General features: G+C 46.9%; 2 protein-coding genes and 7 pseudogenes across 2 annotated transcripts; all 9 read right to left on the bottom strand.

Annotated features, from left to right (window-relative positions):
* Positions 1-9,244: 9,244 nt before the first annotated feature.
* LOC136157684 (putative killer cell immunoglobulin-like receptor-like protein KIR3DX1) lies at positions 9,245-16,244 on the bottom strand (annotated as a pseudogene).
* Positions 16,245-24,345: 8,101 nt separating this feature from the next.
* Positions 24,346-31,444, bottom strand: LOC136157683 (putative killer cell immunoglobulin-like receptor like protein KIR3DP1). Its single transcript, XM_065919490.1, has 10 exons — positions 31,411-31,444; positions 31,235-31,270; positions 29,811-30,074; positions 28,631-28,930; positions 27,312-27,611; positions 26,288-26,338; positions 25,427-25,544; positions 24,955-24,962; positions 24,612-24,664; positions 24,346-24,501 (listed from the first exon to the last, which is right to left on the bottom strand). The coding sequence occupies exons 1-10, from the start codon at positions 31,442-31,444 to the stop codon at positions 24,346-24,348; spliced, it is 1,320 nt and encodes a 439-aa protein (XP_065775562.1).
* Positions 31,445-41,450: 10,006 nt separating this feature from the next.
* Positions 41,451-60,313, bottom strand: LOC136157682 (putative killer cell immunoglobulin-like receptor-like protein KIR3DX1; annotated as a pseudogene).
* Positions 60,314-61,631: 1,318 nt separating this feature from the next.
* On the bottom strand, positions 61,632-68,696 carry LOC136158961 (putative killer cell immunoglobulin-like receptor like protein KIR3DP1; annotated as a pseudogene).
* Positions 68,697-78,088: 9,392 nt separating this feature from the next.
* Positions 78,089-85,626, bottom strand: LOC136158959 (putative killer cell immunoglobulin-like receptor-like protein KIR3DX1; annotated as a pseudogene).
* Positions 85,627-91,649: 6,023 nt separating this feature from the next.
* Positions 91,650-98,723, bottom strand: LOC136157681 (putative killer cell immunoglobulin-like receptor like protein KIR3DP1; annotated as a pseudogene).
* Positions 98,724-105,659: 6,936 nt separating this feature from the next.
* LOC136157680 (putative killer cell immunoglobulin-like receptor like protein KIR3DP1) lies at positions 105,660-113,878 on the bottom strand (annotated as a pseudogene).
* A 7,184-nt stretch (positions 113,879-121,062) lies between these two features.
* Positions 121,063-128,162, bottom strand: LOC136157679 (putative killer cell immunoglobulin-like receptor like protein KIR3DP1). The gene is made up of 9 exons (XM_065919488.1): positions 128,129-128,162; positions 127,952-127,987; positions 126,528-126,791; positions 125,352-125,648; positions 124,028-124,327; positions 123,007-123,057; positions 122,166-122,264; positions 121,330-121,382; positions 121,063-121,218 (listed from the first exon to the last, which is right to left on the bottom strand). Exons 1-9 carry the CDS (start codon positions 128,160-128,162, stop codon positions 121,063-121,065), a joined length of 1,290 nt encoding a protein of 429 aa, XP_065775560.1.
* Positions 128,163-140,145: 11,983 nt separating this feature from the next.
* Positions 140,146-144,179, bottom strand: part of LOC136157678 (putative killer cell immunoglobulin-like receptor-like protein KIR3DX1) — a 7,562-nt pseudogene continuing 3,528 nt past the window's right edge.

Genomic DNA, 144,179 nt, shown 5'->3' with positions numbered 1-144,179 from the left:
GAGCAGTCCTCGTGACCTGAGCGTCAGTTGTTGTTTCCCTGAACACTATAAATGTAGGAGAATTTGAACAGGTCTTGCTGCTTTCAGGAAGTAGAAACAGTGATTCGCTGTATAGCATGCAGGATGCTTTCCCCAAGCTCATGATAAATCTCATTAACCTTAACTCTTTGCAGAAGAGAAATCACATGTACCCACCTCGTATCTCAGGCTCAGGGCAGGTTGCCAATTAAACAGTCATTAATAGAGACTTTGATTCTGCATTCCTTTAAGAGGAACAGTCATGCATATTTTGGCTCTTTGAAAATATTAAAAAATTCTATATTGTAATATATGTGATTAAGTAACTAACTAATTGTGTTAGTTTCAGCTGTGCAACAAAGTGATTCAGTTATTCATATACATGCATCTATTGCTTTCAAATTCTTTTCCCACTTAGGTAGTTACAGAATATTAAGTAGAATTCTCTGATTTTAGAGTAGGTCCTTGTTGGTCATCCATCTTTGTGTATATGTCAATCCCAAACTTCCAATCTAACCTCCCCCTGACACTATCCTTCCTGGTATCCATAAGTTCATTCTCTGTGAATTTGTTTTATAAATTAGTTCATTTTGTTAGATGTCACAAGTAAGCGAAATCATGTGATTTGTCTTTCTCTGACTCTTCTTCATCTGAGATTATTCCGTGACTGTGAGAGGAAACTTTGCACACACACTCTGTCTCTCTCTCTTGCTCGCTTTCCAATGCAAGGACCACACATGTACACAAAGATAATGTGTGTAAAGATGACTTTGGTGTTTTTTGGGAGGGGGATTTGTTCTGCCTGAAAAGGTGGACAACCTTGCTTACTACATCCTCAAATGAACACAAAATATGTCAAGTAGAGACTTTCAAGCTCCAGAATGCTTGAGTGAGGGGCATATCTCCAATCAACTCCAAACAGGGACAAAACGACCCAGCTGTTTCAGGACTCCAAGGGCAGACATACACCGAGTTCAGCTGTTGTTCACAGAAGGGAATGAACCTCAGTAAGGGTAGTGGTTCCACACCATTTGGCTGAGGGTGGGGGTTGTTGACATTAGTGATGCTCCCTAAGTAATAAATCTGGTCTCCTCTTGATCATTATGTATGTAATGGAGTAACAGTCCAGTCACCCTTCTCAAAATTTCCTTTTATTTACTTAATATCATGCTTCAGAATTGATCTATATTTTTTGTCATTTCAGTTTGTGCATTTTTACTGCCATATATTACTTCATTGCAGAAAATAAACCACAAATTTTAAAATTAAAAAAAATTTTGAAGAGTATTTCATTTCTGTGGTATAGCAAATTGATTCAACTTGACATATATATTTTTTCCATTATCATTTATGGAAAGATCTTGAATAGAAGTCCCTGTGCCATGCTGTAGGACTTCAATGTTAATCAATTTTATGTAAAAATGGATTTCATCTGCTAATCCCTAGTTCCCAATCCTTCCCTCCCCTTTGACAACCACAAACCTGTTCTCTATGTCTGCGAGTCTGTTCCTCTTTCATTGATATGTTCTTTTTAGATTCCACAGATGGGTGATATCACACGAAAATTATCTTTCTCTTTCTGTCTCCTTCACTTATTATGATAATTCCAGGTCCATCCATGATGCTGCAAACGGCATTATTTCATTTTCTAAATCTCTGAGTGGTATTCCATCCTCTGTGTGTTTAAGCATATCCATTTTATTTATTCATTCATCTGTCGATGGACATTTAGGCTGTTCCCATGTCTTGGCTACTGTAAGTTTTGCTGCTCTGAACACAGGGGTGCATGAATCTTTTCAAGTTATAGTTTCATTCCAGGTATATGCTCGGGACTGGAATTGTTGGATCATATGGAAACTCTGTTTTTAGCTTTTGAGGAACTTCCATACTGTTTTCCACAGTGGCTGTAGCAGTTTACACTCCCCCAACAGTGTAAGAGGGTTTGCCTCTTCTCCACATGCTCTCCAGCATCTATTATTCATCAACTGTTTAATGATGGCCATTCTGATCGGTATGAGGTGGTACCTCATTGCAGTGTCAGTTCCCCTTTCTCTACTAATGAGCAATGCTGAGCAACTTTCCATATGCCTGTTGGCCATCTGCGTTTCTTCCTTTAAACCACAGATATCAATTGTGAGAGTGACCTCTACAGATTTTGTCTAAAATGAACGACAGCTCTGCTGATGTTCATGAATGTGCTCTGAGTTCAACCTCACATTGTTGTCAAGGGACGGAGTGATGAGGTCTTCAGGAAAAGAATAGTGACTTTATCTAGAAAGCCAGGAGACCAACGAGATCGCGAACTTGTGCCCCAAAGAATCATATTACCTGAGTTAGATGGGCTTTTTGGGGAGTGAGAGGGATGGTCAAACAGTGTTTAGTGAATGTAAAATAAGGCTAGCCCATTGGGAAGAAAACTCCAAGGAGAAGAGAGAACATTACAGGTTAAACACACACCTGTGAACTCACACTTTCATACTTACATCACACACACACACAGACACACACACACACACACACACACACACTAAAAGAGGAGGAGGGGTAGCTGGTAGTTGCAATGCTTTAATTAATTCATTAATGGCTATACTGGGCACAGGCTTTCTCTAGTTGTGGGAATGGGGGGCCTGCTCTTTGCTGTGTGCAGGGTCTTCTCATCGCTGTGATTTCTCTTGTTCTGGAGCACCTGCTCTAGGCACATCGGCTTGTGGCCCACGGGCTTAACTGCCCGAGGCATGAGGAATCTTCCCAGTCCCAGGATCAGGCCCCTGTCGCCCACATCTGCAGGCAGATTCCCAACCACTGGACCATCAGGGAAGTCCTGTTGCAAGATTTTTTTCTCTTTAATTTATTTATTTTTAGTTTAAGGAAAATCGCAATGTTGTTAGTTTCTGCCATACATCAACATGGATCAGCCATAGCTATAGTTACGACCCCTCCACTGTGGAAAACTTTTAATCTTGGAATCCTTTGTTCTTGAAGCTGTCTGAGACGGTCTGGTCATAGTCTACCTCTAAGCGTCTGACAAGACAACAGGTTCTGTCTGTTCAGCCACTTTTTATTTCTTTATGAAAGGGAAAGCGTAATACCATTGAAGTTCAGAGCCTTGAGAATAGTTTTACTCCCTCAGTCATGTCTGACTCTTTGAGATCCCACAGGCTGCAACACCCCAGGTTCCTCTGTCCATGGGGATTCTCCAGGCAAGACTACTGGGATGGGTTGCCATTTCTTTGTCCAGGGGATCTTCCCAACCGAGGGATCGAGCTCAGGTCGCCTGCCTTGCAGGCGGATTCTCTATCATCTGAGTCACCAGGGAAGCCCAGCAGTAGATAATGTGATTCAATATTTCCTCCCACAATTCACGTTGCCACTGTTTTCCATTTCCTTTTAACGTGGACCTGGTGGGATTTTGGGATCGTGCTTTCACTGCCAGGGTAGCAGAGCCCCGAGGTGGAATATACCATAAATTTAAAAATAGAAGTGTGAACAGAAGTGCTAGGTTTAAAATTAAAGAAGAAGCGCAACAAGCAGCAAAGATTTACTGTATAGCACGGGGAACCACAGTCAATATGTTGCAATAACCTAAAATGGAAAATAATCTGAAAAATAATGTGTGCGTATTTGTATAAATGAAGATCACCTTGCGGTGCACCTGAAACACTGTAAGTCAACCAGACTTCAAAAATATATAAATATTATCAGATTAGAAAATAAAACCAGTAAAATAAAGAAATCTTAAATAAAATGAAGGAAAATTAATTCGCTCAGTCGTGTCTGACTCTCTGCAACCTAAAGGACTGTAGCCTGGCAGGCTCCAATGTGCATGGGATTTTGCAGGCAGGAATACTGGAATGAGTCGCCATGTCCTTCTCCAAATACTGCAGACCACCTGCAGCATACTCCCTGATGGTCTGTGTATTCATGCTCACACTCCAGCTCTGCATACGGTGTATTGACATGGGCACCCTGAGTGGCCCAGAAGAGTTTCAGCCCAGATGGTGAGTTTCTGGAAAGTCCCTGGAAGGAAGTCAAAGCCTGAGACCCAGGACCTCCCCACTCCACATTCCCCAGCTCAGCTCAGGAGCCCTTCCAGGTTTCACCACCATCACTCTAGGATCCCAGTGCCCCCACCTCTTGCCCCACCGAATTCCTGGGACTGAAGTGAGACATGGGGACCCAGGAGCCCTGGGAAGACTCACCTGCAGGGCCCGGGGTCCTCTGGCTCAGACACAGCCCTGGAAGTGAGAGAATTGCCAGCGAAAGCCTGGGCTCATTCTCTCCCCATCAGGATCCCTGGTCCCTCCAGCCGCCTGAGCCCTGACATTCCTGTGAACTGGGGGTGGGGGGTGGGCGTCCTGTGCCCTCCTGCGGTCCCCTCCTGCCCTCCACAACTGGCCGAGGCAGAGAAGCGCAGAGAGGATGGAAGGCATGTCTGCAGCTCTGAGCGCCTAGACACGCCCACCCCCACCCTGTACAGGTGAGGAGACCACGGGGCCCTTGAGGACAAACAGCATGTTGTCCCTGGGGGTCTGCTGCCGCCCCTTGGGGTTCCCATGGCCGTGGACCCGCAGCAAGGGGGCAGCCCTTCCCTCCGTGTACCTGGCTCTGATGTCTCCAGGCAGGGCTCAGGAGGCCTCTCAGCCCAGACCTTGAGGTCTCAGCTCTTTCTCTTTATGCTAGGTCTAACCGCCTGCTCTATAGGGTGGGACCCAGGTTCTAGTCCTGATTCAGCCCCAGGCAGTCTGCTTCCAACTAGGATTCAGATATTTATTTTCCCAGTCCCCTCCAGAAATTTACTTCACATCTTAGGTCAGTTCATAAATTATTGCAGAGCACCTACTCTGTCCCAGGCATTGGTGTCACACAGCAGAAATACACCCATGACCCATGTAAACCCATCTTCTGTAGATCCTTGAAGAACTCAGATTCTGCAGAATGCAGCCGTCAAATGCTAATATTCAATTGCTTTTCTAAAAGAAGAATTATGAGAATAACTGGGGTCTATATCTACACTGTAAACATCTAAAAAAATGAAGCTCATGAATTCTATTCCCAGCACTTTATGGCAGGAAAAAAAAAAGTGGGAAAAACTGAAATAGTGACAGATTTTCTTTCCTTGGGCTCCAAAATTACTGCAGATAGTAAACTGCAGCCATGAAATTAAAAGACCTTTCTCCTGGGAAGAAAAGCTGTGACAAACCTCGACAGTGGATGAGAAATCACTGTTCCAACAGCGGTCATATAGTCAAACCTGTCATTTCCTAGTAGGCATATATGGACATGAGAGTGGACGTAAAGAAGGCTGAGCACTGAAGAACATGCATTTAGATTGTGGTGCTGGGGAAGACTCTTGAGAGTCCCTTGGACAGCAAGGAGCTCAAACCCATCAATCCTAAAGGAAATCAACCCTGAGAGTATTCATTGGTATGACTGATCGTGAAGCTGAAGCTGCAATAATTTGACCACATGATGCAAAGACTAATGGAAAAGACCCTGTTGCTGGGAAAGATTGAGGGCAAAAGAGAAGCGGGCGACAGAGGATGAGATGGTTGGATGGCATCATTGACTCAATGGACTTGAGATTGAGCAAACTCTGGGAGATAGTGAAGGACAGATAAGCCTGGCAAGCTTCAGTCCATGGTAACAAAAGTCACACATGACTTAGTGACTGAACAACAGCATCTACACTGTACTTGAGGGAAGATGCTGCTTGAGGAGGTGTGGACACAATGGGGGAGGTGCGAGTACATTCTAGATAGAAACGAACATTCCCTAGACCCTGGGAATCAGGCACTCTCTGGGAGGATGGGGAGTTGGTGGTGGGCATGTACAGTGCTGTCCACTCTTCAAGGATGATGATTTTATTTTTAAGAAAAATGGAATATACAAGCAAAAGACTATGATAAGAAAACTTTATGAAGGTCACATTATATTAGCTGCTGTAGAGAACAGGGAAAAGAGTATAAATGTAATTTTTTTAATTAAAAAAATAAATCTTGACCTTCATTTATTCCAATATGGGCATGTCAACCAGCATTCTAAAAGATTCATGTGGATTTTTCTTATGAAAATTGCCCCTTAATAATGTTAAAACCATTAACAAGTGATGGAAATGACAGAGCCTACCTTGAATCTCCTTTCGATTGGGAGGAGAAAAGGAACTTGTTGAGCTGATTGTTCTCAGAAGAGCTGAGATGAGACAGCACACAAATGTTAAATGGCCCATTTTCTGCACATTTGCATGTGTATGTGTGTGTGTTTATCTGTGTGTCTGGTGTAACTGCACCAGTATCATTAGGAGGGAAGAAAAGGTGAGACCTGAGATTTGGGGGTGGGGGTCACCTCTGGACAACCATGAGCAGGCTGGAATTCAGGTAGAAGAGTTTGGATTTTGAGCTGAAGTTGTGGGCACCATGGAAGGATTTGGGGCAGAAAGCAGATTCTCAAATGTGAGTTAGAAAGATGAAATATGGAAGATGAACTGGAGCTGGGAGTGTGAGTCTGGAGCTGAGAACCCAGGGAGGTTATGGCTGGGACCCAGGTGTGGCTGTGGGCTGGACTATGTGGATGGAGAGGACAGCAGGGGTCAGGGGCACCCTGGAGGCTGAATTCTTTCACTGCGAGATTGAATACGAGATGTAAGAGTCGAAGAGTTGAATGTGACCTTCACTCCCTGCCTTGGTTGGGTGGAGGCACCAGCGATGCCCTCAGAGACCTGGTGAACCGCAGGGTGGGTGAGAAAGGATGGCTGGGGAGATTTGCAAAGTACAGTCTGCTCTCACAAGAGAGAACAGCTCTTCCTCCTGGACCCAGAGTGCAGGCTTTACTTCTCCCAGGGACAGGCCAGGGTGTGTAAGAAGCAGAATGTGTCTCTGTCCCCTTGAGGTGAAGCATGTGAGTCATTTCTGTCCCTTCAAAGCATCCTTTGATGCTGCATGTTACTCTTCTCTTCATCCAACAGAGACTCCAGGATTCAGACTAGAACGGTCCTCATCAGAGTTCCTGATCAAGGACAGACGCTTATATTAAAACATAGGATATACTTCCATGAAGCAAAACAAAAATAAGACAGGAAGTAGCCTGCTAAAGTCATCAACCACCTCAGGATGTTGTATAGCCACCACTTAAGTCTATTGATATATCTGTCTACGTATCATCATGGAGAATGAAATGCAATGTGAAGTGAAAGTGAAGTCGCTCAGTCGTGTCCAACTCCTTGCGACCCCATGGACTGTATTCAACCAGACTCCTCCGTCCATGGGATTTTCTGGGCAAGAATACTGGAGTGGGTTGCCCTTTCCTTCTTCAGGAGATCTTCCCCACTCAGGGATCGAACCCTGGTCTCTCACATTGTAGAATGATGATTTACCATCTGAGCCACCACGGAAGTCATTACTCCAATATTCTTGCTTGGAGAACCTTGCCTGCCAAAAGGATCATATAACATTTCAGTCCAAAGGGTCGCAAGGAGCTAGACATGACCAAGCGAATGAGCACATATATTATCTATCTATTCAGTTTCACTGAGTTATAATTGACATATAGCCCTGTGGTGTCCAAGCTAATGGCCTGACTTACATGTATTATGAAATGATTGCACGTTCAGATATATCAACAGCCGTGTGGTATGTGCTCACTCACAGTCGCAACAGGAAACGATGCTCCTGCATGTCTTCATTTGTAGCCACCCTGACATTTCTCTTGGTAAAACAGTTCTTGGGTGGTTTAGTTCTAAGCTAGGAGGAAGATCACATACAGAGAACTCAATGAGCAACTAAAGCTCCGTGGAGCCTGATCTTCACCCCATTTCCCAGCTCAGTTCACACTGGGGTCCTCACTGTGCTATCCTTCAGCCCTCCGCTTGGGTGAGCCAAGCCACACTGTGCCACCAGCTGATAACCTAAAGGCACAAGATTCGCAAATCCTTGGCTTTGGTGCAAGAAGCAATAAAGACAACATGTGCAAATATTGATGGATTCACACAACACACGGAAAGACTCCCTGGGGCAAGTGTTCTCTCTGCAGCCCCTCAGTGATTAGGAGTGGAATGTCCAGTAGAATTCTCGGTGATGACGGGACTTGTTAAACATCTGCTCTGTCCAGCACCCTAGACCTGGCCACAGGACGCTGCTGAGCACTTGAACGTGGTGGTTGTGACTGAAGAACTGAATGTTTTTTTCATATACGTGTAGAGTCAATGTCTGTACTGCGTGGCTGGGCAAATACTTTATCGGCCAGGGCAGATCCAGACTGAGGGGGATCTTGTTGTCTTGTTTCTACCCCTGGAACGCCATCAGCCTAAGTGCACATGCCTGGGAAGTGATTGATGGGGTTCCCCGGTGGCTCAGATGTAAAGAATCCACCTGCCAATGCAAGAGACATGAGAGACGTGGGTTTGATCCCAGGGTCAAGAACATCCCCTTGAGAAGGGAATGGCTGTGCACTCCAGGATTCGTGCCTGGAGAATCCCATGCACGGAGGAGTCTAGTGAGCCTCACACTGTCTACGGCATTGCAAAGAGTCGGACATGAGGGAATCAAATTAGCACGCACACACCCAGCCTCATATAGGTAGTGGCACCAAACTGGATATCTCAAACAGAATATACTTCATCTGTTTATTTGGCCATCTAGCATTGCTTTTATTAGTTTTTATGGAAATCATTTTATTTTAAATATAGCACATGTCAGTCTTAAACTTCCAGTCTATCTCTCCCCCAACCCTTCCCCTCTGTAACTCTAAGATTGTTCTCTAAGTCTACAAGGCTGTTTCAGTTTTGTAAATAAGTTCATCCTTGTAAAACGTTGCTGAATAGACAGGTTATTTATTGGTTTTGGGTTTTTTTTTTTAAATGAATAATTTGAAGAATCAACTGGCAGATTTTTTATGCTTTATTGGAATTTCAGATAAAGTAAGATGATCATATTAACTGACCCAGTATGTGTGATTGATTATACCATTCCCCAAACAGTGAGATAGATAAAATGGAGTCCTAGAAGAGACAGGAGTTTACTTCCAGGTTGTGGGATTTTTGAAGATGATCCAGCAATCTTGGGCTCCACTGCTCACCTCAGAGCTGCTGGGCTGCTTTGGAGGAAGAGGAGGAGTGTCCACAGAGGAACCTCTTTAAAAAGAGTTCTCAGTCTTTGATTTGCAACACTCTGTGTCCTCAAAGCCTGGGGCCAGGTCAGGGTTCAGCATGGTCTTTCTTTACGTTGAATTCCTCTTAGATACTGGACTTGGGCAAGGGGTGCATGGGGCTCAGGGGGTTGGGAGTATTCAGTCTCTCAGAGAGGGTCCCGAGGTTCAAGTGAGCATATATCACGTCTTCTGCCGGAGAGTCCTGAGAGGAAGGAGGTGAGAATGATGGACTGAGACACGATCTTTGAAGGCTGGGACATTGGGCATTGGAAGGGCTGATGCTATGGCAAAGGTTTGGGCTGGGAGGTCTCACCACGCTGCTCACTGCTCGGTCCTCCTGGGGCTCTCCTTCCATAATGGCAAGACCTGCGAATGAAAAAGAGTCAAGGATCTTGGGGGTGAAGGCAGTTATCCCAGACCTCCGTAACTTTGATGGGGACATCATAGCCAGAAAAAGGCAAGGGTATACCAGCTGTTGCTGGGTCTCTCTACTCCAATAAATAAATCAAAACAAAACATTCCACCTACAAGCCCATCCATTCACAGACTGTCTTAGGAGCCTGTGGAAACCCACAGACCCATCCTACCTCTTCTGTTATGGACCATTCTCTTCTGCATATCAGCAGATTCCCAAGGTCATGTAGGGGAGAAGAACAGATGGTGTAGTTGAATTGAAGAACAGGGCTTGGAATGTCCCTGGTGTCCAGAGATTAAGTGTCCATCTTCCAGTGCAGGCAGCCTGGGTTCTATCCTTGGTTGGAGATCTATGATCCCATGTGTCTTGAAGCAACTAAGCCCCACGTGCTGCAACAGCTGAGCACACGATCTCTGGAGCCTGAATCACAACCCAGACTGCAATGTGGATCCCCCATGCTGCTGCAGAGACCTGATGAAGCCAAGAAGAAATCAACACATATTTTCATAAAAAGAACAAGGTTCCATGGGGCTCTGGAAGATGTTCCCTCAGAGATAACACTGAAAACCAGTTTTAACCTGCGGGAAGTGAAAACCTCATTCTCTGCTGTGAGCCCACCTCCCCCTGGGTCAGATGATGCTGAGCTCACCACCTTCAGGCTTACAATTCAGGGTAGAACACCAGTGACAGAAAAGAGCAGCGAGGAAGATGGTGGTAGAGGTGAAGGCTATGGTAAGCCCAAGGATGATGGACAGCGCGCTGAAGCAATCTTGAGGAAGCCCTGCCTCTGCCAACAAACCAGGAAGGCCTGGTTTTTCATTGCATACACTGTGCCCCTACACACTGGAGCTATTGTATCCTTGTGTTAAACTTCAGCATCTGTCAACCTGATCACTTATGGTCTCCACTTCCCAGGCGGTACCAAAGCATCCAGGAGAGATGCTAGCAGTGGATGAAGTAAAGAGGCTTTGCAAGACCAGCAGAGGTCTGAACCAAGGTCCACTGGGCACCAATGCAGTTTTTCCCTGCTCCCTCACGTCAAGGCATGGTGTTTTTCCATGAATGGAGGCCTTTTAATCCTCACTACATTTCCCCCTCATCCACATATACCTGGAACGGAATCCTCAAGAAGATATGACACTTTTATTTCTGAATGTGGAATGCTTAGTTTTTAAAACACTAAGAGAGGAATAACATATTTAAGGTGCTCCCTCAAATTATCTACTTGTCACCCCCATCCATCCCCAAAGATCCTGGAGGAGGGAGGGTCAGCATCTCCCTTACGCGTGGGATCAGGTCACTCTGACCAATTATTTTCAATTTAGAAATTCCCAGTCCCAGGATCTCAATGCCCCCTCTGGTTCTCTTGCACACTACAGTCTCAAATGCTGACTTGAGACGGATGTTGAGAAGCACAATGTCACAGTGCTGGGAGCTGGCAGAGACAGCATTCACACAGGACCCCTATGTCTTCTCAGAAATTTGCTAAGATAGGAGACCTTCTTGCTTACCTTCTGTGGTGTGTGCATCCATGGGTGAAGGGCAAGTACTTGTAGTGGAACCTAGGAGAAAGAAGACAGAAGGGGTGAGCAAGTAACCTTCCTCACCCCACCAAAGGAGGACTGTTCTTTCTGGAAGGTTGACCTCCTGCCTGTGCTTGACTCTGTGATCCCTCAGAGCACTGATGGGGGAGGGGAGAGCTTCTGGTTCCTCCCTGTGAATGTGTTGAGTAGACCCACCAGACTGGAGAAGAGATGGTGAAAGGAGGTGGGAAGATTTTCCCTGGTGAAGAAAGACAACTCTAAGCAAGAGACAGTATTGCTGCTCCAGGCCTGAGTATCTATGTTCCTTAATTGGGAAATTACCTGCATGTCAGAGGTGCCTCTGGGAAAACATTAAGTGCAAGGGCCCAATGCAGTCTCCGATCTTCCCAAATTAGCCCAGCCTTTCCTCCTCCTGGGTCTACCTTGAACCTTTTCTTTATTTGCCTGATTAGACAGGACTCTGATGAGAAGCATCCACACAGGAGGTGGAAGAGAGATGAGATGCCACCGACCATCTCTCTTTCTCTCTGGTTCTCATTGCCTCTATTTCTCCAGAAGTCCTAAGGTTCCCCTGACACCAGCACAGGGCCCTTGAGCTAGAGCGCAGTGATAGAGTAAGATGTTATGGAAAAACCAAACAGACTTCTTGGCCAACACAAAGTGATTTATTGTACTGTAAAGCAGGGGACACTTCCTGGCGCTCTGGAAACAAGCATACTGCAGCGGGTTGCTGTTTCCTCCTTCAGGGACCAGCTATTGTCAGAACTCTTCTCTATGACCTGCTGTCCTGGGCAGCCCTGCACGGCATGGCTCATAGCTTCACTGAGTTACACAAGCACCTTCATCATGACAAGGCTGTGATCCACGAAGGGGAGATAGTGAAGCACAGAGGAGTCTGTCGTGCTGCAGCCCATGGTGTCGCAGATTTGGACACAACTTAGCGACTGAAGAGCAACAAGAAAGCTGGGTCAGGAGGAGGGTCCTCACCTATGACAGAAAGGAGCAGGGTCTGACCACCCATAGGGAGAGCGAGTGAAGGAGCCGTAGCACCTGTAGGCCCCGCTGTGGGCTGGGGTCCCAGGACCCAGAGGGAACTCAGCTTGGAGTTCACTGTGGGGGCCCGGCCTCCAGGGAGCAGGCGCCCAATGTTCTCCCCCTCCCTGAGCAGATGGAACTAGTCAAAGGCGCTCTTGGAGGTGCAAAGCAAGGTCACGTTCTCTCCTGACCTCACCACGGGGACACAATGGGCTGAGAGAGAGGGTTTCTTGGACAGATCTGGAAGGAAGAGACCTTGATATTAGGGAAGTAACTCTGGTCCTAAATCTAGAATTAGAGCCCGAAGTGTGCAACATGAGAAGCGCTGCAATGAGAGGTTGCCCACCGCCAGGAGAGAAAACCCCACAGCCAGGAACACCCAGCACAGGGAAAAATTCAACACAACTTTAATAATGCACTGTCATTTACTATCCTTTCTCTGAAAAGAAATTTATGTACATAAACAACTGAATCAGTCTTATGTACAACAGGAATTAGCAACATCGAAAATCAACTAGACTTCAACAAAAATGAATAAGAAAAAATATACTTTAAAAATCAACAAGATGTGGGGTTCTCTTGAAAGACGGAACCTACTAGGTTCTGCTGGAACCATCATAAAAGACGGTATTGACCCAGAAACAGAAATTATGGCCGGGAGATTGCCAGAATCTCATTGGATCTATGACTACCTCAAACTTGAGGGAGAGTTCAGCACCACCCAGGCCAGCCCCAGGGGCTGGAAGGGACTCCATAGTGGGGAGGGTTGGCAGGGACCACTCCCCCCTCTTTGTGCAGAAGGACCCGTTAAACCACAAGGCTGAGCAACTTCAAGGTGTCGACCTCCGTCCTGACCACCCAGGGGCCAGATGCAAGGGCGTCTGGTACCAGAGTGCTCCTGAGAGAGGAAGGGAGCTCTGACGTGAAGGTGGGAAACCAGCCCCTTAACCAACCATCGTTGGCTGCCTGAGCCGGGAACTGCTCGGGTCCCTGCTCTGGTACAGTTTTCTCCATTGCTCGTTCTTTCACGTTCTTGCTCCTTCACTCTGTCACAAGTTGTGTCTTCTCTTTGGCACATGGCAGATACTCTGTTCTCTTTTCCTTCCGTATTGACACCTTCTCTCTCTCCGGTTTGTTCCTTCTCCCGAGTGTGTGAGTGTCTCTGCACCCCTGTCATTGTCTCCCGGTACTGATGCTGGACTGGACACCAGACCTTCTGTGACACAGACAGCAGAAGGGACTGGTCTGGACACACTCACCTGTGATGACGATGTCCACGGGGTCGCTGGCGGCTGACCACTCATAGGGGGAGTGGTTGAGAGAGCCATAGCATCGGCAGGTGCCCGCACTCCCCGAGGTCATGGGGCTAATGAAGAAGTCAGCTGAGGCATGCCCGCCCGTGAACGTCTCTCTATGTCTCTGGAAAGGCCCTGTGCTGTTTTCCTGGTGCAGGATAAACTTGTCAAGCGACAGCAGTGAGTGACAGCGAAGGGTCACATGCCCTCCCTCCTGCACGAGGGGGCCTGGGTGGGCTGAGATGGGTGGTTATGTGAACACACCTAGGAGCAAAGAGGTTGTGAGCTTCAGTGGTCACTGCACCTCAGCGCTTCTGCTGACATCTGAAGGTGTGAGAAATGTTCCCATGAACCAGCAGAACCAATATCCCTTCCTGTTCCATTGCATTCTCTCTAGCCTTGTTCTCTGGCTCTGGCTCATGCTTTTCTCTTTCTCTTTGCTCAAGACCTCCAGCCTCCTCTGTGTTTATTCTAAACTCTTTAGCTGTTGAATCTGCTCTCAGCTTCATGCATGCATACTCAGTCGCTTCACTCGTGTCTGACTCTGTGGGACCCCATGGACTGTAACCCGCCAGGCTGCTCTGTCCATGAGATTCTCCAGGTGAGAATACTGGAGAGGGTTGCCATCCTCTCAGCCTCTTCCCATTCCTAATTTGTATTTGAGGGAATGGAGTGGTTCTCAGGATGCATACCCTGTCTCCCTTCACATATATCTCATAACGTGGGTGATCACTTGCATCATTGTTGCTTCTTTGGGGTTCTTCCCACTCCATTGGGAAGGCAGTGGAGAAAAAATGGAACCCATCTGTGATCCGACCTCATGCCCCTAAAGACATTTTTGAGAATCCTCCCTGGGGTTCCAGCTCCTTCACTGGGCACTACAGTTCCCTACTGGGTGGTAGGTGCTGGATCAGGGTTGTTCCCATCCTCCCTGCTGGCAGGCAGTGGCCCCATCCTATCTACTTATGCTGAGGGATGCTCCTCCTTCCTGCACTGGGGCACCCGATCCATCTATTCAATACCCCGAGTTCAAACTCTCAGAGTGGGTTCTCTTTCACTGCTTCGCTCCTGGCTGGGAATCCTCAGTAGCCTTGGGTGCACTGGCATGTAGACCTAAGGTAGGATTGCCTGCAAGCTCGGTCATCTCGGGCTGGCTGGACCCTCCTACCTGTGACCACAATCTGCAGGGGGTCACTGTGTGGGTGCTGGTAGCATCCAGAACACGTGTATGACCCAGCATGTTCTCAGGTCACCGGGCCAAGGGTGAAGGTGTTGACATGATGTGCCTGGAGCTTGGACAAACTGGTCCCATCTCTTTTGAACAGTCTGAATATTGCAAATGGAGAATGGGAGTGACACCGCAGAGTCACAGTCTGTCCTAGGGGAACCATGGGGCTTGGCCAGGCTGACAAAGAAGGCTTCTCATATTCACCTAGGAGAGATGGAGGCACAGGCTTTGAGAGGAAAATAGGAACAGTCTCCTCTCCCCCCTGCCCTCATGGGCGCTCCCCCTTCAATTCTTCCAGCTCTCCTCCCCTAAACTGCATCACCTTGATGCTCAAGGATCAGGCTTGGGGACAGACAGAGACACAGTCAACCCAGGATGGACATCATGGAGATTCTAAGAATATGATTCTCAGAGTATCTTCTAAGGAGAAGAATCACTACTTGGGTTGACAAAAGTTTGAGAAACTTTCTCTCAAAACACAAAACACTGGGGATTCCCTGTGGGTCCAGTGGTTAGGACTCAGCACTTTCTCTACCAAGGGCCCGGGTTGATCCCTGATCAGGGAAGTAAGATCCTGCAAGCTGCACGATGCAGGCTAAAGAAAACACCACAGAGAAATTGATGCATGGAAAAGAAGTGAAAGGACTTCCCTGTTGCATTTGTTGTAGCTCAAATGGTAGAGAATCTTCCGGCAATACAGGAGAGCAGGGTACAATCTCTCAGCTGGCAAGATCCCCTGGGTAAGGAAATGGCAACCCCCTCCAGTATTCTTGCCTGGAGAATCCCATGCACAGAGGAACCTGGTGAGCTACAGATCATGGGGTCGGAAAGAGTCGGATATGACTGAGTGACTAACAGTAATACAACGAAGAAGAGAAATAGCCCCCTGAGTGAAAAGAAAGAAGGAAACCATGAACCCCGGTCCTTTGTTAGCTAGCCTCCATCAAATGTGGGACCATGTCCAGGTGGCCCTGACTGATGCCCAGCCCCTCCTCTGGGGTCAGGTCAAGCGGGCGGTCCTGCAGATCCTGTTGTGAATGGCCGGTTGGAGATGCCACCTTGTCAGAGAGGGGTCTGTGGGCTGCAGCCCCTCGCCTCTTCTCATGATAGAAATGGCACTCAGGGGGCCCAGCTCCCAGCTACCAGACTTCACACTTTGCCTTCTGCTCCAGAGTTTCAAGCCGGGTTAACCTCTGGGGAGAGTGAAGATGAGTATCAAGGCCAATAGGAGAACCTGGGATCCACAGGGCACACGGCTCTCACTGTACTGACAGGGGTCTCACCCTGCCCCCCAGTGTCATCTGTCTCAGGTCCGCCTGCTCTGCTGAACACAGAAATAAGGGATGCGGAGGAATCACCCACAGCTGCCCAGATCCTCAGACTCACACAGAACCTAGAAGGAAAAGCCCGTCAGAGATGGCTTGTCTGGATGGAAGCCACACTCCTTGCACCCTCATCCAGGGAACCTGGTCAGTGGTGTGGAGACCCCCGATTTCCACCATAACCCTCTCCTGCCGTGTCTTTGCAGACTCACCAAGACTCAGCAGGCTGAGGAGTGTGGGGCACATGACTCTGCTTCTGTGAGGCAGGAGGCAGGACTGAGCAAAGCTGACTGAGTCACAGGATGCGGAAGGCGGGCAGTGTTGTTCGTACATTAAGCCTGGTGCATGTCACAGGGGAAGATGGGCAGCCTCTTCTCACACCAGGGACGGATGGCTGACGTGAGCCTCGTCACTGAGCAGGCCTTGTGACCTGAGCATCAGTTTTGTTACCCTAAACACTATGAACGTAGGATGATTTGAACAGGTCTTTCTGCCTTCAGGAAGTAGTAACGGTGATTGAGTGTATACCGTGTTGGTGGTGGTGGTTTAGCTGCAAAGTGGTGTCCGTCGCTTGCGACCCCATGGATTGTATCCCACTGGGCTCCTCTGTCCATGGGACTGCCCATGCAAGAGTACTGGGGTGGGTTACCATTTCCTTCTCCAGGGGATTTTCCTGACCCATGCATCAAACCCAGGCCTACTGCTTTGCAGGCAGTTTCTTTACCAACTGAGGGGCTTAATTTCTATGAATATCTTGTTTGAAGAAAGTCTGACTCAGTTCCTTTCTTTCTTTTGATGACGAGTTCTACTTCAGATGTGCAAGTCTGGGAATTCCCTGGTGGTCCAGTGGCTACTCCCTGACTTCACTGCTGAACAACCAAGTTCAATCCCTGGTTGGGGAACTAAGATGAGAACCCCCAAACCATGAAGCCCAGCCGAAAAAAATGTGCAGGCTTACTAACTGCTTACTGTGTAATGCTAACCACAGGAGAAAAAGAAAAAAAAAAAAAAAAGAAAAAACCACACTGACTTATTTTCAACAAAGATTTCTAAGGCCTCTCTGCTCTTGAATATAAAAGATTTTTTTTTCAATCATGTAACCTGGAATTCATTTTCCTGGTTGACATATTGCTACTCATTCTCTATAAAACAAACCATGGGGTTCAGTGCAGAGAAAACAAATATAATTAATATGTATCCTCAAACAGAATGTCCAAGAATTCCAGTAATCCCCTCATGCTTTTACTTAGGAGATGGTAGGTTGCCCTGATAAAATAAAAGTGCTTTAAAAGATGTTCTTCATAAGAAAGATAGCCCTTTTGAAGAAATCCATTATATACCAGGGAAGATACTTTCCCCAATCTCATGATAAATGTCATTACCCATAACTCTTTGCAGTAGAGAAATCACAGTTGCCCACTTCATATTTCATGCTCAGTGCAGGTTGCCAATTAAGGATTCATTAGTAGAGACGTTGATTCTGCATTCTCGTAAGAGAAGGAGACATGCGTATTGTGGCTCTTTAAACATTTTGTAAAAATTCTGAGGTGGAGTATAGGTGATTAAGAAACTATTAGTTTCAGGTGTACAACAAGGTGATTCAGTTATACACAGACATGCCTCTATTGCTTTTCAAATTCTTCTCCCACTTAGCTAGTTATGAAATATTAAGCAGAGTTCCCTGTGCTATCCAGTAGGTCCTTGTTGATCATCCATTTTAAGTATAGCCGTGTGTATATGTCAAAGCCAAAATGCCAATCTATCCCTCCCCTTCTGTGAAGAATACTGTTGGTGGCTTGATAGGGGTTGCATTGAATCTATAGACTGCTTTGGGTAGTATACTCATTTTCACAATGTTGATTCTTCCAATCCATGAACGCGGTATATTTCTCCATCTATTTGTGTCCTCTTTGATTTCTTTCATCAGTGTTTTATAGTTTTCTATGTATAGGTCTTTTGTTTCTTTAGGTAGATATACTCCGAAGTATTTTAATCTTTTTGTTGTGATGGTGAATGGTATTGTTTCCTTAATTTCTCTTTCTGTTTTCTCATTGTTAGTGTATAGCAATGCAAGGGATTTCTGTGTGTTAATTTTACATCCTACAACTTTACTATATTCATTGAGTAGGTCTAGTAATTTTCTGGTAAAGTCTTTAGGGTTTTCTCTGTAGAGGATCATGTCATCTGCAAACAGTGAGAGTTTTACTTCTTCTTTTCATATCTGGATTCCTTTTATTTCTTTTCCTGCTCTGATTGCTGTGGCCAAAACTTCCACAATGATGTTGAATAGTAGTGGTGAGAGTGGGCACACTTGTCTTCTTCCTGATTTTAGAGGACATGCTTTCACCTAAATTTTTCACCATTGAGGATAATGTTTGCTGATGGTTTGTCATATATAGCTTTTATTATGTCGAGATATGTTCTTCTATTCCTGCTTTCTGGAGAGTTTTTTAATCATAAATGGATGTTGAATTTTGTGAAAGGCTCTTTCTGCATCTGTTGAGATAATCACATGGATTTTATCTTTCAATGTTTGAAGGTGGTATATTACATTGATTGATTTGCCGATGTTAAGGAATCCTTGCATTCCTGGGATAAAGCCCACTCAGTCATGATGTATAATCTTTTTAATATGTTGTTGGATTATGTTTGCTAGAATTTTGTTAAGGATTTTTGCATCTATGTTCATCAGTGATATTGGCCTGTAGTTTTCTTTTTTGGTGGCATCATTGTCTGGTTTTGGGATTAGGGTGATGGTGGCCTCATAGAATGAGTTTGGAAGTTTGCCTTCTTCTGCAATTTTCTGGAAGAGTTTGAGTAAGATAGGTGTTAGCTCTTCTCTAAATTTTTGGTAGAATTCAGCTGTGAAGCTGTCTGGTCCTGGCCTTTTGTTTGCTGGAAGATTTCTGATTACAGCTTCAATTTCTATGCTTGTGATGAGTCTGTTAAGATCTTCTATTTCTTCCTGGATCAGTTTTGGAAAGTTATAATTTTCTAAGAATTTGTCCACTTCTTCCAAGTTGTCCATTGTATTGGCATAGAGCTGCTGGTAGTAGTCTCTTATGATCTTTTGTATTTCAGTGTTGTCTGCTGTGATCTCTCCATTTTCATTTCAAATTTTGTTGATTTGGTTCTTCTCCCTTTGTTTCAAATCTTTTCAAGGTATACTTTTTTTCCGGGTATATGCTCGTGATTGGAATTCTTCAATCATATGGAAGCTCGGTATTTAATTTTTTGAGGAACTTTCATACTGTTTTCCACAGTGGCTGAACAACCTTACACTCCCCCAACAGTGTAAGGGGGTTTGCCTCTTCTCCTCATGCTCTCCAGCATCTATTATTCATGAAGTATTTAATGATGGCCATTCTGATCCGTATGAGGTGGCACCTCATTGCAGTGTCAGTTGGCCTTTCTCTACTAATGAGCAATGCTGAGCACCTTTTCATATGCCTGTTGGCCATCTGCATATCTTCCTTATTTTTTTTCATTTATTTTTATTAGTTGGAGGCTAATTACTTTCTTTAAACCACAGATATCAATTGTGAGAGTTACACATTCCAATTTTGTCTAAAATGAATGACACCTCTGCCAATGTCTCATGAATGTGCTCTGAGTCCAACCTATTGTTGCTTGTCATTGGGCAGAGTAATGAGGTCTTCAGGAAAGGAATAGTGACTTTGTTTGGAAAGCCAGCAGACAATGAGATGGTGCACTTGTGCCCCAGGAATCATCTCATCTGCATTAGATGGGCTTTTTTTGAAGGAGGGATGGTCAAACAGTGTTTACTGAATGTAAAAGAATTGTAGACCATGGGGAAGAAAATTCCTAGGAGAGGAGAGAAAAATACAGGTTAAATACCCACCTGTGAACTCACATTTTCACACAGAGACACTAACACACACACACACACACACACACACACACTCTAAAAGGGGAGGAGGTATAGCTGGCTGTTGCCAACTTTCAATTAATTAATGAATGGCTGTGCTGGGTCTTCGTCGCTGGGCACAGGCTTTCTCTAGTTGCAGGAAGGGGGGCTGATCTTTGCTGTGTGCAGGGCTCTCATCGCTGTGGCTTCTACTGTTGTGGAGCACCCGCTCTAGGCACACGGGCTTGTGGCCCACGGGCTGAAATGCCCCCTGGCATGTGGAATCTTCCCACTCTCGACACCGGGACTGAGTCCCCTACATGGGCAGGCAGATTCCTAACCATTGGACCACCAGAGAATTCCTGTTCCAAGCTTGTTTTCCCTTGACTTATTTTTATTTAAGGACAATTACAGTACTGTGATGGCATCTGCCATACATCAACACAGATCAGCCATAGGTATACTTACGTCCAATCCACGGTGGAAAACTATTAATACTGGAATCCTTTGTTCTCGAAGCTTTCCATGTAGGTCTGGTCATAATATCCCTTTAAGCCCACAGCAAGACAAAAGGTTCTGTCTGTTCTGCAAATTTTTATCTCTGTATGAATGGGAAAGTGTCATACCTTTCAAGTCCAGAGCCTTGAGAACAGTCTTAGTCCCTCAGTCACGTCTGACTCTGCGATCCTATGGATTGTAGCCCACCAGGCTCCTGTCCATGGAGTTCTCCCGGCAAGAATACTAGAGGGTGTTGCCACTGACTTCTCCAGCCTTGAGAATGGGTTCTCCTCTATTCCAAGCTCATGGCAACGTTCTCTTACCAAAGAGCCAGCATGAGTAAGCAGAGACAGCAGAGCCCAAGGGTTAGAGCTGAAAGAACAGATCCAAGAGGAAGTCAGATCCAGAGGTGTGTGGCTCTCCCTTTGAATGGTAAGTGTTATCATCTCCCAACTGCTGTAGTCATCTGTCCTCCCAGCAGTCACATGGTGCTTCTGCCAATTCGCTCAGTTTTGTCTGACTCCCTGTGATCCCATGGGCTGCATCCCGCCAGGCACCTCTGTCAGTGGGGATTCTCCAGGAAAGAATACTGTGATGGGTTGCCAGTTTCTCCTCTAGGGGATCTTCCCCAAGCCACTGATCGAACTCAGGTCTATTGTGTTATGGTGGATTTTTATCTTCTGTGTCACCAGGGAAGCCCGCCAGTAATATAAGGAGACTCACTATTTCTACCCACGGTTCACATTGCCATTGTTTTACATTTAGTTTCAATGAGGCCATGGTGGGAGTCTGGCCTCAACCTTTCACTGTCAGTGTAGCATAACTCGGAAGTGGAATGTACCATAAATTTTTAAACAGAAGCATGAATAGAATGCTAACTTTCCAATTAAAAAGATAGATGTGCAACTAGCAACAAAAGTTTACAATATAGAACCAAGAGCTATAGTCAATATCTTGTAATAACCTAAAATGGAAAATAATCTGAAAAATACCACGGGTACTTACAACTGAATCACCTTACTATCCACCTGAAACACTGTAAGTCAACTAACTTCACTCAAATATATATATTATGAAATTTAGAAAATGAAACCTGTAAAATAAATTTTAAAATGAAATGAAAGAAAGTGAAGTCGCTCAGGCATGTCTGGCTCTTTTTGACCCCCTGGACTATCACCTGGCAGGCCCCGCATCCATGGGATTTTGCAGACAAGAATACTGGAATGCATTGCCATTTCCGGCTCCAAATAGTGCAGGCCAGCTACAGCATACTGCTTGATGGTCTCTCTTGCACATTCCAACTCTGCATACAGTGTATTCACATGGGCACTCTGAAGCTGCCTAAAAGAGTCTCAGCTGAAATGGTGGTTTTGTGGAAGGTCCCTGGAAGGAAGTCAGAGGCTGAGTCCCAGGACCTCCCCACTCCTCACTCCCCAGCTCAGCACAGGAGCCCTTCCAGGTTTCAGCAGCATCCCAGGGCCCCCACCTCACCCCCCACCGAGTTTCTAGTGCTCAAATGAGACATGGTCCCAGGACACCCGGGAGGACCTGCTTTCATGGTTCGGGGTCCTCTGGCCAAGACTCAGCCATGGAAGTGAGAGATTTGCCAGCAACAGCTTGGACTGATTCTCTTCCTGTCAGTATTCCTGGTCCCTCCTGCTGTCCAAGACTTGAGGTTCCCATGAACCGGGGGAAGGTGGGTGTCCTGTGCCCTCCTGCTGTCCCCTCCCTGCCCTCCACAACCGACCGAGGCAGAGAAGTGCAGGGAGGATGGGATGCATGTCTGCAGCTCTGAGCGGCCAGGTGCGCCTGACCCCACCCCATAAAGATGAGGAGACCATGGGGCCCTAGAGGACAAACAGAATGTGGTCCGTGGGGGTCTGCCGCCACCCCTCGGGGTTCCCATGGCCTTCGAAAAAGCAAGGGGGTAACCCCTCTAGGGACCCAGCTCTGATATCTACAGGCGAGGCTCAGAAGGCATCTCAGCCCACATCTGACGTCTCCCCTCCTTCTGCCTGGTCTGAACCCCTGCTCCAGGAACCCAGATTCTCGTCCTGAGTCAGCCGTCACAGCTTGTGTCCAAGTAGGACTCAGAACTTGATTTTCCAGTCCCCTCCAGAAATGGAATTTCCTACTGATCATCAGTAAGTTCATAAATTATTGCTGAGTACCTACTCTGTAACAAGCATTGGTGTCACACAGCAGAAATACACCCATGATCCAGGTAAACCCATTTCTGTAGGTGGTTGAAGAACTCAGATTCAGCAGAAGGCTGGCATCAGATGGTACCATTCAATTTTTTTTTTAAACAGAAATATGAGAATAACTGGGGTTCATGTCTACATTGTGAACATTCAGAAAAAAGAAGATCATGACATCCGGTTCCAGCACTTAAAGGCAGAAAGAGGAAAATTAGGGGAAAAATGGAAACAGTGACAGTAGCAACACAGAATACCAGCTTGTCTCACTTCTAGTGATCCTGACATTTCTTGGTGAAAGAATTCTTGGGCGGTTTAGTTCTAAGCCAGGAGAGACATCACACACAGACAGCTCAATGACCAACTAAGGCCTGGAGCTTGATCTTCACCCCATTTGCCAGCTCACTTCACACTGGGGTCCTCATGGTGTTATGCTCTTCATCCCTCTGCTTGGGTGAGCCAAGCCACATTGTGACCCAGTTGATAACTTAAAAGGGATAAGATTCTCAAATCCTTGGCTTTGGTGACAAGAAGCAAAAAGACAAAATGCGCAAATATTGATGGATTCACACAACACATGCAAAGCCTCCTTGGGGCTAGTGTTCCCTCTGCAGTCCCTCAGTGATCTGCAGTGGATTGTGCACTAGAATTCACGGTGATGAGAGGACTTTTTAAACATCTGCTCTGTCCAGCACCCTGGCACCTGGCCACAGGACGCTACTGAGCACTTGAAACCTGGTGGGTGTGACTAAAAAACTGAACACTTTACTTCATACACGTGTAGAGGCAGTGTCTGTACCACCTGGCTGGGTAAGTACTTTATCGGCCAGTGCAGGTCCAGACTGAGGGGGAACTTGTCCTGTTTCTAGCCCTGGAACCACCGCAGCCTCAGTGCCCACAGCTGGGAAAAGGTTGAGGGTGTTCCCCGGTGGCTCAGTGGTAAAGAATTCACCTGCCAATGCAAGAGACATGAGAGATGTGGGTTCGATCCCTAGGTCAAGAAGATCCCCTCAAGAAGGGAATGGCAACCCACTCCAGGATTCTTGCCTGGAGAATCCCATGCAGAGAGGAGCCTATCGAGCTACACAGTTTCCACGGGGTCACAGAGTCGGACATGAATGAATCGACTTAGCACGCACACACGCAGCCTCCTATGGCTAGTGGCACCATATTGGCTATGCCAAACAGAATATAATTCAGCTTTTTATTTTGCCAACTTGCATTGCTTTTATTGTTGTTTCATGGAAAGCATTTTGTTTTAAATATAGCAGTGTTCACATGTCAATCTTTAACTTCCAATCTCTTCCCCCCCCATCCTTCCCTCTGTAACTCTAAGTTTGTTCTCTAAGTCTTCAAATCACTTTCTGTCTTGTAAATAAGTTCCTCCTTGTAAACTATTAATGAACAGAAGGTTTTTTTTAAAAATTGGCTCTCTATTATTCTAAACTGAATAATTTGAAGGCTCAACTTGCAAATTTCTATGCTTTCCTGGAATTGTAGAAAAAGTCGGATGGTCATGGCAACCTACCCAGTATGTGTAATTGATTATAATAACATCTTCCCAACTATTCGATACTTAAAATAGAGTACTAGAATAGCCAGGGGATTGCTAATAGGTTGTGAGATTTCTGAAGACGATCCTATAATTCTTGGACTCCACTCTTCACCTCAGAGCTGCTGGGCCGCTTTGCAGGAGGAGAAGGAGTATCCACGGAGGAACCCCTTTCAAAAGAGATCCAGTCTTTTTTTTTATAAAATTCTGTGTGCTTAAGAATGGGGCAGGTCAGTGCTCAGCATGGTCTTGGTTTACATCGAATTCCTCATAGATACTGGGATCAGCAGAGAGGTGCATGGGGCTCAGGGGAGAGGGGGTGAACAATCTCCCAGAGAGGGTCCTGTGGTTCAAGTGGGCATATATCACGTCTTCTGCTGGAGAGTCCTGAGAGGAAGGAAGTGTGAGTGATGGACAGACAGGCGATCTTTGAAGAATGGGGCATTGGACATTGGAGGGGCTCGGGCTATGGCAAGGGTTTGGGTAGAGAGGGCTGCCTCGCTGTTCACTGTTCTGTCTTCCCTGGGCGCTCCGTCCATGACTGTAAGATCTGCAAATGGAAGAGGGTCAAGGCTCTTAGGTTGGGGGCGATTCTTCTAGATCTCCATATCTTTGGTGGCGACATCAAAACCAGGAAAAGGCCTGGGTGTGCCCCAGGTTGCTGAGCCGGTCTACTCCACATTAAAAAAAAAAAAAAATCCCATATTCAAGCCCAGCCACTGACGGACTGTCTCTGGAACCTGTGCAAACACTCGGAGCCCATCCTACGTCTTCTGTTATGGACCATCCTCTAATGCATATCAGCAGATTCCCAAGATCATAAAGGGCACAAGAACAGACGGCTGTGGCTGGAGCGAAAAACGGGGCTTGGAGCGTCCCTGGTGGCCGGGGATAAAGAGTGCTCCTTTCAGTGCAGAGACTGTGGGTTCTGTCCCTGGTGGGAGAACCGAGACACCATGTGCTGTGAAGCAGCTAAGCCCCACAGGCTGCAACTGCTGAGCCCGAGAGCTCCGGAGACTTGAACCACACCCCAGCACCACAATTAAGATCCCCCATGCTGCTGCCAAGAACTGCTGCAGACAAAAATAAATGAACACATATTTTCATATAAAGAACAGGGTTCCATGGTTTTCTGGACGATATTCCCTCAGGGGATACAACAACGGAAATCAGTTCTTAACCTACAGGAAGTGAAAATGCCATTATCTGCTCTGAGCCCAACACCCCCTCGGTCAGATGACACTGTCCTTCCCTCCTTCAGACTTATGATTTTGCCTAGAACACCAATGACAATTTGGCTCTTCATACTTACTTGTTGGATGACCAGTGGCAGAGAAGAACAGCGAGGAGGATGCTGGTATAGATGAAGGCCAAGGAGAGCCTAAGGAGAAGGTGCAGCTGGCTGGAGTGGCCTTGAGGAACCTGTGCTTCTGCCAACAAGCAAATGGCAGAAGGTTTGGTTTTTGGTTGTATACACCCTGCCCCTACACACAGGATTTATTGTATCCTTGTGTCAGAGTGTGTCAGAAGCTCTCAACCTGATCAGTTATGGTCTCCACTTCCCAGCAGGTACCAAAGCCTCCAGGAGAGATGCTAGCAGGGGATAAAGTAAAGAGGCTGTGCAGACAAGCAGAGGTCTGAACCAAGGTCCCCCAGGCACTGATGCAGTTTTTCTCTGCTGCCCGCATGACAAGGCATGGTATTTTTGCATGAATGGGGACTGCTTTAATCCTCAATACATTTCCCCCTCCATCCACATATACCTGGAATGGAATCCTCAAGAAGACACGATATTTCTATTTCTGAACTGTGGAATGTTTTGTTCATAAAACACTAACAGAGGAATAGCCCATCTTTAACGTGCTCCCTAAAATTCTCTGCTTGTCCAACGCCATCGGTCCCCAAATACTGGTGGAAGGAGGATAAGCCTCTCCCTTAAGCATGGGGTCAAGTCACTCTGTCTCGCTTTCTTCAATTTAGAAAATCCCACTCCCAGAGCATGAGAAACTCAATGCCCCCTCTGGCTCTAATACAGACCATGATCTCAAATGCTGACAACACACGGATGTTGAGGAGCCCAAATCACAGAAATGGGAGGTGGTAGAACCAACACTCACACAGGAACCCTCTGTCTTCTCAAAAATTTGCTGAGATAGGAGTCCATCTTGCTTACCTTCTGTGGTGTGTGGATCCATGGTTGATGGGCAAGTACTTGTAGTGGATTCTAGGGGAAAACAGACAGAAGGGGTGATCAGGTAACCTTCCTCATAACCACTGAATGAGGACTATACTTTCTGAAGCAACCTCCTGCCTGTCCTTACTCTGGCATCCCCCAGAACACTGAAGGGGGAGGTGAGAGCTCCTGGTCCCTCCCTGTGAATGCGTTGAGTAGACCCTCCATCCTGCAGAAGTGATGGTAGAATGATGCGGGAATGATATGCCTGGTGGTGAAAGACAGCTGTAAGCAAGAGACATTCTCTCTGCTCCGGGAATGAGTATCGATGCTCCTTAACTGGGAAATGACCTGTGTCTCAGAGGTGCTTCTGGGAGAACACTAAGAGCAAGGGGCGGATGCAACCTCTGATCTTCCCAAATCGCCTCAGCCTCTCTTCCTCCTGGGATTACCCTGACCCTTTTCTTTATTTGCCTGGATAGATAGGACTCTGATGAGGAGCACCGAAACAGGAGGTGGAAGCAGGTTGAGATGCCATCTACCATCTCTCTTCCTCTCTGGTTCTCGTTGTCTCCATTTCTCCACAAGCCCTAAGGCTCCCCAGACACCAGCACAGGGCCCTTGAGACAGAACTCAGTGATATAGTAAGATGTTATGGAAAAAGCCAAACGGACTTCTTGGCCAATGCAATGTAATTTAGTGCATTGTAAAGCATGGGACACTTCTTAGCGCTCTGGGAACAAGAATAGTGCAGTGAGTTACCATTTCCACCTCCAGGGAACCATATTTTGCCAGAACTCTTCAATATGACCCGTCAGTCTTGGGCGGCCCTGCACAACATGGCTCATAGCTTCATTGAGTTACACAAGTAGCTTCATCATGACAAAGCTGTGATCCACGAAAGGGAGAAGGTGAGGACACAGGAGTCTGTCATGCTGCAGTCCACGTGATCACAAAGAGTTGGACACAACTTTTCGACTGAACAGAAACAAGAAAGCAGCAGGGCCCGGAAAGGATTCCTCACGTGTGACAGACAGGAGCAGGGGGTCGCTGGAGTCTGACCACTTGTAGGGAGAGTGATTGAAGGAGCCGTAGCACCTGTAGACCCCGCTGTGGGCTGGGGTCCCAGGACCCAGAGGGAACGCTGCCTGGACTGCTCCGCGAGGGTCTCGCCCTCCAGCGAGCAGACGCCCAAGGTTCTTCCCCTCCCTGAGAAGATGAAACTGGTGAAAGGCACGCTTGGAGCTGCAGAGCAAGGTCACACTCTCTCCTGACTTCATCACGGGGCCCCCCTGGGCTGAGAGAGAGGGTTTCGTGGACAGACCTGGAAGGAGGAGACCTTGATCTTAGAGCATTGAGTAACTCAAGTCCTAAATAGAGGATTAAAGCCCGAAGTGTGCAACAAGAGAAGCACTGCATGAGAAGCCCGGCCACCACCAGGACAGAGAGCCCCACAGCAACGAATAACCAGCACAGGTAAAAATTCAAACATAACTTTAATAATGAACTGTCATTTACTAACCTTTCTCTGAAAAGTAATATATGTATATGAACAACTAAATCAGTCTTATGTACAACAGGAATTAGCAAAATCAAAAATCAACTAGACTTCAACAAAAATAAATTAAAAATATACTTCAAAAATCAATATGATGTGGGGTTCTCTTGAAAGACGAACCTAGTAGGTTCTGCTGGGACCATCAGAAAACATGGTACTGACCCAGAAACAGACATAATGGCTGGGAAATTGCAGAATCTCATTGGATTTAGACCACTTCAAACTTGAAAGAGTGTTCAGTGCTGTTCTGCCCACTCCCAGGGGCTGGAAGGGACTCCATAGTGGGAAGGGTTGGCAGGGACACCTCCTTCCTCTTTGTGCGGAAGAACGCTTTAAACCACAAACCTGAGCAACTTCAAGGTGTCAACCTGCGTCCTGACCACCCAGGGGCCAGACTGCAAGGGCGTCTGGTACCACAGTGCTCCTGACAGAGGAAGGGAGCTCTGACATGAAGGTGGGAAACAAGCCGCTTAACCAACCATCATTGGCTGCCTGAGCTGGGAACTGCCCGGGTTCCTGCTCTGGTACATTTTTCTCCATTGCTCGTTCATTCACGTTCTTGCTGCTTCACTCTGTCACCAGCTGTGTCTTCTCTTTGGCACGTGGCAGGTGCTCTGTTCTCTTTTCCCTTCCGTATTCACACCTCCTCTCTGTTTGGTTTGTTCCCTCTCCCGAGTGTGTGAGTGTCTCTGCACACCTGTCCTTCTCTCCCAGTACTGATGCTGGACTGGACACCAGAACTTCTGTGACAGATACAGCAGAGGGACTGGTCTGGACACACTCACCTGTGATGATGATGTCCATGGGGTCACTGGGGGCTGACCACTCAGAGGGGGAGTGGCTGAGAGAGCCGTAGCATTTGTAGGTGCCCGCAGTCTCCGAGGTCATGGGACCAATGAAGAAGTCAGCTGCGGCATGCCCGCACGTGAACGTCTCTCCACGTGTGTGGAAATGCCCTGTGCTGTTTTCCTGGTGCAGGATAAACTTGTCAAACAACAGCGGTGAGTGACAGCGAAGTGTCACATTCCTTCCCTCCTGCATGAGGGGTCCTGGGTGGGCTGAGATGGAGGGTTTTGTGAACACACCTAGGAGCAAAGAGGTTGTGAGTTTCAGTGAGTCACCCTGCCTCGGCGCTTCCGCTGGCATCTGAAGGTGTGAGATATGTCCCCGTGAACCAGCATAGCCAATTACCCTTCCTGTGTGTTCTGTTGCATTCTCTCTAGCCTTGTTCACAGGCTCTGCCTCATGCTTTTCTGTTTCTCTTTGCTCAAGACCTCCAGCCTCCTCTGTGTTTATTCTAAACTCTTTAGCTGTTGAATCTGCTCTCAGCTTCATGCATGCATGCTCTGTCACTTCAGTTTTGTCCAATTCTGTGGGACCCCATGGACTGTAACCCGCCAGGCTCCTCTGTCCATGAGATTCTCCAGGTGAGAATACTGGAGTGGGCTGCCATTCTCTCAGCTTCATCCCATCCCTAATTTGCATTTGAAATCTGGGTGGTTCTGAAGATTCATACCCTGACTCCCTTCACACACATCTCCTGTATCATGGGTGATGACTGGCAACAACGGGAAGGCAGTGGAGGAAAAATGGAACTCATTTGTTACCCCAACTCATGCCTCTGGAGACATTTTTGAGACTCCTCCCTCAGGCTCCAGCTCCTTCACAGGGGACTGCAGCTCCCTACTGGGTGGCAGGTGCTGGATCAGGGTCGTTCCCATCCTCTCTGCTGGCAGGCAGTGGCCGCATCCTGTTTAACTTATGCCGAGGGATGCTCCTCCTTCTTGCACTGGAGCACCCCACCCATCTATTCAACACCCTGAGTTTAAACTCTCAGAGTGGGTTCTCTTTCACTGGTTCGCTCCTGGTTGCGAATCTTGAGTAGCCTTGGGTGCACTGGCATTTGGACCTAGGGTAGGATTGCCTGCAGGCTCGGCCGTCCTGGGCTGTCTGAACCCCTCCTACCTGTGACGACAATCTGCAGGGGGTCACTGTGTGGGGACCGGTAGCCTCCAGAACACGTGTAGGACCCGGCATGTTCTCTGGTCACCGCGCGAAGAGTGAAGTTGTTGACATGATATCCCTGGAGCTCGGGTAAACTGGTCCCATGTCTTTTGAACAGTCTGAATCTCTTAAGTGGAGAACGGGAGTGACACCGAAGAGTCACAGTCTGTCCTAGGGGAACCACGGGGCTTGGCCAGGCAAACAAAGAGGGCTTGTCATATGCACCTAGGAGAGATGGAGGCACAGGCTTTGAGAGGAAAATAGGAACAGTCTTCCCTCCCCCCTGCCCTCATGGGCGCTCCCCCTTCAATTCTTCCAATTCTCCTCCCCTAAACTGCATCACCTTGATGCTCAAGGATACCTAGGTCTTGGGGATAGACAGAGACACACTCAACCCAGGATGGACATCATGGAGACTCTAAAAATATGATGCTGAGGAGTGATTCTTCTCAGGAGATGAATCATTCCTTGGGTTGCCAAAAGTTTGAGAAACTTTCTCTCAAAACACAAAACACTGGGAATTCCCTGGCCATTCAGTGGTTAGGACTCAGCACTTTCTCTACCAAGTGACCAAGTTGATCCCTGATCAGGGAACTGAGATCCTGCAAGCTGCATGATGCAGGCTAAAGAAAACATCACAGAGAAATTGATGCATGGAAAAGAAGTGAAAGGACTTCCCTGTTGCATTTGTTGTAGCTCTAACGGTACAGAATATTCCTGCAATGCAGGAGAGTAGGGTACAATCTCTCAGCTGGCAAGATCCCCTGGGCAAGGAAATGGCAACCCCCTCCAGTGTTCTTGCCTGGAGAACCCCTTGGACAGAGGACCCTGCTGAGCTCCAGTTCATGGGGTCGGATAGAGTCGGATATGACTGAGTGACTAACAGTAACACAACTAAGAAGAGAAAAAGCCGCTTGACTGAAAAGCAGGAAGGAAACCATTACTCCGCTCCTTTGTTAGCTAGCCTCCATCAAATGTGGGACAAGGTCCAGGTGGCCCTGCCTGACGCCCAGCCCCTCCCCTGGGGTCAGGTCTAGCGGGTGGTCTTGCAGATCCTTTTGTGAAGGGCCGGTTGGAGATGCCACCTTGTCTGAGAGGGGTCTGTGGGCTGCAGCCCCTCGCTCCTTCTCATGATACAAATGGCACTCAGGGGGCCCAGCTCTCAGCTCCCAGACTTCACACTGTCCCTTCAGGTTCAGAGTCCAGAGCTGGGCTAACTTCTGGGGAGAGTGAAGATGAGTATCAAGGCCAAATGGAGGACCTGGGATCCACAGGGCACGCGGCTCTCACTGTACTGACAGGGGTCTCACCCTGCCCCCCAGTGTCATCTGCCTCAGCCCCTTCTGCTCTGCTCAACACAGAAATAAGGTATGGGGAGGACTCACCCACAGCTGCCCAGATCGTCAGACTCACACAGAATCCTAGGAGGAAAAGCGCGTCAGAGATGTTCTGTCCCGATGGACCCCACGCTCCTTGCACCCTCATCCAGGGAACCTGGTCAGTGGTGTGTAGACCCCCGCTTTCCACCTTAAACTTCCTTATCGGGTCTTTCCAGACTCACCGAGACTCAGGAGGCTGAGGAGTGTGGGCCACATGGCTCTGCTTCTGTGAGGCAGGAGGCAGGACTGAGCAAAGCTGACCGAGTCACAGGATGCGGAAGGCGGGCGGTGTTGTTCATACAGTCAGCCTGGTGCAGGTCACAGGGGAAGATGGGCAGCCTCTTCTCACACCGGGGATAGAAGGCTGACGTGAGCCTCGTCACTGAGCAGGCCTCGTGACCTAAGCGTCAATTTTGTTTCGCTAAACACTATGAACGTAAGAGGATTTGAACAGGTCTTGCTGCCTCAGGAAGTAGTAACGGTGATTGAGTGTATACTGTGTCGGTGGTGGTGGTTAAGTTGCAAAGTGATGTCTGACCCCTGCGACCCCATGGACTGTATCCCACCGGGCTCCTCTGTCCATGGGACTGCCCATGCAAGAAACCTGGAGTGGATTGCCATTTCCTTCTCCAGGGGATTTTGCTAACCCAGGCATCAAACCCAGGTCTCCTGCATTGCAGGCAGATTCTTTACCAACTCAGAGGCTTAATTTCTATGAATATCTTGTTTGAAGAACGATTGACTCAGGTCCTTTCCTTCTTTTGACGACGCATTCTACTTCAGTTGTGCAGGTCTGGGAATTCCCTGGTGGTCCAGTGGCTACTTCCTTATTTCACTGCTGAACGCCCAAGTTCAATCCCTGGTTGGGGAACTAAGATGAGATTCCCCCGAGCCATGAAGCCCAGACCAAAAAAAAAAAAAAAAAAAAAAAATATGCAGTGTTACTAACTGCTTACTGTGTAATGGTAACCATAGGAGAAAAAGAAAAGAAAAACACCACACTGATTTATTTTCAGCAAAGATTTCTAAGGCCTCACTGCTCTTGAATTAAAAAAAAAAAAAAATTTTTTTTCAATCATGTAACCTGGAATTCATTTTCCTGTTTGACATGTTGTTACTCATTCTCTATAAAACAAACCATGGGGTTCAGTGCAGAGAAAACAACTCTAATTAATATGTATCCTCAACCAGAACGTCCAAAAATTCCAATAATCCCCTCATGCTTTTACTTAAGAGATGGTATGTTGCCCTGATAAAATGAAAATTCTTTAAAAGATGATCTTCATAAGAAATATAGCCCTTCTGAATAAATCCAGCATTTACCATGCAGGATACTTTCCTGAAACTCATGATAAATGTCATTAACCTTACCTCTTTGCAGAAGAGAAATCACAGGTGCCCTCTTCGGATTTCAGGCTCAGTGCAGGTTGCCAATTAAGGACTCATTAATAGAGACTTTGATTCTGCATTCTTATAGGAGAAGGAGACATGTCTATGATGGCTCTTTGAACATTTTGTAAAAATTCTGAGGTGGAGTATAGGTGATTAAGAGCTAACTGTTAGTTTCAGGCGTAAAACAAGGTGATTCAGTTATACACAGACTTGCATCTAATTCTTTTCAAATTCTTTTCCCACTTAGCTAGTTACGGAATATCAAGCAGAGTTCCCTGTGCTATCCAGTAGGTCCTTGTTGGTCATCCATTTTAAGTATAGCCGTGTGTATATGTCAAAGCCAAACTGCCAATCTATCCCTCCCCGCACCCACCATCCCACCTGGTAACCAGAAGTTCATTCTCTGTGAATCTGTTTTGTAAATAAGTTCATTTTCTTACATGTCACCATTAAGCGATATCATGTGATATTTGTCTTCCCCCGACTATTCTTTTTATCTGAAATTATTTCCTGACTATGAGTGGAAACTTTGCACACACACTCTCTCTCTGTCTCTCTTTCTTTCTTGCCAATCCAAGGACCACACATGTACATAAAAAAATGTGTGCAAGATGATTGTGGGATTTTTTTGGGGGGTGGAATTGTTTTGCAGAAAAGGTGGACAACCTTGCTTTGTACATAAAAATGTGTAAAGGAGAGACTTCCAAGCTCCAGAACGCTTGAGTGAGGGACGTGTCCTCAACAATCAGTTCCAAACCAGGACAAAATTGTCCATCTGTTTCAGGATTCCAAGGGCAGACACACACCCAGGTCAGCATTTGTTCATGGACATGATAGAACCTCAGTAAGTGCTGTGATTCTGTACCAATTTGCTAGGAGTGGGGATGCTTACATTAGTTATGCTCCCTAGGTAATAAATCTGGTCTCCTCTTGATTATTATGTATTTAATGGAGTGTGAGTACAGTCAGGGTTCTTAAATTTCCTTTTATTTACTTAATATCATGCTTCAAAATTGATCTGTATTCTTTGTTGTTTCAGTTTCTGCATTTTTACTGCCGTGTACTCCTTCATTGCAGATATATAAACTGCAAATTTGTTAAAATTAAAAAACATTATTGAAGTTTAGTTCATATCTTCTGTACAGCAAATTGATTCAGCTTGACAAATGTGTTCTTTTCCATTATGATTTACAGCAAGATACTGAATAGAATCCACTGTGCCATACTGTAGGACCTCATTGTTTATACATTTTATGTATAAATAGATTTCATCTGCTAATCCCAAGCTCCCAATCCTTCCCTCCTTGGCAACCACAAGCCTGCTCTCTATGTCTGTGAGTCTGTTCCTGTTGCACTGATACGTTCCTTGTAGATTCGACATATGGGTGATATCACATGATAATTGTCTTTGTCTTTCTGTCTTACTTCACTTACTATGTTAATCTCCAGGTCCATCCATGCTGCTGCAAATCTCATGATTTCATTTTTTCAATGTCTGAGTAGTATTCCATTGTGTGTGGGTATAGGCATATTCAACATCCTCTTTATCCATTCATTTGTCGATGGACATCTAGGCTGTTCCCATGTCTTAGCTATTGTACGTTGTGCTGCTATGAACATAGGGGTGCATGAATCTTTTCAAAGTATAGTTTTTTTTACAGGTATCTGCTCGGGATTGAAATTGTTGGATCATATGGAAACTCTGTGTCTACTATTTTTGAGGAACTTCCATATTGTTTTCCACAGTGGTTGAACCAGCCTACACTCCCCCAACAGTGTAGGAGGGTTTCCCTCTTCTACACATGCTCTCCAGCATCTATTATTCATCAGCTGTTTAATTATTATTAATTATTCATCAACTGTCTAATGATGGCCCTTCTGATCAGTATGAGGTGGTACCTCATCAGAGTGTCAGTTGGCCTTTCTCTACTAATGAGCAATGCTGAGCATCTTTTCATACGCCTGTTGGCCATCTGCGTATCTTCCTTTAAACCACAGATATGAATTGTGAGAGTGACGTCTACGGATTTTGTCTAAAATGAATGACACCTCCTCCAATGTCTCATGAATGTGCTCTGAGTCCAACCTCTTGTTTTTTGTCATAGGACAAGGTGATGAGGTCTTTGGGCAAGGAATAGTGACTTTATTTGGAAAGCCAGCCAACCAACAAGATGGTGAACTCATGCCCCAAAGAATATTCTTATCTGAGTTAGATGAGCTTTTTAAGGGGAGAGGGAGTGTCAAACAGTATTTAATGAATATAAAACCACCCTAGCCCATGGGGAAGAAAATTCAAGAAGAGGAAACAATACATTAAATACCCATCTGTGAACTCACACTTTCACACACACACACATACACTCTAAAAGGGAAGGAGATGTGACTGGTTATTGCAAACTTTTGTTTAATTAATTAATGGCTGAGCTGGGTCTCCGTCACTGTGTACAGGCTTTCTCTAGTTGCGGGAAATGGGGGCTGCTCTTTGCTGTGTGCAGGGTCTTTCATCACCATGGATCCTCTTGTTGTGGAGCACCCGATCTACGTACATGGGCTTGTGGCCCACGGGCTTAGCTGCCCCGAGGCACGTGGAACCTTCCTGGTCCGGAGATCGAGCCAGTGTCCCCCACATAGGCAGGCACATTCCCAGCCACTGGACCACCAGGGAAGTCCTCTTGCAAGCTTTTTCTCCCATAATTTATTTATTTTTAATTGAAGGACAATTACAATACTGTGATGGCTTCTGCCATACATCAACACGGATCAGCCATAGGTATACTTACGCCCACTCCACTGTGGAAAACTTTTAATGCTGAAATCCTTTGTTCTCGCAGCTGTGCATGTAGGTCTGATCATAATGTCCCTTTAAGCCCCTGAGAAGACAAAAGTTTCTGTCTGTTCTGCAACTTTTTGTCTCTATAAGTATGGGACAGTGTTGTACCTATCAAGTTCAGAGCCTTGAGAATAGTGTTAGTCCCTCAGACGTGTCCGACGCATTGCATTGCGACCCTGTGGACCGTAGCCTGCCAGGCTTCTCTGTCCGTGGAGTTCTGCAGGCAGGAATACTGGATTGCATTGCCATTTCCATCTCCAAATACTGCAGGCCAACTGCAGCATACTCCCTGATGGACTATGTACTCACTTGCACATTCCAAGTCTGCATACGGTGTATTCACATGGGCACCTTGAAACGGCCCTAAAGAGGATCAGCCCAGATGGTGGGTTTGTGTAAGGTCCCTGGAAGGAGGTCAAAGGCTGAGTCCCAGGACCTCCACACCCCTCACTCCCGAGCTCAGCTCAGGAGCCCTTCCAGGATTCACCAGTGTCATTCTAGAATCCCAGTGCCCCCACCTAACCCCCGATCAAGTTCCCTGGGTTCAAGTGAGACATGGGTCCCGGGAGCTCCGGGAGAACTCACCTGCAGGGTTCAGGGTCCTCTGGCCCAGACTCAGCCCTGGAAGTGAGAGATTTGCCAGTGAAAGCCTGGGCTCCTTCTCTCCCCATCAGGATCCCTGGTCCCTCCAGCTGCCTGAGCCCTGACATTCCTGTGAACTGGGGGTGGGGGTGGGCGTCCTGTGCCCTCCTGCGGTCCCCTCCTGCCCTCCACAACTGGCCAAGGCAGAGAAGCGCAGAGAGGATGGAAGGCATGTCTGCAGCTCTGAGAGCCTAGACACCCCCACTCCCGTCCTGTACAGGTGAGGAGACCACGGGGCCCTAGAGGAAAAACAGTATATGGTCCCTGGGGAGCTGCCGCCATCCCTCAGGGTTCCCATGGCCGGGGATCCGAAGCAAGAGGGTGGCCCCTCCATGGACCTAGCAAGGATATCTCCAGGCAGGGCTCAGGAGGCATCTCAGCCCAGCCCTGAGATTTCACCTCTTTCTCTTTCTGCCCGCTCTGACCGCCTGCTCTAGACGGTGGGACCCAGGTTCTCATCCTGAGTCAGCCCCGGACAATCTGGCTCCAACTAGGACTCAGAACTTTATTTTCCCAGTCCCCTCCAGAAATGGAATTTACTTCTCGTCTTCGGTCAGTTCATAAATTATTTCAGAGCACCTACTGTATACCAGGCAGTGGTGCCACAGAGCAGAAATACACCCACGACCCAGGTAGACCCATCTTCTGTAGGTGCCTGAAGAACTCAGATTCTGCAGAATGCGGGCATAAATGCCAATATTCAATTATTTTCTTAAAAGATATATGAGAATAACTGGAGCCCACGTCTACATTGTCAACATTCAATACAATGAAGATCACGGCATCTGGTCCCAGCACTTCATTGCAATAAAAAAAAAAAAAATTAAATTAGTGAAACAGTGGAAACTGGCATAATTTCTTTTCTTGGGTTCTAAAATCACTGCTAACAGTGACTGCAGCCATGAAATTAAAAGACACCTGATCCTTAGAAGAAAAGTTATGACAAACCTAGACAGCATATTAGAGGGAAGAGACATCACTTTGCTGACAAAGGTCTGTATAGGCAAGGCTATGGCTTTCCCAGTAAGCATGTACAGATGGGAGGAAAGAGAAAGTCAAAGTGAAAGTTGCTCAGTCATTTCCAACTCTTTGTGACCACATGGTCTATACAGTCCATGCAATTCTCTAGGCCAGCACACTCGAGTGGGTAGCCTGTCCTTTCTCAGGGGTCTTCCCTACCCAGGAATCGAACTGGGGTCTCCTGCATTGCAGAAGGATTCTTTACCAACTGAGTGATCAGGGAAGAACTACAGATGTGAGAGTTGGACGTAAAGAAGGCTGAGTGCTGAAGAACTGATGCCTTCTGACTGTGGTGCTGGAGAAGATTCTTGAGAGTCCCTTGGACTGTAAGGAGATCACACCAATCAATCTTAAAGGAAATCGATCCTGAATATTCATTGGAAGGAGCGATGCTGAAGCTGAAGCTCCAATCTCTGGACCACTTGATGCAAAGAGCCAACGCATTGGAAAAGCCCCTGTTGCTGGGAAAGATTGAGGGCAGAAGGAGAAGAGCGCACCAGAGGGTGAGATGGTTGGATGGCATCAGTGACTCAGTGGACATGCGTCTGAGCAAATTCCGGGAGATGGTGAAGGAGAGGGAAGCCAGATGTGCTACGGTCCAGGGGGTCAAGAAAGTCAGACGTGATTTAGTGACTAAAAAGCAACAACGTATACACTGTAATTGAGGGAATAGCTGTTTGAGGAGGTGGGGAGACACGGGGTAGGAGCGAGTACATTCCAGAGAGAAAAGAGCATTCCTTAGAACCTTGGGTACTCGGGGACTTTTTGAGGGGGGCAGGGCGAGTTGGTGGTTTTCATGTCAAGTGCTATCCGCTGTGCAAGGATGTTCAATTTTCTTTTGGAGAGAAATGGAATATATAAGCAAAACACTATGATAAAAATTTATAGAGGTCATATTATATTAGCTGCTATGGAGAAATGGGAAGTGAGAGAAAATTGCTCGGTTGTGTCCAACACTTTGTGACCCCGTGGACAACACAGTCCATGGAATTCTCCAGGCCAGAATATTGCAGTGGGTAGCCTTTCCCATCTCCAGGGGATCTTCCTAACCCAGGGACTGAACCCAGGTCTCCCACACTGCCAGTGGATAATTACCAGCTGAGGAGTGTGTCAATTGTATACAAGTAGATTGTAAATTAAAACTTTTTTATTTAAAAAGAAATAATGATTGATCTTCAATGATCTCAATATGGGTGTGTCAACCAGCATTCTTAATGATTTATGTGGATTTTTCATATTAAAATTACCCCAGGATAAGGCAAAAATCCATTAACAAGTGATAGAAATTATAGAGTCTACCTTTTTGGCTACTTTTGGTTGGGAGTAGAAAAGGAAATTGAGTCTGAGTGTTCTGAGAAGAGCTGATATGAGAGAGCACACAAATGTTAAATGGCCCATTTTCTTAGTGTGTGTGTGTGTGTGTGTGTGTGTGTGTGTGTGTGTGTGTGTGTGTGTGTAACTGCACCAGTATCATTGGGACGGAAGAAAAGGTGAGACCTGAGATTGGGGGGTGGGGGTCACCTCTGGAGGACCATGAGCAAGCTTGAATTCAGATAGAAGAGTTTGGAGTTGGCCCTGAAGATGTGGGTACCATGGAAGGATTTGGGGCAGAAAGCAGATTCTGAAATATGAGTTAGAAAGATGAAATGTGGAGGGTGAACTGGAGCTGGGAGTGTGGGTCTGGAGGTGAGAACCCAGGGAGATTATGGCTGGGACCCAGGTGTGGCTGTGGGCTGGACTATGTGGACGGAGAGGACAGCAGGGGTCAGGGGCACCCTGGAGGCTGAATTCTTTTACTGCGTGATTGAATATCAGATGTAAGAGTGGAGGAGTAAGTGTGACCTTCACTCCCTGCCTTGGTTGGGTGGAGGCACCAGCGATGCCCTCAGAGACCTAGTGAACCGCAGGGTGGGGAACAAGGAGGGCGGGGTAGTTTTGCAAAGTACACTCTGCTCTCACAGGAGAACACAGCGCTTCCTCCTTGGCCCAGAGGGCAGGCTTTTCTTCTCTCAGTGACAGGCCAGGGTGTGTAAGAAGCAGGATGTGTCTCTGTCCCCTTGAGGTGAAGCATGTGAGTCATTTCTGTCCCTTCAAAGCATCCTTTGATGCTGCATGTTGCTCTCCTCTTCATCCAACAGAGACTCCAGGATTCAGACTAGAATGGTCCTCATTAGAGTTCCTGATCATGGACAGTGACATATATTAATACATGTAAAATATTTCCATGAAGTGATATAAAGATAAGAGAGCATTATTTTTAAGCTGCTAAAGTCTGCCTGCTAAAGTCATCAACCTCTTCAGGAAGTGGTATTGCCACCATTGAAAACTATAGATGTATCTATCTATCTATATATCTTCATGGAGAATGAAAGGCAAACCAATCTAGTATCCTTGCTTGGAGAATCCCATGGACAGATGATCCTGGAGACTATGGTCAAAAGGGTCACAAAACGTTGGACAGGACTGAGGGACTAAGCACATGTATCGTCTATCTATCCAGTGTCCTTGGGTTATAACTGGTACACAACCCTGCGGTGTACAAGCTAAAGACTCGACTTACATCTGTAATGAAAAGCCTACATTTTCACATATGTCACACAGCAGTGTGGTATATGCTCTCTCACAGTAGCAACAAGAAACAGAACTCCAGGCTGTCTTCACTTCTAGCGATCCTGACATTTCTCTTAGTAAAAGAGTTCTTGGGCGGTTTAGTTCTAAGCCAGGAGAAAGATCACACACAGAGAGCTCAATGAGCAAGTAAGGCTCCGTGGAGCTTGACCTTTGTCCCATTTGCCAGCTCAGTTCCCACTGGGGTCCTCATGGTGTTATCCTTCAGCCCTCCGCTTGGGTGAGCCAAGCCACATCGTGCCACCAGTTGATAATTTAAAAGGCACAAGATGCTCAAATCCTTTGCTTCAGTGAAAAGAAGCAGAAAATACAAAATGTGCAGTTATTGATGGATTCACACAACACATGCAAAGCCTCCCTGGGGCAAGCGTTCTCTCTGGGGGCAAACGTTCTCTCTGCAGCCCTTCAGAGATCTGGAGTGGAATGTCCAGTAGACCTTTCTGTGATGACAGAACTTTTTAAACATCTGCTTTTTCCAGCACCCTGGCACCTGGCCACAGGATGCTACTGAGCACTTGCAATATGGTGGGTGTGGCTGAAGAACTGAACGCTTTTTTCATATACGTGTAGAGTCAATGTCTGTACCGCATGGCTGGGTAACTACTTTATCAGCCAGTGCAGATCCAGACTGAGGGAGATTTTGTTGTCCTGTTTCTATCCCTGGAACCCCAGCAGCCTCAGTGCACAAGGGTGGGAAAGAGCATAAAGAAGCACGCACTGGCTCTTTAAGACTCCAGCCAGGAAGTGACGCATATCACCTCTACTAGTAGCCTATTGGCCAGAAGAGACACGCGGCCCCGCCCACCTGTAGAACCTGCCTGGTGACTGTGGTCAGGAAGAGGGAGAGAGCTGGAAAAAATGGTAAGCGCCAGAAATATATACCATAATAATTTTATTTTAATTTTACCTCTGCATGGGGGAGAAAGGGAAAGTGCCATGATCCTATTTTGGTTTAGCTAAGAGAAGGGAATGGCAACCCACCCCAGTATCCTTGCCTGGAGAATCCCATGGACAGAGGAGCCTAGCAAGCTACACACAATCCATGGGGTCCCAGAGTTGGACATGAGTGAATGGACTTAGCACGCACAAACCCGGCCTCATATGGCTAGTGGCACCACACTGGATATCTCAAACAGAATATACTTCATCTTTGTATTTTGCCAACTAGCATTGCTTTTACTATTTTTCATGTAAACATTTTATTTTCAATATAGAAATGTGCACATGTCAAACTTCCAATCTATCTCTCCCCCCCCCCCGCCTTCCCTTCTTGTAACTCTAAGTTTATTCTTTAAGTCTACAAGTCTGTTTCAGTCTTATAAATAAGTTCATCCTTGCAAAACATTGAATAGAGATTTTATATTTTGTTTCTTTTTTTAACTGAATAATTTGAAGACTCAACTGGCAAGTTTTTTATGGTTTATTGGTATTTTAGAAAAAGTAGGATGATCATAGTAATATACCTAGTATTATAATAACTTCTCCCCGAAAGGTTAGATAGCTAAAACAGAGTCCTAGAATAGCCAGGAGATTACTAAGAGGTTGTGGGACTTTTGAAGGTGATCCTATAATTCTTGGACTCCACTGCTCACCTCAGAGCTGCTGGACTGCTTTGGAGGAGGAGGAGGAGTCTCCACGGAGGAACCCCTTTAAAAAGAGATCTAAGTCTTTGCTTTGTAACACTCTGTGTGCTCAGAGGGTGGGGCCAGATCAGGGCTCTGCACGGTCTTGGTTTATATTGAAACCCTTGCAGATACTGGGCTCGGCAGAGGGGTGCACGGGGCTAAGGGGAGTGGATGTGAACAGTCTCTCGGAGAGGGTCCTAAGGTTCAACTGGCGTATATCACGTCTTCTACTGCAGAGTCCTGAGAGGAAGGAGGTGTGAATGATGGACTGAGACGGGGTCTTCGAAGGCTGGGACGTTGGGCATTGGAGGGGCATAGGCTATGGCGACGGGTTGGGCTGATAGGACTCACCTCGCCGCTCACTGTTTGGTCTTCCTTGGGCTCTCCTTCCATGATGGGAACATCTGCGAATGGAAGAGAGTCAAGGCCCTTGGGATGGAGGCAGCAATTCCAAACCTTCGTATGTTTGATGGGGACGTCAAAGCCAGAAAAAGGCAGGGGTGTGCTCAGGTTGCTGAGCCTGTCTACCCCACTAAAAAAAATAATCACTTAGACAAGCCCAGCCATTCACAGACTGTCTCACGAATCTGTGCAAAGTCACAGACCCATCCTACGTCTTCTGTCATGGACCATCCTCTTCTGCATATCAGCAGATTCCCAAGATCATGTAGGGGAAAAAACAGATGGCTGTACTTAAAGGGAAGAACAGTGTTTGGGATGTCCCCAGTTGCCCAGGGATTGAGTCCACCTTCCAGTGCAGAGTGTGGCTTCTATCCCTGGTGGGAGAACTATGATCCCACCTGCCGTGAAGCAACTAAGCCTCATGTGCTGCAACTGCTGAGCCCGTGTGCCTTGGAGGCTTGAACCACACCCCAGCACTGCAATGAGGATCCCCCATGCTGCAGCCAAGAGCTGATGCAGCCAAGAATAAATCAACACATATTTTCATAAAAAGAACAGAGTTCCATGGGTCTCTGGATGATGTTCCACTGGGGATCTCAACAATGGAAATCAGTTTTTAACATACAAGAAATGAAAACGCCATTCTCTACTAAAAACCCACTTCCCCCTGGGTCAGATGATGCTGAGCTCGCCTCTTCAGACTTACTTTTTGGGTAACCAGTGACAGACAAGAACAGTGAGGAAGCTGCTGGTAGAGATGAAGCCTATGGAGTATCTAAGGAGAAGATACAGCTTGCTGGTGTGACCTTGAGGAAACCGTGCTTCTGCCAACAAGCAAACGGTAGAAGGTCTGGTTATTGGTTTCGTAGGCTGTGCCCTTACACACTGGATTTATGGTCCCCTTGCATCAAACTGTGTTGGCATCTCTCAAGCTGATCAGTTATGGTCTCCATATCCCAGGAGGTCCAAAAGCATCCAGAAGAGATGCTAGCAGTTGATAAAGTAAAGAGGAGATGCAAGACCAGCAGAGCTCTGAACCAAGGTCCCCCAGGGACCAATGCAGTTTTTCTCTGCTGCCCATATGACAAGGCATGGTGTTTTTGCAACAATGGAGACCTCTTTAATCCACAATACATCCCCCCCTCAATCCACATATACCTTGAATGGAATTCTCAAGAAGATATGACACTTTAACTTCTGAATTGTGGAATGTTTCATTCATAAAACACTAACAGAGGAATAGCACATATTAAAAGTGTTCCCTAAAATTTACCCTTGGGCACCCACCTCCATCCCGAAAGATCCAGGTGGAGTGAGGGTGAGCATCTCCCTTAAGCATGGGGCCTCTGACCCACTTGGTCCAATTTAGAAACTCTCAGTCCCAGGGTCTCAGTGCCCCCTCTGGTTCTAATGCAGACCACGGTCCCAAATGCTGACAGGACAGGGGCGTTGAGGAGCACAAAGTCACAGAGCTGGGAGGTGGCAGAACCAACGCTCATACAGGAACCCTCTGTCTTCTCAGAAAATTGCTGAGATGGCAGACGTCTTGCATACCTTCTGTGGTGAGTGGATCCATGGGTGATGGGCAAGTACTTGTAGTGGATCTTAGGGGAAAAAAGACAGAAGGGGTGAGCAAGTAACCTTCTTCGCCACACTGAGGGAGGACTATTCTTTCTGGAAGGCTGACATCCTGCCTGTCCTTGACTCTGTGATCCCTCAGAGCACTGATGAAGCAGGGGAGAGCTTCTGGTCCCTCTATGAGAATGTGTTGAGTAGAACCTCCATCCTGGAGATGTGATGGTGGAAGGAGGTGGGAAGGATATGCCTGGTGGTGAAGGACAGCTGCAAGCAAGAGACATTCTCTCTGCTCCAGGAATGAGTATCGATGCTCCTTAACTGGGAAATCACCTGCATGTCAGAGGTGCTTCTGGGAAAACATTAACAGCGAGGGGCCAATGCAATCTCTGATCTTCCCAAAGCAGCCTAGCCTCTCCTCCTCCTGGGTCTACCATGACCCTTTTCTTTATTTGCCTGCATGGACAGGACTCTGATGTGGAGCATCCATACAGGAGGTGGGAGAGGGCTGAGATGGCATCGTCCATCTCTCTTCCTCTCTGGGTCTCATTGCCTCCATTTCTCCAGAAGCCCTAAGGTTCCCTGACACCAGCACAGGGCCCTTGATCTAGAGCTCAGTGATAGAGTAAGATGTTATGGAAAAACCCAAATGGACTTGTTGGCCAACACAAAGTGATTTAGTGTACTGTAAAGCATGGGACTCTTCATGGTTCTGCAGGCAAGAACACTGGAGTGGGTTGCCATTTCCTCCTCCTCTGGTGAACTAAGTTTTGTCAATATTCTTCACTAGGATCTCTCAATGTTGGTGGCCCTGCACGTCATGTCTTATAGGTTCATTGAGGTACACAACCACCTTCACCAGGACGAGGCTGTGATATATGAAGGAGAGATAGTGAAGGACAGAGGATCTGTCATGCTACAGCCCATGGGTTGCTTAGAATTGGACACAGCTTCGCGACTGGACAACAACAAGAAAGAATGGGCCAGGAAGAGGTTCCTCACCTGTGACAGGAGCAGGGGGTCGCTGGGCTCTGATCACAAGTAGGGAGAGCGAGTGAAGGAGCCGTAGCACGTGTAGAGCCTGCTGTGGGCTGGGGTCCCAGGACCCAGAGGGAAAGCTGCCTGGAGTGCTCCGCGGGCGCCCCGCCCTCCAGCGAGCTGCTGCCCAAGATTCTGCCCCTCCCTCAGGAGAAGGAACTGGTCAAAGGCGCGCTCGGAGCTGCAGAGCAAGGTCACATTCTCCCCTGATCTCACCACGGGCCCCCCCCCCCCCCCTGCGCTGAGAGAGAGGGTTTCTTGGACAGACCTGGAAGGAGGAGACCTTGATATTACAGCATAAAATAACTCTAGTCCTAAATAGAGGACTAAAGCCCGAAGTGTGCAACAAGAGAAGCACTGCATGAGAAGACTGCCCACCGCCAGAAGAGAAAGCCCCACAGTAAAGAATACCCAGCACAGGGAAAAATTCAAGCATAGCTTTAAATATGGAGTGTCACTTAATATCCTTTTTTTTAAAAAACAAATATATCTATATGAACAACTGAATCACTCTTATGGAAAACAGGAATTAGCAACATGGTAAATCAACTAGACTTCAACAAAAATGAATAAGAAAAATATACTTTAAACATCAGTGAGATGTGGGGTTCTCTTGAAACAAGGAACCTACTAGGTTCTGCTGGGACCATCAGAAAACATGGTACTCACCCAGAACCAGACAATATGGCCAGGAACTTGCCAGAATATCATTGGGTCTTTGACTACCTCAAACTTGAGGGAGAGTTCAGTGCTGCCCTGCCCACCCACAGGGGTTGGAAGGGACTCCTTAGTAGGGAGGGTTGGCAGGGACAACTCCTCCCTCTTTCTGCAGAAGTGAAAGGTTGTTGCTGAATCACACAAAGATGCCAGCTTTCCTGGCCTCCGGAGAAGAATTCAATCTGTGGCCAGAGACGAGGCTGGATTGCTCAGAGCTTTTGTGTAATAAAGTTTTATTAAAGTATAAAGGAGATAGAGAAAGCTTCTGACATAGACATCAGAGGGAGTAGAAAGAATACCCCCTTGCTGGTCTTAGCACTGGAATTATATACTCTCAAATTAGCTATTACAGTGAATCAAAAGAATGTCTGGAGGTTGTAAAGACCTCATCAGACCTACTTCCAATAATGTACATTTTGAGATAACAGAATTAACCAGAAAGATTTTCCAGAGACTGTTGTCAAGCAGGATACATTATTGTTATATAATTCTAAAGAATGTAGAGGGGGAAATAAAGTTTGTCCTTTCTTCCTCCTTGAGAATTCCAGACCCCTCTCTCCATGGGAACCCCTAGACTTCTTATCAACCTGCATAGGAATTGATTCTCTCATTCCCCCCTTTTCTTTTAGGAGAATTATGTTGCCAAGGGAAATGGGCATTGTTTTCATTCCATAACTTCTTCATGCTGTTTAGGGGCATGGTCCCTAAATTGTTAAGGCAACATATTCTCCTAACCCTCATTTGAGGGTCTCTGATCCAGGGGCCGCAAGTAATAGTTGGAGGAGGCTGTGGCACTCATAGGAGCTTGGGCAACCATTTGTAACTTAAAAACCTTCATGCGACTAGAAACAAATCCAATTACACAGTTACAGATGCGGGGAGCAAACAGCAAAAATTGAACAATCAACATTATTGTAATTAAGATCGTTTTCCACCATGGGGAACTAGTTAACGTCTCCCAAAGTGAGGCAATTGAGGCTTCAGGAGTATCCATAGCCCCAGTAATCTTGTTCATGTGTTTAGCAAAATAAGTAACATTAGTGCTCATATCAGGTATATAAGTACAGCATTGGGTATGAGTGATGGCACGAGTTCTCCTTGCACAGCTGTCAGAATATCTAAAGCTAATCTGTTTTTTAAGACCACCTTTCTAATTTATGCTTGCTCAGCATTAAGAGCTGAAATTGCTTTTTGAGAATCCTGTAATGCCTGTTGAGTAAAATTAGTCAAAGCATCCACTCATAGCATAACATCTGTAGTTCCCAAAGAAGGAACAAACACTGCAGCCAAATAATCATACCAGTGAAATACAGGCTTTGCCCACCGAGTTTTAAGGTGGGGTAAATTAGCAGGCTTTTCTGGAAACTCTGAAAATATAAAGTCGTGAGTAAAGGCTAGACTCAGGATACATCTCCCTATTCAACCAGGGGGAAGCCAAGCCCACAGGTAAGAGCCACATATTCAATAAGTCCCGTTTGGAGTGAGCCAGCCTCATCCCTGGCTCCAGATTGAATTCTTCTCCGGAGGCCAAGAACCCCAGCGTGTTTGTGTGATTCAGCAACAATCTATCAGAAGAACACGTTAAACAATGAGGCTGAGCAAATTCACGCTGCCAGCCTCTGTCTTGATCACCCAGGGGTCAGACTGCAAGGGCGTCTGGTACCACGGTGCTCTGGACAGAGGAAGGGAGTTCTGACATGAAAGCAGGAAACCAACCCCTTAACAAGCCATCGTTGGATGCCTGAGCCAGGAAATGCCCGGGTCCCTGCTCTGGTACATCTTGCTCCACTGATCGTTCTTTCACGTTCTTGCTGCTTCACTCTGTCACCGGCTGTGTCTTCTCTTTACCACATGGCAGGTGCTCTGTTCTCTTTTCCCTTCCGTGTTCACACCTCCTCTCTGTCTGCATTGTTCCTTCTCCTGAGTGTGTGAGTGTGTCTGCACGCCTGTCATTGTCTCCCGGTACTGACGCTGGACTGGACACCAGACCTTCTGTGACACAGACAGCAGAGGGGACTGGTCTGGACACACTCACCTGTCATGACGATGTCCATGGGGTCGCTGGGGGCTGACCACTCATAGGGGGAGCGGCTGGGAAAGCCATAGCATCGGTAGGTGCCCGCACTCCCTGAGGTCATGGGGCCAGTGGAGAAGTCAGCTGCAGCATGCCCGCCCGTGAACGTCTCTCCACGTCTCTGGAAATGCCCGTTGCTGCCTTTTTTGTGCAGGATAAATTTGTTCAGCAGCAGCGGTGAGTGACAGCGTAGGGTCACATTCCCTTCCACCTGCACGAGGGGGCCTGGGTGGGCTGAGATGGAGGGTTTCGTGAACAAATCGAGGAGCAAAGAGGTTGTGAGCTTCAGTGGTCACCCCGCCTCAGCGCTTCCCCTGAGAACTGAAGGTGTGAAAAATGTCCCCATGAACCACCAAAGCCAATTACCTTTCCTGTGTGTTCTGTTGCATTTTCTTTAGCCTTGTTCTCGGGTCTGGCTCATTCTTTTCTGTCCCTCTTTGCCCAAGACATCCAGCCTCCTCTGTGTTTATTCTAAACTCTTTAGTTGTTGGATCCGCTTTCAGTTTCATGCATGCACACTCAGTTACTTCAGTTGTGTCCGACTCTGTGGGACCCCATGGAGTGTAGAGGACCCACCTGACTCCTCTGTCCATGGGATTCTTCAGGTGAGAATACTGGAGTAGGTGGCCATGCTCTCAGTTTCATCCCATCCCTAATATGCATGGTGTGGGACTGGGATGATGCATACCCTGGCTCCCTTCACACACATCTCCTATAATCTGGGTGATGACCAGCATTATTGTGAAGGAAGTGGAGAAAAAATGGAACATTTCCCATCTGTGACCCCACCTCATGCCTCTGGAGACATTCCTGGGACTCCTCCCTGGACCTCAGCTCCTTCATAAGGGATTACAGCTCCCTACTGGGTGGCAGGTGCTGGATCAGGGTCGTTCCCCGCCCTCCCTGCTGACAGGCAGTGGCCGCATCCTGTCTAACTAATGACTAGGGAGGATCCTCCTTCCTGTGCTGGGGCGCCCCATCCCTTTATTCAACACCCCGAGTTTAAACTCTCAGAGTGGGTGCTCTTTCTTTGGCCCTGTCCTGGCTGGGGACCCTGAGTAAGCCTTGGGTGCACTGGCATGTGGACATAAGATAGGATTAATGCAGGCACGGCTGTCCCAGGCTGGGCTGGACCCCTCCTACCTGTGACCACAGTCTGCAAGGGTCACTGACATCGGACCACACAGAGAGAGACCAACAGAATCCAGAACACCTCTAGGACCCAGCATGTTCTCAGGTCACCGGGCCAAGGGTGAAGGTGTTGAGATGTCCCTGGAGCTCCGGCCAACTGGTCCCGTCTCTTTTGAACAGTCTGAATAATGCAAATGGAGAATGGGAGTGACACTGAAGAGTCATAATCTGTCCTAAGGGAACCATGGCACTTGGCCAGGCTGACAAAGAGGGCTTGTCATATTCACCTAGGACAGAAGGAGGCACAGGCTTTGAGAGGCAAATAGGAACAGTCTCCTCTCCCCACTGCCCCCATGGGCCCTTCCCCTTCAATTCTTCCAACTCTCCTCCCCTAAAGTGCATCACCTTGATGCTCAAGGACACCTGGGCCTGGGGACAGACAGAGACACAGTCAACCCACGACGGACATCACGGAGTTTCTAAGAATATGATTCTCAGAAGCGATTCTTCTCAGGAGAGGAAGCACTCCTTGGGTTGACAAAATGTTGAAAAACTTTCTCTCAAATCACAAAACACCAGGGATTCCCTGGCGGTCCAGTGGTTAGGACTCAACACTTTCTCTGCCACGTGCCCTGGTTGATCCCTGATCAGGGAACTAAGATTCTGTAAACCCCATGATGCAGGCAAAGGAAAACACCACAGAAAAATTGATACGTGGAAAAGAAGTGAAAGGACTTCCCTGTTGGATTTGTTATAGTCTAATGGTACAGAATATCCCTGCCATGCAGGAGAGCAGGTTTCAATCCCTGAGTTGGCAAAATCCCCTGGACAAGGTAATGGCATCCCCCTCCAGTATTCTTACCTGGAGAACCCCATGGACAGAGGATCTGGGTGAGCTACAGTTCATGGGGTTGCAAAGAGTCGGACTCGACCAAGCGACTAACACAACTAAAAAGTGAAAAAGCCACCTGACTGAAAAGCAGGAAGGAAACCATGAGCCCCACTCCTTTGTTAGCTAGCCTCCATCAAATGTGGGACCAGGTCCAGGTGGCCCTGTCTGATGCCCAGCCCCTCCCCTGGGGTTGGATCAAGCGGGCGGTCCTGCAGATCCATTGTGAAGGGCTGGTTGGAGATGCCACCTTGTTGGAGAGGGGTCTGCGGACTGCAGCCCCTCGCTCCCTCTCAAGATAGAAATGGCACTCAGGGGGCCCAGCTTTCAGCTCCCAGACTTCACACTGTGCCTTCAGGTCCAGAGCCCAGAGCTGGGCTAACCTCTGGGGAGAGTGAAGGTGAGTATCAAGGCCAATAGGAGGACCTGGGATCCACAGAGCACGCGGCTCTCAGTGTACTGACAGGGGTCTCACCCTGCCCCCCACTGTCATCTGCCTCAGCCCTGCCTGCTCTGCTCAAAACAGACACAAGGGATGTGGAGGATTCACCCACAGCTGCCCAGATCCTCAGACTCACACAGAATCCTAGGAGAAAAACCCCGTTAGAGATGGCTTGTCCCGAGAGACCCCACGCTCCTTGCACCCTCATCCAGGGAACCTGGTCAGTGGTGTGGAGACCCCCGATTTCCACCATAACCCTCTCCTACCGGGTCTTTCCAGACTCACCGAGACTCAGGAAGCTGAGGAGTGTGGCCACATGGCTCTGCTTCTGTGAGGCAGGAGGCAGGACTGAGCAAAGCTGACCGAGTCACAGGATGCGGAAGGCGGGCGGTGTTGTTCATGCAGTCAGCCTGGTGTCGGTCGCAGGGGAAGATGGGCAGCCTCTTCTCACACCAGGGGTGGAAGTCTGACCTGAGCCTCGTCACTGAGCAGGCCTCATGACCCGAGCCTCACCTTTTGTTTCTGAACAGTATAAACTAAGATGATTCAAACAGATCTTGCTGCCTTCAGGAAGTAGTAACTGTGATTCTGTATGTACCATGCAGCATGCTTTTCCCTAGCTCATGATAAATCCCATTAACCTTAAGTCTTTGCAGAGGAGAAATCACATATACCCACGTCATATCTCAGGCTCAGTGCGGTTTTCAATTAAAGACTCATTAATACAGTCTTTGATTCTGCATTCTTATGAGAGGAACAGACATAGATATTATGGCTCCTTGAAAATTGCAAAAAATTCTATATTGGGTTATATGTGATTAAGAGACTGTGTTAGTTTCAGCTGTACAACAAAGTGATTCAGTTATTCATATACATGCATCTATTCCTTTTAAATTCTTTTCTCACTTAGGGAGTCAATGAATATCAAGTAGAATTCTCTGTGTTATAAGAGTAGGTCCTTGTGTGTCATCCATTTTAAATATAGCCCTGTGTATATGTCAATCCCAAACCTCTAATCCCCCCGACACTATACCCCCTGGTAACCATAAGTTCATTCTTTGTGTGTCCGTTTTATAAATAAGTTCATTATTTTAGATGTCACAAATAAGTGATATCATGTGACATTTGTCTTTCTCTGACTCTTCTTCATCTGAAATTATTTCGCGACTGTGAATGGAAAATTTTACAGACACCTTTTCTGTCTCTCTTGCTCCCTTTCCAATCCAAGGACCACACATGTACACAAAGGTAACGTGTGTACAGATGATGGTGGTGTTTTTTTGGGAGGGGGATTTGTTCTGCCTGAAAAGGTGGACAACCTTGCTTACTACATACTCAAATGAACACAAAATACGTCAAGTAGAGACTTTCAAGCTCCAGAATGCTTGAGTGAGGGGCATATCTCCAATCAGCTCCCAACAGGGACAAAACGGCCCAGCTGTTTCAGGACTCCAAGGGCAGACATACACCCAGCTGTTATTCATAGACAGGAGAGAACCTCAGTCAGGGCAGCGTTTCCACACCATGTTATTGGGGGTGGGATCGTTAACATTAGTGATGCGCCCTAAGTAAAAAATCTGGTCTCCTCTTGATCGTTGTGTATGTAATGGAGTAACAGTCCAGTCACCCTTCTTAAAATTTCCTTTTATTTACTTAATATCATGTTTCAGAATTGACCTGTATTCTTTGGTATATCAGTTTGTGCGTTTTTAATGCCATGTAATGTTTCATTCAGTTGAGTTCAGTTGCTCAGTCGCATACGACTCTTTGCGACCCCATGAACCACAGCATGCCAGGCCTCCCTGTCCATCACCAACTCCCGGAGCTTACTGAAACACATGTCCATTGAGTCTGTCATGCCATCCAGCCATCTCTTCCTCTGTCGTCCCCTTCTCCTCCTGCCCCCAATCTCTCCCAGCATCAGGGTCTGTTCCAATGATTCAACTCTTCGCATGAGGTAGCCAAAGTACTGGAGTTTCAGCTTCAGCATCAGTCCTTCCAATGAACACCCAGGACTGATCTCCTTTAGGATGGACTGGTTGGATCTCCTTGCAGTCCAAGGGACTCTCAAGAGTCTTCTCCAACACCACAGTTCAAAAGCATCAATTTTTCGGTGCTCAGCTTTCTTCACAGTCCAACTCTCACATCCATCCATGACCACTGGAAAAACCATAGCCTTGACTAGACGGATCTTTGTTGGCAAAGCAATGTTTCATTGCAGATATATAAATAACACATTTTTAAACATTAAAAAAATTTATTGAAATATAGTTCATTTCTGCTGTACATTTCTGCTGATTCAGCTCGACATATATATTTTTCCATTATGATTTATGTCAAGATTCTGAATAGAATTCCCTGTACCTTACTGTAGGACCTCATTCTTATCCATTCTATATAAAAATAGACTTCATCTGCTAGTCCCAAACTCCCAATCCTTCTCTCCTTGGCAACCACAAGCCTTTTCTCTATGTTTGTGAGTTTCTTCCTGTTTCACTGATATGTTCCTTTTAGAGTCCACATATGGGTGATATCACATGAAAATTGTCTTTCTCTTTCTGTCTGCTTCACTTACTATGTTAATCTCCAGTTCCATCCATGCTGCTGCAAATGGTATTATTTCATGTTTTTAAATGTCTGAGAAGTATTCCATTCTCTGTGTGCATAAACACATACATCTTTATCCATTCATCTGTTGAAGGACATTTAGGCTGTTCCCATGTCTTGGCTACAGTACGTTGTGCTGCTATGAACACAGGGCTGCATGAATGTTTTCAAGGTGTGTTTTATTCCAGATATATGCTCGGGACTGGAATTGTACTATCATATGGAAAGTCTGCTTTTAGTTTTTTTGAGGAACTTCCATACTGTTTTCCCCAATGACTGAACGAGCTTACACTCTCCCAACAGTGTGAGAGGGTTTCCCTCTTCTCCACACCCTCTCCAGCATCAATGATTCGTCAGCTGTTTAATGATGGCTATTCTGATCGGTATGAGGTGGTACCTCATTGCAGTGTCAGTTGGCCTTTCTCTACTTATGAGCAATGCTGAGCATCTTTCCATATGCCTGTTGGCCATCTGCGTATCGTCCTTTAAACCACAGATATCAATTGTGAGAGTGACGTCTATGGACTTTGTCTTAAAAAAACACCTCTGCTGATGTCCCATGAATGTGCTCTGAGTCCAACCTCACCTTGCTTGTCATGGACAGAGTGATGAGATCTTCAGGAAAGGAATAGTGACTTTATTTGGAAAGCCAGCAGACCAACAAGCTGGTGAATTCGTTCCCCAAAGAATCATCTTACCTGAGTTAGTTGGTCTTTTTTGGAGGGAAGGGATGGTTGTGTTTATTGAATGTGAAATAACCCTAGCACATGGGGAGGAAAATTCCAAGGAAAAGAGAGAACAATACAGATTAAATACCCACCTGTGAACTGACACTTTCACACACACAAAAACACACACACTCTAAAAGAGGAGGAGTTGTAGCTGTTTATTGCAAACTTTTGATTAATTAATTAGGATGACTTGGGTCTTCATTGTTGGGCACAGGTTTTCTCTAGTTGCAGGAAGGGGGGGCTGCTCTTTGCAGTGGCACAGGGTCTTCTCATCGCCGTGGCTTCTCGTGCTGTGGAGCACCCACCCTAGGCACATGGGCTTGTGGCCCACGTCCTTAACTGCCCCGAGGCATGTGGAATCTTCCTGGTCCCAGGATCAGGCCCATGTCCCCCACATCGGCAGGCAGATTCCCAATCACTGGACCACCAGGGAAATCCTCTTGCAATCTTTTTTTTACCCTTATTTTATTTATTTTAAATTTAAGATCAACTACAATATTGTGATAGTTTCTGCCATACATCAACATGGATCAGCCATAGCTATACTTATGTCCCCTCCACTGTGGAAACTTAATCCTGGAATCCTTTGTTCTTGAAGTTGTCCATGCAGGTCTGGACATAATGTCCCTCTAAGCCCCCAACAAGACAAGAGGTTCTGTCTGTTCTGCAACATTTTCTCTCTATACGAATGGGAAAGTGAACCTCTCAAGTTCAGAGCCTTGAGAATAGCGTTAGTCCCTCAGTCTGTCTGACTCTTTGTGATCCCATGGGCTGCAGCCAGCCAGACTCCTCTGTCCATGGGGATTCTCCAGGCAAGAATACTGGGGTGGGTTGCCATTTCCTTCTCCAGGAGATCGTCCCAATTAAGGGATCGAACTCAGCTCTTCCAAATTACAGGGGGATTCTTTATCATCTGAGTCACAAGGGAAACCCACCAGTAATATCATGTGATTCAATATTTCCTCCCACAATTAACGTTACCATTGTTTTCCATTTACTTTTTTTTTTTTTTTTTTAATATTATTTTATTAGTTGGAGGCCAATCACTTTACAACATTTCAGTGGGTTTTGTCATACATTGACATGAATCAGCCATATAGTTACACGTATTCCCCATCCCGATCCCCCCTCCCACCTCCCTCCCCACCCGACTCCTCAGGGTCCTCCCAGTGCACCAGGCCCGAGCACCTGACTCATGTATCCCACCTGGGCTGGTGGTCCGTTTCACCATAGATAATATACATGCTGTTCTTTCAAAACATCCCACCCTCACGTTCTCCCCCAGAGTTCAAAAGTCTGTTCTGTACTTCTGTGTCTCTTTTTCTGTTTTGCATATAGGGTTATCACCACCATCTATCTAAATTCCGTATATATGTGTTAGTATACTGTAATGTTCTTTATCTTTCTGGCTTACTTCACTCTGTATAATGGGCTCCAGTTTCATCCATCTCATTAGAACTGATTCAAATGAATTCTTTTTAACGGCTGAGTAATATTCCATGGTGTATATGTACCACAGCTTCCTTATCCATTCATCTGCTGATGGGCATCTGGGTTGCTTCCATGTCCTGGCTATTATAAACAGTGCTGCAATGAACATTGGGGTGCACGTGTCTCTTTCAGATCTGGATTCCTCAGTGTGTATGCCTAGAAGTGGTATTGCTGGGTCATATGGCAGTTCTATTTCCAGTTTTTTAAGAAATCTCCACACTGTTTTCCATAGTGGCTGTACTAGTTTGCATTCCCACCAACAGTGTAAGAGGGTTCCCTTTTCTCCACACCCTCTCCAGCATTTATTGCTTGTAGACTTTTGGATAGCAGCCATCCTGACTGGCGTGTAATGGTACCTCATTGTGGTTTTGATTTGCATTTCTCTGATGATGAGTGATGTTGAGCATCTTTTCATGTGTTTGTTAGCCATCTGTATGTCTTCTTTGGAGAAATGTCTGTTTAGTTCTTTGGCCCATTTTTTGATTGGGTCATTTATTTTTCTGGAATTGAGCTTCAGGAGTTGCTTGTATATTTTTGAGATTAATCCTTTGTCTGTTTCCTCATTTGTTATTATTTTCTCCCAATCTGAGGGCTGTCTTTTCACCTTACTTATAGTTTCCTTTGTAGTGCAAAAGCTTTTAATTTTCATTAGGTCCCATTTGTTTATTTTTGCTTTTATTTCCAATATTCTGGGAGGTGGGTCATAGAAGATCTTGCTGTGATTTATGTCGGAGAGTGTTTTGCCTATGTTCTCCTCTAGGAGTTTTATAGTTTCTGGTCTTACATTTAGATCTTTAATCCATTTTGAGTTTATTTTTGTGTATGGTGTTAGAAAGTGTTCTAGTTTCATTCTTTTACAAGTGGATGACCAGTTTTCCCAGCACCACTTGTTAAAGAGATTGCCTTTTTTCCATTGTATATCCTTGCCTCCTTTGTCAAAGATGAGGTGTCCATAGGTTCGTGGATTTATCTCTGGGCTTTCTATTCTATTCCATTGATCTATATTTCTGTCTTTGTGCCAGTACCATACTGTCTTGATGACTGTGGCTTTGTAGTATAGTCTGAAGTCAGGCAGGTTGATTCCTCCAGTTCCATTCTTCTTTCTCAAGATTACTTTGGCTATTCGAGGTTTTTTGTATTTCCATACAAATTGTGAAATTATTTGTTCTAGTTCTGTGAAAAATACCGTTGGTAACTTGATAGGGATTGCATTGAATCTATAGATTGCTTTGGGTAGAATAGCCATTTTGACAATATTGATTCTTCCAATCCATGAGCACGGTATGTTTCTCCATCTGTTTGTGTCCTCTTTGATTTCTTTCATCAGTGTTTTATAGTTTTCTATGTATAGGTCTTTTGTTTCTTTAGGTAGATATACTCCTAAGTATTTTATTCTTTTCGTTGCAATGGTGAATGGTATTGTTTCCTTAATTTCTCTTTCTTTTTTTTCATTGTTAGTGTATAGGAATGCAAGGGATTTCTGTGAATATAGTAAAGTTGCAGGATATAAAATTAACACACAGAAATCCCTTGCATTCCATTTACTTTTAATCTGGACAAGGTGGGATTTTGGCATCATGCTTCCACTGCCACTGTAACATAACACTGAGGTGAAATATACCATAAATCTTAAAATAGAAGTATGAATCAAATGCTAGATTTCTAATTAAAAATCAAGAAGACATGCAACAAGCAAGAAAGGTTTACTGTATAGCACTGGGAACTATAGTCAATATATTACAATAACCTAAAAAGGAAAATATTCTGAAACATAATGCATGTGTATTTGTATAACTGAAAATCACCTTGCTGTGTGCCTGAAACACTGTAAGTCATCTAGACTTCAATAAAATATATACATTGTGAGATTAGAAAGATGGAGCTAGTAAATAAAAATAAATAAATTTTAAAATGAAATGAGAGAAAATGAAGTCGCTCAGTCGGTTTTGACTCTTTGCAACCCTATGGACTGTAGGCTGGCAGGCTGCTCTGTTCATGGGATTTTTCAGGCAAGAACACTGGAATGCACCACCATTTCCTTCTCCAAATAGAGCCAGCAACTTCAGCATACTCCCTGATGGTCTGTGTACTCACTCTCACATTCCAGTTCTGTGAATGGTGTATTCACATTGGCAACCTGAGCTGCCCAAAGACGCTCAACCCAGATGGTGGGTTTGTGGAAGGTCCCTGGAAAGAAGTCAGAGGCTGAGTCCAGGGACCTCCCCACCCCTCACTCCCCAGCTCAGCTCAGGAGCCCTTCCAGGTTTCACCAGCATCACTCTAGAATTCCAGTGCCCCCACCTTGCCCCCACTAAGTTCCAGGGACTCAAGTGAGACATGGGTCCCGGGAGCCCCGGGGTACTCACCTGCAGGGTTTGGGGTCCTCTGGCCCAGACTCAGTCCTGGAAGTGAGAGATTTGCCACCGAAAGCTTGGGCTGATTCTCTCCCCATTCAGGATCCGTGGTCCCTCCAGCTGCCTGAGCCCTGACATTCCCGTGAACTGGGGCCGGGTGGGCGTCCCATGCCCTGCTGAGTTCCCCTCCCTGCCCTGCACATCTGGCCGAGGCAGAGAAGCACAGACAGGATGGAAGGCATGTCTGCACCTCTGAGCACCCAGCCGCCCCGCCCCGGCCCTGTACAGATGAGACTACAGGGCCCTAGAGGACAAAAAGGATGTGGTCCCTGGACGGTGCCACAATCCCTCGGGGTTCCCACAGCCGTGGACCTGCAGCAAGGGGCGGCCCCTCCACGGACCTGGCTCTGATGTCTCCAGGGAGGGTTCAGGAGGCATCTCAGCCCCGACCTGAGGTCTCAGTTCTTTTTCTGCCTGGTCTGACTGCTGGCTCTAGAGGGTGGGACCCAGGTTCTCGTCCTGAGCCAGCCCCAGACAGTGTGGCTTCAAATAGGACTCAGAACTTGATTTTCCCAGTCCCCTGCAAAAATGGAATTTATTCTTGTCTTTGGAGAGTTCACAAATAATTGCAGAGCACCTACTCTGTACCAGGCATTGGTGTCACACAGCAGAAATACACCCACGACCCAGGTAAACCCATCTTCTGTAGGTGGTTGAAGAACTCAGATTCTGCAGAATGTGGGCATCAAAGGGTAATAATCAATTACTTTTTTAAAAGAAGAAATATGAGAATAACTGGGGTGCATGTCTACACTGTAAACATTTTAAAAAATGAAGCTCCTGAACTCTGGTCCAAGCATTTCATAGCAAAAAAAAAAAAAAAAAAAAAGGGAAAAAGTGGAAACAGTGACAGATTTTCTTTTCTTGGGCTCCAAAATTACTGTGGATAGTAACTGCTACCATGAAATTAAAAGACCCTTCTCCTTGGAAGAAAAGCTGTGACAAACCTAGACAGTGTATCAGAAACCATTGTGCCAACAAAGGTCTGAATAGTCAAAGCTGTGGTTTCGTAGTAGGCACATACGGATGTGAGAGTTGGACGTAAAGAAGGCCAAGCACTGAAGAATATGCTTTTAGACTGTGGTACTGGAGAAGACTTTCGAGAGTCCCTTGGACATCAAGGAGATCAAACCCATCAATCCTAAAGGAAATCAACCCTGAGAGTATTCACTGGTAGGACTGATGGTGAAGCTGAAGCTGCAATAATTTGACCACGAGATGCAAAGAACTGACTACTCAGAAAGACCCTGATGCTGGGAAAGATTGAGGACAAGAGAAGAAGAGGGTGAAAGAGGATGAGATGGTTGGATGGCATCGTTGACTCAATGGATTTGAGTTTGAGAAAACTCTGGGAGATAGTGAAGGACAGAGAAGCCTGGAGAGCTGCAGTCCATGGTCACAAAAGACACATGACTTAGTGACTGAACAACAGCGTCTACACTGTACTTGAGGGGAGAGGCTGCTTGAAGAGGTGTGGACACCATGGGGGAGAAGCGAGTACATTCTAGAGAGAAAAGAATATTCCCTAGACCCTGGGAAACAGGCACTGTCTGGGTGCAGGGGGAGTTGGTGATGGGCATGTACAGTGCTGTCCACTGTTGAAGGATGATGGTTTTATGTTTAAGAAAAATGGAATATACAAGCAAAGACTGTATGATTAAAAAAAACTTTATGAAGGTCATATTATATTAACTGCTTTAGAGAAAAGGGAAATGAAAGTATAAATGTAATTTTTTAAATTAAAAATAAATAGTACTTGACCTTCAATTACTCCAATAAGGGCATGTCAACCAGCATTCTAAATGATTTATGTGGATTTTTCATATGAAAATTGCCCCTTAATAAGGCAAAAACCCATTAACAAGGGATGGAAATGATAGCGTCTACCTTTGTATCTACTTTTGACTGGGAGTAGAAAAGGAACTTGTTGAGTCTGAGTGTTCTCAGAAGAGCTCATATGAGAGAGCACACAAATGTTAAATGACCTATTTCCCACATGTGTGTGTGTGTGTGTGTGTGTGTGTGTGTGTGTGTGTGTGTGTAACTGCACCAGTATCATTGGGAGGGAAGAAAAGGTGAGACCTGAGGTTGGGGGGGGGGTCACATCTGGAGGACCATGAGCTGGCTGGAATTCTGATAGAAGAGTTTGGGGTTTGCCCTGAAGATGTGGTCACCATGGAAGGATTTGGGGCAGAAAGCAGATTCTGAAATGTGAGTTAGAAAGATGAAATGTGGAGGGTGAACTGGAGATGGGAGTGTGGGTCTGGAGCTCAGAAACTAGGGAGGTTATGGCTGGGACCCAGGTGTGGCTGTGGGCTGGACTATGTGGACGGAGAGGACAGCAGGGGTCAGGGGCACCCTGGAGGCCGAATTATTTTACTGCGTGATTGAATACCAGATGTAAGGGTCGAGGAGTTGACTGTGACCTTCACTCCCCACCGTGGTTGGGTGGAGGCACCAGTGATGCCCTCAGAGACCTGGTGAACTGCAGGGTGGGGGAACGAGGCGGACTGAGGAGTTTTGCAAAGTATACTCTGCTCTCACAAGAGAGCACAGCTCTTCCTCCTGGGCCCAGAGAGCAGGCTTTACTTCTCCCAGGGACAGGCCAGGGTGTGTAAGAAGCAGGATGTGTCTCTGTCCCCTTGAGGTGAAGCATGAGAGTCATTTCTGTCCCTTCAAAGCATCCTTTGAAGCTGCAGGTTGCTCTCCTTTTCAACCAATGGAGATTCCAGGATTCAGACAAGAATGCTCCTCATCGGAGTTCCTGATCAAGGACAGACACATATACTAATATATATGATATACTTCCCTGAAGTGAAATAAAAATAAGACAGGAAATAGCCTTCTAAAGTCATCAACCACCTCAGGAAGAGGTATAGCCACCTTTAAAATATATTGATCTCTCTATCTCTCTATCTACATATAATCATGGAGAATGAAACGCAAACCACTCCAATATTCTTGCTTGGACAATCCCATGGACAGAGGATCCTATAAGGTTTCAGTCCATCGTGTTGTAAAGAGTTGGACATGACCAAGAGACTAAGCACATATACTATCTATCTATCCAGTTTCATTGAGTTGTAATTGACATACAGCCCTGTGGTGTAAAAGCTAATGATCTGACTTACATGTATTAGGAAATGATTGCATGTTCAGATATATCGCACAGCAGTATGGTATATGCTCACTCACAGTAGCAACAAGAAAGGAAACCCCAGCATGTCTTCATTTGTAGCGGTCCTGACATTTCTCTTGGTAAAACAGTTCTTGGGCGGTTTAGTTCTAAGCCAGGGGAAAGATCACACACAGAGAGCTCAATGAGCAACTAAGGCTCCGTGGAGCTTCATCTTTGCCCTATTTGCCAGCTCAGTTCACACCGGGGTCCTCATGTTGTTCTGCTCTTCAGTCCTCCTATTGGTCGAGTCAAGCCACATTGTGCCACCAGCTGATAAGTTAAAAGGCACAAGATTCTCAAACCTTTGACTTTGGTGAAAAGAAGCAAAAACGACAAAACGTGCAAATATAGATGGATTCACACAACACGTGCAAAGCCTCCCCGGGGCAAGCATTCCCTCTGTAGGCCTCAGTGATGTGGAGTGGAATGTCCAGTAGAACTCTAGGTGATGATGGGACTCTTTAAACATCTGCTCTGTCCAGCACCCTGGACCTGGCCACAGGATGCTACTGGGGACATGCAATGTGGTGGGTGTGACTGAAGAACTGAACGCTTTTTTCATTTGCGTGTAGAGCCATTGTCTGTACTGCATGGCTGGGTAACTACTTTATCGGCCAGCACAGATCCAGACTGAGGGGGATTTTGTTGTCCTGTTTCTACCCGTGGATCCCCAGCAGCCTCAGTTCACATGGCTGGGAAAAGGTTGAGGGAGCTTCCTCGATGGCTCAGTAGTAAAGAATCCGCCTGCCAATGCAAGAGACATGAGAGATGTGGGTTCAATCTCTGGGACAAAAAGATCCCCTCAAGAACGTAATGGCAACCAACTTCAGGATTCTTGCCTGGCGAATCCCAGGCACAGAGGAGCCAAGCGAACTACACACTACTCATGGGGTTGCAAAGAGTCAGTTATGACTAAATTGCCGTAGCACGCACACACACAGCCTCATATGGCTAGTGGCACCACACTGGCTATCTCAAACAGAATATACTTCATGTTTTTATTTGGCCTTCTAGCATTGATTTCATTATTTTTCATGGAAAGCATTTTATTTTAAATATAGCAGTGTGCACATGTCAATCTTAAACTTCCAATCAATCTCTCCCCTCACCTTTCCCCTCCATAGCTCTAAGATTGTTCTCTAAATCTACAAGTCTGTTTCTGTCTTGTAAAATTGTTCATCCTTGAAAAACATTATTGAATAGACATTTTATTTATTGTTTTTGTGTTTGTTTTAAAACAGAATAATTTGATGAAACAACTGGGAAATTTTTTATGCTTTATTGGAATTTTAGAAAAAGTAAGATGATCCTATTAACCTGCCCAGTATGTGTGATTGATTATACCATATCGACCTAAACAGTGAGATAGATAAAATGGAGTCCTAGAAGAGACAGGAGTTTACTTAGAGGTTGTGTGATTTTTGAAGATAATCCTGCAATCTTGGACTCCACTGTTCACCTCAGAGCTGCTGGGCTGCTTTGGAGGAGAAGGAGGAGTGTCCACGGAGGAACCTCTTTAAAAAGAGATCTAAGTTTTTAATTTGTAGCAATCTATGTGCTCACAGCCTGGGGCCAGGTCAGGGCTCAGCATGGTCTTTCTTTACATTGAATTCCTCATAGATACTGGGCTCGGGGAAGGGGTGCAATGGGCTCAGGGGGGTGGGAGTATTCAGTCTCTCAGAGAGGGTCCCGAGGTTCAAGTGAGCATATATCACATCATCTTCTGGAGAGTCCTGAGAAAAAGGAGTTGTGAATGATGGATTGAGATGCGATCTTCGAAGACTGGGACATTGGGCATTGGACGGGCCAATGCTATGGCAAGGGTTTGGGCTGGGAGGACTCACTTCATGGCTCACTTCTGGGTCTTCCTGGGGCTCTCCTTCCATGATGTCAAGATCTGCAAATGAAAGAGAGTCAAGGATCTTGGGAGTGGAGGCAGTTATTCCAGACCTCCATAACTTTGATGGGTCATCAAACCCAGAAAAAAACAGGGGTGTGCCCCAGGTTGCTGAGTCTGTCTACTCCACTAAATTAAATGAAAACAAAACATTCCATCTACAAGCCCAGCCATTCACCGACTGTCTCAGGAGCCTGTGCAAACCCACAGACTCATCCTACCTCTTCTGTTATGGACCATTCTCTTCTGCTTATCAGCAGATTCCCAAGGTCATGTAGGGGAGAAGAACAGATGGTTGTAGTTGAAGGGAAGAACAGGGTTTGGAATGTCCCTGGTGTCCAGAGATTAAGTGTCCATCTTCCAGTGCAGGCAACCTGGGTTCTATCCTTGGTGGGAGATCTATGATCCTATGTGTCTTGAAGCAGCTAAGCCCCACGTGCTACAACAGCTGAGCGCATGAGCTCTGGAGCCTGAACCACACCCCAGACTGCAATGTGGATCCCCCATGCTGCTGCAAAGACCTGATGCAGCCAAGAATAAATCAACAGATATTTTCATAAAAAGACAGGATTCCATGGGGCTCTGGATTATTTTCCCTCAGAGATAATACTGGAAACCCCTTTTAACCTACGGGAAGTGAAAACCTCATTGCCTGCTATGAGTCCACCTCCCCCTGGGTCAGATGATGCTGAGCTCACCACCCTCAGGCTTACGATTTGTGGTAGAACTCCAGTGACAGACAAGAGCAGCGAGGAGGATGCTGGTAGAGGTGAAGGTTATGGCAAGCCCAAGGACGATGTACAGTGCACTGGAGTGTTCTTGAGGAAGTCCTGTTTCTGCCAACAAAAAAATGGAAGGCCTGGTTTTTCTTTGCGTACACTGTGCCCTAGACACTGGTTTTTTGTATCCTTGCGTCAAACTGTCAGCATCTGTCAACCTGATCACTTGTGGTCTCCACTTCCCAGGAGGTAACAAAGCATCCAGGAGCGATGCTAGCAGTGGATGAAGTAAAGAGGCTTTGCAAGACCAGCAGAGGTCTGAATCAAGGTCCACTGGGCACCAATGCAGTTTCTCTCTGCTCCCTCACGTCAAGGCATGGTGTTTTTCCATGAATGGAGACCCTTCAATCCACAATACATTCCGACCCCGCCCCCATCTGCATATACCTGGAACGGAATCCTCAAGAACATATGACATGTTTATCTCTGAATGTGCAATGCTTAGTTCATAAAACACTAACAGAGGAATAACATATTTAAGGTGCTCCCTCAAATTCTCCACTTGCTGCCCCCATCCATCCCCAAAGATCCTGGTGGAGGGAGGGTAAGCATCTCCCTTAGGCATGGGATCAGGCCACTCTGACCCACTTTCTTCAATTTAGAAATTCCCAGTCCCTGGATCTCAATGCCCCCTCTGGTTCTCATGCACACCACAGTCTCAAATGCTGACTTGAGACGGATGTTGAGAAGCTCAACGTTGCAGTGCTGGGAGCTGGCAGAGCCAGCACTCACACAGGACCCCTATGTCCTCTCAAAAATTTTCAAAGATAGGAGACCTTCTTGCTTACCTTCTGTGCTGTGTGCCTCCATGGGTAAAGGGCAAGTACTTGTAGTGGAACCTAGGAGAAAGAAGACAGAAGGGGTGAGCAAGTAACCTTCCTCACCCCACCAAAGGAGGACTGTTCTTTCTGGAAGGTTGACCTCCTGCCTGTGCTTGACTCTGTGATCCCTCAGAGCACTGATGGGGGAAGAGAGAGCTTCTGGTTCCTCCCCGTGAGTGTGTTGAGTAGACCCACCATACTGGAGAAGAGATGGTGTAAGGAGGCGGGAAGGGTATGCCTCACGATTAAAGACAGCTGTAAGAAAGAGACACTATTTCTGCTCCAGGACTGAGTATCTATGCTCTTTAACTGGGAAATCACCTGTATATCAGAGGTGCCTCTGGGAAAACATTAAGTGCAAGTGCCCAATGCCATCTCTGATCCTCCCAAATCAGCTCAGCCTCTCCTCCTCCTGGGTCTACCCTGACCCTTTTCTTTATTTGCCTGGATGTACAGGATTCTGATGAGAAGCATCCATACAGGAGGTGGAAGAAGGTTCACATGCCACTGACCATCTCTCTTTCTCTCTGGATCTCATTGCCTCCATTTCTCCAGAAGCCCTAAGGTTCCCCTGACACCAGCACAGGGCCCTTGAGCTAAAGCTCAGTGATAGAGTAAGATGTTATGGAAAAAGCCAAAGAGACTTCTTAATCAAAACAAAGTGATTTAGTGTACTGTAAAGCAGGGGACACTTCTTGGCGCTCTGGAAACAAGAATACTGCAGCGGGTTGCTGTTGCCTCCTTCAGGGACCAGCTATTGTCAGAACTCTTCTCTATGACCGTGCTGTCTTGGGCGGCCCTGCACGACATGGCTCATAGCTTCATTGAGTTACACAAGCACCTTCATCACAACAAGGGTGTGATCCACGAAGGGAGATAGTGAAGGACACAGGAGTCTATCATGCTGCAGTTCAGGTGATCACAAAGAGTTGGACACAACTTATCGACTGAGTAGAAACAAGAAAGCTGGGTCAGGAGGAGGGTCCTCACCTATGACAGACAGGAGCAGGGGGTCGCTGGGGTCTGACCACGCGTAGGGAGAGCGAGAGAAGGAGCCGTAGCACCTGTAGACCCCGCTGTGGGCTGGGGCCCCAGGACCCAGAGGGAACGCTGCCTGGAGTGCCCCGTGGGGGCCCCGCCCTCCAGCGAGCAGACGCCCAAGGGTCTCCCCCTTCCTGAGCAGATGGAACTGGTCAAAGGCAAGCTCAGAGCTGCAGAGCAAGGTCACATTCTCTCCTGACCTCACCACGGGGACCCCTGGACTGAGAGAAAGGGTTTCTTGGACAGACCTAGAAGGAGGAGACCTTGATATTAGAGCACAAAGTAACTCTAGTCTTAAATATAGGCCTAAGGCCAGAAGTGTGCAACAAGAGAAGCATTGCAATGAGAAGTCCGCCCACCGCCAGGAGAGAAAGCCCCACAGAAATGAATACCCAGCACAGGGGAAAATTCAAACATAACTTTCATAATGGACTGTCATATAATATCCTTCCTCTGAAGAGAAATATATGTATATGACTAACTGAATCAGTCTTATGTACAAAAGGAATTAGCAACATCGTATATCAACTAGGCATCAACAAGAATAAATAAGAAAAAATATACTTTAAAAATCAACAAGACGTGGGGTTCTCTTGAAAGACGGAACCTACTAGGTTCTTCTGGGACCATCATAAAACATGGTATTGACCCAGAAACAGACATTATGTCCTGGAAATTTCCAGCATGTCATTGGGTTTCGACCACTTCAAACTTGAGGGAGTGTTCAGCACTGCCCTGCCCACCCCCAGGGGCTGGAACGGACTCCTTAGTAGGGAGGGTTGGCAGGGACAACTCCTTCCTCTTTGTGCAGAAGGACGCATTAAACCACAAGGGTGAGCAACTTCAAGGTGTCGACCTTCGTCCTGATCACCCAGGCCAGACTGCAAGGGCGTCTGGTACCACAGAGCTCCTGACAAAGGAAGTGAGCTCTGACATGAAGGCAGGAAACCAGCTCCTTAACAAACCATCATTGGTTTCCTGATCCAGGAACTGCCCGGGTCCCTGCTCTGGTACATTTTTCTCCATTGTTCGTTCTTTCACGTTCTTGCTGCTTCACTCTGTCACTGGCTGTGTCTTCTCCTTAGCACATGGCAGGTGCTCTGTTCTCTTTTCCCTTCCGTGTTCACACTTCCTCTCTCTCTGGTTTGTTCCCCTTCCTGAGTGTGTGAGCATCTCTGCACGCCTGTCATTATCTCCCGGTACTGATGCTGGACTGGACACCAGACCTTCTGTGACACAGACAGCAGAGGGGACTGGTCTGGACACACTCACCTGTGATGACGATGTCCACAGAGTCACTGGGGGCTGACCACTCATAGGGGGAGTGGCTGAGAGAGCCGTAACATCTGTAGGTGCCCTCACTCCCCGAGGTCATGGGGCCAATGAAGAAGTCAGCTGCAGCATGCCCACCCAGGAGCATCTCTCCATGTCTCTGGAAATGCCAGTTGCTGCCTTTTTTGTGCAGCATAAATTTGTCCAGCAGCAGTGGTGAGTGACAGCGGATGGTCACATTCTCTCCCGTCCGCACTATGGGGCCTGGGTGGGCTGAGATGGTGGGTTTTGGGAACACACCTAGGAGCAAAGAGGTTGTGAGCTTCAGTGATTCACCCTGTCTCAGCTCTCCCCCTGACATCTGAAGGTGTGAAAAATGTCCCATGAACCACCAAAGCCAATTACCCTTCCTGTGGCTTCTGTTGCATTCTCTCTAGCCTTGTTCTCAGCCTCTGGCTCATGCTTTTCTGTTTCTCTTTGCTCAAGATCTCCAGCCTCCTCTATGCTTATTCTAAGCTCTTTAGCTGCTGGATCTGCTCTCAGCCTCATGCAAGCATGCTCAGTCACGTCACTTGTGTCCGACTCTGTGGGGTCCCATGGAGCGTAGCCCGCCAGGCTCCTCTGACCTTGAGATTCTCCAGGCAAGAATACTGGAGTGGGTTGCCATGCTCTCAGCTTCATTCCATCCCTAATTTGCATTTGAGGGGCTGGGATGGTTTTGAGGATGCTTACCCTGTCTCTCTTCACATACATCTCCTATAATGTGGGTGATTACTGGCAAAATTAGGAAGGCAGTGGAGAAAAAGTGGAGCATTTCCCACCTGTGACCCCACCTCTTGCCTTTGGAGACATTGCTTGGATTCCTCCGTGGGGCTCCAGCTCCTTCACAGGGGCTACATCTCCCTACTGGGTGGCAGGTTCTGGGTCACGGTCATTCCCTTCCTCCCTGCTGGCAGGCAGAGGTCGCATCCTGTCTAACTAAAGCCTAGGGAGGTTCTCCTTCCTGAGCTGGGGCACCCATCCTTCTAGTCAAACCCTGAGGTTAAACTCTCAGAGTGGGTTCTCTTTCCCTGGTTAGGTTCTGGCTGGGAATCCTGAGGACGTCTTTGGCTGCACTGGTACGTGGACCTAGGGTAGGATTGCCTGCAGGCTCGGCCATCCCGGGCTGGGCTGGACCCCTCCTACCTGTGACCACAATCTGCAGGGGGTCACTGTGTGTGGACCACACAGAGAAAGACAAGTAGACTCCAGAACACGTGTAGGACCCGGCATGTTTTCTGGTCACCGGGCCAAGCGTGAGGGTGTTGACATGATGTCCCTGGAGCTCGCGCAAACTGGCTCCATCTCTTTTAAACAGTCTGAATATTGCAAAAGGAGAATGGGAGTGACACTGAAGAGTCACAGTCTGTCCTAAGGGAACCACGGGGCTTGGCCAGGCTGACAAAAAGGGCTTCTCATATGCACCTAGGACAGAAGGAGGCACAGGCTTTGAGAGGAAAATAGGAATGATCTCCTCTCCCCCCTGCCCCAATGGGCGCTTCCACTTCAATTCTTGCAAGTTTCCTCCCCTAAAGTGCATCATCGTGGTTCTAAAGGACACCTGGGGCTTGGGGACAGACAGAGACACAGTCCACCCAGGACGGACATCACGGAGATTCTAAGAATATGATTCTCAGAGGTGATTCTTCCCAGGAGAAGAATCATTCCTCAGGTTGATAAAATTTTGAAAAACTTTCTCTCAAAACACAAGACACTGGGGATTCCCTGGCAGCCCAGTGATTAGGACTTGGCACTTTCTGTGCCAAGGGCCCGGGTTGATCCCTGATCAGGGAACTAAGATCCTGCAAGCTGCACAATGCAGGCTAAAGAAAACACCACAGAGAAATTGATGCATGGAAAATAAGTGAAAGGACTTCCTTGTTGGATTTGTTAAAGCTCAAATGGTACAAAATCTTCCAGCAATGCAGGAGAGCAGGGTACAATCTCTCAGCTGGCAAGATCTCCTGGGCAAGGAAACGGCAGCCACCTCCAGTATTCTTGCCTGGAGAACCCCATGGACAGAGGAATCTGGTGAGCTACAGATCATGAGGTCGCAAAAAGTCAGATATGACTGAGTGACTAACAGTAACACAACTAAGAAGAGAAAAAGCAACTTGACTGAAAAGCAGGAAGGAAACCATGAACCCCGCTCTTTTGTTAGCTAGCCTCCATCAAATGTGGGACCAGGTCCAGGTGGCCCTGCCTGATGCCCAGCCACTCCTCTGGGGTCGGGTCTAGAGGGTGGTCCTGCAGATCCGGTTGTGAATGGCTTGTTGGAGATGCCACCTTGTCGGAGAGGTCTGTGGGCTGCAGCCGCTTGCCTCCCTCTGATGATAAAAATGGGACTCAGAGGGCCCAGCTCCCAGCTCCCAGACTTCACACTGTCCCTTCAGGTCCAGAGTCCAGAGCTGGGCTATCCTCTGGGGAGAGTGAAGGTGAGTATCAAGGGAATAGAGGACCTGGGATCCACAGGGCACATGGTTCTCACTGTACTGACAAGGGTCTCACCCTGCCCCCCAGTGTCATCTGCCTCAGCCAGGACTGCTCTGCTGAACACAGAAATAAGGGATGGGGAGGACTCACCCACAGGTGCCCAGATCGTAAGACTCGCACCGAATCCTAGAAGGAAAAGCCCATCAGAGATGGCTCGTCCCGATGGACCCACGCTCTTTGCACCCTCATCCAGGCAACCTGGTCAGTGGTGTGGAGACCCCTGATTTCCACCATAAACCAAACCTGCCGGGTCTTTCCAGACTCACCGAGACTCAGGAGGCTGAGGAGTGTGGGCCACATGGCTCTGCTTCTGTGAGGCAGGAGGCAGGACTGAGCAAAGCTGACCGAGTCACAGGATGCGGAAGGCGGGCAGTGTTGGTGGTACAGTCAGCCTGGTGCAGGTCACATGGGAAGATGGGCAGCCTCTTCTCACCCCAGGGATGGAAGGCTGACGTGAGCCTCGTCACTGAGATTACCTCATGATCTGAGCATCATCTTTTGTTTCCCTGAACACTATAAACACAGGAGGATTTGAACAGGGCTTGCTGCCTTTAGGAAGTAGTCATGGTGATTCTGTATATACCATGCAGCATGCTTTTCCCAAGCTCATGATAAATGTCATTAACCTTAAGTCTTTGCAGAAAGAAATCACATGTACCCACATTGTATCTCAGGTTCAGTGCAGGTTGCCAATTAAAGTCTCATTAATAGAGACTTTGATTCTGCATTCTTATAAGAGGAGCAGTCATGCATATTATGGCTCTTTGAAAATATTAAAAAATTCTATATTGTAATATATGTGATTAAGACACTAACTGTGTTAGTTTCAGCTGTTCAACAAAGTGAATCAGTTATACACATACATGCATCTATTGCTTTTCAAACTCTTTTCCCACTTAGGTAGTTACAGAATATCAAGTAGAATTCTCTGTTTTTATAGTAGGCCCTTGCTGGTCATCCATCTTAAATATAGCCGTGTGTATATATCAATCCTAAACTTTCAAGCTAACCTCCCCCTGACACTATCCCTCCTGGTAGCCATAAGTTCATTCTTTGTGTGTCTGTTTTGTAAATAAGTTCATTTTGTTAGATGTCACAAGGAAGCGATATCCTGTGACATTTGTCTTTCTCTGACTCTTCTTCATCTGAAATTATTCCATGACTGTGAGTGGAAACTTTGCACACACACACACTCTGTCTCTCTCTGTTGCTCCTTTTCCAATGCAAGGACCACACATGTACACAAAGATAATGTGTGTAAAGATGACTTTGGTGTTTTTTTGGGAGGGGGATTTGTTCTGCCTGAAAAGGTGGACAACCTTGCTTACTACATACTCAAATGAACACAAAATATGTCAAGTAGAGACTTTCAAGCTCCAGAATGCTTGAGTGAGGGGCATATCTCCAATCAACTCCAAACAGGGACAAAACGGCCCAGCTGTTTCAGCACTCCAAGGGCAGACATACACCCAGTTCAGCTGCTGTTCATCGACAGGAAAGAACCTCAGTAAGGGCAGTGGTTCCACACCACTTTGCTGGGGGTGGGGGTTGTTAACATTAGTGATGCTCCCTAAGTAATAAATATGGTCTCCTCTTGATCACTATGTATGTAATGGAGTAACAGTCCAGTCACCCTTCTCAAAATTTCCTTTTATTTACTTAATATCATGTTTCAGAATTAATCTATATTTTTTGTCATTTCAGTGTGTGCATTTTTGCTGCCATATATTATTTCGTTACAGAATATAAACCACAAATTTTAAAATTAAAAAAAATTTTTGAAATGCATTTCATTTCTGCTGTACAGCAAATTGATTCAACTTGACATATATATATTTTTGCATTATCATTTGTGGAAAGATCCCGAATAGAAGTCCCTGTGTCATGCTGTAGGACCTCAATGTTAATCCGTTTTATGCAAAAATAGATTCCATCTGCTAATCCCAAGTTCCCAATCCTTCCCTCCCCCTTGACAAACACAAGCCTATTCTCTATGTCTCCGAGTCTGTTCCTCTTTCATTGATATGTTCTTTTCAGATTCCACAGATGGGTGATATCACATGAACATTGTCTTTCTCTTTCTGTCTACTTCACTTAATATGATAATTCCAGGTCCATCCATGCTGCTGCAAATGGCATTATTTCATTTTCTAAATCTCTGAGTGGTATTCCATTCTCTGTGTGTATAAGCATATCCATTTTATTTATTCATTCATCTGTCGATGGACATTTAGGCTGTTCCCATGTCTTGGCTATTGTAAGTTTTGCTGCTCTGAACACAGGGGTGCATGAATCTTTTCAAGGTATAGTTTTATTCCAGATATATGCTCGGGACTGGAATTGTTGGATCATATGGAAACTCTGTTTTAAGTTTTTTGAGGAACTTTCATACTGTTTTCCACAGTGGCTGCACCAGTTTACACTCCCCCAAGAGTGTAAGAGGGTTTGCCTCTTCTCCACATGCTCTCCAACATCTATTATTCGTCAACTGTTTAATGATGGCCATTCTGATCGGTATGAGGTGGTACCTCATCGCAGTGTCAAATGGCATTTCTCTACTAATGAGCAATGCTGAGCATCTTTCCATATGACTGTTGGCCATCTGCATATCTTCCTTTAAACCACAGATATCAATTGTGAGAGTGATGTCTACGGACTTTGTCTAAAATGAACGACAGCTCTGCTGATGTCTCATGAATGTGCTCTGAGTCCAACCTCATGTTGTTGTCAAGGGACGGGGTGATGAGGACTTCAGGAAAGGAATAGTGACTTTATCTGGAAAGCCAGCAGACCAACGAGATCGCGAACTTGTGCCCCAAAGAATCATATTACCTGAGTTAGGTGGGCTTTTTGGGGAGTGAGAGGGACGGTCAAACAGTGTTTAGTGAATGTAAAATAACACTAGCCCATTGGGAAGAAAATTCCAAGGAGAAGAGAGAACAATACAGATTAAACACCCACCTCTGAACTCACACTTTCATACTTACACACACACAGACACACACACACACACACACACACAGAGACACACACACACAGACACTAAAAGGGGAGGAGAGATAGCTGGTTGTTGCAACGCTTTAATTAATTCATTAATGGCTGTACTGGGCACAGGCTTTCCCTAGTTGCGGGAAGGGGGTCTGCTCTTTGCTGTGGCGCAGGGTCTTCTCATCTCCGAGGCTTCTCTTGCTGTGGAGCACCCACTCTAGGCACATGGGCTTGTGGCCCACGGGCTTAACTGCCTGAGGCATGAGGAACGTTCCCAGTCCCAGGATCAGGCCCCTGTCCCCCACATTTGCAGTCAGATTCCCAACCACTGGACCATCAGGAAAGTCCTGTTGCAAGCTTTTTTTCACCTTAATTAATTTATTTTTAATTTAAGGAAAACTGCAATATTGTTAGTTTCTGCCATACATCAACATGGATCAGCCATAGCTATAGTTACGTCCCCTCCACTGTGGAAAACTTTTAATCTTGGAATCCTTTGCTCTTGAAGCTGTCCATGCAGGTCTGGTCATACTCTCCCTCTAAGCCCCCGACAAGACAACAGGCTTTGTCTGTTCTGCTGCTTTTTACCTCTTTATGAAAGTGAAAGTGTAATACCTTTCAAGTTCACAGCCTTGAGAATAGTCTTAGTCCCTCAGTCATGTCTGACTCTTTGTGATCCCACAGGCTGCAACCCCCCAGGCTCCTCTGTCCATGGGGATTCTGCAGGCAAGAATACTGGGGTGGGTTGCCATTTCCTTGTCCAGGGGATCTTCCCAACCGAGGGCTCGAGCTCAGGTCTCCCGCCTTGCACGCGGATTCTCTGTCATCTGAGTCACCAGGGAAGCCCAGCAGTAGATAATGTGATTCAATATTTCCTCCCACAATTCACGTTGCCTCTGTTTTCCATTTCCTTTTAACGTGGACCTGGTGGGATGTTGGCATTGTGCTTTCACTGCCAGGGTAGCAGAGCACTGAGGTGGAATATACCATAAATTTAAAAATAGGAGTTTGGATACAACGCTAGGTTTCTAATTAAAAAAGATGTGCAACAAGCAGCAAAGATTTACTGTATAGCACGGGGAACCACAGTCAATGTGTTGCAATAACCTAAGAAGGAAAATAATCTGAAAATTAATGTATGCGTATTTGTATAACTGAAGATCACCTTGCCGTGCACCTGAAACACTGTAAGTCAAGTAGACTTCAATAAAATATAAATATTTTCAGATTAGAAAATGGAGCCAGTAAAATAAATAAATTTTAAATAAAATGAAAGAAAACTAATTCGCTCAGCCATGTCGGACTCTCTGCAAGCTAATGGACTGTAGCCTGGCAGGCTCCAATGTCCATGGGATTTTCCAGGCAGGAATACTCCAATGACTCGTCATTTCCTTCCCCAAACACTGCAGACCAACTGCAGCATACTCCCTGATGGTCTGTGTACTCACGCTCACACTACAGCTCTGCATACGGTGTATTCACACGGGCACCCTGAGTGACGCAAACGAGTCTCAGCCCAGATGGTGAGTTTCAGGAAAGTCCCTGAAAGGAAGTCAGAGGCTGAGTCCCAGGACCTCCCCACTCCACACTCCCCAGCTCAGCTCAGGAGCCCTTCCAGGCTTCACCACCATCACTCTAGGATCCCAGTGCCCCCACCTCCTCCCCCACCGAATTCCTGGGACTGAAGTGAGACATGGGGACCCAGGAGCCCTAGGAGGACTCACCTGCAGGGTTCGGGGTCCTCTGGCCCAGACTCAGCCCTGGAAGTGAGAGATTTGCCAGCGAAAGCCTGGGCTCATTCTCTCTCCATCAGGATCCCTGGTCCCTCCAGGCGCCTGAGCCCTGACATTCCTATGAGCTGGGGGTAGGGGTTGGGCGTCCCGCGTCCTCCTGGGGTCCCCTCCTGCCCTCCACAACTGGCTGAGGCATAGAAGCGCAGAGAGGATGGAAGGCATGTCTGCAGCTCTGAGTGCCTAGACACGCCCACCCCTGCCCTGAACAGGTGAGGAGACCCCGGGGCCCTTGAGGACAAACAGGATGTGGTCCCTGAGGAGCTGCTGCCGCCCCTTGGGGTTCCCATGGCCGTGGACCCGCAGCAAGGGGGCAGCCCCTCCCTCCGTGGACCTGGCTCTGATGTCTCCAGGCAGGGCTCAGGAGGCCTCTCAGCGCAGACCTGAGGTCTCAGCTCTTTCTCTTTATGCTTGGTCTAAATGCCTGCTCTATAGGGTGGGACCCAGGTTCTTGTCCTGATTCAGCCCCAGGCAGTCTGGTTCCAACTAGGATTCAGAAATTTATTTTCCCAGTCCCCTCCAGAAATTTACTTCGCATCTTAGGTCAGTTCATAAATTATTACAGAGCACCTACTCTGTCCCAGGCATTGGTGTCACACAGCAGAAATACACCCGTGACCCAGGTAAACCCATCTTCTGTAGGTGCTTGAAGAACTCAGATTCTGCAGAATGCGGGCATCAAATGCTAATATTCAATTATTTTTTTAGGAGAAGAATTATGAGAATAACTGGGGTCTATATCTACACCGTGAACACCTGAAAAAATGAAGCTCATGAATTCTAGTCCCAGCACTGTATGGCAGAAAAAAAAAAATAGTGGGAAAAACTGAAACAGTGACAGATTTTCTTTTCTTGGGCTCCAAAATTACTGCAGATAGTAATTGCAGCCATGAAATTAAAAAACCTTTCTCCTTGGAAGAAAAGCTGTGACAAACCTAGACAGTGCATTAGAAATCACAGTTCCAACAGAGGTTCTTCTAGTCAAAGCTATAGTTTCCTAGTAGGCACATATGGATGTGAGAGTTGGACGTAAAGAAGGCCAAGCACTGAAGAACATGCTTTTAGACTGTGCTGCTGGGGAAAACTCTTGAGAGTCTCTTGGACAGCAAGGAGATCAAACCCATCAATCCTAAAGGAAATCAACCCTGAGAGTATTCATTGGTAGGATTGATGGTAAAGCTAAAGCTGCAATAATTTGACCACATGATGCAAAGAACTGACTAATGGAAAAGACCCTGATGCTGGGAAAGATTCAGGGCAAGAGCAGAAGAGGGCGACAGGATGAGATGGTTGGATGGCATGATTGACTCACTGGACTTGAGTTTGAGCAAACTCTGGGAGATAGTGAAGATAAGCCTGGCGAGCTGCAGTTCATGATCACAAAAGTCACACATGACTTAGTGACCTAACAACAGCGTCTACACTGTACTTGAGGGAAGAGGCTGCTTGCGGTGGTCTGGACACCATGGGGGAGGAGGGAGTACATTCTAGAGAGAAAAGAACATTCCCTAGACCCTGCGACACATGGACTCTCTGGGAGGATGGGGAGTTGGTGGTGGGCATGTACAGTGCTGTCCAATGTTCAAGGATGATGGTTTAATTTTTAAGAAAAATGGAATATACAAGCAAAAGACTATGATAAGAAAACTTTATGAAGGTCACATTGTATTAGCTGCTGTAGAGAAAAGGGGAATGAGAGTATAAATGTAATTTTTTTTAATTAAAGAAAATTCTTGGCCTTCAATTATTCCAATATGGGCATGTCAACCAGCATTCTAAAAGATTTATGTGGATTTTTCTTATGAAAATAGCCCCTTAATAATGCAAAAACCCACTAACAAGTGATGGAAATGATAGACTACCTTTGCATCTACTTTCGATTGGGAGGAGAAAAGGAACTTGTTGAGCTGAGTGTTCTCAGAAGAGCTGATGTGAGACACCACACAAATGTTAAATGGCCTATTTTCTGCATGTTTGCATGTGTGTGTGTGTGTGTGTGTGTGTGTGTGCACGAGTATCATTGGGAGGGAAGAAAAGGTGAGACCTGAGATTGGGGGGTGGGGGTCAGCTGTGGAGGACCATGATCAAGCTTGAATTCAGATAGTAGAGTTTGGAGTTTGCCCTGAAGATGTGGACTCCATGGAAGGATTTGGGGCAGAAAGCAGATTCTGAAATGTGAGTTAGAAAGGTGAAATGTGGAGGATGAACTGGAGATGGGCGTGTGGGTCTGGAGCTGAGAACCCAGGGAGGTTATGGCTGGGATCCAGGTGTGACTGTGGGCTGGACTATGTGGGCGGAGAGGACAGCAGGGTCAGGGGCACCCTGGAGGCTGAATTCATTTACTGTGTGATTGAATACGAGAGTAAGAGTCGAAGAGTTGAGTGTGACCTTCACTCCCTGCCCTGGTTGGGTGGAGGCACCAGCGAGGCCCTCAGAGACCTGGTGAACCGCAGAGTGAGGGAGCAACGATGGCTGGGGAGATTTGCAAAGTACAGTCTGCTCTCACAAGAGAGCACAGCTCATCCTCATTGGCCCAGTGGGCAGGCTTTACTTCTCCCAGTGACAGGCCAGGGTGTGCAAGAAGCAGGATGTGTCTCTGTCCCCTTGAGGTGAAGCATAGAGTCATTTCTGTCCCTTCAAAGCATCCTTTGATGCTGCATGTTCCTCTCCTCTTCATCCAACAGAGACTCCAGGACTCAGACTAGAATGGTCCTCATCAGAGTTCCTGATCAAGGACAGACACATATATTAATACATATGATATACTTCCACGAAGCAAAATACAAATAATACAAGAAATAGCCTGCTAAAGTCATCAACCACCTCAGGAAGTGGTATAGCCACCACTGAAATCTATTGATCTATCTATCTACATATCATCATGGAGAATGAAATGCAATGTGAAGTGAAAGTGAAGTCTCTCAGACGTGTCCAACTCCTTGCGACCCCATGGACTGTAGCCAACCAGGCTCCTCCATCCCTGGGATTTTCTGGGCAAGAATACTGGAGTGGGTTGCCCTTTCCTTCTGCAGGAGATCTTCCCCACCCAGGGATCGAACCCTAGTCTTCCGCATTGTAGACAGATGCTTTACCGTCTGAGCCACCAGGGAAGTCACCACTCCAATATTCTTGCTTGGAGAACCCCATGGAAAGAGAATCCTATAACATTTCAGTCCAAAGGGTCCCAAGGAGCTGGACATGACCAGGCGACTGAGCACATATATTATCTATCTATCAAGTTTCATTGAGTTATAATTGACATACAGCCCCGTGGTGTCCAAGCCAATGACCTGACTTACATATATTATGGAATGATTGCACGTTCAGGTATATTGCACAGCTGTGTCGTGTGTGCTCACTCACAGTAGCAACAGGAAAGGACGCTCCTGCATGTCTTCATTTGCATCGATCTTGACATTTCTCTTGGTAAGACAGTTCTTTGGTGGTTTACTTCTAAGCCAGAAGCAAGATTGCACACAGAGAGCTCAATGAGCAACTAAAGCTCCATGGAGCTTGAGCTTCGTCCCATTTGCCAGCTCAGTTCACACCGGGGTCCTCATGGTGTTATCCTTCAACCTTCCACTTGGGTGAGCCAAGCCACATTGTGTCACCTGTTAATAACTTAAGAGGCACAAGCTTCTCAAATCCTTGGCTTTGGTGACAAGAAGCAAAAAAGACAAAATGTGCAAATATCAATGGATTCACACAACATATGCAAAGCCTTCCTGGGGCAAGCGTTCTCTCTGCAAACCTTCAGTGATCTGGAGTGGAATGTCCAGTAGAATTCTCGGTGATGATGGGACTCTTTAAACATCTGCTCTGTCCAGCACCCTGGCATGTGGCCACAGGACGCTACTGAGCACTTGAAACGTGGTGGGTGTGACTGATGAACTGAATGTTTTTTTCATATACATGTAGAGTCATTGTCTGTACCGAGAGGCTTGGTAACTACTATATTGGCCAGTGAAGGTCCAGACTGAGGGGGTAGTGTTGTCCTGTTTCTACTCCTGGAACCCCAGCAGCCTCAGTGCACATGGCTGGGAAAAGAATGAGGCAGCTTCCTCGATGGCTCAGTAGTAAAGTATCTGCCTGCCAATGCAAGAGACGTGAGAGACGTGGGTTCGATCCCTGGGTCAAGAGGATCCCCTCAAGAAGAGAATGGTTGCCCACTTCAGGATTCGTGCCTGGAGAGTCCCATGCATGGAGGAGCCTAGTGAACCTCACAATGTCTATGCCATTGCAAAGAGTCAGACATGCCTGATTAGAATTAGCATGCACACACCCAGCCTCATATAGGTAGTGGCACCACACTGGATATCTCAAACAGAATATGCTTCATCTGTTTATGTGGCCATCTAGCATTGCTTTTATTAGTTTTTGTGGAAATCATTTTATTTTCAATATAGCACATGTCAATCTTAAACTTCCAGTCTATCTCTCCCCCAACCCTTCCCCTCTGTAACTCTAAGATTGTTCTCTCAGTCTACAAGGCTGTTTCAGTTTTGTAAGTAAGGTCATCCTTATAAAACGTTGCTGAATAGATATCTTATTGATTGGTTTTCTGTTTTTTTTTTAAACTGAATAATTTGAAGAATCAGCTGGCAGATTTTTTTTTATGATTTATTGGAATTATAGATAAAGTAAGATGATCATATTAACCTACCCAGTATGTGTGATTGATTATACCATTCCCCAAACAATGAGATAGATAAAATGGAGTCCTAGAAGAGACAGGAGATTACTAAGAGGTTGTGGGATTTTTGAAGGTGATCCAGCAATCTTGGACTCCACTGTTCACCTCAGAGCTGCTGGGCTGCTTTGGAGGAGAAGGAGGAGTGTCCACGGAGGAACCTCTTCAAAAAGAGATATGTCTTTGATATGCAGCACTCTGTGTGCTCAGAGCCTGGGGCCAGGTCAGGGCTCAGCACGGTCTTTCTTTACATTGAATTCTCATAGATACTGGGCTCCGGGAAGGGGTGCATGGGGCTCAGGGGAGTGGGAGTTTTCAGTCTCTCAGAAAGGGTCCCGAGGTTCAAGTGAGCATATATCACGTCTTCTGATGGAGAGTCCTGAGAGGAAGGAGGTGAGAATGATGGACTGAGACGCGATATTTGAAGGCTGGGACATTGGGCATTGGAAGGGCTGATGCTATGGCAAGGGCTTGGGCTGGGAGGTCTCACCATGCCGCTCACTGCTCGATCTTCCTGGGGTTCTCCTTCCATAATGGCAAGATCTGCGAATGAAAGAGAGTCAAGGATCTTGGGGGTGAAGGCAGTTATCCAAGACCTCCATAACTTGTATGGGGTCATCAAAGCCAGAAAAAGGCAAGGGTATGCCCCTGTTGCTGGGTCTGTCTACTCCAATAAATAAATCAAAAACAAAACATTCCATCTACAAGCCCATCCACTCATGGACTGTCTCTGAAGCCTGTGCAAACCCACAGACCCATCCTGCATCTTCTGTTATGGACCATACTCTTCTGCATATCAGCAGATTCCCAAGATCATGTAGGGGAGAAGAACAGAGGGTTGTAGTTGAAGGGAAGAACAGGGCTTGGAATGTCCCTGGTGTCCAGAGATTAAGTGTCCATCTTCCAGTGCAGGCAACCTGGGTTCTATCCTTGGTGCGAGATCTATGATCCCATGTGTTTTGAAGCAACTAAGCCCCACATGCTGCAACAGCTGAGCGCACGAGCTCTGGAGCCTTAACCACATCCCAGACTGCAATGAGGATCCGCAATGCTGCTGCAAAGACCTGATGCAGCCAAGAAGAAATCCACACATATTTTCATAAAAAGAACAGGGTTCCATGGGGTCTGGAAGATGTTTCCTCAGAGATAACACTGGAAACCAGTTTTAACCTGCGGGAAGCGAAAAATTTATTCTCTGCTATAAGCCCACCTCCCCCTGGGTCAGATGATGCTGAGCACACCACCTAGAGGCTTACGATTTTAGGTAGAACACCAGTGACAGGGAAGAGCAGTGAGGAGGATGATGGTAGACGTGAAGGCTATGGCAAGCCCAAGGACGATGTACAGTGCACAGGAGTGCTCTTGAGTTAGCCTTGCCTCTGCCAACAAACAAACGGAAGGCCTGGTTTTTCATTGCATACACTGTGCCCCTATACACTGCAGTTATCGTATCCTTTCATCAAACTGTCAGCATCTCTCAACCTGATCACTTATGGTCTCCACTTCCCAGGAGGTACCAAAGCATCCAGGAGAGATGCTAGCAGTGGATGAAGTAAAGAGGCCTTGCAAGACCAGCAGAGGTCTGAACCAAGGTCCACTGGGCACCAATGCAGTTTTTCTCTGCTCCCTCATGTCAAGGCATGTTCTTTTTCCATGAATGGAGACCCCTTTAATCCTCAATACATTTCCCCCTCATCCACATATACCTGGAACTTAATCCTCAAGAAGATATGACACTTTTACTTCTGAATGTGAAATGTTTTGTTCATAAAACATTAACAGAGGGTAACATATTTAAGGTGTTCCCTCAAATTCTCCACTTGTCGCCCCCATCCATCCCCAAAGATTCTGGTGGAGGGAGGGTAAGCATCTCCCTTAGGTGTGGGATCAGGTCACTCTGACCAATTATTTTCAATTTAGGAATTTCCAGCCCCAGGATTTCAATGCCCCCTCTGGTTCTCATGCACACCACAGTCTCAAATGCTGACTTGAGATGGATGTTGAGAAGCTCAACGTCCCAATGGTGGGAGCTGGCAGAGTGAGCACTCACACAGGACCCCTATGTCTTCTTAGAAATTTGCTGAAATAGGAGACCTTCTTGCTTACTTTCTCTGGTGTGTGCATCCATGGGTGAAGGGCAAGTACTTGTAGTGGAACCTAGGAGAAAAAAGACAGAAGTGGTGAGCAAGTAACCTTCCTCACCCCAGCAAAGGAGGACTGTTCTTTCTGGAAGGTTGACCTCCTGCCTGTGCTTGACTCTGTGATCCCTCAGAGCACTGATGGGGGAGGGGAGAGCTTCTGTTTCTTCCCTGTGAATGTGTTGAGTAGACCCACCATACTGGAGAAGAGATGGCGAAAGGAGGTCAGAAGAATATCCTTTGTGAAGAAAGACAACTCTAAGCAAGAGACAGTATTTCTGCTCCAGGACTGAGTATCTATGTTCCTTAATTGGGAATTCACCTGTATGTCAGAGGTGCCTCTGGGAAAACATTAAGTGCAAGGGCCCAATGCAATCTCTGATCCTCCCAAATCAGCTCAGCCTCTCCTCCTCCTGAGTCTACCCTGAACCTTTTCTTTATTTGCCTGGATAGACAGGACTCTGATGAGAAGCATCCATACAGGAAGTGGAAGAGTGTTGAGATGCCACCGACCATCTCTCTTTCTCTCTGGTTCTCATGCCTCTATTTCTCCAGAAGCCCTAAGGTTCCCCTGACACCAGCACAGGGCCCTTGAGCTAGAGCTCAGTGATAGAGTAAGATGTTATGGAAAAAGCCAAACAGACTTCTTGACCAAAACAGAGTAATTTAGTGTACTGTAAAGCATGGGACACTTCTTGGCATTCTGGAAACAAGAATACTGCAGTGGGCTGCTGTTTCCTCATTCAGGGGACCAGCTTTAGTCAGAACTCTTCTCTATGACCTGTCAGTCTTGGGCGCCTCTGCACAATATGGCTCATAGCTTCAATGAGTTACACAAGCACCTTCATCACGAAAAGGCTGTGATTCACGAAGGGGAGATAGTGAAGTACATAGGAGTCTATCATGCTGCAGCCCACGAGGTCCCAAAGAGTTGGACACAAGTTACCGACTGAAGAGCAACAGGAAGGCTGGGCCAGGAGGAGGGTCCTCACCTGTGACAGACAGGAGCAGGGGTCGCTTGGGTCTGACCACGCGTAGGGAGAGCGAGTGAAGGAACCGTAGCACCTGTAGGCCCCGCTGTGGGCTGGGGTCCCAGGACCCAGAGGGAACTCAGCTTAGAGTGCTCCACGGGAGCCCCGGCCACCAGCGAGCAGGTGCCCAATGTTCTCCCCCTCCCTGAGCAGATGGAACTGGTCAAAGGCGTGCTCAGAGCTGCAGAGCAAGGTCACCTTCTCTCCTGACCTCACCATGGGCCCCCCCTAAGCTGAGAGAGAGGGTTTCCTGGACAGACCTGGAAGGAAGAGACCTTTGTCTTAGAGCATAAAGTAACTCTAGACCTAAATCTAGCATTAGAGCCTGAACTGCAGCAAGAGAAGCACTGCAATGAGAGGCCGTCCACCACCAGGAGAGAAAGACCCACAGCAAGGAATACCCAGCACAGGGACAAATTCAAACAAAACTTTAATAATGGACTGTCATTTACTATGCTTTCTCTGAAAAGAAATATATGTATATGAACAACTGAGTCAGTCTTATGTACAACAGGAATTAGCAACATTGTAAATCAACTAGACTTCAACAAAAATGAATAAGCATGGAATATTACTCAGCCGTTAAAAAGAATTCATTTGAATCAGTTCTAATGAGATGGATGAAACTGGAGCCCATTATACAGAGTGAAGTAAGTCAGAAAGATAAAGAACATTACAGTATACTAACACATATATACGGAATTTAGATAGATGGTGGCGATAACCCTATATGCAAAACAGAAAAAGAGACACAGAAATACAGAACAGACTTTTGAACTCTGGGGGAGAACGTGAGGGTGGGATGTTTTGAAAGAACAGCATGTATATTACCTATGGTGAAACGGACCACCAGCCCAGGTGGGATACATGAGTCAGGTGCTCGGGCCTGGTGCACTGGGAGGACCCTGAGGAGTCGGGTGGGGAGGGAGGTGGGAGGGGGGATCGGGATGGGGAATACATGTAACTATATGGCTGATTCATGTCAATGTATGACAAAACCCACTGAAATGTTGTAAAGTGATTGGCCTCCAACTAATAAAATAATATTAAAAAAAAAAAAATCAAAAAGATGTGGGGTTCTCTTGAAAGACGGAACCTATTAGGTTCTGTAGGGACCGTCAGAAAACATGGTGTGGACCGAGAAGCAGACATTATGGCCGGGAGATTGCCAGAATCTCATTGGATCTTTGACCACTTCAAACTTGAGAGAGTGTTCAGAACTGCCCTGCCCACCCCCAGGGCCTGGAAGGGACTCCTTAGTGGGGAGGGTTGGCAGGGACAACTCCTTCCTCTTTGTGCAGAAGAACACATTAAACCACAAGTGTGAGCAACTTCAAGGTGTCGACCTCCATCCTGACCACCCAGGGGCCAGCCTGTAAGGTCATCTGGTACGACAACGCTCCTGACAGAGGAAGGGAGCTCTGACGTGAAGGTGGGAAACCAGCCCCTTAACCAAGCATCGTTGCCTGCCTGAGCCGGGACCTGCCCGGGTCCCTGCTCTGGTACATTTTTCTCCATTGCTTGTTCTTTCATGTTCTTGCTCCTTCACTCTGTCACCGGCTGTGTCTTCTCTTTACCGCATGGCATGTGCTCTGTTCTCTTCTCCCTTCAGTGTTCACACCTCCTCTCTGTCTGGTTTGTTCCCTCTCCCGAGTGCGTGAGTGTCTCTGCACGTCTGTCATTGTCTCCCAGTACGGATGCCGGACTGGACACCAGACCTTCTGTGACACAGACAGCAGAGGGGACTGGTGTGGACACACTCACCTGTGATGATGATGTCCACGGGGTCGCTGGGGGCTGACCACTCATAGGGGGAGCGGCTGAGAGAGCCGGCGCATCGGTAGGTGCCCGCACTCCCCAAGGTCATGGGACCAATGAAGAAGTCAGCTGCGGCATGCCCGCCCGTGAACGTCTCTCTATGTCTCTGGAAATGCCCTGTGCTGTTTTCCTAGTGCAGGATAAACTTGTCAAGTAACAGCGGTGAGTGACATCGAAGGGTCACATGCCCTCCCTCCTGCACGAGGGGGCCTGGGTGGGCTGAGATGGAGTGTTTTGTGAACACACCTAGGGACAAAGAAGTTCTGAGCTTCAGTGGTCAACCCACCTCAGTGCTTCCGCTGACATCTGAAGGTGTGAGAAATGTTCCCATGAACCACCAGAGCCAATATCCCTTCCTTTCTGTTCCGTTGCATTCTCTCTAGCCTTGTTCTCAGGCTCTGGCTCATGCTTCTCTGTTTCTCTTTGCTCAAGACCTCCAGCCTCCTCTGTGTTTATTCTAAACTCATTAGCTGTTGAATCTGCTCTCAACTTCATGCATGCATACTCAGTCGCTTCACTGGTGTCTGACTCTGTGGGACCCCATGGACTGTAACCCGCCAGGCTCCTCTGTCCATGAGATTCTCCAGGCGAGAATACTGGAGTGGGTTGCCATGCTCTCAGCCTCTTCCCATCCCTAATTTGCATTTGAGGGGCTGGGGTGGTTCTGAGAATGCATACCCTCTCTCCCTTCACATATATCTCATAACGTGGGTGATGACTGGCATCATTGTGGCTTCTATGCGGTTCTTCCCACTCCATTGGGAAGGCAGTGGAGAAAAAAATGTATCCCATCTGTGATCCCACCTCATGCCTCTAAAGACATTTTTGAGAATCCTCCCTGGGGTTCCAGCTCCTTCACAGCTCCCTACTGGGTGGCAGGTGCTGGATCAGGATCGTTCCCATCCTCCCTGCTGGCAGGCAGTGGCCCCATCCTATCTACTAATGCCGAGGGATGCTCCTCCTTCCTGCCTTGGGGTATCCCATCCATCTATTCAATACCCCGAGTTTAAACTCTCAGAGTGGGTTCTCTTTGAGTAGTTTGCTCCTGACTGGGAATCCTGAGTAGCCTTGGGTGCACTGGCATGTGGACTTAAGGTAGGATTGCCTGCAGGCTCGGCCGTCCTGGGCTGGCTGCACCTTCCTACCTGTGACCACAATCTGCAGGGGGTCACTCTGTGGGGACCGGTAGCCTCCAGAACACGTGTAGGACCCAGCATGTTCTCTGGTCACCGGGCCAAGGATGAAGGTGTTGACATGATGTTCCTTGAGCTCAGGCAACCTGGTCCCATCTCTTTGAACAGTATGAATATTGCAAATGGAAAATGGGAGTGACACCGAAGAGTCACAGTCTGTCCTAGGGGAACCACGGGGCTTGGCCAGGCTGACAAAGAGGGCTTCTCATATTCACCTAGGAGAGATGGAGGCACAGGCTTTGAGAGGAAAATAGGAACAGTCTCCTCTCCCCACTGCCCTCATGGGCGCTTCCCCTTCAATTCTTCCAGCTCTCCTCCACTAAACTGCATCACCTTGATGCTCAAGGATCAGGCTTGGGGACAGACAGAGACACAGTCAACCCAGGATGGACATCATGGAGATTCTAAGAATATGATTCTCAGAAGTGATTCTTCTCAGGAGAAGAATCACTACTTGGGTTGACAAAAGTTTGAGAACCTTTCTCTCAAAACACAAAACACTGGGGATTCCCTGGTGGTCCAGTGGTTAGGACTCAGCACTTTCTCTACCAAGGCCCGGGTTGATCCCTGGTCAGGGAAGTAAGATCCTGCAAGCTGCACGATGCAGGCTAAAGAAAGCACCACAGACAACTTGATGCATGGAAAAGAAGTGGAAGGACTTCCCTGTTGCATTTGTTGTAGCTTAAATGGTAGAAAATCTTCCGGCAATGCAGGAGAGCAGCGTACAATCTCTCAGCTGGCAAGATCCCCTGGGTAAGGAAATGGCAACCCCCTCCAGTATTCTTGCCTGGAGAATCCCATGCACAGAGGAACCTGGTGAGCTACAGATCATGGGGTCGGAAAGAGTGGGATATGACTGAGTGACTAACAGTACTACAACGAAGAAGAGAAAACGCCACCTGACTGAAAAGAAGGAAGGATACCATGAAACTCGCTCCTTTGTTAGCTAGCCTCCATCAAATGTGGGACCAGGTCCAGGTGCCCTGCCTGATGCCCAGCCCCTCCCCTGGGGTCAGGTCTAGCAGGCGGTCCTGCACATCCTGTTGTGAATGGCCGGTAGGAGATGCCACCTTGTCTGAGAGGGGTCTGTTGGCAGCAGCCGCTCGCTCCCTCTCATGATAGAAATGACACTCAGGGGGCGCAGCTCCCAGCTCCCAGACTTCACACTGTCCCTTCAGGTCCAGAGTCCACAGCTGGGCTATCCTCTGGGGAGAGTGAAGGTGAGTATCAAGGCCAAATGGAGGACCTGGAATCCACAGAGCACGCGGCTCTCACTGTACTGACAGGGGTCTCACCCTGCCCCCCAAGTGTCACCTGCCTCAGCCCCGCCTGCTCTGCTGACCACAGAAATACGGGGTGGGGAGGACTCACCCACAGCTGCCCAGATCCTCAGACTCACACAGAATCCTAGAAGGAAAAGCCCGCCAGAGACGGCTTGTCCCGATGGACCCCACGCTCCATGCACCCTCATCCAGGGAACCTGGTCAGTGGTGTGGAGACCCCCGATTTCCACCATAACCCTCTCCTGCCGTGTCTTTGCTGACTCACCAAGACTCACCAGGCTGAGGAGTGTGGGGCACATGGATCTGCTTCTGTGAGGCAGGAGGCAGGACTGAGCAAAGCTGACCGAGTCACAGGATGCAGAAGGCAGGCGGTGTTGTTCATACAGTCAGCCTGGTGCATGTCACATGGGAAGATGGGCAGCCTCTTCTCACGCCAGGGATGGATGGCTGACGTGAACCTCGTCACTGAGCAGGCCTCGTGACCTGAACATCAGTTTTGTTTCCCTAAACACTATGAACGTAGGAGGATTTGAGCAGGTCTTTCTGCCTTCAGGAAGTAGTAACGGTGATTGAATGTATACCGTGTTGGTGGTGGTGGTTTAGTCGCAAAGTGCTGTCCGTCACTTGCGACCCCATGGATTGTATCCCACTGGGCTCCTCTGTCCATGGGACTGCCCATGCAAGAGTACTGGGGTGGGTTACCATTTCCTTTCCAGCGGATTTTCCTGACCCATGCATCAAACCCAGGCCTACTGCTTTTCAGGTAGTTTCTTTACCAACTGAGATGCTTAATTTCTATGAATATCTTGTTTGAAGAAAGACTGACTCAGTTCCTTTCCTTCTTTTGATGATGAGTTCTACTTCAGATGTGCAGGTCTGGGAATTCCCTGGTGGTCCAGTGGCTACCCTCTGATTTCACTGCTGAACAGCCAAGTTCAATCCCTGGTCAGGGAACTAAGATGGAACCCCGAAACCATGAAGCCCAGCCAAAAAAAATGTGCAGGCTTACTAACTGCTTACTGTGTAATGCTAACCACAGGAGAAAAAAAAAAAAAAAAACCACACTGATTTATTTTCAGCAAAGATTTCTATGGCCTCTCTGCTCTTGAATATAAAAGATTATTTTTTTCAATCATGTAACATGGAATTCATTTTCCTGGTTGACATGTTGTTACTCATTCTCTATAAAACAAACCATGGGGTTCAGTGCAGAGAAAACAAATATAATTAATATGTATCCTCAAACAGAATGTCCAAGAATTCCAATAATCCCCTCATGCTTTTACTTAGAAGATGGTATGTTGCCCTGATAAAATAAAAATGCTTTAAAAGATGTTCTTCATAAGAAAGATAGCCCTTCTGAAGAAATCCACTATATATCAGGGAGGAAGCTTTCCCCAAAGTCATGTAAATGTCATTACCCATAACTTTTTGCAGTAGAGAAATCACAGGTGCCCACTTTATATTTCACGTTCAGTGTGGGTTGCCAATTAAGGATTCATTAATAGAGATGTTGATTCTGCATTCTCATAAGACAAGGAGACATGCATATTATGGCTCTTTGAACATTTTGTAAAAATTCTGAGGTGGCAAATAGGTGATTAAGAAACTAACTATTAGTTTCAGGTGTACAACAAGGTGATTCAGTTATACACAGACATGCCTCTATTGCTTTTCAAATTCTTCTCCCACTTAGCTAGTTATGGAATATTAAGCAGAGTTCCCTGTGCTATCCAATAGGTCCTTGTTGGTCATCCATTTTAAGTATAGCCTTGTGTATATGTCAACGCCAAAATGCCAATCTATCCCTCCCCTTCTGTGAAGAATACCGTTGGTGGGTTGATAGGGGTTGCATTGAATCTATAGACTGCTTTGGGTAGTATACTCATTTTAACAATATTGATTCTTCCAATCCATGAACACGGTATATTTCTCCATCTATTTGTGTCCTCTTTGATTTCTTTCATCAGTGTTTTATAGTTTTCTATGTATAGGTCTTTTGTTTCTTTAGGTAGATATACTCCTAAGTATTTTAATCTTTTTGTTGTGATGGTAAATGGTATTGTTTCCTTAATTTCTCTTTCTGTTTTCTCATTGTTAGTGTATAGGAATGCAAGGGATTTCTGAGTGTGAATTTTATATCATGCAACTTTACTATATTCATTGATTAGGTCTAGTAATTTTCTGGTAGAGTCTTTAGGGTTTTCTCTGTAGAGGATCATGTCATCTGCAAACAGTGAGAGTTTTACTTCTTCTTTTCCTATCTGGATTCCTTTTATTTCTTTTCCTGCTCGATTGCTGGGCCAAAACTTCCAAAACTATGTTCAATAGTAGGGGTGAGAGTGGGCAACCTTGTCTTTTTCCTGACTTTAGGGGAAATGGTTTCAATTTTTCACCATTGAGGATAATGTTTGCTGTGGGTTTGTCATATATAGCTTTTATGATGTTGAGGTATGTTCCTTCTATTCCTGCTTCCTGGACAGTTTTTTTCATAAATGAATGTTGAATTTTGTCGAAGGCTTTTCCTGCATCTATTGAGATAATCATATGGTTTTTATCTTTCAATTTGTTAATTTGGTGTATTATATTGATTGGTTTGCAGATGTTAAGGAATCCTTTCATTCCTGGGATAAAACCCATCGTTCATGATGTATGATCTTTTTAATATGTTGTTGGATTCTGTTTACTAGAATTTGGTTAAGGATTTTTACATCTATATTCACCAGTAATATTGGTCTATAGTTTTCTTTTTTGGTGACATCTTTGTCTGGTTTTGGAATTAGGGTGATGGTGGGCTCATAGAATGACTTTGGAAGTTTACCTTCCTCTGCAACTTTCTGGAAGAGTTTGAGTAAGATAGGTGTTAGCTCGTCTCTAAATTTTTGGTAGAATTCAGCTGTGAAGCCATCTGGTCCTGGGCTTTTGTTTGTTGGAAGATTTCTGATTAAAGTTTTGATTTCCATGCTTGTGATGGGTCTGTTAAGATCTTCTATTTCTTCCTGGTTCAGTTTTGGAAAGTTATACTTTTCTAAGAATTTGTCCATTTCTTCCAAGCTGTCCATTGTATTGGCATAGAGCTGCTGGTAGTTGTCTCTTATAATCCTTTGTATTTCAGTGTTGTCTGTTGTGATCTCTCATTTTCATTTCCAATTTTGTTAACATGGTTCGTCTCCCTTTGTTTCAAATTTTTTAAAGGTATATTTTTTTCTGGATATATGCTTGGGATTGGAATTCTTGGATCATATGGAAGCTCAGTATTTAGTTTTCCTTGAGGAACTTTCATACTGTTTTCCACAGTGTCTGAACCAGCTTACACTCCCCCAACAGTGTAAGAGGGTTTCCCTCTTCTCCTCATGCTCTCCAGCATCTATTATTCATCGACTGTTTAATGATGGCCATTCTGATCGGTATGAGGTGGCACCTCATTGCAGTGTCAGTTGGCCTTTCTCTACTAATGAGCAATGCTGAGCATCTTTTCACATGCCTGTTGGCCATCTGCATCTTCCTCATTTTTTTTCATTTATTTTTATTAGTTGGAGGCTAATTACTTCCTTTAAACCACAGATATCAATTGTGAGAGTTACACATTCCAATTTTGTCTAAAATGAATGACACCTCTGCCAATGTCTCATGAATGTGCTCTGAGTCCAACCTATTGTTGCTTGTCATTGGGCAGAGTGATGAGGTCTTCAGGAAAGGAATAGTGGCTTTATTTGGAAAGCCAGCAGGCCAACGAGATCGTGCACTTGTGCCCGAGGAATCATCTTATTAGACTTAGATGTTCTTTTTGAAGGGGAGGGATGTTCAAATAGTGTTTACTGAATGTAAAATAACCGTAGCCCATGGGGAAGAAAATTCCTAGAGAGGAGAGAAAAATACAGGTTAAATATCCCCCTGCGAACTCACACTTTCACACACACACACACAGACACACACACACACAGAGACACACACAGACACATGCACACACACACACTCTAAGAGGGGAGGAGGCATAACTGGCTGTTGCCAACTTTCAATTAATTAACTAATGGCTGTGCTGGGTCTTCTTTGCTGGGCACAGGCTTTCTCTAGTTGCGGGAAGCGGGGCTGCTCTTTGCTGTGTGCAGGGCTCTCATTGCTGTGGCTTCTATCGTTGTGGAGCACCCGCTCTAGGCACATGGGCTTGTGGCCCCCGGGCTTAACTGACTCGTGGCAAGTGGAATGTTCCCATTCTCGAGACCGTACCTGTGTCCCCTATATGGGCAAGCAGATTTCCAGCTATTGGACCACCAGAGAATTCCGGTTCCAAGGTTTTTTTCCCCCGACTTATTTTTAATTAAAGGACAATTACAGTACTGTGATGGCTTCTGCCATACATCAACACAAATCAGCCATAAGTATACTTACGTCCACTGCACTGTGGAAAACTTTTAATACTGGAATCCTCTGTTCTTGAAGTTTTCCATGTAGTTCTGGTCATAATATCTCTTTAAGCCCCCAACAAGACAAAAGTTTCTGTCTGTTCTCCAACTCTTTATCTCTGCGTGAATGGGAAAGTGTCATACCTTTCAAGCCCAGAGCCTTGAGAATAGTCTTAGTCCCTCAGTCATGTCCGACTCTGCGATCCTATGGATTGTAACCCACCAGGCTCCTTGTCCATGGAGTTCTCCAGGCAAGAATACTAGAGTGTGTTGCCATGACTTCTCCAGCCTTGAGAATGGGTTATCCTCTATTCCAAGCTCATGGCAACGTTCTTTTACCAAAGAGCCAGCATGCCTAAGCACAGACAGCATAGCCCAAGTGTTAGAGCTGAAGGAACAGATCCAAGCCAGGATCAGATCCAAGCCAGGAACAGATCCAAGCCAGGAGAGACAACACACACAGAGAACTTAATGAGCACCTAAGGCTCCCTGGAGCTTGATCATCACCCCATTTGCCAGCTCAGTTCACACCGGGGTCCTCATGGTGTTACGCTCTTCATCCCTCCGCTTGGGTGAACCAAGCCACATGGTGACCCAGCTGATAACTTAAGAGGCACAAGATTCTCAAATCCTTGGTTTCGGTGACAAGAAGCAAAAAAGAAAAAACTTGCAAATATCAGTGGATTCACACAACACATGCAAAGCCTCCCTGGGGCAAGTGTTCTCTCTGCAGCCCTTCAATGATCTGGAGTGGAATATCCAAAAGAATTCTCTGTGATGACGGTACTCTTTAAACATCTGCCCTGTTCAACATCCTGGCTCCTGGCCACATGACGCTGCTGAGCACTTGAAACGTGGTGGGTGTGACGGAAGAACTGAATGCTTTACTTCACACACGTGTAGAGTCATTGTCTGTACCGAGTTGCTTTGTAAGTACTTTATTGGCCAGTGCAGATCCAGACTGAGGGGGATCTTGTTGTCCTGTTTCTAGCCCTGGAACTCCAGCACCCTCAGTGCCCACAGCTGGGAAAAGGTTGAGTGTGTTCCCCAGTGGCTCAGTGGTAAAGAATCTGCCTGCCAATGCAAGAGACATGAGAGATGTGGGTTCGATCCCTGGGTCAAAAAGATCCCCTTGAGAAGGGAACAGCAGCCCAATGCAGGATTCTTGCCTGAAGAATCCCATGCAGAGAGGAGCCTAGAGAGCTACACACAATACATGTGATTGCAAAGAGTCAAACATGACAGAATCGACTTAGCACTCACACACGCAGCCTCTTCTGGCAAGTCGCACCACACTGGATGTCTCAAACAGAATATACTTTGTCATTTTATTTTGCCAACTTGCATTGCTTTTATTATTGTTTCATGGACAGCACTTTGTTTTACATACAGCAGTGTGCACATGTCAACCTTAAACTTCCAATCTATATCTCCCCTCATCCTTCCCATCTGTAACTCTAAGTTTGTTCTCTAAGTCTACAAGTCTCTTTCTGTCTTGTAAATAAGTTCATCCTTGTAAACTATTACTGAACAGAGGTTTCTTTTTTAATTGGCTTTCTTTTATTGTAAACTGAAAAATTTAAAGGCTCACCTAGCAAATTTTTATGCCTTCCTGGAAGCTTTGAAATAGTAGGATGATCTTGGTAACCTACCCGGTATGTGCAATTGATTATAATAACTTCTCCCTAAAGGTCTGATAGCTAAAATAAAGTACTAGAATAGCCAGGGGACTACTAATAGGTTGTGACGTTTCTCAAGACGATCCTATAATTCTTGGACTCCACTCTTCACCTCAGAGCTGCTGGGTCGCTTTGCAGGAGGAGAAGGAGTATCCACGGAGGAAGCCCATTTAAAAGTGATCCAGTCTTTTTTTTTTTTTTTTTTTTTATAACATTCTGTGTGCTCAAGGATGGGGCAGGTCAAGGCTCAGCATGGCCGTGGTTTGCACCGAATTCCTCATAGATACTGGGATCAGCAGAGAGGTACATGGGACTCAGGGGAGTGGGAGTAAACAATATCTCAGAGAGGGTCCTGTGGTCCAAGTGGGTGTATATGACGTCTTCTGCTGGAGATTCCTGAGAGGAAGGAGGTGTGAGTGATGGACTGAGGTGTGATCTTTGAAGGCTGGGGCATTGGGCATTGGAGGGGCTCGGGCTATGGCAAGGGTTTGGGCAGGGAGGACTCACCGCGCTGTTCACTGTTCTGACTTCCTTGGGCTCTCCTTCCATGATTGCAACATCTGCAAATGGAAGAGAGTTAAGGCTCTTGGGTTGGGGATGATTCTTCTAGATCTCCGTATCTTTGGTGGGGACATCAAAGCCAGGAAAAGGCATGGTTGTTCCCCAGGTTGCTGAGCTTGTCTACTCCACTAAATTAAAAACAATAAACCACCCCATATACAAGTCCAGCCACTGATGGACTCTCAGGAACCTGTGCAAACCCATGGAGCCCATCCTAGGTCTTCTGTATGGACCACCCTCTAATGTGTATCAGCAGATTCCCAAATCATAAAGGGGAGAAGAGCAGATGGCTGTGACTGGAGAGAAGAACAGGGCTTGGAATGTCCCTGGTGTATGGGGATACAGAGTCCTCCACCCAATGCAGAGAGTGTGGTTCCGTCCCTAGTGGGAGAGCCGAGACCCATGTACTCTGAAGCACCTAAGCCCCACAAGCTGCAAATGCTGAGCCCGAGAGCTCTGGATCCTTGAACCGCAGCCCAGCACCACAATTAAGATCCCCCATGCTGCTGCCAAGACCTGCTACAGTCAGAAATAAATGAACACATATTTTCATATTAAGAACAGGGTACCATGGTTCTCTGCCAAATATTCCCTCAGGGATTACAACAAGGGAAATCAGCTCTTAACCTACAGGAAGTGAAAACACCATTCTCTGCTCTGAGCCCACCTCCCCCTGGGTCAGAGGCCCTTGTGCCTCCCTCCTTCAAACTTATTATTTTGAGTAGAACACCAGTGACAATTTGGCTCTTCATGCTTACTTTTTGGGAAACCAGTGACAGACAAGAACAGCAAGGAAGATGCTGGTATACATGAAGGCTACGGAGAGCCTAAATAGAAGGTGCAGTTGGCTGGAGTGGCCTTGAGGAAGCTTTGCTTCTGCCAACAAGCAAACGGGAGAAGTTCTGGTTATTTGTTGCATACACCCTGCCACTACACACAGGATTTATAGTATCTTTGTGTCAAAGCATGTCAGCATCTCTCAACCTCATCAGTTATGGTCTCCAATTCCCAGGAGGTACCAAAGCATCCAGGAGAGATGCTAGTATGGATAAAGTAAAGAGGCTGTGCAAGACCAGCAGAGGTCTGAACCAAGGTCCCTCGGGCACTGATGCAGTTTTTCTCTGGTCCCCCTCTCAAGGCATGGTGTTTATGCATGATTGGAGACCCCTTTAATCCTCAATATGATTACCCCTTCATCCACATATACCTGGAATGGAATTCTCAAGAGGACATGACACTTCTATTTCTGAACAGTGGAATGTTTATTTCATAAAACAATAGCAAAAGAATAGCACATATTAAAGTACTCCCTACAGTTTTCCTCTTCTCCCCCATCTCCACCATCGTTCCCCAAAGATCCTGGTGGAGGGAGGGTAAGCAACTCCCATAAGCATGGGGTCAGGTCACTCAGACCCACTATCTCCAATTTAGAAATTGCCAGTCCCAGAGCATGAGAAACTCAATGCCCCCTCTGGTTCTAATCCAGACCATGATCTCAAATGCTGATATGACAGGAACGTTGAGGAGCCCAAAGTCACAGAAATGGGAGGTGGTAGAACCAACACTCACACAGGAACCCTCTGTCTTCTCAGACACTTACTGAGATAGGAGACCATCTTACATACCTTCTGTGGTGTGTGGATTCATGGTTGATGGGCAAGTACTTGTAGTGGGTTCTAGGAGAAAGAAGACAGAAGGGGTGAGCAAGTAAACTTCCTCGCCCCATGAATGAGGACTATTCTTTCTGGAAGGTTGACCTCCTACCTGCCTTTTGGCTCTGTCATTCCCCAGAGCACTAATGGGGGAGGGGAGAGCTTCTGGTCCCTCCCCATGAATGCGTTGAGTAGACTCTCCATCCAAAGAAGTGACAGTGGAAGGAGGTAGGAAGGTTATGCCTGGTGGTGAAAGAAAGCTATAAGCAAGAGATATTCTCTCTGCTCTGGGAATGAATATCTATGCTCCTTAATTGGGAAATCACCTGTATGTCAGAGGTGCTTCGGGAGAACACTAAGAGCAAGGGGCGGATGCAATCTCTGATCTTCCCAAAGCAGCCCAGCCTCTCCTCCTCCTGGGTCTACCTTGACCCTTTTCTTTATCTGCCTGGATAGACAGGTCTCTGATGAAGAGCATCCACACAGGAGGTGGAAGAGGGTTGAGATGCCATCGACCATATCTTTTCCTCTCTGGTTCTCATCGCCTCCATTTCTCCAGAAGCCCAAAGGTCCCCTGACACCAGCACGGGGCCCTTGAGATAGAGCTCATGATACAGTAAGATGTCATGGAAAAAGCCAAATGGACTTTTTGCACAGGGCAATCTCATTTGCTATATTGTAAAGCATGGGACACTTCATGGATTCTCGATGCAAGGGTCCTGGAGTGGGTAGCCATTTCCTCCTCCGGGAGACCACATTTTGTCAGGACTCTTCACTATGGCCATCAGGCTTGGGTGGCCCTGCACGACATGGCTCATAGCTTCATTGAGTTACACAAGCACCTTCATCACGACAAGACCATGATCCACGAAGGGGAGATAGTGAAGCACAGAGGAGTCTGTCGAGCTGCAGTTCACGGGATCACAAAGAGCGGGACACAACTTAGCGACTGGACAGCAACAAGAAAGCTGAGCCAGGAGGAGGGTCCTCACCTGTGACAGACAGGAGCAGGGGTCGCTGGGGTCTGACCACACGTAGGGAGAGCAAGTGAAGGAGCTGTAGCACCTGTAGGCCCCGTTGTGGGCTGGGCTCCCAGGACCCAGAGGGAACGCTACCTGGAGTGCTCCGCGGGGGCCTCGCCCTCCCGCGAGCAGGCGCCCACGGTTCTCCCCCTCCCTGAGCAGATGGAACTGGTCAAAGGCGCGCTCGGAGCTGCAGAGCAAGGTCTCCTTTTCTCCTGACCTCACCAAGGGCCCCCCCTCGTCTTAGAGAGAGGTTTTCTTGCACAGACCTTGAAGGAAGACCTTGATCTTAGAGCACTGAGTAGCTCTAGTCCTAAATAGAGGCCTAAAGCCAGAAGTGTGCAACGAGAGAAACATTGCAATGAGAAGGCCGTCCACTGCCAGGAGAGAAAGCCCCACAGCAAGGAATACCCAGCACAGGGGAAAATTCAAACTTAACTTTAACAATGGACTGTCACTTAATATCCTTTTTAAAGAAAGAAATATAAACAAATGAGCAACTGAATCACTCTTTCGTACTACAGGAAATAACAACATCTTAAATCAACTAGAATTCAACCAAAAAAGAAAATTTAAAAATCAACCAGATGGGCCGCTCTTGAAAACCGGCACCTACTATTTCTGGGACCCTAAGGAAACATGGTAATGATCCAGATGCAGATATTATGGAGTAGAAATTGGCAGAACCTCACAGGATAATTGACCACCTCACTCTTGAGGGAGTGTTCAAAACTGCTCTGCCCACTCCCACGGCTGGAAGGAACTCCTTGGTGGGAAGGGTTGGAGGGACCACTTCCCCCTCTTTGTGTAGAAGGATGGGTTAAACCTGAGGCTGAGCAACTTCAGGGTGTCAACCTCTATCTCGATCACCCAGGGGCCGGACTGCAAGGGCGTCTGGTACCACAGTGCTCTGGACAGAGGAAGGGAGCTCTGACATGAAGGTGCGAAAACCAGCCCCTTAACCAAGCATCGTTGCCTGCTTTAGCCGGGAACTGCCCGGGTCCCTGCTCTGGTACATCTTTCTCCATTGATCATTCTTTCACATTCTTGCTGTTTCACTCTGTCATCAGCTGTGTCTTCTCTTTACCACATGGCAGGTACTCTGTTCTCATTTCCCTTCCGTGTTCACACCTCTCCCTCTGGTTTGTTCCCTCTCCGAGTGTGTGAGCGTCTCTGCACGCCTGTCATTCTCTCCCGGTGCTGATGCTGGACTGGACACCAGACCTTCTGTGACACAGACAGCAGAAGGGACTGGTCTGGACACACTCACCTGTGATGACGATGTCCAAGGGGTCGCTGGGGGCTGACCACTCATAGGGGGAGCGGCTGAGAGAGCCGTAGCATCTGTAGGTGCCTGCACTCCCCGAGGTCATGGGGCCAGTGGAGAAGTCAGCTGCGGCATTCCCGCCAGCGAATCTCTCTCCACGTTTCTGGAAATGCCCTGTGCTGTTTTCCTGGTGCAGGATAAACTTGTCAAACAACAGCTGTGATTGACAGCGAAGGGTCACATTTCTTCCCTCCTGCACGAGGGGGCCTGGGTGGGCTGAGATGGCGGGTTTTGTGAGCACACCTAGGAGCAAAGAGGTTGTGAGTTTCAGTGAGTCACCCCACCTCAGTGTTTCCCCAGAGAGCTGAACGTGTGAAAAATGGAACCACCAAAGCCAATGACCCTTCCTGTCTGTTCTGTTGCATTCTCTCTAGCCTTGTTCTCTGGCTCTGGCTCATGCTTTTCTGTTTCTCTTTGCTCAAGACCTCCAGCCTCCTCTGTGCTTATTCTAAAGTCTTTAGCTGCTGGATCTGCTCTCAGCTTCATGTATGCATGCTCAGTCACTTCACTCATGTCTGACTCTGTGGACCTCATGGAATGTAGCCTGCCAGGATCCTCTCTCCACGGGCTTCTCCGGGTAAGAATACTGGAGTGGATTGCCATGCTCTCAGCTTTATCCGATCCCTAATATGCGTGGTGGGGAGCTGGGTGGTTCTGAGGATACATTCCCTGGCTCCCTTCACACTCATATAGAATGTGGGCGATGACTGGCAGGATGGTGGGATGGAGGAGGAGAAAAGGGAACATTTCCCATTTGACCCCATCTCATGCCTCTGGAGACTTTCCTGAGACTCCTCCCTGGGGCTCCAGCTCCTTCATCGGGGACTACAGTTCCCTACTGTGTGGCAGGTGCTGGATCAGGGTCGTTCCCCATACCCCTGCTGGCAGGCAGTGGCCGCATCCTGTCTAACGAATGCTGAGGGAGTCTTTTCCTTCCTGACCCGGGCACCCCATCTATTCAACACCCAGAGTTTAAACTCTCACACTGGGTTCTCTTTCCTGATTCATTTCTGGCTAGGAATCACTAAGCCTTGAACCACATAAGGAACTTGGACCTAGGGTGGGATTGCCTGAATAGAAGGCTGTCCCAGGCTTGGCTGGACCCCTCATACCTGTGACGACAATGTGCAGGGGGTCACTGTGTATGGGCAACAGAAGGAGAAACCTGGAGAATCCAGAACATGTGTAGGACCCAGCATGTTCTCTGGTCACCGGACCAAGGGTGAAGTTGTTGAAATGATTTCCCTGGAGCTCGGACAAACTGGTCCCATCTGCTTTGAACAGTCTGAATCTCTTAAGTGGAGACCGGAAGTGACACTGGAGAGTCACAATCTGTCCTAAGGGAACCACGGGGCTTGGTCAGGCTGACAAAGAGGGCTTCTCAAATTCACCTAGGAGAGATGGAGGCACAGGCTTTGAGAGGAAAATAGGAACAATCCCGTCTCCCCACTGCTCTTGTTGGATGCCTTCCCCTTCAATTCTTCCAAGGTAGCAACTCTAAAGTGCATCACCCTGACATTCAAGGACACCTAGGGCTATTGGGGACAGACCAAGACACAGTCAACCCAGGACAGACATCATGGAGAGTCTAAGGATGTGATTCTGAGCAGTGATTCTTCTCAGGAGAAGAATAAGTCCTTGGACTGACAAAATGTTGAAAATTCTCTCAAAACATAAAACATTGGGGATTCCTAGAAGGTCAAGGGGTTAGTACTCAGCACTTTCTATGCCAAGGGCCTGGGTTGAATCCCTCATCAGGATACTGAAATCCTGCACACTGTGCAATGCATGCAAAGGAAAACACCACAGAAAAATGATGCATGGAAAAGAAGTTAAAGGACTTCCGTGTTGTATTTGTTGTAGCTCAAACAGTAAAGAATCTCCCTGCAAAGAGCAGGGTTCAGTCCTCAGTTAGGGAAGATGCCCCGGAGAAGGAAATGGCAACCCCCTCAAGGATTCTTGCCTGGGGAACCCCATGGACAGAGGAGCCTGCTGAGCCACAGTCCATGGGGTCAGAAAGAGTCAGAAACGACTGAGTGACTTACAGTAACACAACTAAGGAGAGAAAATGCCACTTGACTGAAAAGCATGAAGGAAACCATGAACCCCGCTCCTTTGTTAGCTAGCCTCCATCAAATGTGGGACCAGGTCCAGGTGCCCTTCCTGATGCCCAGGCCCTCCCCTGGGGTCAGCTCTAGCAGGCGGTCCTGCAGATCCTGTTGTGAAGGGCTGGTTGGACATACCACCTTGTTGGAGAGGGGTCTGTGGGCTGCAGTCGCTCGCTCCCTCTCATGATAGAAATGGCACTCAGGGGACCCAGCTCCCAGCTCCCAGACTTAACACTGTCCCTTCAGGTCCAGAGTCCAGAGCTGGGCTAACCTCTGGAGAGAGTGAAGATGAGTATCAAGGGAATAGAGGACCTGGGATTCACAGGGCACACGGCTCTCACTGTACTGACAGGGGTCTCACCCTGCCCCTCGTGTCATCTGTTCAGCCCCGACTGCTCTGCTGAACACAGAAATAAGGGATTGGGAGGACTCACCCACAGCTGTCCAGATCCTCAGACTCACACAGAATCCTAGAAGGAAAACCCGTCAGAGATGGCTTGTCCTGATGGACCCCACGCTCCTTGCACCCTCATCCAGGGAACCTGGTCAGTGGTGTGAAGACCCCCGATTTCCACCATAGACCAAGCCTGCCGAATCTTTCCAGACTCACCGAGACTCAGGAGGCTGAGGAGTGTGGGGCGCATGGCTCTGCTTCTGTGAGGCAGGAGGCAGGACTGAGCAAAGCTGACCGAGTCACAGGATGCGGAAGGCGGGCAGTGTTGTTGGTACTGTCAGCCTGGTGCAGGTCACAGGGGACGATGGGCAGCCTCTTCTCACATCAGGGATGGAAGTCTGTCTGACCCTCGTCACTGAGGTCGCCTTATGACCTGAGCGCCACTTTTTGTTCCCCTGAACACTATAAACATAGGAGGACTTGAACAGGTTCTTGCTGCCTTTAGGATGTAGTCATGGTGATTCTGTATATACCATGCAGCATGCTTTTCCCAAGCTCGTGATAAATGTCATTAACCTTAAGTCTTTGCAGAAGAGAAATCACATGTACCCACCTTGTATCTCTGGCTCAGTACAGGTTACCAATTAAAGACTCATTAATAGAGACTGATTCTGCATTCTTACGAGAGGAACAAACATGCATATTATGGCTCTTTGAAAATTGTTAAAAATTCTATATTGTAATATATGTGATTAAGAAACTAATTGTGTTAGTTTCAGCTGTACAGCAAAGTGATTCAGTTATTCATATACATGCATCTATTGCTCTCAAATTCTTTTCCCAATTATGTAGTTACAGAATATTAAGTAGAATTCTCTGATTTTACAGTAGGTACTTGTTGGTCATCCATCTTTGTGTATAAGGCAATCCCAAACTTCCAGTCTAACCTCCCCCTGACACTATCCTCCCTGGTGTCTGTAAGTTCATTCTCCGTGAATCTGTTTTATAAATTAGTTCATTTTGTTAGAAGTCACAAATAAGTGAAATCATGTGATTTGTCTTTCTCTGACTCTTCTTCATCTGAAATTCTTTCGAGACTGTGAGTGGAAACTTTGCACACACAACACCCTTTCTGTCTCTCTCTCTTGATCCCCTTCCAATGCAAGGACCACACATGTACACAAAGATAATGTGTGTGAAGATCACTTTGGTGTATTTTTGGGAGGGGAATTTGTTCTGCCTGAAAAGGTGGTCAACCTTGCTTAACTACATACTCAAATGAACACAAAATGTGTCAAGTAGAGACTTCTAAACTCCAGAATGCTTGAGTGAGAGGCATGTCCACAACAATCAATTCCAAACAGGGACAAAATGGCCCAGCTGTTTCCGGACTCCAAGAGCAGCCATACACCCATATCAGCTGTTGTTCATAGACAGGAAAGAACCTCAGTAAGGGCAGTGATTCCACACCATTTTGCTGGGGTCGGCGGTTGTTAACATTATTGATGCTCCCTAAATAATAAATCTAATTGTGAGGGGGGACCGGAATGGGGAATACGTGTAAATCTATGGCTCATTCATATCAATGTATGACAAAACCCACTGAAATGTTGTGAAGTAATTAGCCTCCACCTAATAAAAAAAAATAATAAATCTAATCTCCTCTTGATCATTATGTGTGTAAAAGACTAAGAATACAGTCACTCTTCTTAAAATTTCCTTTTATTTACTTAATGTCATGTTTCAGAATTGATCTATATTTTTTGTCATTTCAGTGTGTGCGTGTTTACTGCCATATATTATTTCATTGCAGAATATAAACCACAAATTCTAAAATTAAAAACTTTTTGAAGTGTATTTCATTTCTGCAGTATAGCAAATTGATTCAGCTTGACATATATATTTTTTCCATTATCATTTATGGAAAGATCCTGAATAGAAGTCCCTGTGCCATGCTGTAGGACCTCAATGTTAATCCATTTTATGTAAAAATAGATTTCATCTGCTACACAAGTTCCCAATCCTTCCCTCCCCATTGACAACCACAAGCCTGTTCTCTATGTCTGCAGGTCTGTTCCTCTTTCATTGATATGTTCTTTTTAGATTCCACAGATGGGTGAAATCACATGAACATTGTCTTTCTCTTTCTGTCTATTTCACTTAATATGATAATTCCAGGTCCGTCCATGCTACTGCAAACGGCATTATTTCATTTTCTAAATCTCTGAGTGGTATTCCATTCTCTGTGTGTATAAGCATATCCATTTTATTTATTCATTCATCTGTCGATGGACATTTAGGCTGTTCCCATGTCTTGGCTATTGTAAGTTTTGCTGCTCTGAACACAGGGGTGCATGAATCTTTTCAAGGTATCGTTTTATTCCAGATGTATGCTCGGGACTGGAATTGTTGGATCATATGGAAACTCTCCTTACTGTTTTCCACAGTGGCTGTAGCAGTTTACACTCCCCCAAGAGTGTAAGAGGGTTTCCCTCTTCTCCACATGCTCTCCAGCATCTATTATTCATCAACTGTTTAATGATGGCCATTCTGATCGGTATGAGGTGGTACCTCATCGCAGTGTCAAATGACCTTTCTCTACTAATGAGCAATGCTGAGCATCTTTTCATATGCCTGTTGCCATCTGCATATCTTCCTTTAAACCACAAATATCAATTGTGAGGATGACGCCTACGGAGTTTTTCTAAAATGAACGACACCTCTGCTGATGTCTCATGAATGTGCTCGGAGCCCAACCTCACGTTGTTGTCAAGGGATGGAATGATGAAGACTTCAGGAAGGGAATAGTGACTTTATCTGGAAAGCCAGCAGACCAACGAGATCGCGAACTTGTGCCCCCAAAGAATCATATTACCTGAGTTAGATGGGCTTTTTGGGGAGTGAGAGGGATGGTCAAACAGTGTTTAGTGAATGTAAAATAACACTAGCCCATTGGGAAGAAAATTCCAAGGAGAAGAGAGAACAATACAGATTAAACACCCACCGGTGAACTCACACTTTCATACTTACATCACAGACACACACAGACACACACACACACACTAAAAGAGGAGAAGGTGTGGCTGGTTGGTGCAATGCTTTAATTAATTCATTAATGGGTGTACTGGGAACAGGCGTTCTCTAGTTGCGGGAAGCAGGGGCTGCTCTTTGCTGTGGTGCAGGGTCTTCTCAGCGCCCTGGCTTCTCTTGTTGTGGAGCACCCGCTCTAGGCACATGGGCTTGTGGCCCACGTCCTTAACTGCCCCGAGGTATGTGGAATCTTCCCAGTCCCAGGATCAAGCCCCTGTCCCCCACATCTGCAGGCAGATTCCCAACCACTGGACCATCAGGGAAGTCTTGTTGCGAGCTTTTTTTCCCCTTAGTTTATTTATTTTTAATTTAAGGAAAACTGCAATATTGTTAGTTTCTGCCATACATCAACATGGATCAGCCATAGCTATCGTTACGTCCTCACCACTGTGGAAAACTATTAATCTTGATATCCTTGATTCTTGAAGCTCTCCATGCAGGTCTGGTCATACTCTCCCTCTAAGCCCCTGATAAAACAACAGGTTTTGTGTGTTCTGCCGCTTTTTACCTCTTTACGAATGGGAAAGTGTAATACCTTTCAAGTTCAGAGCCTTGAGAATAGTTTTACTCCCTCAGTCACGTCTGACTCTTTGAGATCCCACAGGCTGCAATCCCCCAGGTTCCTCTGTCCATAGGGATTCTGCAGGCAAGAATACTGGGGTGGGTTGCCATTTCCTTGTCCAGGGGATCTTCCCAACCGAGGGCTCGAGCTCAGGTCTCCCGCATTGCAGGCGGATTCTCTGTCATCTGAGTCACCAGGGAAGCCCAGTAGTAGATAATGTGATTCAATATTTCCTCCCACAATTCACGTTGCCACTGTTTTCCATTTCCTTTTCACGTGGACCTGGTGGGATGTTGGCATCGTGCTTTCACTGCCAGTGTAGCAGAGCCCTGAGTTGGAATATACCATAAATTTAAATATAGAAGTGTGAATAGAAGTGCTAGGTTTCAAATTCAAAAAGATGTGCAACAAGCAGCAAAGATTTACTGTATAGCACGGGGAACCACAGTCAATGTGTTGCAATAACCTAAGATGGAAAATAATCTGAAAAGTAACGTATGCATATTTGTGTAACTGAAGATCACCTTGTCGTGCACCTGAAACACTGTAAGTCACCTAGACTTCAATAAAATATATACATTATGAGATTAGAAAATGGAGCCATTAAAATAAATAAATCTTAAATGAAGTGAAGGAAAATTAATTCACTCAATCATGTCTGACTCTCTGCAACGTAACAGACTGTAGCCTGGCAGGCTCCAAAGTCCATGGGATTTTCCAGGCAGGAATACTGGAATGAGTCGCCATGTCCTTCTCCAAATACTGCAGGCCAACTGCAGCATACTCCCTGATGGTCTGTGTACTCAGGCTCACATTCCAACTCTGCATACGGTGTATTCACATGGGCACCCTGAGTGGTGCAAAAGAGTCTCAGCCTAGATGGTGAGTTTCTGGAAAGTCCCTGGAAGGAAGTCAAAGGCTGAGACCAAGGACGTCCCCACTCCACACTCCCCATCTCAGCTCAGGAGCCCTTCCAGGCCTCACCACCATCGCTCTAGGATCCCAGTGCCCCCACCTCCTCCCCCACTGAATTCCTGGGACTGAAGTGAGACATGGGGACCCAGGAGCCCTGGGAAGACTCACCTGCAGGGTTCGGGGTCCTCTGGCCCAGACACAGCCCTGGAAGTGAGAGATTTGCCAGGGAAAGCCTGGGCTGATTCTCTCCCCATCAGGATCCCTGGTCCCTCCAGCCGCTTGAGCCCTGACATTCCTGTGAACTGAGGGTGGGTTGTGGGCGTCCCACGTCCTCCTGCGGTCCCGTCCTGCCCTCAAAACTGGCCGAGGCAGAGAGGCTCAGAGAGGATGGAAGGCATGTCTGCAGCTCTGAGCGCCTAGACACGTCCACCCCCACCCTGTACAGGTGAGGAAACCACTGGGCCCTTGAGGACAAACAGAATGTGGTCCCTGGGGGTCTGCTGCCGCCCCTTGGGGTTCCCATGGCTGTGGACCCGCAGCAAAGGGGCAGCACCTCCGTGGACCTGGGAACGACGGCAACGATGGCATCTCAGCCCAGCCCTGAGGTCTCACTTCTTTCACTTTTTGCCTGTTCTGACCCCCTGCTCCAGAAGGTGGAATCCAGGTTTTCATCCTGAATCAGCCATCACAGCCTGGCACCAAATAGGACTCAGAACTTGATTTTCCCAGTCCCCTCCACAAATGGAATTTACTTCGCATCTTAGGTCAGTTCATAAATTATTGCAGAGCACCTACTCTGACCAGGCATTGGTGCCACAACAGAAATACACCCATGACCCAGGTAAACCCATCTTCTGTAGGTGGCTGAAGAACTCAGATTCAGCAGAATGCAGGCATCAAATGCTAGCATTCAAATATTTTTTTTTAAAAGAGGAAATATGAGAATAATTGGGGTTCTTGTCTACACTGTGAACATTCGAAAAAATGAAGGTCATGATATCTGGTTCCAGCACTTAAAGGCAAAAAAAAAAAAAAAAAAGGAATCTTAGGGGAAAAATGGAAACAGTCACAGTAGCGTCACAGAAGCCCAGCCTGTCTTCACTTCTAGCGATCCTAACATTTCTTGGTGAAAGAGTTCTTGGGCGGTTTAGTTCTAAGCCAGGAGAGACATCATACACAGACAGATCAATGAGCAACTAAGGCTCCCTGGAGTCTGATCTTCGCCCCATTTGCCAGCTCAGTTCACACCGGGGTCCTCATGGTGTTATGCTCTTCATCCCTCCTCTTGGGTGGGCCAAGCTACATGGTGACCCAGCTGATAACTTAAGAGGCACAGGATTCTCAAATCCTTGGCTTTGGTGACAAGAAGCAAAAAAGACAAAATGTGCAAATATCAGTGGATTGACACAACACATGCAAAGCCTCCCTGGGGCAAGTGTTCTCTCTGGAGCCCCTCAATGATCTGGAGTGGAATGTCCAGTAGAATTCTCTGTGATGATGGCACTCTTTAAACATCTGCCCTGTTCAGCACCCTGGCACCTGGCCACATGACGCTACTGAGCACTTGAAACATGGTGGGTGTGACTGAAGAAGTGAATGCTTTACTTCACACACGTGTAGAGTCATTGTCTGTACCGAGTGGCTTGGTAAGTACTTTATCGGCCAGTGCAGATCCAGACTGAGGGGGATCTTGTCCTGTTTCTAGCCCTGGAACCCCAGCAGCCTCAGTGCCCACAGCGGGGAAAAGGTTGAGTGTGTTCCCCAGTGGCTCAGTGGTAAAGAATCTGCCTGCCAATGCAAGAGACATGAGAGATGTGGGTTAGATCCCTGGGTCTAGAAGATTCCCTTGAGAAGGGAACAGCAGCCCACTCCAGGATTCTTGCCTGGAGAATCCCATGCAGAGAGGAGCCTAGCGAGCTACACACAATACATGTGATTGCAAAGAGTCAAACATGACAGAATCGACTTAGCACTCACACACGCAGCCTCTTCTGGCAAGTGGAACCTCACTGGAGGTCTCAAACAGAATTTACTTTATTTTTTATTTTGTCAACTTGCATTGGTTTTATTACTGTTTCATGGAAAGCACTTTGTTTTACATACAGCAGTGTGCACATGTCAACCTTAAACTTCCAATCTATCTCTCCCCTCATCCTTCCCCTCTGTAACTCTAAGTTTGTTCTCTAAGTCTACAAGTCACTTTCTGTCTTGTAAATAAGTTCATCCTTGTAAACTATTACTGAACAGTGGTTTCTTTTTTAATTGGCTTTCTTTTATTGTAAACTGAAAAATTTAAAGACTCACTTTGCAAATTTTTATGCTTTCCTGGAAGTTTTGAAAAAGGAGGATGATCATGGTAACCTACCCGCTATGTGCAATTGATTATAATAACTTCTCCCTAAAGGTCTGATAGTTGAAATAGAGTACTAGAATAGCCAGGGGATGACTAACAGGTTGTGACGTTTCTGAAGACAATCCTATAAATCTTGGACTCCACTCTTCACCTCAGAGCTGCTGGGCCACTTTGAAGGAGGAGAAGGTGTATCCACGGAGGAATCCCTTTCAAAAGAGATCCAGGCTTTTTTTTATAACATTCTGCGTGCTCAAGGATGGGGCAGGTCAGGGCTGAGCATGGTCTTGGTTTACATCGAATTCCTCAAACATACTGCGATCAGCAGAGAGGTGCATGGGGCTCAAGGGAGTGGGAGTGAACAATCTCTCAGAGAGGGTCCCGTGGTCCAAGTGGGCGTATATCACGTCTCCTGCTGGAGAGTCCTGAGAGGAAGGAGGTGTGAATGATGGACTGACACGCAATCTTTGAAGGCTGGGGCATTGGGCGTTGGAGGGGCTCGGGCTATGGCAAGGGTTTGGGCAGGGAGGACTCACCTCGCTCTTCACTGCTCTGTCTTCCTTGGCCTCTCCTTCCATGATTGCAACATCTGCAAGTGGAAGAGGGTCAAGGCTCTAAGGTTGGGGGCGATTCTTCTAGATCTCCGTATCTTTTGTGGGGATATCAAAGCCAGGAAAAGGCCTGGGTGTACCCCAGGTTGCTGAGCTTGTCTACTCCACTAAATTAAAAACAATAACCATCCCATATACAAGCCCAGCCACTGATGAACTCTCTCTGGAACCTGTGCAAACACACGGAGCCTATCCTACGTCTTCTATTATGGACCATCCTGTAATGCGTATCAGCAGATTCCCAAGATCATAAAGGGCACAAGAACAGATGGCTGTGGCTGGAGGGAAGAACAGGGCTTGGAGCGTCCCTGGTGGCCGGGGATAAAGAGTTCTCCTTCCAGAGCAGAGAGTGTAGTTCCATCCCTGGTGGGAGAACCGAAACCCCACGTGCTGTGAAGCAGCTAAGCCCCACAGGCTGTAACTGCTGAGCTCGCGAGCTCTGGAGCCTTGAACCGCACCTCAGCACCACAATTAAGATCCCCCATGCTGCTGCCAAGACCTGATGCAGCCAGAAATAAATGAACACATATTTTCATATAAAAAACAGAGTTCCATGGTTCTCTGGAAGATATTCCTTCAGATATTCCTGGAAGATATTCCTGGAATACAATGGAAATCAGTTCTTAACCTACAGGAAGTGAAAATGCCATTCTCTGCTATAAGCGAACCTCCACCTGGGTCGGATGACGCTCTGCTTCCCTCCTTCAGACTTATGATTTTGCATAGAACACCAATGACAGTTTGGCTCCTCACACTTACTTTTTGGTTAACCAGTAACAGACAAGAACAGCGAGGAAGATGCTGGTATAGATGAAGGCTATTGAGAGCCTAAGGAGAAGGTGCAACAGGCTGGAGTGGCCCTGAGGAAGCCACGCTTCTGCCAACAAGCAAAGGGCAGAAGGTTTGGCTTTTAGTTGCATACACCCTGCCCCTACACACAGGATTTATTGTATCCTTGTGTCAGGGTGTGTCAGCAGCTCTCAAACTGATCAGTTATGGGCTCCACTCCCGGGAGCCGGCACACGAGTTCCCACCCATGACAAGGTCATGAGGGAGAAAACCTGATGGGCAAGGCGGATCAGGTTTTCAGGGATTCCGAAAAGCTGCCCTCTGCACTCACCTTAAAGATGATATCTGTCTTTCTGATGCTTGATTCAATAGACTACTCCCTCATTTCTGTGACACAGGTAGAAGGCCTTCCCCGATCTCTTTCCAAATAAGAATCAATTTAGAACTTTAATCAGTAAATTTCCCAGGTGGTGGTATTTTTTGAGATTATAGAGGGTGAAAGGGCTGTTTTAATTTAAACTCCTTTGCTGGTATTTTAGTTTGTTTGGCAAATGCGTTTAGGTCCTTGGTACTAAGATGCATGATTGCTTATAATATCCTAATCATAAAACAGCATAAAGAACCTGATCACATAAAGGCTCTAGTAGGCACAGAGCCCTTCGGGGCTGAGGAAGCCCTATGAGAGAACATAAAAATATTATTCTAAAAGTGGTTATAGTTAAAGATTTAGAAAAATAAGAGTTTAAATTTGTTAATTTTAACCAGGAATGCTAAACAGGGGCTGCCTCACTGGAGCTGCAGAGTCTTTGTGTGGTAAACCTTTTAGATAAATTTAACTGATAACTTCTGCAAAAGGACTGACCTTTGTGTTCATTAAAGAATAGATTACGGAAAACAGCTTTGCATTCACCTAGGTCATAAAATGTCAATAGGCCCCAAGGCCAGAAGATAATGTACAAGACCCTCATAAACAAAGAAGTATGCAGAAAACACCCTGGTTTGTGAAGAACAAGCTGATATAATGTTAAACTATCTTCCCCTTAGAAATGTACTAATTTAAGGTATAAAAGCCACGGTAAAAAATAAAGCATTGCCAGAATCTGCCAGACCCTGCCAGACCCTGCAAACACTACCGTCTAGTCATTCTCTCTCTCTCTCTCTCTCTCTCTCTCTCTCTCTCCCTCACAGACTTGGCTCTATCAAGACTGGTCTCACGTGTCTTCTCTGTCTCTCTCGCTGACGCCGTCCATCCTGAGGGTATCCCCTGGATCCTGCCGAGGCTGGACCTCAGCACTCCACTTCCCAGGAGGTATGAAAGGATCCAAGAGAGATGCTAGCAGTGGATAAAGTAAAGAGGCCATGCAAGACCAGCAGAGGTCTGAACTAAGTTCCCCAGGCACCAATGCAGTTTTTCTCTGCTCTCCCCCATCAAGACATGGTGTTTATGCATGAATGGAGACCCATTTAATCCTCATTATATTTCCCCCTCCATCCACATATACCTGGGATGGAATCCTCAAGAAGACACGACACTTCTATTTCTGAACTGTGGAATGTTTTGTTCATAAAACACTAACAGAGGAATAGCTCATATTTAACGTGCTCCCTAAAATTCTCCTCTTGTCCATCCCCCCCCCCCAACCTTCCCCAAAGATCCTGGTGGAGGGAGGATAAACATCTACCTTAAGCATGGGGTCAAGTCACTCTATCTCCCTTTGTCCAATTTAGAAATTCCCAGTCCCAGAGGTGAGAAGCTCAATGCCCTCTCTGGTTCTAATACCAGTTCATGATCATGGTTTGAGACCATGATCTCAAACGCTGATATGACAGGGATGTTGAGGACCCAAAGTCACAGAGCTCGGAGGTGGTAGAACCAACACTCACAGAGGAATCCTGTGTCTATCTCAGAAATTTGCTGAGATAGGAGACTGTCTTGCTTACCTTCTGTGGTGTGTGGATCCATGGGTGATGGGCAAGAACTTGTAGTGGATCCTAAGGGAAAAAAGACAGAAGGGGTGAGCAAGCAACCTTCCTCATACCCACTGAGGGAGGACCATTCTCTCTGGAAGGTTGACATCCTGCCTGTCCCTGACTTTGCTTCTCTCAGAGCACTGATGGGGGAGGGGAGATCTTCTGGACCCTCCACGAGAATGCATTGAGTAGACCCTCCAACCTGGAGAAGAGATGGTGGAAGGAAGCAAAAGATATGCCTGGCAATGAAAGACAGCTGTATGTAAGAGACAATCGCTGTGCTCCAGGACTCAGTATGTATGCTCCTTAATTGGAAAGTGACCTGTATGCCAGAGGCGCTTCTGGGAAAACATTAAGAGCAAGGGGCCAGTGCAATCTCTGATCTTCCCAAATCATCCCAGCCTCTCCTCCTCCTGGGTCTATCCTGACCCTTTTCTTTTTGTCTGGATAGACAGGACGCTGATGAGGAGCATCCATACAGGAGGTGGAAGAGGGTTGAGATGCCATCGACCATCACTCTTCCTCTCTGGTTCTCATTGCCTCCATTTCTCCAGAAGCCCTAAGGTTCCCTGACACCAGCACAGGGCCCTTGAGCTAGAGCTCAGTGATAGAGTAAAATGTTATGGAAAAAAACAAATGGACTTTTTGGCCAAGACACAGTGATTTAGTGTACTGTAAAGCATGGGACTCTTCATGGGTTCTCCAGGCAAGAACACTGGAGTGGGTTGCCATCTCCTCCTAGGGGACCATGTTTTGTCAAAACTCTTCACTATGACTGGTCTGTCTTGGGTGGCTCTGTTTGACATGGCTCATATCTTCATTGAGCAACACAAGCCCCTTTACCAGGACAAGGCTGTGATCCATGAGGAGGAGATAGTGAAGCACAGAGGAGTCTGTCGTGCTGCAGTCCAGGGGGTCAAAAAGAGCTGGACACAACTTAGTGACTGAAGAGCAACAAGAAAGCTGGGTCAGGAGGAGGGTCCTCACCTGTGACAGACAGGAGCAGGGAGTCGCTGGGGTCTGACCACGCGTAGGGAGAGCGAGAGAAGGAGCCGTAGCACCTGTAGGCCCCGCTGTGGACTGAGGTCCCAGGACCCAGTGGGAACTCAGCCTGGAATGGTCTTCGGGGGCCCCGCCCTCCAGCGAGCCAGCGCCCAAGGTTCTCCCCTTCCCTGAGCAGATGGACCTGGTCAAAGGCACCCTCGAAGCTGCAGAGCAAGGTCACGTTCTGTCCTGACCTCACCACGGGCCCCCGCTGGGCTGAGAGAGAGGGGTTCTTGGTCAGACCTGGAAGGAGGAGACCTTGATCTTAAAGCATGGAGTAACTCTAGTGCTAAACTGAGGACTAAAGCCCGAGGTGTGCAACAGCAGAAGCACTGCATGAGAAGCCCGCCCACCGCCAGGAGAGAAAGCCCACAGCTACGAATACCCAGCACAGGGGAAAATTCAAGCATAACTTTAAATATGGAGTGTCACTTAGTATACTTTTTTTTAAAAAAGAATATATGAATAGCTGAATCACTATGTGGTACAACAGGAATAAACAACATCTTAAATCAACTAAACTTCAACGGAAATGAATGAGAAAAATTAGATTTAAAAAATCAAAGAGATATGGGGTTCTCTTGAAAAATGGAACCTAGTAGCTACTACTAGGACCTTCAGAAAACATGTATTGGCCCAGAAGCAGACATTACGCAGTGGAGATTCCACACTTTCACAGGATTTTTGACCGCCTCATTCTTGAGGGACTGTTCAGGGCTGCGCTGCCCACCCCCGGGGGCTGGAAGGGAGCCCCTAGCGGGGAGGGTTGGAGGGACCACTCCCCTCTCTTTGTGCAGAAGGACGCGTTAAACCAGGAGGCTGAGCAACTTCAGGGTCTCAACCTCCATCTCGATCACCCAGGGGCCAGACTGCAAGAGCGTCTGGTACCACAGTGCTTCTGGCAAAGGAAGGGAGCTCTGACATGAAGGCGGGAAGCCAACACCTTAAGCAACCATCGTTGGATGCCTGAGCCGGGAACGGGCGGTGTCCCTGCTCTGGTACATCTTTCTCCATTGATCGTTCTTTCATGTTCTTGCTGCTTCACTCTGTCACCAGCTGTGTCTTCTCTTTAGCACATGGCAGGTGCTCTGTTCTCTTTTCCTTCTGTATTCACACCTCCTCTCTCTCTGATTTGTTCCCTTTCCCGAGTGTGTGAGCATCTCTGCACGCCTGTCATTGTCTCCCGGTACTGATGCTGGACTGGACACCAGACCTTCTGTGACACAGACAGCAGAGGGGACTGGTCTGGATACACTCACCTGTGATGACAATATCCACGGGGACACTGGGGGCTGACCACTCATTGGGGGAACGGCAGAGAGAGCCGTAGCATCTGTACGTGCCCACTCTTGCCAAAGTCATGGGACCAATGAAGAAGTCAGCTGCGGCATGCCCACCCGTGAGCGTCTCTCCACGTCTCTGGAAATGCCCTGTGCTGTTTTCCTGGTGCAGGATAAACTTGTCAAACAACAGCTGTGAGTGACAGAGAAGGGTCATTTTCCTTCTCTCCTGCACGAGGGGGCCTGGGTGGGCTGAGATGGCGGGTTTTGTGAGCACACCAAGGAGCAAAGAGGTTGTGAGCTTCAGTGAGTCACCCCACCTCAGCACTTCCCCTGACATCTGATGGTGTGAAAAACCTCCCCATGAACCAGCAGAGCCAATTACCCTTCCTGTGTTCTGTTGCATTCTCTTTAGCCTTGTTCTCAGGCTCAATTTATGCTTTTCTGTTTCTCTTGCTCAAGACCTCCAACCTGGTCTGTGCTTATTCTAAGCTCTTTAGCTATTGGATCTCCTCTCAGCTTCATGCATGCATGCTCAGTCACTTCACTCGTGTCTGACCCTGTGGGACCCCATGGAGTGTAGCCTGCCAGGCTCCTCTGTCCATGGGATTCTCCAGGCGAGAATACTGGAGTGGGTTGCCATGCTCTCAGTTTCATCCCATCCCTAATATGCACGGTGGGCGGTGGGGGAGGGGAGCTGGGATGTTTCTGAGGATGCATACCCTGACTCCTTTTACACTCATCTCCTATAACGTGGATGATGACTCGCAGGAGATTGGGACAGAGGTGGTGTATAAAGGGAATATTTCCCATCTGTGACCCCCACATCATGCCTCTGGAGACATTTCTGGGCTGACTTGATCTTAACTGGGACTCCACCTCCTTCATAGGGGACTACAGCTCCCGACTGTGTGGCAGGTGTTGGATCAGGGTCGTTCCCATCCTCCCTGCTGGTAGGCAGTGGCCACATCCTGTCTAACTAATGCCTAGGGAGGCTCCTCCTTCCTGAGCCTGGCACCCCATCCCTTTATTCAATATCCTGAGTTTCAAATCTGAGACTGGGTTCTCTTTCTCTGGTTTGCTCCTGGCTGGGAATCCTGCGTAAACCTTGGGTGGCACCGGCATGTGGACCTAGGGTAGGATTGCCTGCAGGCTCAGCTATTCTGGGTGGGGCTGGATCCCTCCTGTCTGTGACCACAAACTGCAGGGTTTCACTGTGTGCAGACCAGTAGGCACCAGAACACGTGTAGGACCCGGCATGTTCTCTGGTCACTGGGCCAAGCGTGAAGGTGTTGACATAATATCCCTGGAGCTTGGGCAAGCTGTCACATCTGTTTTGAACAGTCTGAATCTCTTAAGTGGAGAATTGGAGTGACACCGAAGAGTTACAGTCTGTCCTAAGGGAACCATGGGGCTTGGCCAGGCTGACAAAGAGGGTTTGTCATATTCACCTAGGACAGAAGGAGACACAGTCTTTGAGAAGAAAATAGAAGCAGTCCCCTCTCCCCACCGCCCTCATGGGCACTTCCACTTTAATTCTTTCACCTGTCCACCCCTAAAGTGCATCACCCTGATACTCAAGACACCTGAGGCTTGAAGACACACACAGACACAGTCAACCCACGACGGACATCATGGAGATTCTCAGGAGAAGAAAAACTCCTTGGGTTGAGAAAAAATGGTGTAAGACTTTTCTCTCAAACACCAAACACTGGGGATTCCTGGGTGGTCCAGTGGTTAGGACTCGGAACTTTCTCTGCCAAGGGACCAGGTTGAATCCATGATCAGGAAACTAAGATCCGCAAGCTGCATAATGCAGACAAAAGAAAAGACCACAAGAAAATTGATGCATTGAAAAGAACTGAAACGACTTCCCTATTGTGTTAGTTGCAGCTCAAATGGTAAAGAATCTTCCTGCAAGGCAGGAGAGCAGGGTTCAGTCCCCGAGTTGGCAAGATCCCCTGGTCAAGGAGATGGTAACCTCCTCCAGTATTCTTGCCTGGAGAACCCCATGGACAGAGGAGCCTGGTGAACTACAGTCCATGGGGTTGCAGAGTCGGACTTGACCTAGTGACTATCAGTAACACAACGAAGAAGAGAAAAAGCCACCTGACTGAAAAGCAGGAAGGAAACCATGAACCCCGCTCCTTTGTTAGCTAGCCTCCATCAAATGTGGGACCAGGTCCAGGTGGCCCTGCCTGATGCCCAGCCCCTCCCCTGGGGTCAGCTCTAGCGGGCGGTCCTGCAGATCCTGTTGTGAATGGCCAATTGGAGATGCCACCTTGTTGGAGAGGGGTCTGTGGGCTGCAGCAGCTTGGTCCCCTCTCATGATAGAGATGACACTCAGGGGGACCAGCTCCCAGCTCCCAGACTTCACACTGTCCCTTCAGGTCCAGAGTCCAGAGCTGGGCTAACCTCTAGGGAGAGTGAAGATGAGTATCAAGGCCAATAGGAGGACCTGGGATCCACAGAGCACGCGGCCCTCACTGTACTGACAGGGGTCTCACCCTGCCCCCCACTGTCATCTGCCTCAGCCCCGACTGCTCTGCTGAACACAGAAATAAGGGATGGGGAGGACTCACCCACAGCTGCCCAGATCCTCAGACTCACACAGAATCCTAGAAGGAAAAGCCCGTCAGAGATGGCTTGTCCCGGTGAACCCCACGTTCCTTGCACCCTCATCCAGGGAACCTGGTCAGTGGTGTGAAGACCCCCGATTTCCACCATAACCCTTTCCTGCCACGTCTTTGCAGACTCACCAAAACTCAGGAGGCTGAGGAGTGTGGGCCACATGGCTCTGCTTCTGTGAGGCAGGAGGCAGGACTGAGCAAAGCTGACCGAGTCACAGGATGCGGAAGGCGGGCGGTGTTGTAGGTACAGTCAGCCTGGTGCAGGTCACAGGGGAAGAGGGGCAGCCTCTTCTCACACCAGGGATGGAGGTCTGTCTGAGCCTCGTCACTGAGGTCACCTCATGACCTGAGCATCAATTTTGTTTCCCCGAACACTATAAACGTAGGAGGATTTGAAAAGATCTTGCTGCTTTTTGGAAGTAGTAGCGGTGATTCAGTGTATAACAGGCAAGATGCTTTTCCCAAGCTCATGATAAATGTCATTAACCTTAACTCTTTGCAGAAGAGAAATCACATGTCCCCACCTCGTTTCTCAGGCGAAGTGCAGGTTGCCAGTTAAAAACTCATTAATAGAGACTTTGATTCTGCATTCTTATAAGAGAAGGATACAAGCATATTATGGCTTTTAGAAAATTAAAAAAAAAATTCTATAGTGGAGTATATGTGAATAAGAAACTATCCGTGTTAGTTTCAGTGTACAACAAGGTGATTCAGTTATACATACACATGTGTCTACTGCTTTTCAAATTCTTTTCCCACTTAGGGAGTTACGGAATATTAAGCAGTGTTCCCTGTGCTATCCAGTAGGTCCTTGTTGGTCATCCATTTTAAATATAGTCGTGTGTATATGTCGAACCCAAACTGCCAATCTATCCCTCACCCTATCCACCATCCCCCTGCTCCTGGTAACCATAAGGTCATTCTCTCTGTGTCTGTTTTGTAAATAAGTTCATTCTTTAAGATGTCACGAATAGGCAATATCATGTGATATTTGTCTTCCCCTGACTCTTCTTCTTTATCTGAAAATATTTCTTAACTATGAGTGGAAACTTTGCACACACACCCTCTCTCTGTCTCTCTTTCTTCCTTTCCAGTCCAAGGACCACACGTGTACACAAAGAAAACGTGTGTAAGATGAGTGTGGGGGTTTTGGGGGGAAAGGAAATTGTTTTTCTAGGAAAGGTGGACAACCTTGCTTACCACATAAAAATGTATAATGTGTAGACTTCCAAAGTCCCGAATGCTTGAGTGAGGGGGGTGTCCACAAGAATCAACTCCAAACCAGGGAAAAAAGGCCAGCCATTTCAGGGCTCTAAGGGCAGACATACACCTGGTTCTATTTCTGTTCATAGACAGGAAAGAATCTCAGTAAGGGCAGTGATTCCACACCATTTGGCTGGGGTGGGGGTTGTGAACATTAGTGATGCTCCCTAAGTAATAAATCTGGTCTCCTCTTGATCATTATGTATGTAATGGAGTAACAGTCTAGTCACCCTTCTTAAAATTTTGTTTTATTTACTTAATATCATGTTTCAAAATAGATCTGTATTCTTTGTCATTTCAGTTTGTGCATTTTACTGCAATGTAATATTTCATTGCAGATACATAAACCACACATTTTTTAAAATTAAAACAATGTGTGGATGTTAGTTCATGTCTGCTGTATAGCAGAACTGATTCAACTCGACACATATATTCTTTTCCATTATACGTTATGGCAAGATAATGAACAGAATCCACTGTGCCATACTGTAGGACGGGATTGTTCACCCAACTTATGTATAAACAGATTTCATCTGCTCATCCCAAACTCCCAATCCTCCCCTCCCCCTTGGCACCCACAACCTGTTCTCTATGTCTGTGAGTCTGTTCCTGTTTCTTTGATCCATTCCTTGTAGATTCCACATATGAGTGATATCACATGCTAACTGTCTTTGTCTTTCTGTCTCCCTTCACTTAATATGTTAATCTCTAGATCCATCCATGCAGCTGCAAATCTCCTGATTTCATTTTTAAAATGTCTGATTAGTATTCCATTCTGTGTGTGTATAGGCATATACAACATCTTCTTTATCCGTTCATCTGTTGATGGACATTTAGATTGTTTCCATGTCTTGGATATTGTGGGTTGTGCTGCTGTGAACACAGGGGTACATGAATCTTTTCAAAGTAGAGTTTTTTTTCCGGGTATATGCTCAGGATTGGAATTGTTGGATCAAATGGAAACTCTGTTTTTGGATTTTTGAGGAACTTCCATACTGTTTTCCACAGTGGCTGCATCAGTTTACACTCCCCCAACAGTGTTAGGAGGGTTTCCCACTTCTCCACATGCTCTCCAGCATCTATTATTCATCAACTGCTTAATGATGGCCCTTCTGATCCCCATGAGGTGGTACCTCATCGCAGTATCAGTTTACCATTCTCTACTAATGAGCAATGCTAAGCATCTTTTCATATGCCTGTTGGCCGTCTGCATATCTTCCTTTAAACCACAGATATCAACTGTCAGAGTGCTATCTACGGATTTTGTCTAAAATGAACGACACCTCTGCTGATGTCTCAAGAATGTGCTCTGAGTCCAACCTCACGTTGCTTGTCATTGGGCACAGTGATGAGGTCTTCAGGAAAGGAATAGTGACTTTATTTGGAAAGCCAGCAGACCAACGAGATGGTGAACTTGTGCCCCAAAGAATCATCTATCAGAGTTAGATGGGCTTTTTGTGAAGGGAAGGGATGGTCAAACAGTGTTCAATGAATGTAAAACAACCCCAGCCTATGGGGAAGAAAATTCCAAGGAGAGGAGAGAAAAATACAGGTAAATACCCACCTGTGAACTCACACTTTCACAACACACACACACACACACAGACACACACACACACACAGAGAGAGACACAGAGACACACACACTCTAAGAGGGGAGGAGGTATAGCTGGCTGTTGTCAACATTCAATTAATTAATGAATGGCTGTGCTGGGTCTTCGTCGCTGGGCACAGGCTTTCTCTAGTTGCGGGAAGGGGGGCTGATCTTTGCTGTGTGAGGGCTCTCATCGCTGTTGCTTCTCTTGTTGTGGAGCACCCGCTCTAGGCACATGGGCTTGCGGCCCACAAGCTTAAGTGCCCCGAGGCATGTGGAATCTTCCCATTCTCGGGATTGGGCCTATGTCCCCTCCATGGGCCGGCCAAATCCCAACCACTGGACCACCAGAGAATTACTGATCCAAGGTTTTTGTCCCCTTAATTTATTTATTTTTAATTAAGGGACAATTACAATACTGTGATGGCTTCTGCCATACATCAAGATGGATCAGCCATAGGTATACTTACGTCCACTCCACTGTGGAAAACTTTTCATGCTGGAATCCTTTGTTCTCGAAGCTTTCCATGTAGCTCAGGTCATAATATCCCTTTACGCCCCCAACAAGACAAACGTTTCTGTCTGTTCTGCAAATTTTTATCTCTGTACGAATGGGAAAGTGTCATACCTTTCAAGTCCAGAGCCTTGAGAATAGTCTTAGTCCCTCAGTCACGGACTCTGCCACGCTAGGGATTGTAGCCCACCAGGCTCCTGTCCATGGAGTTCTCCAGGCAAGAATACTAGAGTGTGTTGCCATTGACTTCTCCAGCCTTGAGAATGGGTTCTCCTCTATTCCAAGCTCATGGCAACGTTCTTTTACCAAAGAGCCAGCATGAATAAGCACAGACAGCAGAGCCCCAGGGTTAGAACTTAAGCAACAGATCCAAGAGGAAATCGGAGCCAGAGGTGTGTGGCTCTCCCTTGAATGGTAAGTGTTATCAACTCCCCGACTGCTGCAGTCATCTGTCCTCCCACCAGTCACATGGTGCTTCTGCCTAGGTGCTCAGTTGTGTCTGACTCCCTGTGATCCCATGGGCTGCATCTCACCAGGCTCCTCTGTCAGTGGGTTTTCTCCAGGCAAGAATACTGGAGTGGGTTGCCAGTTCCTCCTCCAGGGGATCTTCCTAAGACAGGGATCGAACTCAGGTCTACTGCATTGTGGTGGATTTTTATCTTCTGAGTCACCAGGGAAGCCCACCAGTAACATAAGAAGACTCATTTTTACTTCCCACAGTTCACATTGCCATTGTTTCCATTTAGTTTCAGTGAGGCCATGGTGGGAGTCTGGCATCAACCGTTCACTATCAGTGTAGCGTAACTCTGAAGTGGAATGTACCATAAATTTTTAAACAGAAGTATTAATAGAATGCTAACTTTCCAATTAAAAAACAGATATGCAAGAAGCAACAAAGGTTTACCATATAGCACCAAGAACTATAGTCAATATCTTGTAATAACCTACAATGGAGAATAATCTGAAAAATACCATGTGTATATATATAACTGAATCACCTCACTGTGGACCCGAAACACTGTAAGTCAACTAACTTCACTCAAATATATAAATTATGAAAGTTAAAAAATGATACCTGTAAAACCAATAAATTTTAAAATGAAATGAAAGAAAGTGAAGTCGCTCAGTCATGTCTGGCTCTTTTTGACCCCCTGGACTATACCCTGACAGGCCCCCCTTCCATGGGGTTTTGCAAGCAAGAATACTGGAATGCATTGCCTTTCCAGCCCCAAATAGTGCAGGCCAAGTGCAGCATACTCCTTGATGGTCTGTGTACTCACTTGCACATTCCAACTCTGCCTACAGTGTATTCACATGGGAACTCTGAAGCTGCATAAAAGAGTCTCAGCTGAGATGGTGTGTTTCTGGAAGGTCCCTGGAAGGAAGTCAGAGGCTGAGTCCCAGGACCTCCCCACCCCTCACTCCCCATTTCAGCACAGGAGCCCTTCCAGGTTTCACCAGCATCCCAGAACTCCCACCTCAACCCTCACCGAGTTTCTAGGGCTCAAGTGAGACATGGGCCCCAGAAGACTCGAGAGGACCCGCCTTCAGGGTTTGGGGTCTCCTGGCCCAGACTCAGCCCTGGAAGTGAGAGATTTACCAGCGACTGCTTGGGCTGATTCTCTTCCCATCAGTATCCCTGGTCCCTCCAGCTGCCCAAAACTTGAGGTTCCCATGAACCGGGGGAAGGTGGGTGTCCTGTGCCCTCCTGCTGTCCCCTCCCTGCCCTCCATAGCTGGCCGAGGCAGAGAAGCAAAGGGAGGATGGAAGGCATGTCTGCAGCTCTGAGCGCCCAGCTGCCCCCAGCCCTGCCCCATACAGATGAGGAGACCCCTGGGCCCTAGAGGACAAACATAATGTGGTCCCTGGGGGTCTGCCGCCACCCCTCGTGGTTCCCACAGCCGTGGACCCAGGCAAGGGGCGGCCCCTTCAGGGACCCGGCTCCGATGTTTCCAGGCAGGGCTCAGAAGTCATCTCAGCCCATATCTGATGTCTCACCTCTTTCTGCCTGGTCTGACCCCCTGCTCCAGGAACCCAGGTTCTCATCCTGAGTCAGCCGTCACAGCCTGGGTCCAAGTAGGACTCAGAACTTGATTTCTCCAGTCCCCTCCAGAAATGGAATTTACTTCTGACCTTCAGTAAGTTCATATTTACTGCAGAGGACCTACTTTGTAACAAGCATTGGTGTCACACAACAAAAATACACCCATGATCCAGGTAAACCCATTTCTGTAGGTGGTTGAAGAACTCAGATTCAGCAGAAGGCGGGCATCAAGTGCTAACATTCAATTATTACTTTAAAAGAAATAATATGAGAATAACTGGGGTTCATGTCTACATTGTGAACATTAAAAAAATGAAGATCATGATATCTGGTCCCAGCACTTAAAGGCACAAAGAGGAAAATTAGGGAAAAAATGGAAACAGTGACAGTAGCAACACAGAAGCCCAGCCTGTCTTCACTTCTAGTGATCCTGACATTTCCTGGTGAAAGAATTCTTGGGCGGTTTAGTTCTAAGCCAGGAAAGACATCACACACAGACAGCTCAATGACCAACTAAGGCCTGGAGCTTGATCTTCACCCCATTTGCCAACTCACTTCACACCGGGTTCCTCATGGTGTTATGCTCTTCATCCCTCCGCTTGGGTGAGCCAAGCCACATTGTTACCCGGATGATAAGTTAAAAGGGAGAAGATTCTCAAACCCTTAGCTTTGGTGACAAGAAGCAAAAAAGACAAAACTTGCAAATATTGGTGAATTCACACAACACATGCAAAGCCTCTTGGGGCTAGTGTTCCCTCTGCAGACACTCAGTGATCTGGAGTGGAATGTCCAGTAGAATCCTCGGTGAGGACAGGACTTCTTTAATATCTGCTCTGTCTAGGACCCTGGCACCTGGCCACATGATGCTACTGAGAACTTGAAACGTGGTGAGTGTGACTGAAGAACCAAAAGCTTTACTTCACATACGTGTAGAGTCACTGTCTGTACCGCGTGCCTGGGTAAGTACTCTATCAGCCAGGGCAGATTCAGACTGAGGGGGATATTGTTGTCCTGTTTCTACCCCTGGAACCGCAGCAGCCTCAGTGCACATGCCTGGGAAAAGATTGAGGGAACTTCCTCGATGGCTCAGTAGTAAAGAATTCACCTGCCATTGCAAGAGACATGAGAGATGAGGGTTCGATCCCTAGGTCAAGAAGATCCCCTCGAGAAGGGAATGATAACCCACTCCAGGATTCTTGCCTGGAGAATCTCATGAAGAGCGGATCCTAGCGAGCTACACACTGTCCATGGGTCGCAAAGAGTCAAACATGACTGAATCGACTTAGCACGCACACACGCAGCCTCCTATGGCTAGTGGCACCATATTGGCTATGCCAAACAGAATATACTTCAACTTTTTATTTTGCCAACTTGCATTGCTTTTATTGTTGTTTCATGGAAAGCATTTTGTTTTAAATATAGCGGTGTTCACATGTCAATCTTTAACTTCCAATCTCTCCCCGCCCCCAACCTTCCCCTCTGTAACTCTAAATTTGTTCTCTAAGTCTACAAATCTCTTTCTGTCTTGTAAATACGTTCATCCTTGTAAACTATTAATGAACGGAGGTTTTTTTAAATTGGCTTTCTATTATTTTAAACTGAATAATTTGAAGGCTCAACTTGCAAATTTTTTTGCTTTCCTGGAATTCTAGAAAAAGTTGGATGATCATGGCAACCTACCCACTATGTGCAACTGATTATAATAACATCTCCCCAAGATTTGATACTTAATATAGAGTATTAGAATAGCCAGGGGATCGCTAATACGTTGTGAGATTTCTGAAGATGATCCTATAATTCTTGGATTCCACTCTTCACCTCAGAGCTGTTGGGCCGCTTTGCAGGAGGAGAAGGAGTATCCACGGAGGAACCCCTTTCAAAAGAGATCCAGTCTTTTTTTATTACATTCTGTGTGCTCAAGGATGGGGCAGGTCAGGGCTCAGCATGGTCTTGGATTTCATCGAATTCCTCATAGATACTGGGGTCAGCAGAGAGGTGCATGGGGCTCAGGGGAGTGGGAGTGTACAACCTCTCAGAGAGGGTTCGGTGGTCCAAGGGGGTGTATATCACGTCTTCTTCTGGAGAGTCCTGAGAGGAAGGAAGTGTGACTGATGGACTGAGACGTGATCTTTGAAGACTGGGGCACTGGGCATTGGAGGGGCTCGGGCTATGGCAAGGGTTTGGGCAGGGAGGACTCACCTCACTCTTCAATGTTCTGTCTTCCTTGGGCTCTCCTTCCATGATTGCAACATCTGCAAATGGAAGAGGGTCAAGGATCTTAGGTTGGGGGCAATTTCCCTAGATCTCCGTATCTTTGGTGGGGACATCAAAGCCAGGAAAAGGCATGATTGTTCCCCAGGTTGTTAAGCCTGTCTACTCCACTTACAAAAAAAAAAAAAAAAAAAAAAAAACAAAGAAAAACCCACTGACGGACTTTCTCTGGAACCTGTGCAAACCCACGGATCCCATCCTGCGGCTGCTGCTACGGACCATCATCTTTGTGTATCAGCAGATTCCCAGGTCATAAAGGGCACAAGATCAGACGGCTGTGGCTACAGGGAAGAACAGGGCTTGGAGTATCCCTGGCGGCTGGGGATAAAGAGTGCTCCTTTCCGAGCAGACAGTGTGTGTTCTGTCCCTGGTGGGAGAACCGAGACCCCATGTGCTGTGAAGCAGCTAAGCCCCACAGGCTGCAACTGCTGAGCCCGTGAGCTCCGGAGCCTTGAACCGCACCCCAGCACCACAGTTAAGATCCCCGATGCTGCTGCCAAGGCCTGATGCAGACAAAAATAAACGAACACATATTTTCATATAAAAAACAGGGTGCCTAGGTTTTCAGAACGATATTCCCTCAGGGAATACTACAACGGAAATCAGTTCTTAACCTAAAGGAAGTGAAAACGCCATTCTCTGCTATGAGCCCACCTCCCCCTGGGTCAGATGACACTGTTCTTCCCTCCTTCAGACTTATGATTTTGCGTAGAACACCAATGAGAGTTTGGCTCTTCATACTTACTTGTTGGGTAACCAGTGACAGAGAAGAAGAGCGAGGAGGATGCTGGTATAGATGAAGGCTACGGAGAGCCTAAGGAGAAGGTGCAGCTGGCTGGAGTGGCCTTGAGGAAGCCGTGCTTCTGCCAACAAGCAAATGGCAGAAGGTTTGGGTTTTGGTTGCATACACCCTGCACCCACACACAGGATTTATTGTATCCTTGTGTCAGGGTGTGTCAGCAGCTCTCAACCTGATCAGTTATGGTCTCCACTTCCCAGCAGATACCAACGCATCCAGGAAAGAGGCTAGCAGTGGATAAAGTAAAGAGGCTGTTCAGACGAGCAGAGGTCTGCACCAAGGTCCCCCAGGCACTGATGCAGTTTTCTCTGCTGCCCGTATGACAAGGCATGGTATTTTTGCATGAATGGGGACTGCTTTAATCCTCAATACATTTCCCCCTCCATCCACATATACCTGGAATGGAATCCTCAAGAAGACACGATACTTCTATTTCTGAACTGTGGAATGTTTTGTTCATAAAACACTAGCAGAGAAATAGCCCATCTTTAACGTGCTCCCTAAAATTCTTTGCTTGTCCAACGCCAACCATCCCCAAATACTGGTGGAGGGAGGATAAGCATCTCCCTTAAGCATGGGGTAAAGTCACTCTGTCTCGCTTTCATCAATTTAGAAAATCCCACTCCCAGAGCATGAGAAACTCAATGCCCCCTTTGGCTCTAATACAGACAATGCTCTCAAATGCTGACAAGACATGGATGTTGAGGAGCCCAAATCACAGAAATGGGAGGTGGTAGAGCCAACACTCACACAGGAACCCTCTGTCTTCTCAGAAATTTACTGAGACAGGAGACCATCTTGCTTACCTTCTGTGGTGTGTGGATCCATGGTTGATGGGCAAGTACTTGTAGTGCATCCTAGGGGAAAACAGACAGAAGGGGTGAGCAGGTAACCTTCCTCATAACCACTCAATGAAGACTGTTCTTTCCGAAACGACCTCCTGCCTGTCCTTACTGTGTCATCCCCCAGAACACTGAAGGGGGAGGGGAGAGATCCTGGTCCCTCCCTGTGAATGGGTTGAGTAGACCCTCCATCCTGGAGAAGTGATGGTGGAAGGATGCGGGAATGATATGCCTGGGGGTGAAAGACAGCTGTAAGCAAGAGACATTCTCACTGCTCCGAGAATGAGTATCGATGCTCCTTAACAGGGAAATCACCTGTGTCTCACAGGTGCTTCTGGGAAAGCACTAAGAGCAAGGGGCGGATGCAATCTCTGATCTTCCCAAATCAAGCCAGCTTCTCCTCCTCCTGCATCTACCCTGACTCTTTTCTTTATTTGCCTGGATAGACAGGATTCTGATGAGGAGCACCCATACAGGAGGTGGAAGCGGGTTGAGATGCCATCTACCATCTCTCTTCCTCTCTGGTTCTCATAGCCTCCATTTCTCCAGAAGCCCTAAGGTTCCCTGACACCAGCACAGGGCCTTTGAGACAGAACTCAGTGATATAGTAAGATGTTATGGAAAAAGCCAATCAGACTTCTTGGGCAATGCGATGTGGTTTAGTGCATTGTAAAGCACGGGACACCTCTTGGCGCTCTGGAAACAAGAATAGTGCAGTGAGTTACCATTTCCGCCTCCAGGGAACCACATTTTGTCAGAACTCTTCACTATGACCCATCAGTCTTGGGCGGCCCTGTAGAACATGGCTCATAGCGTCATTGAGTTACACAAATAGCTTCAACACGACAAGGCTGTGATCCACAAAGGGGAGATAGTGAGGGACACAGGAGTCTGTCATGCTGCAGTCCACGTGATCACAAAGGGTTGGACACAACTTATCGACTGAACAGAAACAAGAAAGCTGGGTCAGGAAAGGGTTCCTCACCTGTGACAGACAGGAGCAGGGGGTCGCTGGGGTCTGACCACGCGTAGGGAGAGTGATTGAAGGAGCCGTAGCACCTGTAGACCCCGCTGTGGGCTGGAGTCCCAGGACCCAGAGGGAACGCTGCCTGGACTGCTCCGCGAGGGTCCCGTCCTCCCGCGAGCAGGCGCCCAAGGTTCTTCCCCTTCCTTTGAAGATGGAACTGGTCAAAGGTGTGCTTGGAGCTGCAGATCAAGGTCACACTCTCTCCTGGCTTCATAACGGGCCCCCCCTGGGCTGAGAGAGAGGGTTTCTTGGACAGACCTAGAAGGAGGAGCCCTTGATCTTAGAGCATTGAGTAACTCAAGTCCTAAATAGAGGATTAAAGCCCGAAGTGTGCAACAAGAGAAGCACTGCATGAGAAGCCTGCCCACCACCAGGACAGAAAGCCCCACAGCAATGAATACCCAGCACAGGGAAAATTTCAAACACAATGTTAATAACGGACAGTCATTTAATATCCTTTCTCTGAAAAGAAATATATGTATATGAACAACTGAATCAGTCTTATGTACAACAGGAACTAGCAAGATCAAAAATCAACTAGACTTCAACAAAAATAATTAAAATATATACTTCAAAAATCAACAAGACGTGGGGTTCTCTTGAAAGACCGAACCTACTAGGTTCTGCTGAAACCATCAGAAAACATGGTACTGACCCGTAAACAGACATTATGGCCGGGAGATCGCCAGAATCTCATTGGATCTTAGACCACTTCAAACTTGAGGGAGTGTTCAGTGCTGCCCTGCCCACTCCCAGGGGCTGGGAGGGACTCCATAGTGGGGAGGGTTGGCAGGGAGAACTCCTTCCTCTTTGTGCAGAAGGACGCATTAAACCACAAGGCTGAGCAACTTCAAAGTGTCGACCTCCATCCTGACCACCCAGGGCCCAGATTGCAAGGGCGTCTGGTGCCACAGCGCTCCTGACAGGGGAAGGGAACTCTGACAGTATGGAGGGAAACCAACCCCTTAACCAACCGTCGTTGGCTGCCTGAGCCGGGAACTGCCCGGGTCCCTGCTCTGGTACATTTTTCTCCATTGCTCGTTCTTTCACCTTCTTGCTGCTTCACTCTGTCACTGGCTGTGTCTTCTCTTTAGCACATGGCAGGTGCTCTGTTCTCTTTTCCTTCCATATTCACACGTCCTCTCTCTCCCTGGTTTGTTCTCTCTCCAGAGTTTCTGAGCGTCTCTGCACCCCTGGCATTGTCTCCCGGTACTGATGCTGGACTGGACACCAGACCTTCTGTGACACAGACAGCAGAAGGGACTGGTCTGGACACACTCACCTGTGATGATGATGTCCATGGGGTCGCTGGGGGCTGACAACTCATAGGGGGAGCGACTGAGAGAGCCGTAGCATCGGTAGGTGCCCACACTCCCCGAGGTCATGGGACCAATGAAGAAGTCAGCTGCGGCATGCCCGCCCGTGAACGTCTCTCTATGTCTCTGGAAATGCCCTGGGCTGTTTCCCTGGTGCAGGATAAACTTGTCAAACAGCGGTGAGTGACAGCGAAGGGTCACATTCCTTCCCTCCTGCACGAGAGGGCCTGGGTGGGCTGAGATGGAGGGTTTTGTGAACACACCTAGGAGCAAAGAGGTTATGAGCTTCGTGGTCACCCCACCTCAGCACCTCCGCTGACATCTGAAGGTGTGAAAAATATCCCCATGACCAGCATAGCCAATTACCCTTCCTGTCTGTTCTGTTGCATTCTCTCTAGCCTTGTTCTCAGGCTCTGGCTCATGCTTTTCTCTTTCTCTTTGCTCAAGACCTCCAGCCTCCTCTGTGTTTATTCTAAACTCTTTAGCTTTTGAATCTGCTCTCAGTTTCATGCATGCATACTCAGTCGCTTCAGCGGTGTCTGACTCTGTGGGACCCCATGGACTGTAGCCCGCCAGGCTCCTCTGTCCATGAGATTCTCCAGGTGAGAATACTGGAGTGGGTTGCCATGCTCTCAGCCTCTTTGAATCCCTAATTTGCATTTGATGGGCTGCGGTGGTTCTCAGGATGCATACCCTGTCTCCCTTCACATATATCTCTTATAATGTGAGTGATGACTCCCATCATTGAGAAGGCAGTGGAGGAACAATGGAACCCATCTGTGACCCCACCTCATTCCTCTGGAGACATTTTTGAGACTCCTCCCTGGGGCTCCAGCTCCTTCACAGGGAACCACAGCTCCCTACTGGGTGGCAGGTGCTGGATCAGTGTCATTCCCATCCTCCCTGCTAGCAGGCAGTGGCCGCATCCTGTCTAACTAATGCCGAGGGATGCTCCTCCTTCCTGTGCTGGGGCACCCGTCCATCTATTCAACACCCTGAGTTTAAGCTCTCAGAGTGGGTTCTCTTTCATTGGTTTGCTCCTGCCTGGGAATCCTGAGTAAGCCTTGGGTGCACTGGCTTGTGGACCTAGGGTAGGATTGCTTGCAGGCTCGGCCGTTCCGGGCTGTCTGGACCCCTCCTACCTGTGACCACAATCTGCAGGGGGTCACTGTGTGGGTCCCAGTAATCTCCACAACACGTGTAGGACCCGGCATGTTTTCTGGTCACGGGGCCAAGGGTGAAGTTGTTGATATGATATCCCTGGAGCTCAGGCAAACTGGTCCCATCACTTTTGAACAGTCTGAATCTCTTAAGTCGAAAATCGGACTGACACCGAAGAGTCACAGTCTGTCCTATGGGAACCATGGCACTTGGCCAGGCTGACAAAGAGGGCTTCTCATATTCACCTAGGAGAGATGGAGGCACAGGCTTTGAGAGGAAAATAGGAACAGTCTCCTCCCACCACTGCCCTCATGGGCACTTTCCCTTCAATTCTTCCAACTCTCCTCCTCTAAACTGCATCACCTTGATGCTCAAGGATACCTAGGGCTTGGGGACAGACAGAGACACTGTCAACCCAGGATGGACATCATGGAGATTCTAAGAATATGATTCTCAGAAGTGATTCTTCTCAGGAGAAGAATCTTTCCTTGGGTTGAGAAAAGTTTGAGAACCTTTCTCTCAAAACACAAAACACTGGGGATTCCCTGGCGGTCCAGTGGTTAGGACTCAGCACTTTCTCTACCAAGGGCCCGGGTTGATCCCTGGTCAGAGAACTAAAATCCTGCAAGCTGCACAATGCAGGCTAAAGAAAACACCGCAGAGAAACTGGTGCATGGAAAAGAATGAAAGGACTTCCCTTTTGCATTTGTTGTAGTCCCAACGGTACAAAATATTCCTGCAATGCAGGAGAGCAGGATACAATCTCTCAGCTGGCAAGATCTCCTGGGCAAGAAAATGGCAACCCCCTCCAGTATTCTTGCCTGGAGAACCCCATGGACAGAGGAGCCTGGTGAGCTCCACTTCATGGGGTCGCAATGAGTTGGAAACGACTGAGTGATTAACAGTAACACAACTAAGAAGAGAGAAAGGCACCTGTCTGAAAAGAAGGAAGGAAACCATGAACCTCGCTCCTTTGTTAGCTAGCCTCCATCAAATGTGGGACCAGGTTCAGGTGGCCCTGCCTGATGCCCAGCCCCTCTCCTGGGGTCAGGTATAGCGGGCGGTCCTGCAGATCCTGTTGTGAATGGCCGGTTGGAGATGCCACCTTGTCGGAGAGAGGTCTGTGGCCTGCAGCCACTTGCCTTCCTCTGATGATAGAAATGGCACTCAGGGCCCCAGCTCTCAGCACCCAGACTTCACACTGTCCCTTCAGGTCCAGAGTCCAGAGCTGGGCTAACCTCTGGGGAGAGTGAAGGTGAGTATCAAGGCTAATAGGAGGACCTGGAATCCACAGGGCACATGGCTCTCACTGTACTGACAGGGGTCTCACCCTCCCCCCCAGTGGCATCTGCCTCAGCCCTGACTGCTCTGCTGAACACAGAAATAAAGGATGGGGAGAACTCACCCACAGGTTTCCAGATCCTCAGACTCACACAGAATCCTAGAAGGAAAAGCCCGTCAGAGATGGCTTGTCCTGATGGACCCCACGCTCCTTGCACCCTCATCCAGGGAACCTGGTCAGTGGTCTGAAGACCTCCCATTTCCACCATAAACCAATCCTGCCGTGTCTTTCCAGACTCACCGAAACTCAGGAGGCTGAGGAGTGTGGGCCACATGGCTCTGCTTCTGTGAGGCAGGAGGCAGGACTGAGCAAAGCTGACCGAGTCACAGGATGCGGAAGGCGGGCGGTGTTGTTGGTACAGTCAGCCTGGTGCACGTCACAGGGGAAGATGGGCAGCCTCTTCTCACACCAGGGATGGAGGTCTGTCTCAGCCTTGTCACTGAGCAGGCCTCGTGACCCGAGCATCACTTTTGTCTCCCTGAACACTATAAACGTAGGAGGATTTGAAAAGGTCTTGCTGCCACATGAAGTGTTAACGGTGATTCAGTGTATACCATGTTGGTGGTGGTGGTTTAGTTGCAAAGTGGTGTCCGACTCTTGTGACCCCATGGATTGTATCCCACTGTGTTTTCTGTCCAAGGGATTTCCCATGCAAGAATACTGGCGAGGGTTCCCACTTCCTTCTCCAGGTGATTTTACCAACACACGAATCTAACCCGGGTCTCCTGCATTGCAGGCAGATTCTTTAACACCTGAGAGGCTTAGTTTCTATGAATATCTTGTTTGAAGAAAGATTGACTCAGTTCCTTTCCTTCTTTTGATGACGCATTCTACTTCAGTTGTGCAAGTCTGGGAATTCCCTGGTGGTCCAGTGGCTACTCCCTGACTTCACTGCTGAACGCCCAATTTCAATCCCTGGTTGGGGAACTAAGATGAGATCCTCAGAGCCATGAAGCCCAGCCCCCCACCAAAAAAAAAAAAAATGTGCAGGCTTACTAACTGCTTACTGTCTAATGGTAACCACAGAAGAGAAAAAAAACCACACTGATTTATTTTCAGCAAAGATTTCTAAGGTCTCTCTGCTCCTGGATTTAAAAGAATTTTTTTTTGAATCATGTAACCTGGTTCATTTTCCGGTTGTTACTCATTCTCTATAAAACAAACCATGGGGTTCAGTGCAGAGAAAACAAATATAACTAATCTGTATCCTCAACCAGAATGTCCACGAATTCTAGCACTCTCCTTATGCTTTTACATAAGAGATGGTATGTTGCCCTGATAAAATAAAAATGCTTTAAAAGATGATCTTCATAAGAAAGACAGCCCTTCTGAAGAATTCCAGTTTTATCATGCAGGATACTTTTCCCAATCTCATGATAAATATCATTAACCTTAACTCTTTGCAGAAGAGAAATCACAGGTGCCCACTTCGTATTTCAGGCTCAGAGCAGGTTGCCAATTAAGGGCTCATTAATACAGACTGATTCTGCATTCTCACAAGAGAAGGAGACATGCGTATTATGGCTCTTTGAACATTTTGTAAAAATTCTGAGGTGGAGTATAGGTGATTAAGAAACTACCTGTTAGTTTCATGCATACAACAAGATGATTCATTGATACACAGGCATGCATCTATTGCTTTTCAAATTCTTTTCCCACTTAGCTAGTTACAGAGTATTAAGCAGAGTTCCCTGTGCTATCCAATAGGTCCTTGTTGGTCATCCATTTTAAGTATAGCCGTGTGTATATGTCAAAGCCAAACTGCCATCTATCCTTCCCACCACCCACCATCCCACCTGGTAACCAGAAGTTCATTCTCTGTGAATCTGTTTTGTAAATAAGTTCATTTTCTTAGATGTCACCATTAAGCGATATCATGTGATATTTGTCTTCCCCCGACTATTCTTTTATCTGAAACTATTTCCTGACTATGAGTGGAAAGTTTGCACACACACATTCTCTCTGTCTCTCTTTCTTTTTGCCAATCCAAGGACCACAGGTGTACACAAAACAAATGTGTGCAAGATGATTGTGGGATTCTTGGGGGGTGGAATTGTTTTGCCAGAAAAGGTGGACAACCTTGCTTTGTACATAAAAATGTGTAAAGGAGAGACTTCCAAGCTCCAGAATGCTTGAGTGAGGGACGTGTCCTCAACAATCAGTTCCAAACCAGGACCAAATTGTCCATCTGTTTCAGGATTCCAAGGGCAGACACACACCCAGGTCAGCATTTGTTCATGGACATGATAGAACCTCAGTAAGTGCTGTGATTCTGTACCAATTTGCTAGGAGTGGGGATGCTTAGATTAGTTATGTTCCCTAGGTAATTAATCTGGTCTCCTCTTGATTCTTATGTATGTAATGGAGTGTGAGTACAGTCAGGGTTCTTAAATTTCCTTTTATTTACTTAATATCATGCTTCAAAATTGATTTGCATTCTTTTTTGTTGCAGTTTGTGCATTTTTACTGCCAAGTACTCTTTCATTGCAGATATATAAACTGCAATTTTTTTTAATTAAAAAAGTTTTTGAAGTATAGCTCATATCTGCTGTGCAGCAGATTGATTCAGCTTGACCAGTGTATTCTTTTCCATTATGATTTACAGCAAGATGCTGAATAGAATCCCCTGTGTCATCCTGTAGGTCCTCACTGCTTATACATTTTATGTATAAATAGATTTCATCTGCTAATCCCAAGCTCTCAGTCCTTCCCTCCTTGGCAACCACAAGCCTGTTCTCTATGTCTGTGAGTCTGTTCCTGTTGCATTGATATGTTCTTTTTAGATTCCACATATGAGTGAGTCCTCATATGAAAATTGTCTTTGTGTCTTACTTCACTTACTATGTTAATCTCCAGGTCCATCCATGCTGCTGCAAATCTCATGATTTCATTTTTTAAATGTCTGAGTGGTATTCCATTGTGTGTGTGTAGGCATGTACAGCATCCTCTTTATCCATTCATCTGTCGATGGGCATCTAGGCTGTTCCCATGTCTTGGCTATTGTACATTGTGCTGCTATGAACGTAGGGGTGCATGAATCTTTTTTTTCTTTTTCATTTATTTTTATATTTGTTGTTTCCCTAAACAGTATAAACATAGGAGGATTTGAATAGGTTTTGATGCCTCATGAAATAGTAACAGTGATTCAGTATATACCATGCAGCATGCTTTTCCCAAGCTCATGATAAATGTCATTAACCTTAAGTCTTTGCAGAAGAGAAATCCGATGTACTCACCTCATATATCAAGCTCAGTGGAGGTTCCCAATTAAAGACTCACTAATACAGACTTTGATTCTGCATTCTTGTGAGAGGAACAGACATGTGCTTTATGGCTCTTTGAAAATTGCAAAAAATTTTATATTGTAATATATGTGATTCAGAGGCTAACTAACTGTGTTAGTTTTAGCTGTACACCAAAGTGATTCAGTTATACATATACATGCATCTATTGCTTCCAATTTCTTTATTCACTTAGATAGTCACAGAATATTAAGTAGAATTCTCTGTGTTATAACAGTAGTTCCTTGTTGGTCATCTATTTTAAATATAGCTCTGTGTATAGTCAATCCCAAACTTGTAATCCCCCTGACACTATCCCTCCTGGTAACCATAAGTTCATTCCCTGTGAGTCTGTTTTATAAATAAGTTCATTTTTTGGGATGTCGCAAGTAAGTGATATCATTTGACATTTGTCTTTCTCTGACTCTTCTTCATCTGAAATTATTCTGTGACTGTGAATGGAAACTTTGCACACACACTCTCTGTCTCTCTCTCTTGCTCCCTTTCCAATCCAAGGACCACACATGTACACAAAGATAATGTGTGTAAAGATCAAGGTGGTGTTTTTTTGGGAGGGGGATTTGTTCTGCCTGAAAAAGTGGACAACCTTGCTTACTACATACTCAAATGAACACAAAATATGTCAAGTAGGGACTTGCAAGCTCCAGAATGCTTGAGCGAGGGGCATATATACAATCAACTCCAAACAGGGACAAAACAGCCCAGCTGTTTCAGGACTCCAAGAGCAGACATACACCCAGTTCAGCTGTTGTTCATAGACAGGAAAGAACCTCAGTAAGGGCAGTGGTTCCACACCATTTTGCTGGGATTGGGGGTTGTTAACATTAGTGATGCTCCCTAAGGAACAAATCTGGTCTCCTTTTGATCATTATGTATGCAAAACACTAACAGTACAGTCACTTTTCTCAAAATTTCACTTATTTACTTAATATCATGTTTCAGAATTGATCTATATTTTTTGTCATTTCAGTGTGTGCATTTTTACTGCCATATAATATTTCATTACAGAATATAAACCACAAATTTTATAATTAAAAAAATATTTTGAAGTATAGTTCATTTCTGCTGTGCAGAAAATTGATTCAGCTCGACATATATATTCTTTTCAGTTATCATTTATGGCAAGATCCTGAATAGAAGTCCCTGTGCCATGCTGTAGGACCTCAATGTTAATCCATTTTATGTAAAAATAGATTTCATCTGCTAATCCCAAATTCCTGATCCATTCCTCCCCCTTGACAAACACAAGCCTATTCTCTATGTCTGCGAGTCTATTCTTGTTGCATTGATATGTTCCTTTTAGATTCCACAGATGGGTGATATCACATGAACATTGTCATTCCCTTTCTGTCTACTTCACTTATTATGATAATTCCAGGTCCATCCATGCTGCTGCAAATGGCATTATTTCATGTTTTAAATCTCTGAGTGGTATTCCATTCTTGTGTGCATAAGCATAGCCATTTTATTTATTCATTCATCTGTCGATGGACATTTAGGCTGTTCCCATGTCCCGGCTATTGTAAGTTGTGCTGCCATGAAGAACGGGATGCATGAATCTTTTCAAGGTATGGTTTATTTCCAGATATATGCTCGGGACTGGAATTGTTGGATTATATAGAAACTCTTGTTTTTAGTTTTTTAAGGAACTTCCATACTGTTTTCCACAGTGGCTGCAGCAGTTTACACTCCCCCAAGAGTGTAAGAGGGTTTGCCTCTTCTCCACATGCTCTCCAGCATCTATTATTCCTCAACTGTTTAATGATGGCCATTCTGAACGGCATGAGGTGGTACCTCATTGCTGTCAGTTGGCCTTTCTCTACTAATGAGTAATGCTGAGCATCTTTTCATATGCCTGTTGGTCATCTGCATATCTCCTTTTAAATCAGAAGTATCAATTCTGAGAGTGACGTCTATGGATTTTGTCCAAAATGTTCGCCACCTCTGCTAATGTCTCATGAATTGCTCTGCGTCCAACCTCATGTTGTTGTTAAGGGACAGAGTGATGAGATCTTCAGAAAAGGAATAGTGACTTTATATGGAAATCCAGCAGACCAACGAGAGGGCAAACTTGTGCTCCAAAGAATCATATTACCTGAGTTAGATGGGCTTTAGGGGGAGTGAGAGGGATGGTCAAACAGTGTTTACAAATGTAAAATAACCCTAGCCCATTGGGAAGAACATTCCAAGAAGAGAGAACATAACAGATTAAACACCCACCTGTGAACTCACACTTTCATACCTACATCACACGCACACACAGACACACACACACAGACACTAAAAGAGGAAGAGTTGTAGCTGGTGGTTGCAATGCTTTAATTAATTCATTAATGGCTGTACTGGGCACAGGCTTTCTCTAGTTGTGGGAAGGGGGTGCTGCTCTTTGCTGTGGTGCAGGGTCTTCTCAGCGCCGTGGCTCCTCTTGTTCTGGAGCACCTGCTCTAGGCACATGGGCTTGTGGCTCACGGGCTTAACTGCCCAAGGCATGAGGAATCTTCCCAGTCCCAGGATCAGGCCCCTGTCCCCCACATCTGCAGGCAGATTTCCAACCACTGGACCATCAGGGAAGTCCTGTTGCGAGCTTTTTTTCTCCTTAATTAATTTATTTTTAATTTAAGAAAACTGCAATATTGTTAGTTTCTGCCATACATCAACATGAATCAGCCATAGCTATAGTTACGTCCCCTCCACTGTCGAAAACTTTTAATCTTGGAATCCTCTGTTCTTGAAGCTCTCCATGCAGGTCTGGTCATACTCTCCCTCTAAGCCCCTGACCAGACAATTGGTTTTTCTCTGTTCTGCCACTTTTTACCTCTTTATCAAAGTGAAAGTGTAATACCTTTCAAGTTCAGAGCCTTGAGAATAGTCTTAGTCCCTCAGTCATGTCTGACTCTTTGTGACCCCACAGGCTGCAACCCCCCAGGTTCCTCTGTCCATGGGGATTCTCCGGGCAAGAATACTGGGGTGCTTGCCATTTCCTTGTCCAGGGGATCTTCCCAACCGAGGGCTCGAGCTCAGGTCTCCCGCATTGCAGGCGGATTCTCTGTCATCTGAGTCACCAGGGAAGCCCAGCAGTAGATAATGTGATTCAATATTTCCTTCCACAATTCACGTTGCCACTGTTTTCCATTTCCTTTTCACGTGGACCTGGTTGGATTTTGGCATCGTGCTTTCACTGCCAGGGTAGCAGAGCCCTGAGGTGGAATATACCATAAATTTAAAAACAGAAGTGTGAATAGCAGTGCCAGGTTTCTAATTAAAAAGATGTGCAACAAGCAGCAAAGATTTACTGTATAGCACGGGGAACCACAGTCAATGTGTTGCAGCAACCTAAAATGGAAAATAATCTGAAAAATAATGTATGCGCATTTGTGTACCTGAAGATCACCTTCCCGTGACCCTGAAACACTGTAAGTCAACCAGACTTCAATAAAATATATACATTATGAGATTAGAAAATGGAACCAGTAAAATAAATAAATCTTAAATTAAATGAAGGAAAATTAATTCGCTCAGTCGTGTCTGACTCTCTGCAACCTAATGGACTGTAGCCTGGCAGACTCTAATGTCCATGGGATTTTCCAGGCAGGAAAACTGGAATGAGTCGCCATTTCCTTCCCCAAACACTGCAGGCCAACTGCAGCATACTCCCTGATGGTCTGTGTCCTCACGCTCACATTCCAACTCTGCATACGGTGTATTCACATGGGCACCCTGAGTGGCCCAGAAGAGTCTCAGCCCAGATGGTGAGTTTCTGGAAAGTCCCTGGAAGGAAGTCAAAGGCTGAGACCCAGGGCCTCCCCACTCCACACTCCCCAGCTCAGCTCAGGAGCCCTTCCAGGCTTCACCACCATCACTCTAGGATCCCAGTGCCCCAACCTCCTCCCCCACCAAATTCCTGGGACTGAAGTGAGACATGGTGACCCAGGAGCCCTGGGAAGACTCACCTGCAGGGATCGGGGTCCTCTGGCCCAGACTCAGCCCTGGAAGTGAGAGATTTGCCAGCGAAAGCCTGGGCTCATTCTCTCCCCATCAGGATCCCTGGTCCCTCCAGCCGCCTGAGCCCTGACGTTCCTGTGAACTGGGGGTGAGGGTGGGCATCCCGTACCCTCCTGCGGTCCCCTCCTGCCCTCCACTACTGGCCAAGGCAGAGAAGCGCAGAGAGGATGGAAGGCATGTCTGCAGCTCTGAGCGCCTAGACACACCCACTCCCGCCCTGTACAGGTGAGGAGATCACGGGGCCCTTGAGGACAAACAGCATGTTGTCCCTGGGGAGCTGCTGCCGCCCCTTGGGGTTCCCATGGCTGTGGACTCACAGCAAGGGGGCAGCCCCTCCGTGGACCTGGCTCTGATGTCTCCAGGCAGGGCTCAGGAGGCCTCTCAGCGCAGACCTGAGGTCTCAGCTCTTTCTCTTTATGCTAGGTCTAACTGCCTGCTCTATAGGGTGGGACCCAGGCTCTCGCCCTGATTCAGCCCCAGGCAGTCTGGTTCCAACTAGGATTAAGAAATTTATTTTCCCAGTCCCCTCCAGAAATTTACTTCGCATCTTAGGTCAGTTCATAAATTATTGCAGAGCACCTACTCTGTCCCAGGCATTGGTGTCACACAGCAGAAATACACCCATGACCCAGGTAAACCCATCTTCTGTAGATCCTTGAAGAACTCAGGTTCTGCACAATGCAGGCATCAAATGCTAATAATCAATTATTTTTTTAAAAGAAAAATTATGAGAATAACTGGAATCTATATCTACACTGCAAATATCTTAAAATATTAAGCTCATGAACTCTAGTCCCACCACAATATGGCAGAAAAAAAAAGTGGAAAAAAATGAAACAGTGACAGATTTTCTTTTCTTGGACTCCAAAATTACTGGGGATAATAACTGCAGCCATGAAATTAAAAGACCTTTCTCCTTGGAAGAAAAGCTGTGACAAACCTCGACAGTGGATGAGAAATCACTGTTCCAACAGAGGTCCCTATAGTCAAAGCTATGGTTTCCTAGTAGGCACATACGAATGTGAGAGCTCGACGTAAAGAAGGCCGAGCACTGAAGAACATGCTTTTAGACTGTGGTTCTGGGGAAGACTCTTGAGAATCCCTTGAACAGCAAGGAGATCAAACCCATCAATCCTAAAGGAAATCAACCCTGAGAGTATTCGTTGGTATGACTGATGGTGAAGCTGAAGCTGCAATAATTTGACCACATGATGCAAAGAACTGACTAATGGAAAAGACCCTGATGCTGGGAAAGTTTGAGGGCAAGAGCAGAAGAGGTCGACAGAGGATGAGATTGTTGGATGGCATCACTGACTCAATGGACTTGAGTTTGAGCAAACTCTGGGAGATAGGGAAGGACAGAGAAGCCTGGAGAGCTGCAGTCCATGGTCACAAAAGTCACACATGACTTAGTGACTGAACAACAGCGTCTACACTGTACTTGAGGGAAGAGGCTGCTTGAGGAGGTGTGGACACCATGGGGGAGGTGCGAGTACAGTCTAGAGAGAAAAGAATATTCCCTAGACCATGGGACACAGGGACTGTCTGGGAGGATGGGGAGTTGGTGGTGGGCATATACAGTGCTGCCCACTGTTCAAGGATGATGGTTTAATTTTTAAGAAAAATGGAATATACAAGCAAAAGACTATGATAAGAAAACTTTATGAAGGTCACATTATATTAGCCGCTGTAGAGAAAAGGGAAATTAGAGTATAAGTGTAATTTTTTTAATTGAAAAAATAATTCTTGACCTTCAATTATTCCAATATGGGTATGTCAACCAGCATTCTAAATGATTTATGTGGATTTTTTCTTATGAAAAATTTCCCTTAATAATGCAAAAACCCATTAACAAATGATGGAAATGACAGAGTCTACCTTTGAATCTCCTTTCAATTGGGAGGAGAAAAAGAACTTGTTGAGCTGAGTGTTCTCAGAAGAGCTGAGATGAGACAGCAGAGAAATGTTAAATGGCCTATTTTCTGCACAATGCGCGCGCGCGCGTGTGTGTGTGTGTGTGTGTGTGTGTGTGTGTGGTGTGTCTGCACCAGTATCATTGGGAGGGAAGAAAAGGTGAGACCTGAGATTGGGGGGTGGGGGTCACCTCTGGAGGACCATGAGCAAGCTTGAATTCAGATAGAAGTGTTTGGAGTCGGCCCTGAAGATGTGGGCACCATGCAAGGATTTGGAGCAGAAAGCAGATTCTGAAATGTGAGTTAGAAAGATGAAATGAAGAGGGTGAACTCTAGATGGGAGTGTGGGTCTGAAGCTGAGAACCCAGCGAGGTTATGGCTGGGATCCAGGTGTGGCTGTGGGCTGGACTATGTGGATGGAGAGGACAGCAGGGGTCAGGGGCACCCTGGAGGCTGAATTCTTTTACTGCGTGATTGAATACCAGATGTAAGAGTTGAAGAGTTGGGTGTGACCTTCACTCCATGCCTTGGTTGGGTGGAGGCACCAGCGATGCCCTCAGAGACCTGGTGAACCGCAGGGTGGGTGGCGAGGATGGCTGGGGAGATTTGCAAAGTACAGTCTGCTCTCACAAGAGAGCCCAGCTCTTCCTCCCGGGCCCAGAGAGCAGGCTTTACTTCTCCCAGGGACACGTCAGGGTGTGTAGGAAGCAGGATGTGTCTCTGTCCCCTTGAGGTGAAGCATGTGAGTCAATTCTGCCCCTTCAAAGCATCCTTTGATGCTGCAGTTTGCTCTCCTCTTCATCCAACAGAGACTCCAGGATTCAGACTAGAATGGTCCTCATCACAGTTCCTGATCAAGGACAGATGCATATATTAAGACATATGATATACTTCCATGAAGCAAAGTACAAATAAGACAGGAATTATCCTGCTAAAGTCAACAACCACCTCAGGAACTTGTATAGCCACCACTAAAATCTATTGATCTATCTATCTACATATCATTATGGAGAGTGAAATGCAAGGTGAAGTGAAAGTGAAGTCGCTCAGTCGTGTCCGACTCCTTGGGACCCCAGGGACTGTAGCCAACCAGGCTCCTCCATCCCTGGGATTTTCTGGGCAAGAATACTGGAGTGGGTTGCCTTTCCTTCTCCAGGAGATCTTCCCCATTCAGGGACTGAACCCTGGTCTTCCGCATTGTAGACAGATGCTTTACTGTCTGAGCCACCAGGGAACTCACCACTCCAATACTCTTGCTTGGAGAACCGCATGGAAAGAGGATCCTATAACATTTCAGTCCAAAGGGTCACAAGGAGCTGGACATGACCAAGCGACTAAGCACATATATTATCTATCTATCCAGTTTCACTGAGTTATAATTGACATACAGCCCTGTGGTGTTCAAGCTAATGACCTGAGTCACATGTATTATGGAATGATTGCACGTTCAGATATATCGCACAGCCATGTGGTATGTGCTCACTCACAGTAGCAACAGGAAAGGATGCTCCTGCTTGTCTTCATTTGCAGCGATCCTGACATTTCTCTTGGTAAAACAGTTCTTTGGTGGTTTACTTCTAAGCCAGGAGAAATATTGCTCACAGACACCTCAATGAGCAACTAAAGCTCAGTGAAGCCTGATCTTCACCCCACTTGCCAGCTCAGCTCACACCGGGTCCTCATGGTGTTATCCTTCAGCCCTCTGCTTGGGTGAGCCAAGCCACATTGTGCCACCAGCTGATAACTTAAGAGGCACAAGAATCTCAAATCCTTGGCTTTGGTGACAAGAAGCAAAGAAGACAAAATGTGCAAATATCGATGGATTCACATAACACGTGCAACGCCTCCCTGAGGCAAGCGTTCTCTCTGCAGCCCTTCAGTGATCTAGAGTGGAATGTCCAGTAGAATTCTCTGTGAGGATGGGACTCTTTAAACATCTTCCCTGTCCAGCACCCTGGCACCTGGCCACATGACGCTACTGAGCTCTTGAAACATGGTGGGTGTGACTGAAGAACTGAACGCGTCACTTCATACACATGTAGAGTCAATGTTTGTCCCGCGTGGCTGGGTAACTACTTTATCAGGCAGTGCAGGTCCAGACTGAGGGGGATTTTGTTGTCCTGTTTCTACCCCTGGAACCCCAGCATCCTCACTGCACATGGCTGGGAAGAGATTGAGGGGGCTTCCCCGGTGGCTCAGATGTAAAGAATCCACCTGCCAATGCAAGAGACATGAGAGATGTGGGTTCGATCCCTGGGTCAAGAAGATCCCCTCGAGAAGGGAATGGCTGCCCACTCCAGGATTCGTGCCTGGAGAATCCCATGCACAGAGGAGCCTAGTGAGCCTCACACTGTCTATGGCATTGCAAAGAGTCGGACATGACTGAATTGAATTAGTGTGCACACACCCAGCCTCATATGGCTAGTGGCACCACACTGGATGTCTCAAACAGAAAATACTTCATCTTTTTATTTGGCCATCTAGCATTGCTTTTATTAGTTTTTATGGAAATCATTTTATTTTAAATATAGCACATGTCAATATTAAACTTCCCGTCTCTCTCTCCCCCAACCCTTTCCCTCTGTAACTCTAAGATTGTTCTGTAAGTCTACAAAGCTGTTTCAGTTTTGTAAATAAGTTCATCCTTGTAAAATGTTGCTTAATAGACATCTTATGTATTGGTTTTGTGTGTTTTTTTAAATACTGAATAATTTGAAGAATCAAGTGGCAGACTTTTTTATACTTTATTGGGATTTTAGATAAAGTAAGATGATCATATTAACCGACCCAGTATGTGTGATTGATTATACCATTCCCCAAGCAGTGAGATAGATAAAATGGAGTCCTAGTAGAGAGAGGAGTTTACTTCGAGGTTGTGGGATTTTTGAAGATGATCCTGCAATCTTGGACTCCTCTGCTCACCTCAGAGCTGCTGGGCTGCTTTGGAGGAGGAGGAGGAGTGTCCACAGAGGAACCTCTTTAAAGAGAGATCTAAGTCTTTGATTTGCAGCACTCTGTGTGCTCACAGCCTGGGGCCAGGTCAGGGTTCAGCATGGTCTTTCTTTATGTTGAATTCCTCTTAGATACTGGGCTTGGGAAAGGTGTGCATGGGGCTCAGGGGGGTGGGAGTGTTCAGTCTCTCAGAGAGGGTCCCGAGGTCCAAGTGAGCGTATGTCACATCTTTTGCTGAAAAGTCCTGAGAGGAAGGAGGTGTGAATGATGGATTGAGACAGGATCTTCGAAGACTGGGACATTGGGCATTGGACGGGCTGATGCTATGGCAAGGGCTTGGGCTGGGAGGACTCACTTCATTGCTCACTGCTTGGTCTTCCTGGTGCTCTCCTTCCATGATGTCAAGATCTGCAAATGAAAGAGAGTCAACGATCTTGGGGCTGGTGGCAGTTATTCCAGACCTCCATAACTTTGATGGGGACGTCAAAGACAGAAAAAAAAACAGGGGTGTGCCCCTGGTTGCTGAGTCTGTCTACTCCACTACATTAAACGAAAACAAAACATTCCATCTACAAACTCAGCCATTCACGGGCTGTCTCAGGAACCTGTGCAAACCCACAGACCCATCCTACGTCTTCTCTAATGGACCATCCTCTTCTGCACATCAGCAGATTCCCAAGATCATGTCGGGGAGAAGAACAGATGATTGTAATTGAAAGGAAAAACAGAGCTTGGAATGTCCCTGATGGCCAGAGATTAAGTGTCCATCTTCCAGTGCAGGCAGCCTGGGTTCTATCCTTGGTGGGAGATCTATGATCCCACATGTCTTGAAGTAACTACGTTCCACATGCTGCAACAGCTGAGCACACGAGCTCTAGAGCCTGAACCACACCCCAGACTGCAATGAGGATCCGCAATGCTGCTGCAAAGACCTGATGCAGCCAAGAAGAAATCAACACATATTTCCATAAAAAAACAGGGTTCCATGGGTCTCCGGAAGATGTTCCCTCAGAAATAACAATACCGGAAATGAGTTTTTAACCTACGGGAAGAGAAAACGCCATTCTCTGCTATGAGCCCATCTTCCCCTGGGTCAGATGATGCTGAGCACGCCACCCTCAGACTTACAATCTTGGGTAGAACACCAGTGACAGACAAGAGCAGCGAGGAGGATGCTGGGAGAGGTGAAGGCTATGGCAAGCCCAAAGACATTGTACAGCGCGCTGGAGCGTTCTTTAGGAAGCCCTGCTTCTGTCAACAAGCAAACGGAAGATCGCGTTTTTCATTGCGTATACTGTGCCCCTACACACTGGTTTTATTGTATCCTTGCGTCAAACAGTCAGCATCTGTCAACCTGATCACTTGTGGTCTCCACTTCCCAGGAGGTACCAAAGCAACCAGGACAGATGTTAGCAGTGGATGAACTAAAGAGGCCCTGCAAGACCAGCAGAGGTCTGAACCAAGGTCCAGTGGGTACCAATGCAGTTTTTTTCTTGCCCCACGTCAAGGCATGGTACTTTTCCATGCATGAAGACCCCTTTACTCCACAATACATTTCCCCCTCATCCACATACACCTGGCACAGAATCCTCAAGAAGATATGGCACATTTATTTCAGAACTGTGGATGCTTAATTCATAAAACACTAACAGAAGAATAACATATTTAAGGTGCTCCCTAAAATTCTTCACTTGGCTACCCCACCCAATCGATCTCCAAAGATCATGGTGGAGGGAGGGTAAGCATCTCCCTTAAGCATGGGATCAGGTCACTCTGACCCACTTTTTTTCAGTTTAGAAATTTCCAGTACCGGGATCTCAATGCCCCCTCTGGTTCTCATGCACACCACAGTCTCAAATGCTGACTTGAGACAGATGTTTAGAAGCACAAATTCACAGAGCTGGGAGCTGGAGGAGCGAACACTGAGACTGGACCCCTATGTCTTCTTAGAAATTTGCTAAGATAGGAGACCTTCTTGTTTACCTTCTGTGCTACTTGGAGCCATGGGTGATGTGCAAGTACTTGCAGTGGAACCTAGGAGAAAAAAGACAGAAGAGGTCAGTGAGTAACCTTCCTTGCCCCCCAAAGGAGGACTGTTCTTTCTGGAAGGTTGACCTCCTGCCTGTCCTTGACTCTGTCATCTCTCAGAACACTGATGGGGGGAGAGCTTCTGGTCCCTCCCCATGAATGCGTTGAGTAGACCCTCAATCCTAGTGAAGAGATGGTGGAACCAGGCGGGAAGGGTATGACAGGAGATGAAAGACATCTGTAAGCAAGAGACATTCTCTCTGCTCTGGGAATGAGTATCTATGCTCCTTAACTGGGAAATCAACTTGTATGTCAGAGGTGCCTCTGGGAAAACATTAAGAGCAAGGGGCTAATGCAATCTCTGATCTTCCCAAATCAGCCCAGCCTTTCCTCCTCCTGGATCTACCCTGACCCTTTTCTTTATTTGCCAGGATAGAAAGGACTCTGATGTGAGGCATCCATACAGGAGATGGAACAGGGTTGAGATGCCAACAATCTCTCTTCCTCTCTGGTTCTAATTGCCTCCATTTCTCCAGAAGCCTTAAAGTCCCCTGGCACCAGCATGGAGCCCTTGAGCTAGAGTTCAGTGATAGAGTAAGATGTTATGGAAAAAGCCAAATGTACTTTTTGGCCAACACAAAGTGATTTAGTGCATGGCAAAGCACGGGACACTTCTTGGGGTTCTGGAAACAAGAATTCTGCAGTGGGTTGCCATTTCCTCCCAGGGGACCACGTTTTGCCAAAACTCTTCACTATGACCCTTCTGTCTTGGGCGGCCCTGCACCTCATGGCTCATAACTTCATTGAGTTACACAAGCCTGTTTATCAGGACAAGGCTGTGATCCACGAAGGGGAAATAGTGAAGGACAGAGGAGTCTGTCATGCTGCAGTTCACGGGGTCCCAAAGAGTTGGACACAACTTAGTGACTGAAGAGCAACAAGAAAGCTGAGCCAGGAGGAGGATCCTCACCTGTGACAGACAGGAACAGGGGGTCGCTGGAGTCTGACCACACATAGGGAGAGTGAGTGAAGGAGCCGTAGCACCTGTAGACCCCGCTGTGGGCTGGGGTCCCAGGACCCAGAGCGAACTCAGCCTGGAGTGTTCTGTGAGGGCCCCACCCTCCAGTGAGCAGGCGCCCAAGGTTCTCCCCCTCCCTGAACAGATGGAACTGGTGAAAGGGGTGCTTCGAGCTGCAGAGCAAGGTCACATTCTCTCTTGACCTCACCATGGAGCCCCCCTGGGCTGTGAGAGAGGGTTTCTTGGACCAACCTGGAAGGAAGAGACCTTGATCTTAGAGCATAAAGTAACTCTAGACCTAAATAGGGGACTAAAGCCCAAAGTGTGTAACAAGAGGAGCATTACAATGAGAAGCACGCCCACTGCCAGGAGAGAAAGCCCCACAGCAAGGAATACCCAGTACAGGGAAATATTCAAATGTAACTTTCATAATGGACTGTCATTTAATATCCTTTCCATAAAAAGAAATATAGGTAAATGAACAACTGAATCATGCTTATGTACAACAGGAATTAGCAACATCGTAAATCAACCAGACTTCAACAAAAATGAATAAGAAAAAATATACTTTAAAAATCAACGAGATGTGGGGTTCTCTTGAAAAATGGAACCTACGAGGTTCTGCTGGGACCATCATAAAACATGGTATTGACCCGGAAAAAGACATTATGGCCAGGATATTGCCAGTATCTCATTGGATATTTGACTACCTCAAACTTGAGGGAGTGTTCAGTGCTGCCCTGCCAACCCACAGGGGCTGGAAGGGACTCCTTAGTGGGGAGGGGTTGCAGTGATCACTGTTCCCCATTTGTGCAGAAGGACGCGTTAAACCACAAGGGTGAGCAACTTCAAGGTGTCGACCTCCGTCCTGACCACCCAGGGCCAGACTGCAAGGGCGTCTGGTACCACAGCGCTCCTGACAGGGGAAGGGAGCTCTGACATGAAGGTGGGAAACCAGCCCCTTAACCAAGCATCGTTGGCTGCCTGAGCCGGGAACTGCCCGGGTCCCTGCTCTGGTACATTTTTCTCCATTGTTCATTCTTTCACATTCTTGCTGCTTCACTCTGTCACTGGTT

This window comes from Muntiacus reevesi, chromosome 2, assembly GCF_963930625.1.
Source record: "Muntiacus reevesi chromosome 2, mMunRee1.1, whole genome shotgun sequence".
Lineage (NCBI taxonomy): Eukaryota > Metazoa > Chordata > Mammalia > Artiodactyla > Cervidae > Muntiacus > Muntiacus reevesi.
Note: the sequence above shows the minus strand (reverse complement) of the source record. Positions and strands in the feature narration are given on the sequence as shown.

Coding starts and splice junctions, on each gene's coding strand:
- LOC136157683 (XM_065919490.1), bottom strand. CDS start 31,444: ATGTGGCCCACACTCCTCAGCCTCCTGAGTCTCG. Junction 31,271..31,410: donor CCTCAGCCTCCTGAGTCTCG/GTGAGTCTGGAA, acceptor TTTTCCTCCTAG/GATTCTGTGTGAGTCTGACG. Junction 27,612..28,630: donor CATGGACATCATCATCACAG/GTGAGTGTGTCC, acceptor TCCTCCTTCCAG/GTCTGTCCACGAAACCCTCT.
- LOC136157679 (XM_065919488.1), bottom strand. CDS start 128,162: ATGTGGCCCACACTCCTCAGCCTCCTGAGTTTCG. Junction 121,383..122,165: donor CCTCCTCGCTCTTCTTCTCT/GTCACTGGTTAC, acceptor TTCCATTTGCAG/ATGTTGCAATCATGGAAGGA. Junction 121,219..121,329: donor ACAGAACATTGAAGAGTGAG/GTGAGTCCTCCC, acceptor CCTTCCTCTCAG/GACTCTCCAGAAGAAGACGT.